This window comes from Ostrinia nubilalis, chromosome 26 (genome assembly GCF_963855985.1).
Source record: "Ostrinia nubilalis chromosome 26, ilOstNubi1.1, whole genome shotgun sequence".
NCBI lineage: Eukaryota > Metazoa > Arthropoda > Insecta > Lepidoptera > Crambidae > Ostrinia > Ostrinia nubilalis.
Window position 1 is genome coordinate 2,218,497 of NC_087113.1, and position 132,135 is coordinate 2,350,631.

General features: G+C 38.3%; 4 protein-coding genes and 1 long non-coding RNA gene across 7 annotated transcripts; 3 read left to right on the top strand and 2 right to left on the bottom strand.

Moving 5' to 3' along the window:
- Nucleotides 1-2,534: 2,534 nt before the first annotated feature.
- Nucleotides 2,535-47,860, top strand: LOC135084360 (regulator of chromosome condensation). The gene is made up of 18 exons (XM_063979138.1): nt 2,535-2,662; nt 2,953-3,048; nt 5,188-5,299; nt 10,101-10,188; nt 12,769-12,948; nt 19,353-19,484; nt 20,454-20,550; nt 21,085-21,219; nt 23,188-23,353; nt 23,888-23,992; nt 24,669-24,693; nt 25,300-25,451; nt 30,231-30,352; nt 32,438-32,586; nt 34,670-34,768; nt 39,256-39,363; nt 42,950-43,001; nt 43,265-47,860. The coding sequence occupies exons 2-18, from the start codon at nt 2,958-2,960 to the stop codon at nt 43,522-43,524; spliced, it is 2,073 nt and encodes a 690-aa protein (XP_063835208.1). The 5' UTR covers nt 2,535-2,662; nt 2,953-2,957; the 3' UTR covers nt 43,525-47,860.
- Nucleotides 47,861-54,423: 6,563 nt separating this feature from the next.
- On the bottom strand, nt 54,424-65,204 carry LOC135084459 (methylosome subunit pICln). The gene is made up of 6 exons (XM_063979237.1): nt 64,904-65,204; nt 64,297-64,437; nt 63,839-63,928; nt 61,623-61,753; nt 60,497-60,604; nt 54,424-54,588 (listed from the first exon to the last, which is right to left on the bottom strand). The coding sequence occupies exons 1-6, from the start codon at nt 65,023-65,025 to the stop codon at nt 54,557-54,559; spliced, it is 624 nt and encodes a 207-aa protein (XP_063835307.1). The 5' UTR covers nt 65,026-65,204; the 3' UTR covers nt 54,424-54,556.
- A 1,552-nt stretch (nt 65,205-66,756) lies between these two features.
- Nucleotides 66,757-74,851, top strand: LOC135084397 (zinc finger protein 728-like). Its single transcript, XM_063979171.1, has 4 exons — nt 66,757-66,974; nt 67,170-67,287; nt 74,052-74,170; nt 74,645-74,851. Exons 1-4 carry the CDS (start codon nt 66,873-66,875, stop codon nt 74,849-74,851), a joined length of 546 nt encoding a protein of 181 aa, XP_063835241.1. The 5' UTR covers nt 66,757-66,872.
- Nucleotides 74,852-83,237: 8,386 nt separating this feature from the next.
- Nucleotides 83,238-85,135, bottom strand: LOC135084681 (uncharacterized). Its single transcript, XR_010259925.1, has 3 exons — nt 84,560-85,135; nt 83,938-84,106; nt 83,238-83,652 (listed from the first exon to the last, which is right to left on the bottom strand). It is a non-coding gene; the product is annotated as an uncharacterized LOC135084681 (long non-coding RNA).
- Nucleotides 85,136-98,200: 13,065 nt separating this feature from the next.
- Nucleotides 98,201-129,706, top strand: LOC135084639 (uncharacterized). 3 transcript variants are annotated; one of them, XM_063979406.1, is made up of 7 exons: nt 108,829-108,986; nt 110,028-110,205; nt 124,172-124,328; nt 126,516-127,071; nt 127,246-127,308; nt 127,680-127,847; nt 128,416-129,706. In XM_063979406.1, exons 2-7 carry the CDS (start codon nt 110,202-110,204, stop codon nt 128,509-128,511), a joined length of 1,044 nt encoding a protein of 347 aa, XP_063835476.1. In that variant the 5' UTR covers nt 108,829-108,986; nt 110,028-110,201; the 3' UTR covers nt 128,512-129,706. The 3 variants fall into 3 exon arrangements, with proteins under 3 accessions (XP_063835478.1, XP_063835476.1, XP_063835477.1); XM_063979407.1 differs by having other exon boundaries at nt 108,829-108,931; XM_063979408.1 differs by lacking the exons at nt 108,829-108,986; nt 110,028-110,205 and adding an exon at nt 98,201-98,486.
- Nucleotides 129,707-132,135: the final 2,429 nt, after the last annotated feature.

Consider the following 132,135-nt stretch of genomic DNA (forward strand, 5'->3'; position numbering starts at 1 on the left):
TGAAAGATTTAGGGGATAATAATTTAACTTACTTGGGTATTTCTATAAGAAAGAGTTCTGAAGGAATTTTTATTGATCAGTCAAAGTATCTTAAAAGAATTTTAAAACTGTTTAATATGTCAGATTGTAAAGGCTGTAACACACCTATGGATCATAACTTTAAATTTGATGAAAACTTGGAAATTGACTTGTCTTATGAAAAACAATGTAGATCTCTCATAGGTTCTCTCATGTATGCAACTGTAGGATCAAGACCAGATTTAGCTACATCTGTCTATTATTTAAGTAGATTTCAATCAAAACCTAATGCCGAACTTTGGCGTGCTTTAAAGAGATTATTGAGATATGTTAAAAGGACAATTAACTTTGTATTACTTTATACTAAAAATGACTTAAGTGAACCACTTGTTGGATATGCAGATGCTGATTTTGCTAGAGATAATGATCGAAAGTCAACATCTGGATATTTATTTAAAGTTTATAACAATACTGTTGTATGGAAATCTAAAAAGCAAAGTAGTGTTGCACTTAGTACAACTGAAGCTGAGTATGTTAGTTTGTGTGAATCTGTAATGGAAGCTTGTTTCATGATTAAATTACTAAATGACCTAAATGTAGATGTTCCAACTGTAACTATTTTTGAAGACAACCAGAGTACAATTAAATCGTTGAAAGGTTGTGATATAAAGCGATTAAAGCATATTGATGTAAAATTTAATTTTGTTAAACAAAAGGTTGAAGAAAATTTGATAAATATTGTTTATGTTAATTCTAAAAATCAGTTAGCTGATATCTTAACTAAGCCTTTAAGTAAAAATGTATTCTATAGTTTAATTGAAGGTTTGGGACTGTATGAATATGTAAATAAATGTTTATGTTGAGGAAGAGTGTTGAGTAATGACAACACTAAACATTTATTTATGGTTTAGAGTTTAAAAAGCTAGCTCAAAGTCTATGGTCACTCTCTGTGGAAAAATGGCCGACTGAAAAGTTTTGTTTTGATGTGCTCCGTTGTAATTTATATTTTGCATGTGTAAGATTGCAATAAACAAGCAAGTTGAAATAAATAATCATGGCGCTTTATTAATTAAACCCCATAACAACAATAGGTCTCTACACGAAGTTCTTAATGAAAATATGTATAACTAGCTTTGGCCCGCGGCTTCACCCGCGTGATATTTCGTTCGTCATAGATCGTCATAAATTATAGCCTATATGTTATTCTGGGTTATAAACAATAATACTGTAAAGTTTCATCAAAATCCGTTCAGTAGTTTTTGCGTGAAAGAGTAACAAACATCCAGACATCCAAACTTTAGTAGGATAGGATCTGTGGATAGGATAATATTAGTAGGATATAATGATAAATTTCGTTTCATCTAAATTATGTCCATAGCTGGATAAAGGCATCTACCAAGGATTTCTACAATGACTCCTTCGATAAAAAAAAATATTTCGCATTCGTCACTGTTCGTCACCTTGAAGAATGGGAAGGGTACGTAAATGATTACAGCGAGAGAAGTAGCGACATCTATGTTACACTCATTTAGTTCTACTAAAGAGCAAACAAGAAGGTACGTTCTTTAGTTATAGATGTCGCTGTGTGTTTGCAGTTTATTGATGTTTAGAATAATTTTAATTGACATAAAAATTGTATTTAATGTAAACAATTATTTTTAATATACTCTCTAACTTAACCTGTTACTCATAGAACATTACTCATGAGGTGATCTTCCATTGCATTTGATTTGTTTATGTGCCCATAGACAATAATCATATCCTATGTCATTTTAATATACTATGACCTCGGCAGAGGTCGCTAGCCACGCTCTTGGGTAGTGGCTTAGAAAAATTACCCATAAAATTGGGGTACTTTTAAGCTTTGATAGCATAGTTGGCTAAACAAGATTTTTATTTGAATAAATTGACAATTAATAAATACTGAACTAAATGGATTCAGGGTTTAATTTTTATATTATTCCGTATCTCTATGCTAATGACTCTATTAATGAGATAGAGATGGTAATCGAAAAGAGAGATGTATAATGTTTAGAAATAGACTTGCCTATTTAAACAGGCTCCAATATATTTTTGAAGTAAAAAGCAATTCATAAGTAGGAAATTTGATTTTAGTGTGGTATCACCACTAGGCAATAATATCTCCGCTGTCTATGGTCATAGTGATGGCTACTATTTCAATTGAAATTTCCTGTGAGTAATTGAATTAACTGCTGTTGGAATATTTTTGTAAAATAACATTAAAAAATGTTTTTTTTTTCTTAAATCCATTATTATAAATTAACATTCATTTTGACAACACTTTTGGTTTCTTTACTTACTAGTATCAATTACCTTTATTTATTTATTTAGTGAATAGCATAATGTTTATTATGAGTAGAGTTTAAAATTAAGTCAATAAGTAATTTTAAGTTATTTTGTACTTATTTAAATGGTTTTGTCACAATAAACTATTTATTTGACAATGAATCGATTTAAATTGCAATCAATCGGCGCATCACTAAATCGCTGGCCAAGCGAAGTGAAGCGGAGCGAGTGACGGGAGATGTGCGAGATTTGTACTCAGAATCTAAATGTACGTCATCTCTGGTTCTAATACCTAAATATTGCATTTTATTTGCAAATTGCAATAACAATTATAAAAGTAAGTAGACCAGTCGTAGGGCAGTGACTCGTTTATTGCGTGCAGCGTGACCGTTGTTTGTATCTCTTGTGTAGTGCTCTATAAATGCATAATATAACCTAACTGCGCTTTGCATAAATCTATAAGGCCGTAGCCTTGTAATTGATGCAGATGCAGTCAATGTTGGAATACAACGTTAACGCGATTAAAAGTATTCAGTGAAAACGTCATCGCTGTGAAGCCATCCGTTTGTGATCGTTTGCCGCGCTCTGCGCTGTGGTGTTATTGACGCGTCCATTGCAATATTGCAGGCATAATGCCGGCGGCAAGAGGTGTTAAACGGACAAGTTCCAAATTGTCGGCCGCCACGTCGTCTACAGCTCCAAAAAACAAGAAGAAACGTGGAGGTGAGTGCCTAAAATGTTGATTTCTCAGTTGTTTTCTTTACATTTTTGTCCGACGTCAATGACCTGTCAAACCACGATGGCGGGAAAATGAGACTCGCAGTACAACCGTATTTAGCGATGTTTTTGATAAAGTTTTTCATGTTTACACAGTAATAAACTTGAAATAGTTTGTAAGATGAGTGATTTAGATAACACATGACATTGTAGCAACATTGCGTAAGCGATCAATTGCAAATTGTTTGAGGTTATTTCTGTGTTTGTAGATTTTCTAAGCTCCTACGTTCTCTGAATGGTCCAATATTGGTTTTATAGCTGTACTGTTGTGTAATCGACACTTATTACCCAATTTTATCATAATAACAGTAAATAATAATGGACAAAATGCATACAACGCTGCCTGCTATTAGCAAATTGTTCGACTCATTAATAATATAAGTTAATGTTTATTACTTTTGACTATCACAACAAGCACCAAGTTCTATTCTTCAAGTTTTTAAAGTAATTTTGTTAAAGTGCATTTGCCAATAGAATATTTCGATATTTGAAGACAGCCCATCTCCAATTTATTATGTTCATCAAAGAGGAGTTGTAATAATTCAATGTTCTATTTATCAATCATGTAAATGAAGCTGTTGCAATATAATATGGTACGAAAATATGTCTCGAACATAAGTACACAAATACAAATTCTATCGTACAATACTTTATTAAAACTATCCTATGTCCTTTCCCATGACACAAAATGTCTCTATACCAAATTGCATCAAAATCAGTTCAACGGTTTTTAAGTGTAAGAGTGTAACAGACAGACAGTTACTTTTGCATTTATAATAATAAGTAGGGATTAAGGCTTGAGTTTTTTGCAATAGGTCATAAAATGTCAGGGAGATGAGCAAATATTATGAAATAAAGTTTTTAATTTAAACAAAGATGACATAAACCAAAGATAAGATCATACCTAAATTTATAAAAGATTAACATAGTGTATTTTTTGTTGATCACGGATTTAAATCAGTTACTGAATGTTTTGTTATTTGAGTAATATTTCATCATGGTATCATCACACTACAAGTATAGACAGTCTTTAAGTAATCTATTAAATTGTCTACAATTTTTAATTATCTAAAATAATTATCTAATTACTTATAAATACTTTGTAGTTTTTAGTAATATGTTGTTTGCTAACTTATAACAAATAGTAGTCAAAACTATGTTCAGAACAATTTTTTTAAACCATAATATAAACAATTTTCTTAGGCCAGTCTAATACCCGTATCATTCCTGTTTCTTATTTTATAAGATGGTTAAAAAATATATTTTCTTGCAAAATTATAAATGACTAGCTTTCCACCCGCGGCTTCGCGCGCGTGGACTACATTATCTACATATTTTACGGAACAATTATTATTATTTTTTTTTTTTTTTCAAAATAAAATTTAGCCTATCCCTTAAACTGCGGAATATAAAAACTGTCAATCTGAGGCAACATAATATGTCTGGCTACGCAGTCGAGGGTCTATGTTACTCGTGGATAATGTAGCTTTCGAATGGTGAAAGAATTTTTAAAAACAGTCCAGTAGTTTTTGAGCCTATTCATTACAAACAAACAAACAAAGTTTTCCTCTTTATAATATTAGTGTAGACTAGCTGACCTGGTGAACTTTGCTGGTCTATGCTACCTGTGTTTATTGGAAATAATGTAGAATTTTATTGGTGAAATTTTTTTTCAAATTGAGCCTACTCAATACAAACAAACAATCAACTCTTTACTCTTTATTTATTAGTACTGAAGGTAGACAAAAATCCTAATTTTTTTTCTTAGTTAACATTTAGACTGAGTTGCACCATCTTACTTTAACTTTATGTGAAAAATATGTCAAACTCCATACAGAAATCACCGGTTATACTTATAGTTAAAGTTAGGTAGTGCAACTCTGCCTTAGTATCTTTTAAAATAACTACTCGAGTGCAGTACAGGCTCAGGGAGATGATTTTTACAACGTCAAACGTCAGCAAGACTTCACAGATCTCCTTTAGACTTATCACATCACAACACCATATGCCCATACCTCAAGCACTGCACTAGATACACTACTTGAGCGTAGAATCTAAAATTCTAAACAGACGTTAACATTTCAGCGATCCAGTTGGAGATCCCCGAGGCTCCCAAGCGGAGAGGCCGCGTGCTAGTGTGCGGGCAAGGAGACGTAGGACAGCTGGGCCTCGGCGAAGGAGTTGAAGAAACATCCAGGTATGTGATTATTTTTTTAATAACTTGAAAACGCACACCGTGCCACAGCCGTGTGGTGCACACACACCGTGCCACGGCAGAGTAGAATACATTTGTCACCAATCCCTACTCTTCCCGCGGGTGTCGTAAGAGGCGACTCAGGGACTACACATCCAACAGAGAACGGGCAGTAGCGTTCACTGAAAAACATCAATCTTATAAACTGCGATCTCCAACCCGCCTGCCAAGCGTGGCGATTATGGCAAAACCCTCCACTGTAGTGGAGGAGGCTCATAGTCCAGCAGTGGACTGTAAAGGGCTGTTGATGATGATGAACTTGAAAAACTCCAATCTGGAAACTCTCCAAAGGTTTCAGAATAAAACACGGAGGGCAATCTCAAATTCACCATGGTTCGCTAAAAATGTGGAGATACACGAGTTTTTGGAGATGCCGACAATCAGGGACGAGGTGACCCAATACTGTATCAAATATAGGAGAGGCTTAAAAATCACACAAACCAACTCGCTAGATTTCTCAGAACAAACCCACAAGACTACCATAAGACTGAAAAGATGGCAAATACTACAGTTGGGCGGTTATCACACTGCACCGCGGTCCGCGTGGCGACATTATAACGAATCCCGCGCGCAAACGCGTTGTCAGTGTGTAGTGCCGCGCGTGTTTTTTATACAAACTGAGGTACTTGTATATAATGATTAAATCTGTCGTCCCGCGTAACGCGGCGGAGCGCGGTGCAGTGTGATAATCGCCTTAGACTAAAGATGCTAGTGGCTTGGACTGAATATTAGAAGGCTGGACTAGATTGCTACGTGAATGAGTGAAGACCGAGGGAGAAAATTTACTGAAATACCCCTCCTTAAGAACACAAAAAAAGCAAGTTTTGTCTTGCTTTTCTTCTGATTATGACCCAAGTCGATTGCAGATATAAAAAGGATAAAAAAAATACTTGAAAAAGTCCTATACGTATTCACAAGAACAAATCTGTTGTCTTCTGACTGATCGATAGGATTGGAATAAAACTTGAAAAAATCCTATAATCAATCACCATAGACTGATCACAGAATAAATGTGTTAATAGTCTTCTGACTGATCGCATGATAGAAAAGAAAAAAAAAACTTTACTAAAAATATTGATCAATATTTTGTGTGGATTCCAATTGCACTTGGCGCACTGATGTTTTGTTAGACGAATGACTATTAATAGAAGGAGTATATTATGTTTTTTCTGAATGGAGCTCATATTTTTCCCAAAGGATCAGTCAGTATGTTTGTCAGATGATTAAATTGAGAACGGAAATGTTTGTTGCAAACTATGACGTCATCACAATAACATCGCATGACGTCATTCTCCCATTTTGAAAGCGTGCGGTGTCTCGGAGGTCAAAAATTTGTAAAATAAATCCTAGGCTTTGTATTGTCAAGTTGCGTTTATGACTCTTATGTAAAACAATGTCTTACTTAATTACTGAGAGCTATGTCCAATTAATGATAGGTACCTACAAGGTGCACTGGTATGACCAGTGCACCTTGTATGATTACTTGAGAACACTATTACAGTTGATATGCAACTGTAATAGTGTTCTCAAGTAATCATACCCTTGAACAACCTTGATTTGATTCCAAACCCCTATTTGCAAGAACAGAGTTTAAATTACAATTGTTTGTTGTACAATTTTGTTGCTCAAAAAGATGTATAAATAACACCTCTAATTTTTAAATGTAACATGCAATTAATATTTTGAATTTGAGGATTATTATTACTGATAATTCGCAAATTATGTCAATCATCGTCAGGTCTGTGGCGGCTCTTGTAGTCTTTTTCTCATTAGTCGAGTAACTCGCTTTTAAGCCTTGTTCACACTAGTCGAGTGGCGAGTAATTTTTTAGCTAAACGTGTCCGAACACAAAAAAGTTAGTGGAGTAAAGTACGGCCAACGAGAAGCGATACCATATGTAAACAAACCCAATGTCATGGGTGAACCCGTCTGACTTTGACATATTTTGGCGGGAGAACGAGACATTACGACAAATACACAAGATGGGAAGAGACAGAATTATATTGTCAACTCGACAGTCGTCTCGACCTTTTGTATCGCTGCTAGTTGGCCGTACTTTATCGTCACTAAATCGTTTATTCGAGCCAATCCATTTTGTTCTATTTTGACAGGTGAGTAGCACACCATCACGCGTCCTCTCACTCGTTCACCGGATACGTTTCCGAACTCTGTAGTTTAGTCGAGTTCATATAAAAAACACTGCGAACGGTTTTTGGTCAGTAGCGAGTAGTTTAGTTACTAAAGGCGAGTTACTCTACTAATTATTTTTTTACTCGACTAATGCGAACTAGGCTTCAGTAAATAAACCATTCGTCCTTTACTGATTAGTATTTTTCTCGAACTCGACTAAAACGGCCGTTTCGAACTCGAGTGAGCAGGGACGCGTTGTGGTTGATGGCACTTCTCGCCTAAAACTCATAAAAAAATCATTTTATTTTTGCATGTTGTCTAAATTACTCGCCACTCACTCGACTAAAATTCTCGACTAGCGCGAATAAATACATAAACTTAGGAAAACCCTACATACAGTGTAAGGGCGTCTCCAAACGTTGGTCCCAACGTGACGCCACTCGTACTGTACATGTGAATGTAGAATAGTATTGGCACCAAACGTTGGAACAAGCTTTTTTCTATGGCGCAGTTACACTATTCGCAAAAGAAGAAATTCGAAGACGTCTGATGTAAACGCGCACTACGCCCCCTGAGCCCCGATTACGGTAACTTTTAACGTCTACAATCCAGACGCGCTTCAAAGATTCTGCGATACGATTGGTCAAAACAGCTGACGTACGCTGTTGAACGACCAATCGTATCGCAGAATCGAGAAGCGTGTCTGGATTGGAAACGTTAAAAGTTACCGTAATCGGGGCTCTGAAGTGCGTATTTACACAATCTGATTCGATCAGCTTCGTGCATAGTGTATCTTCGCCACTGAACCACACGTTGACCGAGCGGCATTGGGACCAACATTGGATTGGATCCAACGTGTGAAATCGCTCTTATTGGACCACCCCCAATCCGAGGGTAAAACCTATGTTTGGCGCATGCGTGCCGTCACCCCTTTCGGAAACATTCGGGTCTTTTCGGCTCTCCCTCAAAATCAATAATCCTGCCACGACATATTCCTCATTCGACAGTCGAGCTGCTTAGGGGCTTGTCTTTTCCGTAATTAACTATTTTATATGGGAATTAAACCCCAAAGTTCATTTAGTTTCCACTATAACGCATAACTTAAGAGATAAATGGAGAATTTAGCCTTCAATCCCCACACTGGCGAGGATAGAAGCTTGATGTTCCCACGTGTGCAACTTATCCGCCATTTGCAAGATACCCGGTGCAAAGAATTGCCGGTAAGTATTGATTCTGGTGTTGGGATATTCCCAAGTAAGGTTGCTCTTTCAAAACTTATTGAGATCACCTATATAGGATATTAATCACGATAAACTTTTATCGAAGCATTTTATCGATTTGAAAGAAATGTATATTTCTCTCTTTTGTATATTTCTTACTTCTTTTCTTTGTGTGGTGTACAATTATTATAATGGTAGGTACCTACTGTCTATCTATAATAGACTAAATTGATTGGAGGCGTTTGGCCGAAAATATATTTTTTTAGAATTGCTAGCAAAATGGCCATCGCCATGTCAACTGCCGAAAACTTTGGCATGTTTTCGGGGAGACACGTTTGCTAACTTCAAAAGTGACGTTTTCCCGTACATTTTTTTAGCAGTGATAGCACTTTAAAAGGACATTTTTCTTACTAGCGCTAACAATGCTATTTTCGGCCAAACGCCCCCATTGATAAGATTTTAATTATGATCTCGCGCATCCTAGCCCAGCCGGAGGACATTTTTAGATCAGGAATAATTTTTCAGTCTATCAAAACCCCTCATTTGTACAGGCATCCGTCCATTAAAGGGTTCTTGCTAGATTTTAGCCAGTCAAAATGGCCGCGATGCGAATTGAAAATTGATTTTTATTTGACTGCATTCACACCTGTGGGTCTAGACAAAGTGCACATTATTATCGCAAACCAGTCGAAAAGTGGTCGAATGGCCTTTTTTTTATAGAGTTTTGACTGATTCGAATGCAATCAAATCAAAAAGTGCAACTTGTCTAGGGGGGCTAATGTTAAGTGAAATGCAGTCTAGGATGGTACATCCTTGACCTGTAGCCTATTCACTCCTTGAAGAAGCCCGGATTATAGTATTCGGGAAAGACAGCAACTGTAGATTTGCCAGTCTATTATAGGGTTCTTTCTAAATTTAGACAGTCAAAATGGCGGCGCTGTGACTTGAAAGTTGTAATTTACTAAGTCATCATCATGTCAGACATAGGACGTCCACTGCTGAACATAGGTCTCCCCCAATGCTTTCCATGTTGCCCGGTTGGTAGCGGCCTGCCTCCAGTGCCTTCTTGCTACCTTTATGATGTCGTCGGTCCACCTTGTGGGTGGACGTCACACGCTGCGTTTTCCGGTACTATATTCCCTGCCCATTGCCACTTCAGCTTGCTAATCCACCAACCGTTCATTGTGGAAATCATTGAGGGAGGCCTATGTTCAGCAGTGGATGTCCTATGGCTGAAATGATGATGATGAATCAATAAATATTCTATTATAAGGATAGTCATTATAGGGTTCTTTTTAAAGTTAAGACAGTCAAAATGGCCTCGATTTAGATTGAAGAAGTGTCTCAATAAAACTGATAAATAAATATACTAATGTTTCAATATTTTGTTGCAGATTCAAATATGTATCAGCCTTGGGCAACAAAATCGTCGACGTTCGCGCGGGAGGCATGCACACTATTGCACTCGACAGCGACGGCAAGGTAAGTTATTCACTTGTTAAACTGATAACAAAATGTAGGATACATAGAATAATAATGTACAGGCCACATCACACCAGATTATACATTTTATCGCAAAATAGCTCCTCCTACAACTCATAAAACTCATTTATTTATGCAAGTAGGCTTTTAAAAAGCACTTTTACACGTCCCAGTATTAACCCTACCACTGCTTCATGACAATAAATGGGCCAGTGCTGAGAAGAAGCAGCGCAAGAAACTACTTAAGATACTTGTTAAGATCGCTGTGTTAAAAGTACAATTGTTTTTGTAATTACATGACATTTTTTATCACTATGTTAAATTGTGTCAAACTAAATACGAATGCGTTTTTAAAGATAACACCTACGATACCTATAGGTAATTGCCTCGTTGGGCAATATTCGTCAAATTCTTTGTTAGACTATTTTGTCACTGTTTCTGCAAGTCATGGTTCAGAAAAATATAAGTTGAGCCCACTTTAACTGAAGTCAAAAATTGTTCTCTCACTTACTGCTAAGCTAAGTTTGTGATATAACAAAAATGTAATAATGTAATTAAAACTATACACTTGAGTTGTATAAACCTTTCATGATGCAACATTTCATTAATCTAAAGAATTTAAATCAAGGGACAGTCAGTACGCAAGTAATTTTTTATCGGACCACCGAGCGACTTTCTTCTTTTATGAAAATTGCGATATTAGAAGATTATTTTATTAAATGTTATTTATGAGAATGTGGCAGTTAGTCCAAAAATTCATCATGGGGAAACAGGGGGAATCCTCGCTAAATCTATTTTTAACAGTTTGTAACGCGCAACAAGTAAGAACAACCCCGTAGCAACAAGTACCAACTTAACTTCTTTCCAGCTAGCTGAAGTTTTCGGCGGTTGCCATGGCGATCGCCATTTGCTTACAATTTCTAACAAATTCTATTTTCGGCCAAACGTCCCCATTTTATCAACGTAGTTTCGTCTGTCACCGTCGCTCATGTTGGCATCTCGCTTTGCGAGAGAGGGATAGCAATCATGGCAACATTCGAAATTTTGCATAGCGACCGGAGTAACCCTTCTGAACTTCTGCGCATGTCTGGCTTAGACCGATCGATACGGCCAGACGAAAGCCGAGCGTTTCCGAACGTTCCCGATCGGTCCCCTAACTTGCCGATTGGTTTCCTTGCCGGCCGGCCTCGATGACTCGACGCTTTTGAAGGCACGACACTTCGTCTGCCGTTTTGCAAAATTATTAAGTTATTTATTGTAATAGCTAAGTTTTTCGATTAAGAAGTATTGCTTAACAGTGCCTGCGTTTCATTCAACCATCATAGCAGTAGGTACGTACCTCACACTTCTTTTGTCGTCTAAAATCGATAAGATTATATCGTGGACCGCATCCTAGGCCGGCTGGTGTCTGCCACAACCATTGGCAAAACCCGATTTCCACCAAAGCGGAGAGAAAATGCGTTTGAATAACCCATCAGGTTTTTGAACCGAAGCTGAGCCGAGAGTCGATTTGGATAACGTAATCTGAATAGCTATTCAACACATCTCTCCTTTAGTGAAAACCAGGCTTATAATCTGTATGGGGCACACTAAAAAAACCAGCGTCGTGGCCTTCGTCACCGTGGGCCACGGCATATGCTGAGGTCCCATTGCAATGAGCATCGTTTTCAACCGACTTCAAAAAAGGAGGAGGTTCTCAATTCGACCCGTATGTTTTTTTTTTTTTTTTTTTCTATGTTTGTTACGCGATTACTCCGCCAATTATGAACCGATTTGAACAAATCTTTTTTCGGCGTATAGGTAATACCTCAAGGGTGGTCCCATTTAAATTTAATAATAGAAAAAACAACCCCCAAGGGTGGAAAATTGGGGATGAACTTTTTTATACGCAATATCTCCGCCGATTATAAATCAATTTGAACGATTATTTTTTTGTTGAATAGGTATTATCAAAAGGGTGGTTTCATGCGAATTTGAAGAAAATATTTCACCCCCAAGGGTGGAAAATTGGGGATGAACTTTTTTATACGCAATATTTTTAATTTTTAGTTTTTTTTTGTGTTCACGCATTTGAAGTCGGTTTTATTTTTTTTAAAAGTTAATTATTTGTCTTTGTGTGATGTTTATTCATCATCATTTCAGCCACAGGACGTCCACTGCTGAACATAGGCCTCCCCCAATGATTTCCACATCGCCCGGTTGGTAGCGGCCTGCGTCTAGCGCTTTCCTGCTACCTTTATGATGTTCATTGCAATAAATCATCATCATTTCAACCATAGGACGTCCACTGCTGAAAATAGGCTTCCCCCAATCATTTCCATGTTGATCGATTGGTAGCGACCTGCGTCCAGCGCCTTCCTGCTACCTTTATGATGTTCATTGCAATATTTCTTCACTACATAGTATAAAACAAAGTCGCTTTCCGCTGTCTGTCCCTATGTATGCTTAGATCTTTAAAAGTACGCAACGGATTTTTTAAATAGATAGAGTGATTCATGAAGAAAGTTTACAGGTATACTTAGCACCCGTGCAAAGCCGGGGCAGGTCGCTAGTTCTTTCTAAATTCGACCTTATTTCCAGGTGTGGACATTCGGTTGCAACGACGAGGGAGCCCTAGGGCGCGCGACATCAGGCGAGCAGGATGAAGGCACGCCGCGAGCAACGTCCCTACCAGCCCGAGCTGTGGCCATCGCCGCTGGAGACTCCCATTCCGCTGCCTTGCTGGAGACTGGAGATGTCTACGCCTGGGGCGCATTTAGGGTGAGTTACCAATTCTTCTGTCTGATCTGAGACGTGGTCGCTTACTATGGGCCTCATAAGAAGGCTCAAGGTCACCCAAAGAGCGATGGAGCGTGCTATGCTCGGAGTTTCCCTGCGTGATCGAATCAGAAATGAGGAGATCCGTAGGAGAACCAGAGTGACTGACATAGCCAGCAGAATCGCTAAAATCAAGTGGCAGTGGGCGGGGCACATAGCTCGAAGAGCTGATGGCCGCTGGGGCAGGAAAGTTCTTGAGTGGCGACCACGAGCTGGAAGACGTAGCGTGGCCAGGCCTCCCACTGGTGGACCGACGATCTGGTGAAGGTCGCGGGAGGTACCTGGATGCAAGCGGCGCAGGACCGGTCTTTGTGGAAATCCTTGGGGGAGGCCTTTGTCCAGCAGTGGACGTCTTTCGGCTGAAACGAACCAATTCTTCTTCTTCTTTTCGTGTCGACAACAAACCTAAACAGTTTCAGCCCAAAACTCCGCCACAAGAGTGGCATTGTCAGCAGCATTTATCAAATCCTACCAATATGTTACCCCCCCATTTATCCCTAACTAGCGGCCGCCCGGAACTTCGTACGCGTGGATCTCGTTTTACCCCCTCAGGGGTTGAATTTTGCAAAATCCCGTCTTAGTGAGCACCTACGTTCTAAAAGGAACCCCCATGCAAAATTTGAGACTAGCACTTGTAGTTTTTGAGATTTTGTGATGTCAGTGAGTCAGTCAATCAGTGACCGACCTTTTGCTTTTGTAGATATAGATAGATTAAGTCACGCAGGGGAGGCCACACTACAGCCCTGTTGGGCACTCAATGTTTATGCCTGGGGCGTATTTAGGGTGTGTTGAGTCTTTAGACCAGGAAATAGCTTGGAAATTACGCTTCAATTACTGTGGGTACGGGTGACATGTATGCCAGGGGCACCTTTTGATTAAGTTGCAGCCGTATCTGTATTTAGACGGGGTAGGAAACGTTCTGGAAAGTACGACACGGCCTTGGATACGAATGACGTATATGGTAGAGGCACCTTCCGTGGGCTGAGTGTGAGTTAAAAATGTATGAAAATTTTAGTTTTTGAACGTTTCCCGCTAAGAGCGCTGTGCAATCCGTCATACATTTAATGTAGTTTTTTGACGCGCTCATTAGTGAGCGCGTTTGATGTAAACTCACACTAAGCCCTCTGGTTGAGTTGCCGCCGTCATCTCTAGAAGGCATGTTAGTTTTTGTTAAACAGCATCATCTACCAAAATAAGTATTCCACTATTCAGTATCGATGGCTTAGACTATAAAAATGTTAGCATGTAAGACTGGATGAAATAATGTAGCATACCTTGGACACGGAGGCCGCTGCCATCACCTCCGAAGTTTTGTAAGCTCCTGCTCTGCGGGATACAGATGACGTGGACGATTGTGGTGTTTCCACGTCATCTGTATCTCGTAGGGCCGCTGCTTCCAATCAACATGCGTCATCAGAAAAGCAAAATGGAAGAAAAGGAGCCTCGTAAGTTGTTGCTCTGCGGGATACAGGCGAAGTGGACGATTGTGGTGTTTCCACGTCATCTGTATCTCGTAGGGCCGCTGCTTCCAATCAACATGCGTCATCAGAAAAGCAAAATGGAAGAAAAGGAGCCTCGTAAGCTGTTGCTCTGCGGGATACAGGCGAAGTGGACGATTGTGGTGTTTCCACGTCATCTGTATCTCGTAAGGCCGCAGCTTCCAATCAGCAAAGGAAGGGTCTACATAGCAAGCTACATCAGAAGACATGCCGCGTAATGAAATCGAAATTCTATTTAGTCCATCAGACAGATAATAAAAAAAATTTGGACACATATTTTTAATTTTTTTTCATAATCGAATAAATACAGTATTATTTAAGTTGAAATGTCACGTGACGTCACTTTTGAGTAAATAATCTACTCAAGCGTGACGTAACGCGCCATTTCAACTCGATGTAGCACTGTTATTATTTAATTATGAAAGAAAAAAAAATTTATCTGTCTGATGGACAAATAATTGAAATTTTGTCATCTAGTCTATTGACGCCGTGGCCGTATCAAGAGAGGACCACTATTATTTTTTAAATTATGTATCGTAGCTCTCCATACACACATCCAATATACTTTTTATGTACTCTTGTTATGTTAATAAATAAACTATGCTGCACCATTGCCATCGCCGCCGGGACCTAAGCTCCTGCTCTGCGGGATACAGATGAAGTGGACGATTGTGGTGTTTCCACGTCATCTGTATCTCGTAGGGCCGCTGCTTCCAATCAACAAGCGACATCAGAAGAGCAAGATTGTGTGTGTTATAATGATTTTGCGTCTTTTGGTCTTCTCATCATTGTTTACTATGCATTATTAAATTATTTTTATCACATTGTTATATGATTTATATTATAAGGTGTATAGAATCGTTGTGAGTGTAAATTACTACAGCCTGGAAAATTCTGAAGCCTCGTAAGTTGTTGCTCTGCGGGATACAGGCGAAGTGGACGATTGTTGTGTTTCCACGTCATCTGTATCTCGTAAGGCCGCAGCTTTCAATCAACAAACGACATTAGAAGAAGCAAAGCAAGACTTAACACGCCGCGAGCTGGAAAATTGACATTTTGGATTGTTATTTTTTTATGTAATCTGTATTTAACTCCAGGATATTTTTTGGTCTTTTTATCATTGTAAGCATTGTTTGTTTGTACCTTTGCATTATTGTCGTGCCGTTGCAAGTCCCTACCTCAACAAGCCACGCCGGGATCTTGCACTCTACTGCCGCTGAAGCCTCGTAAGCTGTTGCTCTGCGGGATACAGGCGAAGTGGACGATTGTGGTGTTTCCACGTCATCTGTATCTCGTAAGGCCGCAGCTTCCAAGCGACATCAGAAAAACAAATTACATCAGAAGAATACAACAGAAATCAAGATGACGCGCATTGGACAGAAAAGAAGCCTCGTAAGTTGTTGCTCTGCGGGATACAGGCGAAGTGGACGATTGTGGTGTTTCCACGTCATCTGTATCTCGTAAGGCCGCAGCTTCCAATCAACAAAACAAGAGACTACACGGCGCGAACTGTTTTTTATGTGAGCTGTATATACTGACTGTACTTCTGTATTTTACTGTAAATATCTTCTGGTCTTGTCATCATTGTGTGCATTACTTGTGTTTGTATAATGCTTATGTTGTTAGTAAATCTATTTGGGAAGTATACCCCCAACCTGGATATGGGTGACGTATACGTTAACGTCAAGGGGCGCCGTCCAACTGAATTACCGCCATGGATGTATTGCCGCCCAAGCCTCGTAAGTTGTTGCTCTGCGGGATACAGGCGAAGTGGACGAATGTTGTGTTTCCACGTCATCTGTATCTCGTAAGGCCGCTGCTTCCAATCAACAAGCGACACCAGAAGAAAAAGATTAAAGAAAAGGAACCTCGTAAATCCTCGCGTTCTGGAAACAAAAGCCTCGTAAGTTGTTGCTCTGCGGGATACAGGCGAAGTGGACGAATGTTGTGTTTCCACGTCATCTGTATCTCGTAAGGCCGCTGCTTCCAATCAACAAGTGACATCAGAAGAACAAGATGACACGCGCTGGACATAAAAGGAGCCTCGTAAGTTGTTGCTCTGCGGGATACAGGCGAAGTGGACGATTGTTGTGTTTCCACGTCATCTGTATCTCGTAAGGCCGCAGCTTCCAATCAACAAGCGACATCAGAAGAGCAAAATGATAGAAAAGGAGACTCGTAAGTCTTCGCGCTCTGGAAACAAAAGCCTCGTAAGTTGTTGCTCTGCGGGATACAGGCGAAGTGGACGATTGTGGTGTTTCCACGTCATCTGTATCTCGTAAGGCCGCAGCTTCCAAGCGACATCAGAAAAGCAAGATACCGCATGCCGCGCGCTGAAACGAACCATTGATTCTGATTCTGTCTGAAGCTTAAGATTTTTATGTAAGCTGCATTTACCTGTATGTACAGACTGTACTTATGTATTATACTGTATGTATGTATTTTGGTCTAGTTATCATTGTGTACATTACTTGTGTTTGTATAATATGTTGTTGGTAAATCTATTTGGGAAAGTATGCTTCCAACCTGGATACGGGTGACGTTAAACGTATATGCCAGAGGCGCCACCCGAGTGAGTTGCCGCCGAAGCCTCGTAAGCTGTTGCTCTGCGGGATACAGGCGAAGTGGACGATTATGGTGTTTCCACGTCATCTGTATCTCGTAAGGCCGCTGCTTCCGATCAACAAGCGACATCAGAAGAGCAAGATAGAAAAGGAGCCTCGTAAGTCTTCGCATGCTGGACAGAAAAGGAGCCTCGTAAGTTGTTGCTCTGCGGGATACAGGCGAAGTGGACGGTTGTGGTGTTTCCACGTCATCTGTATCTCGTAAGGCCGCAGCTTCCAAGCGACACCAGAAGAGCAAGATACCGCACGCCGCGCGCTGATGGAAGAAAAGGAGCCTCGTAAGTCTTCGCGCACTGGAATCAAAAGAAGCCTCGTAAGTTGTTGCTCTGCGGGATACAGGCGAAGTGGACGAATGTGGTGTTTCCACGTCATCTGTATCTCGTAAGGCCGCAGCTTCAAAGCGACACCAGAAGAGCAAGATACCGCACGCCGCGCGCTGATGGAAGAAAAGGAGCCTCGTAAGTCTTCGCGCACTGGAATCAAAAGAAGCCTCGTAAGTTGTTGCTCTGCGGGATACAGGCGAAGTGGACGATTGTGGTGTTTCCACGTCATCTGTATCTCGTAAGGCCGCAGCTTCCAATCAGCAGAACGAGCGAACGACCTTGGGCGCCAAGCGAGTTAGTTGTCGCAGTGAAAAAAAAAAACTAGTTTATACAGGGTGTTCGGTAAATGGGTATATGAGCCGACACTAGCCCATGTTAACATGGTCATATAAATGGTATGGTGAAGTCAGAAATTTGATATCATCATTTTAATTTTTTTAATTTTCATACAAAATAAATTTTATAAAATCTGATTTGTATGAAAATTAAAATAATTAAAATTAAGATATCAATTTTCTGACTTCACTATACCATTTATATGACCATGTTAACATGGGCTAGTGTCGGCTCATATACCCATTTACCTAACACCCTGTAGAGTGAAAAGATTTGTTGTTTTTTCGGTCGTTAACTTTTTTATTCAAGCTGTATTTATCTGTACGGATATATCTTTTGATCTTGGTATCCCTATTTTTTGTGCAGTGTGTGTTAGGTTTTAAAATAATGTCGTTAAAACTGTCGTTATTTTTTATACTTTTTGAATAGGTATATTTTGATTTTAGAATAATATTCTTCGTGTTGCTATTTATCATGCTGTGTATCGGTATTTATGTTTTAAAATAATATTGTTAAAACTATGTAACTATATATCATGTTGTGTGTATGGTATAACTAGGGTTTAAATTCTTATTGTCATAACTGATTCTGTGTCTCTATTTGTCATACTGTGTGTATTTATAACTAGGTTTTAAAATATTGTTAAAACTCTGTGACGCTATTTGTCATGTGTGTATAAATAAAAATTAAGTTTTAAGCGACATTATTGAAACTTGTGTCGCTATTCATACTGTTTGTATAGGTATAATTATTATGTTTTAAAATAAAATGTTTAAACTGTGTTGCTATTTGTCATGCTGTGTGTATAGGTACTATTAGATTGTCAATCTAGCTCTAAATTGTATAACCATGTCTTCTGTAACTACAAACAATCGATTGTAAAAAGTTGGTGATGATATTTGTATGTATGTTTGTAACTTTTTCACATATACTATTGAACGGAATTTGCTGATACTTGACAGCATTATTGTTTATACCAAACCTTCCTAGTCTTTAAACTGTGACGCCCCTGGTACTGCCATTTTTTTGACGCACGTTTAGAAAGCCCCGCTTTATATCTGTACCTACTGCCAACTGAGATACACGCGGGTGAAGCGGCGCGCAAAAGCTTGTACATCTATACTAATATTATAAATGCGAAAGTAACTCTGTCTGTCTGTCTCGCTTTCACGCTTAAACTAAACCACTGAACTGATTTTGATGAAATTTGGTATAGAGATAGTTTGAGTCCCGGGAAAGGACATAGGATAGTTTTAATCCCGATTTTTGAAACAGGGACCCGCGCGATATGGTTTTTCTGTGACAGACAAAATTCCACGCGGGCGAAGCCGCGGGCGGAAAGCTAGTATCAGAGTAAATAAAAATGACAAAAATCAGCGCACCTCACTAATCAACGCTAAATTTTGTCAGTGTGTGCGTGCGCGCCGCATACGTATTGGCGCGCTCACATACAAACCGCGCTCGGGCGTTTCTATGAAGATGACCTACTCATTTGTATTTACTCTGCTAGTATTGAATAAAATATTAGTCGGTCATGTCAATAACAATGATGTCTTTTGTCGTAGGATTCCCACGGGAGCATGGGGCTGGTGGTGCGTGGGAGAGAAGGCAAGGCGTGCAAGGAGCCCGTGCAAGTTCATATCGGGGAGACGGCTGTTGGCATCGCCTCGGGCGGGGACCACCTCGTCATACTGTCGGTGAGTAGGTAGCAAGCTGAATTGGCAACGGGCAGGGCACATAGTACGCAGAACTGACGGCCGATGGGGCAGCAAGGTTCTGGAGTGGAGGCCGCGTACCGGAAAACGCAGCGTGGGACGTCCACCCACAAGGTGGACCGACGACATCATAAAGGTAGCAGGAAGGCGCTGGACGCAGGCCGCTACCAACCTAGCAACATGGAAAGCATTGGGGGAGGCCTATGTTCAGTCCTATGCAGTGGACATCCTATGGCTGAGATGATGATGTGATCTATTCCCAAAAAACTACGTGTTGAAAAAAAAACTGGGAAATATTGAGCCTCCGCCTTCAATAAAAGAGAAATCTTGAGCATTCAACACAATCTGGTAAAAAAGCCAAACGATACCTGTTTCGCAACTAATCGCAATTGCTTTACGAAGTTTTGATGATGACAATACCGGACCTACCACTGGTGCCATCTGCGAAAAGCTTTGCATATGGATCCCCATTAAATGTAATTTCGGCTGCTACGGATGCAAAATATCGAATGATATGATCAGAGGTGGAATTGTGTAAAGCAATCGTAATCATTTGACAGTTCATAACGTACGATAAAGTCAGTTAAACAAAGCTTTTGACAATTGACAGAATAATCGTACGTTATAAACTGTCAAATGATTACGATTGCTTTACACAATTCCACCTCAGATTTGAATAGACAACGCAGTTGGGGTAAAGCCTGGTCCGTGAGCACGTAGAATTTTGTCCAATGACCCCAAGCTACCCGTCCTTATCGCTCGCGCGTAATTATATTGCTGTCGCGACTGTGCGACGGGCGCCCGCAGTGAGTGTGCGAGCGCGACCGTAACATAATTACGCGCGAGCGATAAGGATGGGTAGCTTGGGGTCATTGGACAAAATTCTACGTGCTCACGGACCAGACTTTAGCTACCTAGTTGCAAATTAATTAATGAATAATTGTTTTGCAGTCATCAGGCTCTGTCTACACGATGGGCTGCGGTGAACAGGGCCAACTAGGCCGCTTGGCGCAGCGCTCCGCGTCACGAGACGCCCGCCAGGGATTCAGTAAGTTATAATATATAGATAGAACATACTTTATTACGCCACACAATACAAGAAAAGAAAGAGAAAGAAATATACAAAAGATACGACACAATTTTGGCGGTTTTATCGCATAAAGTTATGTTCCAGAGTTCTATGCGTTATGTTTACTTATTTCCTGCAACCTACTGGTCATTTATTCACTTATGTCAACGGCTTTAATTCGTTAAGAGCATAAACGAACTGCGCAATATTCCCACAAGTGGATTTGGAAAGCATTGGGGAAAGCCTATGTTAGCCTTATGTACACTGTTTTATGTGCATACAAGTTAAAAATAAATAAATATTGCCTGTTTAGCAGGTATGCTGCTAGCGCCTCTCTTATATGACCTTACTGTAAATGTACAGTCGGCAGGACAACTGGCTATAATAAATATTCTTCCTTATTTAAACGCCCAGTGTTTAACATAACAGTTTGTATAATCTACCACGTATGAGGCCTGACACAGTCTTTGCAAAATCGTCATTATCCCAACTACATAAGCCTCAAATCCCCAGGTGCGCTGTTAGTGCCAATGAAAGTGACACTCAAGGGCGGCGCCCGGCGCGTGTGGGCGGGCTACCACGCCACCTTTGCGTTAGACGCCAACGACAAAGTCTTCGCGTGGGGACTCAACAACTACGGGCAGCTGGGTAAGTTGACGGAAATGTTCGATAAGTAATTATGATAGAACAAATTAGACAGATACGAGGGCCGGCTGATAAGTCCGCGGCCTAAGGTACTTAATGAAATAAAATAAATGGTTTCTATTTTTTACATTTCTATTTTTTGTAATATAATCTCCCTCAAAAGAAATACATTCCTTAAATCTCGCATACAATGCCTTTTACCCACCCAAAAAATTTTTTTTCAACATGACGACCAACCGCAGCTTTAATTTCGTTGTCATCTGCATATCTCCGGCCCCGTAAGTCCTTTTTCAAATCGAAAAACAGGAAAATATCGCTAGGTAATAGGTCTTGGCTATATGGTGGGTGGTCAATCTCTGAGAACCCGGTGTCTTTCAGGGCTTGGCCTCGCAACTCGTGCGGCGTGAACGGGCGCGTTGTCTTGCCGAAAGATCAATCCGCGTGTCAGTTTCCCACGTCATTTCTGTACAATAGCCTCGCGAACATAAAGAAATATTCTTCAGCTATCTGCCACGATTTAATTCTTTGGTCAGCCGGAACGATTTTTTCGACTTTTGAACGTTTCCTTCACTCAGTATCGTGACAGGGCGGGGGACGTTTTCACAGGTCTCTCGTCCGTGTTGAAATAGTCGGGCCCATTTTTTAACCATGGTATATAATCCTGAAGAACCAATGACATCTCTTCAAAAATGTCTTTCGGTCTATTTTCCTTCTTTACGAGGAATAATGTCCGCGGCGCGCGGTGTCGAAATTCCGCAAATCTCCAGATTCGGCGGACATGGTGATGTCATTTGTTTGATAGAAATTGAACTATCAGTGCAAACTTAATTAGTGATTGCTTTTTATAATACTACTGAGTGTCGCAACTAGTGACATGAGTAACATGCTAATTACTCATCGCTAAGTACCTTAGGCCGCGAACTTTTCAGCCGCCCCTCGTAAAGCACACCTTACCACACGAGACAAGGAAAAAAAAAGAAATATACAAAACTAGCGGCCGCCCGCGACTTCGTACGCGTGGATATTAGATTTTTTCATACAAATGTTTTTTCCCGCTAACTCCCGTTCCCGTGGGAATTTAGCAATATCCTGTTGTAACTACTAAGCTTTAAGTTTATTAAGGTACCTGCATGCCAAATTTCAAGCGTCTAACTTAAGCGGTTTAGATATACGACACAATTTAGGCGGTCTTATCATTATCTTATCACAAAGCAATATCTTCCTTTCTTTTCTTTTCTATTTATTAGCGCCTTTTTAGTGACAGGATGTAACTCGTCAGTCGGCGCTATTGACAAATCATGGGCCGTTGCATACCAGTTGGCGCCATTACCGAGTAACATCTTACCAGTTGGCGCCATCGGCGAGTGACAAATTCTACTCTTCAGTTGGCGCCATTGGCGACTGAGTAAATAAACCATGGCATAGCACGTCTATTATAAAAGTGCAAGACTAGTTGACGCCACTGGCAAGCAAGACTATCTACCTCGCACTAAAGCGCCAACTGGCGAGCGAAAATTTATTGAATTGAGCAAAAAAAAAAACTGACCTACTTTTGTAAAAGCGCTTTTTAAAACCCTTTTATTGATCAAATCAAATCACTTTATAAATGTGAGTAAAAATGATGACAAAGAGAAAGAATTGAGAAAATAAATTACTTTTATGACTATCCATTTTTGTAATAGACAGTTTGACACCATACCCCTATAATTCGAAACCAAAACCTTTTTTAAAAAGACCCTTCATTCTGGTCTTAATAACTTGATTAATTTTAAGTTACCTGTAAATTACGATTTTCGTTCGCATTGTAATTGAAAAAAGTAGTTTGATTGAGTTGATAAAATAGTGACGTCACTTGCTTGTAGTGCCATACAAAATCTATGGAAGAGTTTCGTTTTGACAGTTTTAAAAAGTACGTCAATTGATTGGTGGTGTCAACATGTCTATTACTCCAACATCAACCTCATTCCCCAGGTATAACGGGCGAAAAGCGCAAAGTAGCGCTATACTCGCCGACGGAATGCGACGCGTTCAGCTGCGTGCAAGCGGGCTGGAGCGCGGTGGCGTGCGGACAACACCACTCGCTGGCGCTCGACGCGGCCGGGCAAGTGTACGCGCTCGGCAGGCAGGAGTACGGCAGGTGAGTGTGACGACGAAGATACGAGCTATCATTAGCTCCATTTCAGCCAACGGCCATTCCCAAGTATTCAGGTGCTTCCCGCGAAATAGTGCTAGGTATATAACGACCACGACTGACGGTAAAATGTATTTTTTAAGCCTATACAGCGCGTACTCCGTACGGGGTCTATTCCCAGCACTGCAACTCGTGTATAACCAGGATCTACAGCTTAGCTTCCAGTGAAACTCAACCAAGGAAGATTAAGAAGTCTCGGGGGTTAGCTGTCTTGAATCCGCAATGAATTTGTGAAATCAAGAAAATATAGGAAAAGTTCGTGCGTGCAGAGACGACGCTAGGCTTCCGTCATCATCATTTCAGCCAAAAGACGTCCACTTCTGGACAAAGGTTACCCCCAAGTTTTCCCACAAAGACAGATCCAGGTGTTTCTTGCGACCTAGATAGGGCTTCACCAATGCGGTATTCAGTGCGTCGCGTTATAATACACTAGAAGCTCAAAGTGGCGCTATACTCGCCGACGGAATGCGACGCGTTCAGCTGCGTGCAAGCGGGCTGGAGCGCGGTGGCGTGCGGACAACACCACTCGCTGGCGCTCGACGCGGCCGGACAAGTGCACGCGGTCGGCAGGCAGGAGTACGGCAGGTGAGTGCAGTAACTAAGCTAGTGCTATTGTCATCTTCATTTTCAGCCAAAATACCTCCACTTCTCACCAAAGGACTCGCAAGGATTGGTACAGTAACAAAGCTAGTGCTATTGTCGTCTTCATTTCAGCCAAACCACGTCTACTTCTGGCCGAAGGACTCCAAGGATTTTTAAATTTTACAAAGGGTAGTCGTAGCTCGAATCTACCTGTACAAAGACCTGAGTGTGCGATAGACGAAGCTAAGCATCATTTCAGCCATAGGACGTTCATTACTAAAGCCCGGTCTGCGATCATGTAGAATTTTGTCCAATGACCCCAAGCTACCCATCCTTATCACTCGCGCGTAATTATGTTGCTGTCGCGCTCGCACACTCACTGCGGGCGCCCGTCGCACAGTCGCGACAGCAATATAATTACGCGCGAGCGATAAGAATTGGTAGCTTGGGGTCATTGAACAAAATTCTACGTCTCACAGACTGGGCTTTATCATTAGCTCCATTTCAACACCACTCGCTGGCGCTCGACGCGGCCGGACAAGTGTACGCGGTCGGCAGGCAGGAGTACGGCAGGTGCGTACAGTAACTAAGCTAGTGCTATCGTCATCTTCATTTTCAGCCAAACAACGTCTACTTCTGGCCAAAGGACTCTTAAGAGCTATCATTAGCTCCATTTCAGCCAAAGGCCATTCCCAAGTATTCAGGTGCTTCCCGCGAAATAGTTAACGACCCCAACTGACGGAAAATTGTATTTTTTACGCCTATACACCACTCGCTGGCGCTCGACGCGGCCGGACAAGTGTACGCGGTCGGCAGGCAGGAGTACGGCAGGTGGGTGCAGTAACTAAGCTAGTGCTATTGTCAGCTTCATTTTCAGCCAAAATACCTCCTCTTCTGGCCAAAGTACTAAGGGCAGTCGTACCTCGATCCACCTGTACAAAGACCTGAGTGTGTGAAGAAGAAGCTAGGGCGATTATTAGCTCCATTTCAGCCAAAATACCTCCACTTCTAGCCAAAGGGGATTTCTACTAAGGGCAATCGTACCTGGATCTACTAGTATAAAGACCTGAACATGCGAAGACGAAGCTAGGCATCATTTTAGCCATAGGACGTTCACTTCTGAACTCTTCCAAGTATTTCTAGTATGTGCAGAGACGACGCTTTAGGCTTTCATCAACATCATTTCCAAATGATGTCCACTTCTGGACAAAGGCTACTCCCAAGTATTCCCACAGACTAGATCCAGGTGTTTCTTGCAACTTAGGGCTTTACCAAGGTAGTCTTCAGTGCGCCGCGTTATAATACACTAGAAGCGCAAAGTGGCGCTATACTCGCCGACGGAATGCGACGCGTTCAGCTGCGTGCAAGCGGGCTGGAGCGCGGTGGCGTGCGGACAACACCACTCGCTGGCGCTCGACGCGGCCGGACAAGTGTACGCGCTCGGCAGGCAGGAGTACGGCAGGTGGGTAATGACGAAGATACGAGCTATCATTAGCTTCATTTCAGCCAACGGCCATTCCCAAGTATTCAGGTGCTTCCCGCGAAATAGTTAACGACCGCGACTGACGGAAAATTGTATTTTTTTACGCCTATACACCACTCGCTGGCGCTCGACGCGGCCGGACAAGTGCACGCGGTCGGCAGGCAGGAGTACGGCAGGTGGGCACAGTAACTAAGCTAGTGCTATTGTCAGCTTCATTTTCAGCCAAAATACCTCTACTTCTGACCAAAGGACTAAGGGCAGTCGTACCTCGATCCACCAGTACAAAGACCTGAGTGTGCGAAGACGAAGCAAGAGCTACCATTAGCTTCATTTCAGCCAAAATACCTGCACTTCTGGCCAAAGGGGATTTCTACAAAGGGCAGTCGTACCTGAATCCATCAGTACAAAGACCTAAGTGTGCGAAGACGAAGCTAGAGCTATCATTAGCTCCATTTCAGCTAAAGGACGTCTCCTTCTGGCCGAAGGACTCCAAGGATTTCTACTAAGAGCAGTCGTACCTGGATCCACCAGTACAAAGACTTGAGTCTGCGAAGAATCATCATTTCAGCCAAAGGACGTCTACTTATGGACAAAGACTACCCCCAAGTATACCCAAAACAACTGGTCCTGCGCTGCCTGCATCAACACTTCCTGCGACCTAGTTAGGGCTTCACCAAGGTAGTCTTCAGTGCGCCGCGTTATAATACACTAGAAGCGCAAAGTGGCGCTATACTCGCCGACGGAATGCGACGCGTTCAGCTGCGTGCAAGCGGGCTGGAGCGCGGTGGCGTGCGGACAACACCACTCGCTGGCGCTCGACGCGGCCGGACAAGTGCACGCGGTCGGCAGGCAGGAGTACGGCAGGTGAGTGCAGTAACTAAGCTAGTGCTATTGTCGTCTTCATTTCTAGCTTCATTTCAGCCAAAATACCTCCACTTCTGACCAAAGGACTCGCAAGGATTGGTACAGTAACAAAGCTAGTGCTATGATCGTCTTCATTTTCAGCGACTCGCAAAGACTTCTACAAGTGTGCTATTGTCATTTTCATTTCAGCCAAACGACATCCACTTCTGGCAAAAGGACTCGGATTTCTACAAAGGGCAGTCGTACCTGGATCCAGCAGTGCAAAGACTTAGTGTGCAAAGATGCAGCTAGGGCTTTAAGGAATAGGGCGTCATTATAATTTCAGCCAAACGACGTCTACTTCTGGTTGAAAGACTCCAGAGATCTACAAGGGGCAGTCGATCTGGATCCAGTAGTACAAAGACCTGAGTGTGCGAAGAAGCTAGGCATCATTTCAGCCAAAGGACGTCTACTTTTGGACAAAGGCTACCCCCAAATATTCCCACAAAGACCGGTCCTGCGCTGCTTGCATCTAAACACTTCCTGCGACCTAGTTAGGGCTTCACCAAGGTAGTCTTCAGTGTGCCGCGTTATAACAGGCAAAAAGCGCAAGCGCCACTCTTGTGGAGGAGTTTTGGGCTGACGCTGTGTAGGTTTGTTGTCGACACGATAAGAAGAAGAAGCGCAAAGTGGCGCTATACTCGCCGACGGAATGCGACGCGTTCAGCTGCGTGCAAGCGGGCTGGAGCGCGGTGGCGTGCGGACAACACCACTCGCTGGCGCTCGACGCGGCGGGACAAGTGTACGCGGTCGGCAGGCAGGAGTACGGCAGGTGGGTGCAGTAACAACGCTAGTGCTATTATCGTCTTCATTTCTAGCTTCATTTCAGCCAAAATACCTCCATTTCTGGCCAAAGGACTCGCAAAGACTTCTACAAGTGTGCTATTGTCATCTTCATTTCAGCCAAACGACGTCTCCTTCTGGCCAAAAGACTCCAAGGATTTCTACTAAGGGCAGTCGTACCTCGAATCCACCTGTACAAAGACCTGACCATTTCTAGACAAACCCCTCTCCCAAGTATTTCTAGTGTGTGCTGAGACGACGCTAGGCTTCCATCATCATCTTTTCAGCCAAATGATGTCCACTTCTGGACTAAGGTACCCCCAAGTATTTCCACAAAGACCAGATCCAGGTGTTTCTTGCAACTTAGGGCTTTACCAAGGTAGTCTTCAGTGCGTCGCGTTATAATACACTAGAAGCGCAAAGTGGCGCTATACTCGCCGACGGAATGCGACGCGTTCAGCTGCGTGCAAGCGGGCTGGAGCGCGGTGGCGTGCGGACAACACCACTCGCTGGCGCTCGACGCGGCGGGACAAGTGTACGCGGTCGGCAGGCAGGAGTACGGCAGGTGGGTAATGACGAAGATAGAGCTATAGTGTGGTCTGTGAGCACGTAGAATTTTGTCCAATGACCCCAAACTACCCATCCTTATCACTCGCCCGTAATTGCTGTCGCGCTCGCACACTCACTGCGGGCGCGCGTCGCACAGTCGCGACAGCAATATAATTAGCGAGCGATAAGGATGGGTAGCTTGGGGTTATTGGACAAAATTCTACGTGCTCGCAGACCAGACTATAGACAAATCCCTCTTCCAAGTATTTCTAGTGGGTGCAGAGACGACGCTCGGCGCTCTAGGCTTTCATCAACATAATTTCAGCCAAATGATGTCCACTTCTTCACAAAGGTTACCCCTAAGTATTTCCACAAAGACCAGATCCAGGTGTTTCTCGCGACCTAGTTAGGACTTCACCAAGGTAGTCTTCAGTGCGTCGCGTTATAACAGGCAAAAAGCGCAAGCGCCACTCTTGTGGCGGAGTTTTGGGCTGACGCTGTGTAGGTTTGTTGTCGACGTGACAAGAAGAAGAAGCGCAAAGTGGCGCTATACTCGCCGACGGAATGCGACGCGTTCAGCTGCGTGCAAGCGGGCTGGAGCGCGGTGGCGTGCGGACAACACCACTCGCTGGCGCTCGACGCGGCCGGACAAGTGCACGCGGTCGGCAGGCAGGAGTACGGCAGGTGGGTGCAGTAACTAAGCTAGTGCTATTGTCAGCTTCATTTTCAGCCAAACGACGTCTACTTCTGGTTGAAAGACTTCAAGGATTTCTACTAAGGGCTGTCGTACCTGGATCTAGCAGTACAAAGACCTGAGTTCGAAGACGAAGCTAGGCTTTCATAATAATTTCAGCCAAAGGACATCTACTTCTGGACAAACCCCTCTTCCAAGTATTTCTAGTGTGTGCAGAGGCGACGCTCTAGGCTTTCTTCAACATCATTTCAGCCAAAGGGTGTCCACTTTTTCACAAAGGTTACCCCTAAGTTTTCCCACAAAGACAGATCCAGGTGTTTCTTGCGACCTAGATAGGGCTTCACCAAGGCGGTATTCAGTGCGTCGCGTTATAATAGGCAGGTGTTTCTCGTGACCTAGTTGGGCTTCACCAAGGTAGTCTTCAGTGCGCCGCGTTATAATACACTAGAAGCGCAAAGTGGCGCTATACTCGCCGACGGAATGCGACGCGTTCAGCTGCGTGCAAGCGGGCTGGAGCGCGGTGGCGTGCGGACAACACCACTCGCTGGCGCTCGACGCGGCCGGACAAGTGCACGCGGTCGGCAGGCAGGAGTACGGCAGGTGGGTGCAGTAACTAAGCTAGTGCTATTATCGTCTTCATTTCAGCCAAACGACATCTAGCCGCAGGATTCCAAGGATTTTTACATTTTACAAAGGGTAGTCGTAGCTCGAATCCACCAGGACAAAGACCTGAGTGTGTGAAGAAGCTAGGCATCATTTCAGCCATAGGACGTTCACTTCTAAAGCCCGGTCTGCGAGCATGTAGAATTTTGTCCAATGACCCCAAGCTACCCATCCTTATCGCTTGCGCGTAATTATGTTGCTCTCGCGCTCGCACACTCACTGCGGGCGCCCGTCGCACAGTCGCGACAGCAATATAATTACGCGCGAGCGATAAGAATGGGTAGCTTGGGGTCATTGAACAAAATTCTACGTGCTCACAGATTGGGCTTTATCATTAGCTTCATTTCAGCCAAAAGACGTCTACTTCTGGCCGAAGGACTCCAAGGATTTTTACTAAGAGCAGTCGTACCTAGATCCACCAGTACAAAGACCTAAGCGTGCGAAGACGAAGCTAGGCTTTCATCATCATTTCAGCTAAACGACGTCTCCTTCTGACCCAAAGACTCCAAAGATTTCTACAAAATGCAGTCGTACCTCGAATCCACCAGTGCAAAGACCTGAGTGTGCGAAGACGAAGCTACGGCTATCGTCATCATTTCAGCCAAACGACGTCTACTTCTGGACAAAAGCTACCCCAAGACTTGGGGTTAGCGAGTGACAGGTTCTTGCTTTGACCTTTAAAAGCAAATAAGAGGGTACTCACCATCAGCGTTCACCAGTTGGCGCCGCAGCCGACTGAATAGGCCAGGGCGCCAACTGGTGACTATACCATCCACTTTATTATCCAGCAACCTTTAATTCTTTAATCAAGAAAACGAGATCAAAAAATTAAAATCAAATATTTTATTCAATTTTGACAAGTATTATGGCACTTATAAACTTCAAAGATAATAATAAAAAATATACCACGTAAGGGGCACTTTACACTAGGAAAGTAGTTTTTTTTATGCATAACAAGGCAGGTATTAGACCACAATCAAAACAAATTGAAAATTTGTTCCCGCCGGCTTCGCTCGACTATTGTGTTGAGCTCACTCGTGACACAAGCATATTTAGCTTAGTACGAATTAGTGATGTGTGAAATAACAAATTACTAATAATCTTAATAAAAATATAAAAAATAAAAAACCAATAATAAGAAATTAACAAAGTTCTTCTACCCACAGGTTAGGGCTGGGCGACAGGGAAGGCGACGCGGAGGCCTTGGAGCCAATTCCAAAGCTGCAGAACAAGAAGTGCATTAGCATAGCGGCTGGCACCTGCAACTCCTTTGCCGTTGCTGACTCCGGTAAGTTTTTTTTATGCAATATAATGTATTTTCATTATATTTTATGTAAAAAATAAATACATTGTCAGCATATTGCTGTCTTAAATTTTCTATTACTTTATGGAGCAATATGCTATGATTGCTATTGTATTTGTATTCGCCAGTTGGCGCCACTATCGAGTAGGAACCTGTCACTCGCTAGTGGTTACGACAGTGGCGTCAACTGGTGAACTCGGAAGCGATAGGAGGTCCTGCATTTGCGTTCACTAAGATAGTGCCACTTGTCATTCGCCAGTGGTGTCATCAACTGTTAAGTATAAAAATGACAGCTCTCAATGAGTGTTAATGAGAGCTATCGTTTTTATACTAAATAGTGCGTGAGTGTAAATGCTATAGTCCTCACCAATGGTTGTGAGGATTAGGGGCCATCCATAAAGTACGTCACACGAATTTCATGATTTTTTGAGCCCCCCCCCCCCCCCCCCCGTCCTTGTCACAGGTGGTCACATTTCTGAGACCCCCCCCCCCTCCCCCTCCCTAGTGTGACGTCACATGTTTTGCAATTTCACATCGAAAAATTATTAAATTAAAACAGCAGTTCCGAAATTAGTTTTATTTCCATTTAAATTAAGTACTTTTTTATGAAATCAACATTATATTAAATATTTGAAACAATTAAAATGTGATGTCTTGGCACTTGTCACACTTTGTCGACCCCATCCCCCCCTTAGGTGTGACGTACTTTATGGATGACCCCTTATAGCCATGAGCAAGTGACAGTGGCGCCAACTGGTGAGCGCTAAAACGATAGCCCTTATTATTAACCGAAACCGGTATAATATTACTCCTATATCCGTAACCGTATCCATAACCGAAACTACATATCCATAACGGGCGGGTCGCGCTGCGAGCCCCGGACCGGTACGTGTGGCGGCGGCGCCGGCCGGCGGTGCTGCGCGGGAGGACTAACCTGCTCAATAAAGCGCCGTTGACGCGCGCCATTTCCACTCTCAATCTAATTTCAGATAAAATAGAAATTTTTTCTTGTACTCTGAATGAATTTACAAAGGCATCATTATTTGTTATATTTTATGTTATGTGTAGGTTTGTATGTAGGTGGTTTCTAGTTGTGTATTTGACGTTGTGTATGTTGATGTGTTGTCTTCGCTGTCGCAGTGGGATGTCCTGTGATGACAGTGTAGTGTTGTTGTCGTTGTAAATAAATAAATAAATAACATCCCTGTATTAAAAAAAAAATGAAAAATGAAAAATTTTTATTGCTACACTAAAAAATAAATTACTTACATGTGCATGGGTACACAGAAATAAAGAAAAAAAGAAAAAGTTATAAACAAAATTTGAATCTTATGATGTTACACTTTTATAGGTAAGCAAAAGGTACCAGTCTCAGCATAATGCTGAGCTACAAGCTCAGCGCTGATTTTCAGACTGGCCCTGAAAATGGTCGGTTGGGTTGGGAGGATAGTGTGTTTTTGAGGCACATGTTAATTTTCTGTGGCGGTGTAGGTGTTTGAGTGTTTTCTAAGTGTTTTGTGTTAACGTCTGTTGTTCATCCAGGCGAAGTATTCGCGTGGGGCATGGGCAGCGAAGGCCAGCTGGGCACCGGCAACTGCAACGACGCCGCCGAGCCTGCGTTGGCGCCGCTCGCCGCGCCCGCCGCGCCGCTGCGCGTCTGCGCCGGCGGCCAGCACACCGTGCTGTTATTGGTGAGTTCGTTGAGTTGGTGCAGGCGCAAACTGGGCGCCAAATCGATTATATGAGGGTTTTCCTAATTACGTTCTCCAGTTAGCGCGTCTGCGCCGGCGGGCAGCACACCGTGCTGTTATTGGTGAGTTCTTAAAGATGGTGCTGTTCGGTGGAGGCGCCAATTCAATTAGATGAGGGATTTCCGCTGCGCGCTGGCGGACAGCACACTGTACTGTTATTGGTGAGTTTTTAAATTTGGTGCAGGCGCCAAGTGGGCGCCAAATCTATTAGATCAATTACGCTCTTCAATTAGCGCATGTGCGCCGGCGGATAAAACTCCGTGCTGTTATTGGTAAGTTTTTGAAGTTGGTGCAGGCGCCAACTTCTATTCTTCCCCAGGCGAGGTATTCGCGTGGGGTATGGGCAGCGAAGGCCAGCTGGGCACCGGCAACTGCAACGACGCCGCCGAGCCTGCGCTCGCGCCGCTCACCGCGCCCGCCGCGCCGCTGCGCGTCTGCGCCGGCGGACAGCACACCGTGCTGTTATTGGTGAGTTTTTAAAGTTGGTGCAGGCGCCAATTGGGCGCCAAATCGATTATATGAGTTTTCCTAATTACGTTCTCCAGTTAGCGCCGCTGCGCGTCTGCGCCGGCGGCCAGCACACCGTGCTGTTATTGGTAAGTTTTTAGAGTTGGTGCAGGCGCTAACTGGGCGCCAATTCGATTACATTAAGTACGCTCCCCTATTAGCCCCCCTGTGCGTGTGCACACCGTGCTGTTATTGGTGAGTTTTAGTGCGCGAATTGGCGCCCAGTTGGAGCCATTTCGATTAGATTAATTACGCTCCCTTATTAGCTCCCCTGTGCGTGTGCACACCGTGCTGTTATTGGTAAGTTTTTGAAGCTGGTGCAGGTGCCAACTTCTATTCTTCCCCAGGCGAAGTATTCGCGTGGGGCATGGGCAGCGAAGGCCAGCTGGGCACCGGCAACTGCAACGACGCCGCCGAGCCCGCGCTCGCGCCGCTCACCGCGCCCGCCGCGCCGCTGCGCGTCTGCGCCGGCGGCCAGCACACCGTGCTGTTACTGGTGAGTTTTTAAAGTTGGTGCGGGCGCCAACTGGGCGCCATTCCGATTAGGTTAAGCTCTCCTGGTAGCGCCCCTGCGCGTCTGCGCCGGCGGCCAGCACACCGTGCTGTTATTGGTAAGGGGGCATCCATTAATTACGTGAGACAAAGGCTATTTTTTAATTACACAGGTACAGTTTCATCGCATACATTTCAACCAAAGAATACATTCACAATAGGGATGTTTCCTGGGTAAAAAAGCAAGAGTTTTAATTAGTCCGTCAGTTAGCTTATCAAAAACAACTACTAGACACTTATTTTTCACTTTTTACGTGACGTCAGTGAGTGCGTAAAAGTGCAGCACTTTGTGACGTCGCGCGGAACTTCAACGCACTATAACTTTGTAATTATTTGTTTGATTGACAATTAAAAATATACGTGTCCAATATTTTTTTTATATTAAAATTGACGGACTAAAAAATTTGTTTTAGGAAACTAGCCTATTCAATTAAAATACACATACACTGACACATTACACTTTGTCGAGTGAAATAAATATAGATTCGATTAGATTAATTACTCCTATTAGCGCCGCTGCGCGTCCGCGCCGGCGGGCAGCACACCGTGCTGTTATTGGTGAGTTTGTTGAGTTTTTAAAGTTAGTGATGTTCGGTGCAGGCGCCAACTCGGCGCCAATTCGATTAGATTTATTTTACGCTATCCTATTAGCGCCGCTGCGCGTCTGCGCCGGCGAACAACACACTGTACTGTTACTGGTGAGGACGCCAACTGGGCGCTAATTGGTGTTTTTGGAAGAAAATATTTTCCAATTATGCTTTGCAACAAAAGTTAAATGAAGGTTTTCTTAATTGTGTTCATCAGTTGGTGCCACTGATATGTTAACACTATTTGACAGTGGTGCCAACTGATGAGTGCAATGAGGAAACAATCACGACTTTGACTGATTTGCATCATCTTAACTTTAACCGTAATTATCATTTTAACACATGGATACTCCAACTGTTAAACTAAGATGGTGCAACCCAGGGCTGATAATTTCCAGTACTGCAGTCTATTCCCATCGTATACATGACTGTTCTCTTTACCTTTTTATTATTTCACTAATCCTATATAAATAAAAATGAATTGATGTTCGTTAGTCTGATTAAAACTCGAGAACGGCTGGGCCGATTGAGCTGATTTTGGTTTTAAAATGTTTGTCGTAGTCCAGGGTAGGTCTAAACGGTGAGCAATACGCGCGCGATATTGTTTTTCTGTGACAGACAAAATTCCACGCGGGCGAAGCCGCGGGGGGAAAGCTAGTAAAACATAAATACATTATCTGCAGTATATTCCCATCACTTGATTGTTCTCTTTAACTTTTTATTACTTACTAAAATACTTTTTTTTTTAATTAACTGTCCTCACCATAGGTTGTCTGGAAGAGAGCGCTTCATAGCGATAAGACCGCCTAGTTGTACCTTGTGTGTTACTTTTCTTTCTGTTCTTTACTTTGGTGTGCAATAAAGTGTATTTATTATTATATTATATTTTCCTTTTCTTCTCACAGGAGGAGCCACAGTCGCAAAAGGAGGAGTCACCGGCACCGGAAGAAGAGACCAGCGAGCAAAAGGCCGACGCGGTCACCGAGGAGGATGAGGAAGAAAAGGTAATGTGCTACTGTTTTTTTATACAGGGTGTTAGGTAAATGGGTATATGAGCCGACACTAGCCCACGTGAACATGGGCATATTAATGGTATGGTGAAGTCAGAAATTCGATATCATCGTTTTATTTTTTTTTATTTTCATACAAAATATTTTTTATAAAATCCGATTTGTATGAAAATTAAAATAACTAAAATGAAGATATCAAATTTTTGACTTCACCGTACTATTTATATGCCCATGTTAACATGGGTTAGTGTCGGCTCATATACCCATTTACCTAACACCCTGTATATTAAATATGTTAACTAATAAGTTAACTCTTTCTGTATTTTTAAATGTATTTTTATGAGCTACAAAAACGCTGTTCCAACTATTGTTATAGTGATACAATTTTAATGTTGTTTTTTCATGTTTTTTTATTTCAATTTCTAGTCACACAAGTACCTTTTTATCGCCTGCTCTATGGCTATCAATTCTGCGAACTTTGTACCTCGCTCATCGTCGCTTCAGCTTTACGGGCTAAAAACTCAATAAAACTCATTTATTTCTGTAAATAGGCTTAAAAAAAGCACTTTTACACGTCCCAGTATTAACCCTACCACTGCTTCAGGACAATAAATGGGCCAGTGCTGAGAAGAAGCAGCGCAAGAAACTCAGTCACTATTGTCAGCCTCTTTTTCAAAGGTTTACATGCTTTAAAATGTACAAAGTTATAAATATTTATGCGAGCTAGGCAGTAACGTATCCCAAACATTTTTATCTTTTAAATAATCATCGACTTTATAGTAGCCCTTTTTCATTAAGGTACTTTTAATATGTGCTTTGAATTTATGAATGGGTAGTTCTACAACAGTTTGTGGTAATTTATTAAAGAATTTAATACATTTTCCCATAAATGAATTACCAATCTTATGCAATCTGAAATTTGGAACGGCAAGTTTATTTTTGTTTCTTGTATTAAAGTTATGCAAATCGCTCTTTTTCGTGAATTGCTCTATATTTTTGCGGACATATAAAAGGTTTTCATAAATGAACTGTGAAGCTACTGTCAGTATGTTTATTTCCTTAAAAAAATCTTTCAAGGAAAATCGGGGTCCAAGGTTATAAATGGCCCGCACTGCTCTCTTCTGCAGAACAAACACAGTTTCAATGTCCGCGGCTGAGCCCCACAACAATATGCCGTATGACATTATACTATGAAAATAGCTAAAATATACTAGCCTTGCCGTTTCAATGTCAGTTAATTGCCTTATCTTTCTCACTGCAAAAGCAGCCGAACTGAGCCTTTTTGACAAAGTTTCAATATGAGGACCCCATTGAAGTTGAGCATCTAAAGTGATTCCCAGGAATGTTGTGGAATTTATGCTATTTAATGGTTCATTCTTCACCATTAATTGCGTGGAAACCTGCCTCACATTAGGTAAGGTAAATTTAATGCACTTAGTTTTGTTTGCATTTAACAATAAGTTGTTAACAGTGAACCAATGTAGAACCTGTGAGAGTGTGTTATTAATATCGTCAAAATTTACTTTACCTCTATCAACTTTGAAAATGAGAGATGTGTCATCAGCAAATAACACAATATCACACAGATCTTTTACAAAGTAAGGAAGGTCATTAATGTAAATAAGAAATAGCAAAGGTCCCAATATTGATCCCTGCGGCACACCCATAGTAAGAGGTGCTCCAGAAGACTCAGTTCCGTTAATACAAACTTTTTGTTTTCTGCCTGTGAGATACGAGTTCAGCAGATCAAGTGACTTATTCGAAACACCATAATGTCGCAATTTGTTTAGTAAGGTTTGGTGGTCTACACAATCAAACGCTTTTGAAAGATCACAGAAAATACCAACAGCGTCCTTTTTACTCTCCCAAGCATCAAAGACGTGTTTCAATAGTGCTACCCCAGCGTCAGTAGTACTTCTACCTTTCGTAAAACCAAATTGCTTATTGTGTAATAACTAATAATTTGTTGAAAATGAAGTGAGATAGAAGTTGGTGGAAAATAATTTTCTCGAAAATTTTGCTAAGTACTGGTAGAATAGAAATCGGTCGAAAATTAGAGGGGTCACATTTGTCACCAGCCTTGAACAATGGAATTATTTTACTTAACTTCATTAAGCTAGGAAAGCAACCTTGATCAATACATGTATTAAAAATTAATGCAAGGTGAGGAGCTATGGTGTCAATAATTGTTCCAATTATACTGACGGAGATTCCCCAAAGGTCCTCAGTTTTTTTCATATTTAATTCTCTAAAGGTTTTAATTATTGTATTACAATCTATATGCCTGAACTGGAGCAGACACTGGCACTCGGTGACATTAGATTTTAAAAGAGACTCTGCAAGAACTGGTGATGAATTCAGTTCTTTAGTTGTTTCAGACGCAATATTGGAGAAGAATGTCTCAAATGTGGTTGCAACTTCTGTATCGGAATTTATAATTTCGTTTCCGATTTTCAGTGAAAAAGTGTTATCCTTCGATTTATTTTTACATGTTTGTTTATTTATTATGTTCCACGTAGCCTTAGCTTTATTATTAGAATTTAAAATCATGTTTCGAAGATGATTTGATTTAGCAGCCAAACAAACCTTTTTAAATATTTTTGAGTAATTTTTAACATATTCTATAACACTCAGATCTTGCGTATCGGCTTTAAGACTATATAATTCATACATTTTATTTCTACTCTTGTGAATGCCAGTTGTAGCCCAGTCATCAAATTTACATTTAACAGAATTTATTCGGATCTTTTTCTGTGGGAATGTGGTTTTGAATTCCTCACTCACAACACTGAATAGATCCTCATAAATTTGATCGACATTATTGTCATCTAATATAAGTTTATCAATACCATCACAAATATTTTTCTTAAATTTGTCAATTCGGTTAGTTGTTATTGGCCTACAAACAACATCCACTGTACTAGGGACATGATGGTGTTCAAATGTGGCCAATTGTCCACTATGATCTGAACTAAGGCAATTAATTATTGATTTACTTTGAATATCACAGTTACAAAAAATGTTATCTAAGCAAGTAGCTGATGTTGGAGTGATTCTAGTAGGCTCATTGAAAAGATGTGATAAATTAAAAGATTTAAAAAGGTTTAAGAATCTTATTTTATATTGAGTATTATCTAATAAATCTATATTAAAATCTCCACATACAACTACTCTCTTATTTGATTTAAATACCTTTTTTAAGACCTCCTCCATAGTGGATTCGAATAATTGGTAATTTGCAGATGGGGGCTTGTACACACTTACAATTATATACTGCTCTAGCTCTGCACACGCAAGTTCTATAGTTCGTTCGACTGAGAGTGAGACAATGTCTTTTCTTTCCTTGTATTTAAATTGATTATTTAATAATATGAGTGACCCCCCTCTGATAGCAGACTCCCTGGTGAACGTTCCTGGCTATGTTGGTTACCACGGTGAAATATAAAAATCAATCACAAAAACTATTAACTTCCTAGTGGTGTTCAATAAAGCGTAACTGTCTATAAACATCTATCTGTATACATCTTTAAATGCCTATTCAGGCCGAAGCGATATTCGCTACCGTCTGCGGCAGAGAAAACCCAGTGGGTATGCGGTAATAATACTGTTCATACCTAAGCTCAGGTCGCTCTAGCCGCGGTACTTGATACTAAATACCTGAGCGAAACCCGCGCGGTACCTCTACCCACAACGGCAGCGAATATCGCTCAGGTTTGAATAGGCCTTTAGGCTGTCTTACTTAAACAAACAGAAATCTGACAAAAAACATTGGTTAATGTTAAAGTTACGGTTAAAGTAAGTTGGTGCAACTCAGCCTTGTTATGAAGAATGTACTAACATGACGTAATACACTCAACATCAAATAAATCGCACCTCCCGCAACAAGCACTTTCAAACGTATGCATCCCCACTTCCCACCAATATTGGCACCATTTAAAAGCCTAGTTTTAAGCTTCATTTCATTAAAAGAAAGGTTTTTACCCCAAAAATTTGTCTTTAGAAGGATTTAGACTCACTTCTTCAAAAAATAGGCTATTACGCTTGAGCCAACTTGTATGGCTATAAAACTGTTAAGTTGGGAATAATCGGTATCCATCTGTTAAAGAGGACACGTGCGATCATTATTTGGTTGTATAACCATACAATTTGGTCTAATTGATCCCAGAGGTGAGCCCAAAGTGAGGTCTCTTTTCAAGTCACATTTATGGTATATGATAATCATTTATTTAGAAATTAAATGTGTTTTTCTTTAAGGATATTTATTGGGCTTTCAAATAACACCAATATTGTTGGGGCACCATGATTGTGTCAGAAGAAAATCTTTAAAGTTCGCGTCGCGGAAGGTGCGGTTTATTTGATGTTGAGTGTAGTTTAGTTCGCATAGTTTGCGGTCTGCACATAAGTATGGAAAACTGCGTCAGCTACGCGAGTCTGCAACCCGCTCTTGGTCTGCAACCCGCATAAAGTTGTCAATCCCCCAGGAGCCCGAGGTGGAGAAGAGGAAGCCGCGCGGCGGCAAGCGGCCCAAGAAGCAGCAGCAGGAGGACGAGGTCTCCTCAACGTCCGCGCCCGCCGAGCCCGAGCCCCAGGTAACTACATTATTACTCCCGTTAGCCCCTCCTCGTACTAAGCTAAACATGCTTGTGTCACCAGGCCTGTTCATCTCCGCGAGTTTGCATCGAAAACAAAACACGCGCGACTACCCCTCCTGAGATACCAAATCAAAATCAAAATCAAATCAAAATCAAAAAATATTTATTCAGTTTAGACCACAAGTGGCACTTATGAACGTCAATAGAAAATAATAAAAAAAGAAAAGGTAGCCCTTATGGGGCACTTTACATGTCTCCTTATCTTTTGGGCCCTACCAGCGCTTCGAGACAAACATATGGCAAGTGCTGAGAAGAAACGCCGGAACAAATCGGAACAAATCGACAGGACAATCACGAGCGAGTATTGACGCACGCACGTATTCTTCACCCATTTGCATTGTAAAGACAATAAACCATATGTAAAAACGGTGGTGCAATTAATACTCTGCAGTATTTTTTAACTGCCTGAATAATATTAGAAACACAAAATATAATTCATGCTTATTCATGTATTTCCTCCGCCATTTTTCGCAGTTTGGCACCTCACGTCACACATCGTTTTACCGAAGTCAGCCCTATGTCTTCGGCGCAGTACCGATCACTGACGTTTGTCAACAAAATGGTGCTCGATTCTTGAGACAAGCTAAATTACACCATATTGTTAACGTCATTGAGCATACATTTTTTTAAATACCTTCGCGAAGAAAATCTTCTGTACGAAGTACTTATTATTATTCTGTGGTGTCACGATCAAGCCATGTATTCATTAGGCAACATTTGTTGATAAACTGTTTATGACTAAAGCCTGGTCCGTGAGCACGTACAATTTTGTCCAATTATATTGCTGTCGCGACTGTGCGACGGGCGCCCGCAGTGAGTGTGCGAGCGCGACAGCAACATAATTACGCGCGAGCGATAAAGATTGGTAGCTTGGGGTCATTGGACAAAATTCTACTTGCTCACAGACCAGACTATAGTGTGAAACAAGTTTACCATAAACATAGGTTTCTGAAACTTGACAGTCCACACTTGCTCTCCACTCGAAGTGGGGAGCACGACAACATGTATCGTGAACAATGTTTCATCACCTATGTTTATGGACTGTTTATAAACTGTTTACAGAGATGATGAAACATTACGAAACATTGTTTATGAACAGTTTATAAACAGTGTTTATCAACAAAATTAAATGTTGCCTAATGAATACATGGCTTAACGATCACTCGTGCGCTCACGCTCAACAGGCCAGTCTGACCCCTTACCGCTATCGTGGCTTCGTAATTCACAAATATTTTTTAAAAAGCTCTTTTACCCGTCAAACCCAAAGCGGTCACATGTGACCGTGTAACAACCTAACCGTTTGAAAAGGCGAAACATTCCCCAAACAAGACACTGATTACTTAGTAGGAAGCCATGGCACAAAATTGTTTATATTTTTTTGTTGATAATCATTTTTTTTATTGATGTAGTGTCTCAATTCGCAGGGCTTGAAGGGAATAATAATATGCTATATTGTCTATGGTTGAAAATGTTGAAATAACCCTCATCGCGTTGGTTTAATCATCAAAAAGTCATAATAGTATAATCATGGTCATTTATTTTCTGCATAATAGACTTTTATAAAGCGTTTTACACGTTAAAACAAGGCTGGCCCAATAAATTTTCCAGACTGGCGGCGCCGGGCCACAGCTTTTGAAAAAGCAAAAGCAATACTAAATTCATAAGGCCATTTATACCACCGGCTAACTCGCTGGCGGGCAAATTCACCACGAAGTGCGTGCCTGGGTTTGGCCAGCCTTGCGTTAAAATAACTTATTCTACCACTGCTTCGGGGCTTTAAACATGTTTTCGCGTTTTTCTTCTCTTTATTTAATTTGTTTTATTTTAAATTATAATTTCAATAACATAGGCCAAACGTGGGAGAGGCGATGCTTCGGCGGGAAAGAGACGCAAGCCCGGCAAAAAGGCACGGCGGCTATAGGTTATATACCAGCATCTACACTCTAAAGGCAATATTGTGACACCAATAACATATTTATTAAAACTAAAATAGTAAGAGTAGGCGCACACCGTTGATTTCAGGCGCGGATCCACCGTTGTCGGCACTGTGGGCATGCCCACAACCCTAATTTGCTTGTTTTATTTATGATCTATTGATAAGATCGATAGGCTGATGATAAAAACGGCTGACTGATGAGCCTTTAAAACTCGAGCGTGATTGAGCGTGAGTGAGTTCGTACTCCAATCCAACTCTCACTTTGCTAATTTTTGGTGGCTGTGCCCACAACCTTTTTTGAGGGCTGGATCCGCGCCTGGTTGATTTTTAGTTGGCCGATAGATGTGCCCGATTTTAAATTGTATGAAGAATCGGCCAAATTGAATCGGCGTAGTGTGCGCACTCCCATACATGCCCATACTGATCAACTGCCCGACTAAACTATCGGCCGACGAAAAATCAACGGTGTGCGCCTACTCTAAGATACAGGTCTTAACGCGACGTTTATTAATGAGCGTCGTATTAATAATAATAAACGTCGCGTTAAGACCCGTGTCTTACTATTTTAGTTAAAATGTAACGCGAAAGTTTAAAATCTAACATATTTATTGCTTTCATATTAAGCCCAATATCCTATAACTCAACCAACCAATACCAACTGATAAGATCCAACATGTCGCTGGTGGCGCCAACTGGTGAATTGAATGAAGGTTTTCGCGAATGAAAAATCCGCCAGATGGCAATACGTAGACGCGAGGTCCAAATGCTGCATGATTGGTTATTTTTGACATGACATTGACAGATATGTCAAAATCCACCAATCATCCACGTCCCGCCATCTAGCGGATTTTTCATTCGCGAAAACCCTCATTATAAGTATGATTATAAAAATTTAACAAAAATAAGGTGTTACAATATCGCCAAGGTCTAATTTAGATACTGACCAACGACGTTTCGTCAAGTCAGTTGATTTAATACGACCATATTGATACCATTTTGCTTGTAATGTTCTATAGTTCCATTTCGCATAGAAACAGTATATTTATGAGAAATTATTATACATAGTTAATTTGAGTTTATTGACATTTGAAATATAAAATAATTCAGTCAATTTAAGTACTCAATTTCAAAAGTTCATAAAAATTCAGTAGAATAATTTTAGTTCAAAAAAAGTAAAATGGCATCATATCATTCATTATTTTCATTCATTTGGTTTATTTTTATTAATAGAAATGCATCTTATTGAGTATGGATGGTGTCGGTTTTATTGTTTTATGTATTTTGTGACGTCCTGTACTGTTGTTTTTATTGTATAAAATGTTCATATTATATTAGTAGTATATTCGTGGTGTTGGGAGTATGTTTAGTTTTTGTTGGGTGAACAGAAATATAACTGCATCAAGTAGTTTTGGGTGTAGTTATACGAAATTACTCGGGTGGAGATTAGATCAAAGTAAATAAATAATTTGGTGTAGAAAAAAGTGTAATCCAACAAAACTTCATACGAATAATATATTGTTTAAGTTGATTTAAAGTTTGTGCATGTATTTAACTTCAAATTGTACTAAAATTGACTAAAACTTGCAGAAGGTGAACGGAGATGAGACAAAAGACACAGCCATGGATGTTGACGAAACTGGTAAGTCTTACACCATCGATTCATTGTCATCGATCCACTGATTGGACATAAGTTTTCCAAAATTAAAGCTTCTAAGCACAATCTCAAGAATTTTCACACAATACCTAAATAAACACTTCATTTACTATACGGACTGCAAATACTTAAAAATCTAGAAAACCGTGATAATTTGACCTGTCAAAATTTTATATTAGATAGACCATATTTTTTAAAGTTATCCATTGTTTTTGGGACACCCTGTATAACTAAACATCCATCCACAGACAAACCACAGGAAGAAGAAAAAGAGGACATGAACACAGAGGAATCAGAGCCAGAAAAACCTGCCCAGGACATCGAAATGAAGGAGGAATCCAAACCAGAGACCACGGACACCTCCAGCCAAGGGACCACGGACAGCGACGCCAAGTCCCAGGAGACCGAGCCAAGCGAGCCAACTGAGGCCACCAACTTGAACGGAGACTCCGCGGAGACCAAAACCGAGCCGATACCAACCAACACTCCTCTGACCACCACGGCGTGATGGTAAGTCCCAGTAACCGTCTCACCGTTACACACACCAACTCGAGTTGGGCTATTCGCTGTGTAGCGGTGACTTGTTAACTACAGCGAGAGTCGAAACGCTCCGTCCATAGAGAATTTAATTAAAAAACGGGCGTTTCCATTCTAGCACCGAGCGGTTACTCGGCTAATGACGTAATCCGGTTTTCGAACTACTTCGAATGAAGTACTTAAGCAAAATTACAAACAATCCACATCTATAATAATATGGTTATTTCGTGTATTTATGTTACAGTATTTAAGTTTATCGGTTGTAGTTGTACGGATTTATTAGTATAGTTTTGCATAGTTGTCGAGTCAGCTATGGTATAGTGCCCGACTGAGTCAATGGCTGAGGTATTTGAGGGTATTTTTGTGACGGTCAAACGTCAGCGAGACTTCATATCTTCAAAGGACAGTGCCAATCCATGTATTTTGGACCAAATGCTGCCCAGAATGAAACCATAGCGCATTTCTCTGGCCAATACTAATTTGTAAACCAGAGCGCACTGAAATATATCCTAGTTAAAAGAAAAAAAGAGTTTTGTTTTGAATTATTTACATACAAAATCATCATCACCATTATCATTTCAGCCACAGGACGTCCACTGCTGAACATAGGCCTCCCCCAATGACTTCCACATCGCACGGTTGGTAGCGGCCTGCATCCAGCGCCTTCCTGCTACCTTTACATACAAAATATCATCGATATATACGTACTACGCATAAGATTTCGCGATTTTGGCAATAAATAACACTCGCTATGTTGAACTTAACCATACTGCATACACTTTACTTTAGTGCCTCTTAGACATTCTTTATAAGCGATCAAGCGCTGTTGCAATAGTTTGGTAAGTTGACAGAAATCATTATTTCCAAAATGAAGCAAGAAGTTTTAGTTCTCTATCCTTGCCTTCTTTGAAAAATCAATTTATTGGTGTATTACAATCGATTATTGAAGTTATTGTAAGCTAGTATGGGCCTGAGAAATAAAATGCACAGTGGGTTGATTCTGGGCAGCACTTGGTCCAGACCTTGGCACCATCCTTTGTATGCTCTGTCACGTCATAAATGTCAATGGTACCCAGCGTTGCCAGTTTTTTTTTTCGCCAAGTCGGGACTTTGGTACTTTTTGAGTGAAAATAGCGGGATTCTTCCCTCAGAAGCGGGACATAGTAAAAAAACGTATATAATCAAAGGTTTTTAAATATTTATCTTTTTATTTGACTTAAAATTACGTTTACGTGACAATAGATAGCAAAAGTAGCCATAGAAAATGTATTTTAGTAAAAAAATAATATTTTAAATCAGATTTACTCTATCGTTAAATTCGTCTTTAGAATAAAAAAAGAAGAAAAAATAAAAAGTTTTATTCTTTAGATTAATATGGCGTTTCAAACAATAGTCTGGTGAAGTGAGTGTCTCTCCGAAAAGCGGGACCGAGCCTGTCCCGCGCGGGACATTTAAATTTGATTTAAAAATAGGGACGTCCCGCCAAAATCGGTCCCATGCCGCTCCTACCTCAGGCATCGACTGAGTGAAGCTATACCTATAAACATCAGGTGCTCTTGGTTGTCACTTGTCACATCCGGACGTAGCATAGAACTTGGTTTAATCAGTAATTTAATTTAATTGATCAGATACATTCTTGATGATAAATGTTGGTGTACGCCAATTGTGTATTTGAAAATGACTTCATTTTGTTACGTAAATATATTTCGTATAATAATAATTTGGTTTTATTAATAATCCTTTGGTTTTTTGTATCTATGTATGTTATTTATTTAGAACCTCTTCAAATCATTACAACTGAACCTTTCTATGCCTATTTGATTGCTTGAATATAACAAAAACATATCAAAAACTAAATTTTAAAATTCGACAAGTACATTCAGCAAAATCATTTCAACAACAAACAGTTTGAACTAAAACATATTTGGTCTATTTTCTTTATTTGGGGCTCGATGGCGTAAATAGAACGTATTTATATATTTTAGTGACATCACAAGCTGTCCAATTTCGTCACTATTCGAAAAACAATTTTGCATTTAATTACAATTTCAAATAATTCGGTATCAATTTTTGAATTAATTACCTTTTTGTTACAAATTAATTAGTGTTATTTTGCATAATTTAATATTAATTTGTGAATTTATGAAGCCAATTTTTGTTAATATAATAAATATATAATAATAGACGATATAATAAATAATGATTTTTTATAGTTCAATTTATTGTTTTACTCATCCAAAAATTATAATCAGTTTAGAAATTTCAAAATTCTTCTGTTATTATTGAATACTACGTATTGCTAACAATATTAATTAAATTATGAACCTAAAAACTAAAACCACTTATCAGCAAGTGTGTTGACAACTAAATATTATAACTTCTGCATCTTCCAATTTTTTATTTTCACTCATTTTCACTACGAAGTTTATTCATTAATATGTATTTATATATTCGCTCATCTCTAGTTGACTCACAATCCTTGCTTCAAACTCTGTAATATATTTAATAATATACATAAGTTACATTATATTTTGTGGATTTGTCATTTTGAATAAGCTCTAAAGTTTTTATTAAATATCAACATCGGTTGGCATAAAAATGTTAATGTTTCAAATTATAAATAAATAGTAATATATTCAATAGTTAAAATGACATTACATAGTTATAATAAAGATATTTAATACAAAGTCCGATTCACAATTTCAATGTTTTAACATTTTTTTGCCAATCTTTTTGGGAATGGATAATGTGTCAATAGAATTGAGACTGTGAGAGTTGTGTATTAAAATACATATTTAATCGTGTGCAATGTAAACATCACATTCGATTTATACGTAACTAGCTTTTGCCCGTGGCTTTGCCTCTGTGAATAAGAGATTGTCTCTTTCTCTAAAACCTGGATAAAAACTGTCGTTTGTTTTTCCCTGGGTCTCAAATTTTATCTAAATCGGTTCACTAATGTAAGCGTTAAAAACTAACAGACGCATTATATTCGCATTTATATCGTTTCGGATGTCACATAAGGCGTTATTGCTCAATTTGGTCACTTCACTCGTTATTTTTGATGAGCACGTTAATATTCACTAGGAGCCAAATCGATTATAACATTTCTACTCTTAGTGTTTTTAATTCACATGTTAAGTACCAAACCTGCGTTAGTAGTAAAAACTATTAGAAGTGCTTACTTTATCCGCCTGTATTTGTGACAATATTTAAAAAAAATATTTATAACAAAAATGTTATCGAACATATCTGTATGTTACTTATTTAAAGACTGTCAAAAATCAAATTAAAATGAAGGCACGATTGATTAAAATTAACTGCACTTTGCATTTGTACAGTCTCAATTCTGTGAAGAAACAAAAATGATTTGTTTCACGATTAAGAGCTGAATTTGCTTAGGACAGGTTAATATAAGAAAATAGACATTTTATTCCGATATACATAGTATAGAATTCAAATTAATATCCAGATACAAGTCTTAAATCTAGTTGGCGCCATTATCGAGCGATACCCTACTCGCTAGTGGCGCCAAATTGCCCCTACAGATAAAACACCAATTGGCGCCACTGTCGATGTTATGATAGTGACAAGACCTAACTCGCCAGTGGCGCCAACTAAAGCCCGGTCTGTGAGCACGTAGAATTTTGTCCAATGACCCCAAGCTATCCATCCTTATCGCTCGCGCGTAATTATATTACTGTTGCAACTGTGCGACGGACGGCCGCAGTGTGTGCGAGCGCGACAGTAATATAATTACGCGCGAGCAATAAAGATGGGTAGCTCGGGGTCATTAAACGAAATTCTACGTGCTCGGCGACCGGACTTTAGTGAGATAAAATACATAGTATTCTCTGTGTCTTGGAGGAAATGTTATAATAAATCAGTCATTTTTAACCGTTCAGAGTTTTCCCTGTTCTATCAAATCTGCTCTATTCACAACAGTAAGTAGATTACGCGATTTTAGATTACACACTGTAATATATCGAGACTACGCATAGTAGTCGTTAGATGTGGTTGCTAGAATAAATAATATAGGTAAGTGAAACGTTGAGTGTTGCGTGCATGTCAGCCCGGACTGGTACAAAACAAACAACATTTGGGAAATTAGTTTTCATAAGTATTCATAGCGTTATAGTTAAGCAAACATTTTGTTGACACGTTTTATTTTTATTTTATAGAAAGTTTTCTCGCATGATTCTATCGGAGTACAAAAGTACAAGTTCTTTCACACGACGCTATATTCTTGATTGTTAATAAAGATGAAGTATAATGTATTGTGTTTTCCTAATAAAATAGTAGTGTAATATTTGCGTTTTATTTCTTACTGCACAGACCCCTAGGCAAAGTAACAGATTTAACTTCGCAAGAACTGTAAAAGAGACGTAAAGAAACGATCACGAAACTAAAACTATCACGACTATAACAGTAACTTCAGTCCTTGTAAAAATATTGGCGGGTAATCGCATATTTGCTTCGCCAACTTTATTAACCTACCGTCATTCAATGGTCGTAAGCATCAGTTGCCCGGCGACGCTCAATGCGCACACCCGTGTCGCGCGCTCTGCGAGTCTACGAGTGACGTCACTCCTTAGAAAGACCGTGTTTTCTGCTATTGTTTGTGTGTGTAGCCGTGCTCCGTATCAGCATCAGCTCTTAGGATACTCAGGCAGTGCCCCACCGTGGCTAGGGTCGACTTTAAGGTAAGTGAAACTCGGATTATAGATCGTTTCATCCACGAAGACCCGCCCCACCAATTTTTGGCCGAGGGAAGCGCGGGGTGCGGGGAGTTTGATCCGAGCGGCATTATTGTAGTGTGCGTGTGCACTCATGGATGGTTTAGCGTGTACCGATAACACTCAAACATTAGCGGAAGAAAGGTGGGGCGCGTCTTCGTGGATGAAACGATCTTTACCTGTTTATTGTGATTTGCGAGGACTGTCATCATCAATTTTCCATTACATAACCTGATACAGTCCACTTTCTAATCAAAATATATCCTAAACTAGCTTCATAAACGCAATTTTCAGTGCGACATACGCACAATTACTCTATAGATGACCCAAGCTGAACTGTCCCACCAAACTCAATGACAGGGGGGCGCTACCATCGTTCAACTATATGGTTTCCAACATGGTAAAAATCGGAACCAGCGATCCGGTATTGACGGTGGCGCCCCACTGTCAATGTCATGCATAGGACAGTTCAGTATTTTGGAACTATATCAAGTGTTGCTACAAACGTTTATGCTCAGAATGCCAACTTCTCAAAATGCCAACCGCTCGCAAAATGACAACTTCTCGAAATGCCAACTTCGCGAAATGCCAACTTCTCAAAATGCCAACTTCTCGAAATGACAACTTCTCATAATGACAACTTACAATTTTATTATAATAAATGCAGGAGCAGTGAATGCTACCACAAATAATAAAAATAATTAAAAAGTCCATATATTTACAATATCTCAATATCTTTATTTGTTACTATACAATCAATCAATACACTAGGGTCGTATCGTATCGCATCAATCTCTCATCTCAAATGTCGATTGAATGACATACACCTATATAATTGTTACAATCATTGTCAAAATCAGATAAACAAAAAACAGGTACGGTCTGTAACAGCAAAACAATTATTTTACTAGATAAATTAACACATTACAAGGGCGATATAGTTTTGACAAGTATAACTTGTGCATTTTTACAACTACCCTCATAACGTAACATTATTTTCGCCATACACTAATTTATGATTTAAAGTGTACTGTGACCTTATCTGGTTTTTGTTTATCCGATTTTGACAATGATTGTAACAATTTTATATAGGTGTATGTCATTCAATCGACATTTGAGATGAGAGATTGATGCGATACGACCCTAGTGTATTGATTGATTGTATAGTAACAAATAAAGATATTGAGATATTGTAAATATATGGACTTTTTAATTATTTTTATTATTTGTAGTAGGATTCACTGCTCCTGCATTCATTATAATTGTAAGTTGTCATTATAAGAAGTTGTCATTTCGAGAAGTTGGCATTTTGAGAAGTTGGCATTTCGAGAAGTTGTCATTTTGCGAGCGGTTGGCATTTTGAGAAGTTGGCATTCTGAGCATAAACGGCTACAAAATGGTATAATTTAAACATTCTAAATAAAATGCACAAGTCACATATTGATATGGTTTATTTATTAAAGTTGCAGAATCTACACATACAAATTCTATGCTAGTTACAGGCTTTTGAGCATCCATCAAACGGATAAATGACGTCCTAAATGTTTCTTACCAGGTGAAAAATATTCTTTATTAAACAGCCATTGCAAAAAGAAGCATTTATTATGACTAGTCATCTAGTAAATTATGTACTAGCTTTGAAACTTCATAACGATGTAATTTTGTAATGTTTATATCGCAAAATTATTACAAAAATATCGTCAATATACATACATCAAAGTACAAAATATACGGACAATCTTTAACCGTTAACGCCCGCTGCTTTGATTCAGAGGTCAGTACAGTCAGCGTCCAATAGTTCGTGACACCCAAAGTATTATGTATTATTCTGTATTGGCATCAATGGTGCGTATTTGAAGCACTGGGTAGCCAAAAAGTTGGCAACACGTCTTTGAGCTGTAACTTTTTGGCCACTTTGGGTGTCATAAACTATTTGATGCTGACTGTAGAAATCTTTGAAAATTACGACGTTTTGTTTTAATATTTTGTGCTTTTCCTTCTACGAGCTATGAGCCCCACCCACTGCCACTTGTTTGGCAATTCTGCGGGCTACTACTTTGGTTCTCCTAAGGACCTCCTCATACTGATTTGATCAAAAAGTCTGAATATTTATGGATAAATTGAATACACATTAACTGTAGAATATTGACAACTGACCATTCAAAGTAGCGGGCGTTAGGTAATACAATTTCAGTATACGGCACTATCAGTCACAATTTCATTTTTATAACATTTACCCAAAAAACCAACAATTTTCTTGGAATGTTACACATTTTAAAAGCACTAAAACACATCCAATTTTTTCAAGAGTAACAAACAATGTTGTTATTTTGAATGCTCTATTATTAAGTTATGCAGAACAAAACTGTCAAATGAGCAACATAACCACAACATTTAATTTTATACAAACACTAACATCGATGACATTAAGTGGACTTAACTAGAATTATTTTAGGTATACAGCGTGTTCATATGATCCTAAGTCCTAACAAATACATAAGGTACCGATCTGTATTATAAAACAACACACAAAACACATACATTCAACCTGAAGCATTCAAGAATGTTGATCTAAAAATTGCAATGAAACAAACTATTGAGTATTGAAAAAAAAAAACATTTTAAACGGCTTTTCAAAATAGCCATTTTTAAAACTAATCAAAAATAATGATGATGAATGATGACAAGAGATTTTGACACTATTGTGGAGATTCAAAATGAAAAGTAAGCTTCTGTGCAATGAAAAAAGAAGTAAAATAAAAAGAACAATTAATATACTCGGTACTTAAATTATCCTATATTTTTAGTTAATTTTTAGTATACAGGTAAAGTTAACTATTAACAAGATTCGGAACTTGCTTGTGTACTAAACAGTAGGCATTGGTCAAGGATTAGTTAGACGAAAAAATAGTAAAGAAACAGAATGTTCAATTAAAACGAAAAAATGTGGGGTGTCCATAATGTATAATGTGGCGTTTTTTTAGAAGCTGATTAAAATCCGGTTGTACTAATATTAACTACTAGCTGACCCGGCGAACTTTGTTCCGCCTTAATGGCAATAAATAAGCAGACTTTTTTTTTAATTTCGAACGGGATTAAAAGTATCCTATGTCCTTCTCCTGGCTCTAAACTACCTCCCTGACAATTTTCAGCTAAATCGGTTCAGCCGTTCTTGAGTTATAAGTGGTGTAACTAACACGACTTTCTTTTATATATCACATTTTTTCGTTTTAATTACTTATTGTTAGTTAATCTATAATTAAATTGTGTAAAATAATCATAGGTAAATAACAATTTTGATATTTTGTGCGTATGTAGTAACTTATTAGACTGATAATAATTCTTTAAAATGTGTTTAATAGATAACAATCCACGAAAAAATTTGTAGTCAAAAATATTGTTTAAAAAGTATATTCATTGAGTACAAAGTGTGTTTATTAATAACTATAGTAGTATAATTAATTATCAGTATCAACATGCTGTTTAGATTATTCACAAACTTTATTCATTTACTAAATTGACATCATTCGAGATAGCTAACTTTAAATCAATTAGGTATACAGAAAAACGAAAAACCATGAGAATAACAAAAATATTGTATAGCCCCATAAAGTATGTTCACACAGCGTGCCTAGGTGCCTACATACCTTTATCGATATTTGCCTAATATTATAGTCCAGTCAATGAATGCTTTAACGACGGTGTAGAGAGAAATCCCTGGAACACAATTTCTGACCTCGGGACTTTATTTAGACTAGTTAGGAGGTGAACATAGTAAAAGTCCCCGCCCTTAGCCCTTGAGCCGGCGGGAAGAGGGGGGTTTAAAGGTGCCACTTTTTGGTTTTTCGCTTAATCCTCGGAAACTATGCGTCCTAGTGACATGGCTACTATGAACCAAAAAAAGCTTATTCAATGTGCTACAGGTGAGACAGTCAAGTTTTTCTATATCTTGTATAGTTTTCGCATTTCTGCTCTAGAAGGTCTGTAATATTAGAAATTTTAATTTTGTCTTACATGTTCCCATCAGGAGAAAATCGACTAAATCAACATTAAGCAAACATTATAGACATGCGGGAGCATGTTAAGCCTAGTTCCAGGGAGGGGACTGCATCGTGCGTATATTTAGACGAACTAATTGGAGCCACTTTTGACTCCTCATCACTCAAAAAGCACTGTGCATTAACACTTGAAATTAGGCTCATGTGTTGAGACTTGCAAGATAAACATCAGCTTCAAATTTCATAAATATACCTCAAGCGGTTATTTAGGTATTGACGTTCAAAAATCGACATTTAGGTCACTAAAATTTATCTATCACCTGTGAAATGTTAAAATTTACTGGTTTTTTATTTGTTCTTTTGTATTTACACAACTACCTATCTGGATGCCAAATTTGAACCTTCAAGGTCATCTGGAAGTGGTTAGAATTTGGTCTTATAGGTCAGCCATGTAGATTTTTAGACGTCAATACCTAAAGAACCGTTTGAGGTATATTTATGAAATTTTAAGCTGATGTTTATCTTGCAAGTCTCAACACATGAGCCAAGTTTGAAGTGTTAATGCACAGTACTTTTTGAGTGATGAGGAGTCAAAAGTGGCTCCAATTGGTTCGTCTAAATATACGCACGGTGCAGTCCCCTCACTGGAACTAGGCTTAACATGCTCCCGCATGTCTAGAATATTAGCTCAATGTTGATTTAGTCGATTTTCTCCTGATGGAAACATGTAAGACAAAAATAAAATTTCCAATATTACAGACCTTCTAGAGCAGATGCCGCGAAAACTATACAAGATATAGAAAAACTTGAGTATCTCACCTGTAGAAAATTGAATAAGCTTTTTTTGGTTCATAGTAGTCATGTCACTAGGACGCATAGTTTCCGAGGATTAAGCGAAAAACCGAAAATTGGTACCTTTAAACCCCCCTCTCCCCGCCGGCTCAAGGGCTAAGGGCGGGGACTTTTGCTATGTTCACCTCCTAACTAGTCTAAATAAAGTCCCGAAGTCAAAAATTGTGTTCCACGGATTTCCATCTATAATGCTTTATTGACTGGACTATAGGAAAGATTGTTTGGATACAAATGACAAAACAATATTAGAAGCTTGAAACAAAAACTTTTATAAAAACTTCATTATAATGATAAGTATGTACCGACCGAGTTTTTTGCCCAGTGTTTTTTTCTGTATCTATTAACATAGATTCTTTGGTCATATTCAAGAGGTCTAATATTATATGTAAACAATATTTAATTTAGTGAAAATAGGCGATAGAGAGGATTTGATTTAAAAATAAACAATATAAGGAAGTTAAAAGCACTGCCTCAAGCCAATGTGTAGTTTACTGTCTTTTGTCTTTTCATTCCTCTAGCCAGTAACATTAATTTAAAAATACCATCAATACTTCTGAGTACAATAAGACCCTCTCAAACTATAAACTTAGTCGGCCAATAGTTTGGTCGACTTCCAATTTTTATGAAGAATCGGCCGATCCCAAATCGGTGTAATTTGCGCACTTCCATACATGTTCATACTGATTACAGCCCGAAACTATCGGCCGACTAAAAGTCTGCCTGCAGGGTGTCTAAGTCAAAATGGCGTCAAAAAACTTGTGTACATAAATAAAGTATAGGTCTATTCCACTTTCATCACCTGGATTGGATCACCCAGGTGATGCAAAGCAGATTCCAGGCGACACTGGTGTCCCTTGATCACCTATGGATAATATCGCCTCGGTGATGGTTACTTTTATTATGCATAACAAGGCAGGCATTTGACCGCAATCGCATCTGGTGTTAAGTGAGATGCAGTCTAGGATGGTACATATTTGACCTGTAAGGGTCAGGGCTGAAAAGGCCCGGGTTATAGTGTTCAGGAAAGACAGCAGCAGGCAGTCCTAGGGACGTTAACCTGTGTCTGGTTCCTAGGTGATGGAAGGACTTCTTATCCATGGGTGATTAAATCCAGGCGATCAAAGTGGAATAGAGAAAGTATACTAGATAATATTCCGGTCGCCGAGCACGTAGAATTTCGTCTAATGACCCCAAGCGTAATTATATTGTTGTCGCGACTGTGCGACGGGCGCCCGCAGTGAGTGTGCGAGCGCGATAGCAATATAATTACGCACGAACGATACGGATGGGTAGCTTGGGGTCATTGGACGAAATTCTACATGCTCGGCGACCGGACTGTAGTTGAATTAGTACCGGATTGTGTGGTTCGGTTCCAGCAGGTCTACAGGCCGCATAGGAGGTTGCGGTTAACGTCGTATCACTCCTCCTCAATTTCGGCGTCCTCACCGTCTGGGGAAACGATAAATAATTTTGACATTACACAATGCGCCATCAAACTAAGCAAAGGTACTAATACTATGGATACCAGATATCCGAAATAATAAACATAGGTATAGTTACATATTGATTTTTTGGTTCTTCTGATTTATAGCTATTAACACAAAACCAAAAGTACTCGAGTGGGCAGGCCTCTCACTAGGTGGACCGACGATCTGGTGAAGGTCGCGGGAAGAGCTTGGATGCGGGCAGCGCAGGACCAGTCGTTATGGAAATCCTTGGGGGAGGACTTTGTCCAGCAGTGGATGACATTTGGCTGAAACGAATGAACGAACGAAAATAAAATCAGTTTTTACATCATTTTCTGCATGAGACATTTTGTTAAGCTTTACCTAATTTGGTCAATGTGCTTAAGGCCGGGTAGCAGAGAAAATGGCGAAAATGAAGTTTTCATTTTTCATTTTTGAGGTACTAAACAGTAAAATTAAAGGCTAAGATTTTTATTGGGCATACTCAGTGGCGGATTAACGTATAAGCACTACAAGCACGTGCTTGGGGCCCCTGTTCTCCAGGGGCCTCCATCCTCTGCTGGCGTGCCAGCAGAGGATGGAGGCGTTTCATTTCATACCTACATTTTATAGAGATTTAGCCTATGTTACTCGTAAGTAATGTAGCTTTCAAATGGTGAAAGAATTTTTAAAAACGGTCCAGTAGTTTTTGAGCCTATTCATTACAACCAAACAAACAAAGAAGAAGAAGAAGTGTAGATAAAGTAAAGCGCGTTTTCCCAAATATACAAGTGGCGTTTAAAGAAAGAAAGAAAGAAAAATTTATTACGATGAACATCACATACATGACAGAGAAAAAGACAGAAATGGCACATAAATATTACAAGGAAATAAAAAGTGAACTGAGCAGTGAGCAGTGCTATCCTGTCGCAACAGCGATGCCCATCGCAATGGGATTCCACTCAGCATATGCCGTGGCCCACGGTGGGGAAGGCCACGACGCTGGTTTTCAGTGGGCCCCATGCCGAGTGGAAGTCACGGACACTAACCTAAACTGCATATCAACAAGGCCGTTTAAATCCTACTAATATTATAAATGCGAAAGTTTGGATGTCATGATGTCTGGATGTTTGGATGTCTGGACGTTTGTTACTCTTTCACGCAAAAACTACTGAACGGATTTTGTTGAAACTTTACAGTATTACTGTTTATAACCCACATTAACATATAGGCTATAATTTATGACGATCTGTGACATACTAAATTTCACGCGGGTGAAACCGCGGGCAAAAGCTAGTATAAATATATAACAATAATAATAATGTGCAAACGTTTGTTGAATAAACATAATTATAATAAATTAATCCTTCAAGGCCCGCGAATCTAGACACAATAGATAATCAATTGTTATGACATTAATTAATGCCGTCTGGGACTCAAGCGGTTAAAGATGCTACATAATAAAATAATACCCGTATTAAAATAATAATAATTGTGTATACAGGATGTCCCGTAATGCAACGTCAAGCCGTAACTGGGTATTGAGGCAAGTTATGCTGGTTATCAGAAAAATATAAAAAATAATCTATGTGGCATTTTGTCAAAGTAATAGGCATTAAAAAAAACAAGAAAATCTACTCCCGGTGACGATCTTTTTACTCGTGTTGCCACAAATCTTCACTTTTTCCAAAATTTTTTTTTGTTAAGTAACCCTGAATAATGCTTCTCTAAATTGTTATCAAAATTACGAAACCAGCTGCTCCAGCTTGGATGAAAAAAATACATTATTCCCAAAAAAAATTTCAAAATAAAAATTTTGCCTAGTTTAAACTGACTGTACTGAAAAAAAATTGTACTACGCGAGTATGGCAAGTGAAGTCATAATTTGGCGCATTTAGTGAGGATTCCAAAATGGTATAACACTTGGTAAATTCTTGCTGTAATTGTCAACAATTTTTATTTTTTTTGGAAATAATCCCGTTTTTAACTTTATCTACCTTGGTTAAATATTATTATTCTAATGTGCCCAAAATTCAAGTTTCTGGCTTAAGTGAGGTGGAGAAGCCATTTTAAAAGGTATGAGCGGAACGGAGAGGGTCATCTTACCAAGCAGGGATGTTATGGATATCCGTAACCGTAACCGATACTATCGGATATCCGAAATAAAAAAATACCCATAACCGTAACCGAAACTGATTCAAAAGTTACGGATAGTTTCGGATAAAGGCGGAGTCTTAAGGGTACAATAAATTCCAAACAGAAGCATTATTCAGGGTTACATAAAAAAATAAAATTAGAAAAAGTGAACTCGCAAAGAACAAAAATCCGTCCAGATAAGCTTAATTATTTAGCATTAATGTGTATTGAGGCAGACATACTTCGTCGGATAAATTTCGACGATGTAATCTCGGAGTTTGCTCTGATTAAGGCAAGGAAAATAATATTTTAAGTTTTACATTTCACCTACTACACTTTCTATTTTGATGAACTTTCATTTTATACTTTATACCTTCCATTCCATTCCTTCCATTTAAGCAATAGAGGGCCTACACAGGCTCTGTGCTTAAGGCCTCGGATACTCTTAATCCGCCACTGGGCATACTTGAGGATATTTTCTAGGGCTATTAACGGATGGAAACACGATTTGATGAAGTTGACTCGAAAGAATAAATTCCCAAAGTTACCTCTATTCGTTTTCTATTTATGGTTTTATTTTTAAAATAAGCGATTTGGGATTCTAAATCTTTTACTAAACTAAAGTTCAGAAATAACTTGAGGGCTTTTAACAGATGAAATTTTTATATTGCGTCTTATTTAGTTACTTTGTTAAAAAATGTGGAAAAAATCGTCCATGACGGCTTGGACAATCTCAATCAGTCGCGCGGTGGCGCTTACGGAGGACGGACGCGTGTCAGTTTTTTGGCCGTGACAGTTCGCGATTTGTCAATATTTTTGACAATGATGACTTTGATGAGTCACAGTATAATAATATCAGTGTTACTGAAGAAAGCTTAAAAATTTTTGATAATTAAAAATTATCAATTTTGTCTACCTATTGAAATTTAAATCGTTCGCATCCTGTTAAACGAAGACTCTACTCATGATACATAGTACATTCCTCAAATATGAGACAAAACCAATGAGTTAAAATTACATTTTAATAGTACCTACATACAATCGACTTACACTCTTTAGAAGAGCACACTGACACAAATAAATAATAAAAAATAAAAGTCAACGGATTTAAAACTGGAGTTCATGTGACTCCTTGTAGACTTGAGTGTCTAGAGCGTCCCTTCCTCCACCATGCGTAAGAATTTTCACAAAAATACTGTCTAAGGTCTGTAGCTAAAGGTCTAAGCTGCAAGATAGAAGAATCTTCTAGCCAAAAAGATGGCAGATGCAGCAGATGTCAACGGATTTAAAACTTGGAGTTCATGTGACTCCTTCTAGACTTGAGTCTCTAGAGCGTCCCTTCCTCCACCATGCGTAAAAGTTTTCCAAAAATACTGTCTGAGGTCTGTAATAAAAGTCTAAACTGCAAGATAGAAGAATCTTTTAGCCAAAAACATGTTTTTTCCTAATAACTTTAAAACTATAATTTGAACGAATTTTGCTATTAGTGGACAAATTTTTGCTCACGATGGACTAATTATCTGCTATACTCTCGACTCTCTAAAGCACAACATTTATAAAAATTTTGCTGCGGTAATGCACTCCAGGTAACCGTGTGTGATGCTTATTGCTCATAGTGATTTTCGATACAGAGCCCCGTACATACGTTATACATAAATTATGGAAAGAAAACACCCAGACCAATACAAACAAATATGTATGCAATTTTAGTATGATATTTTTATTTATTAATAAACAAAAAGACTGAACAAAATTGATGCGTGTACTGATTAATGTAATTAACCACATGCAAAGCTTTGTGAATTGCAACAACTATAATTTATTATCCAAGCTCTAAGTAATCGCTACTACGAGTAACTGATCATAAAATGTTTTTCCAATCGCTCAAGCTCCCGAGGATCTACCGATAGGTCGGGTGACGTAATCTTGAAATTCTTTTAGCCGGCGCGGAACTTCCGGAAGGTCGGGTGACGCCACGCCTCTTTGAACCGTGTTTACTTTGGCAGTTATATTCTATATTTATTCGATTCTAAAATATATTCCCAAAAATTTTGAAAGTTGTTTTAATTTGTATCACTTGGATATGATTTGTATTAGAAAGTGCTGTGAGTGTGACGCTTGAACGGAAGGAAGTCAACCTAACCTAACCAACTGCGTATTTCTAAACTGCATATTTCTATACTGTGTAGCCGCGAGAGCTCTTTAGCGCGCTGTCTTCGGCGAAGAATTGCGCGCGCAGATTTTGACAGCGCGAAATACCTACTTTAGCAGAAATACCAAGCCTTAATGCGAGTTTAGAATAAACATCATTGCTAGTGTGTCATAAAAATCTGAAATTTTAATTTTTGAAAGTATCTTGCTAGTGTCATAAAAATCTGAAGATTTTAATTTTTGAAAGTACATAATTATCTTGCTAGTGTCATAAAAATCTGAAGATTTTAATTTTTAAAAGTATCTTGCTAGTGTCATAAAAATCGGAAGATTTTAATTTTTGAAAGTATCTTGCTAGTGTCATAAAAATCTGAAGATTTTAATTTTTGAAAGTATCTTGCTAGTGTCATAAAAATCTGAAGATTTTAATTTTTGAAAGTATCTTGCTAGTGTCATAAAAATCTGAAGATTTTAATTTTTGAAAGTATCTTGCTAGTGTCATAAAAATCTGAAGATTTTAATTTTTGAAAGTATCTTGCTAGTGTCATAAAAATCTGAAGATTTTAATTTTTGAAAGTATCCGTTAGGGTCACTAATCTGGCGTATATTTCATGTAATTTTTTAGGCAGTCGCTAGCGATGTCGTTTAATGTAATCTCGCACTAAATACACAGGAGCGGCGTAGCTTGAGTTGTCAAGCTATACCACAGAATAATAATAAGTACTAGGTACGTACAGAAGTATTATTCGCGAAGGTATTTAAAAAATGTATGCCATTAAAATATGGTGTAATTTAGCTTGTCTCAAGAGTCAAGCACCATTTTGTTGACAAACGTCAGTGATCGGCACTGCGCCGAAGCTATAGGGCTGACTTCGGTAAAATGATGTGACGTGAGGTGCCAAACTGCGGAAAATGGCGGAGGAAATACATGATTTAGCATGAATTATCACGAATAATATTAACTACTTATTTACCTCTCAGTGTCTTGAGGCAACTTAAAAAAGTACGTTCTGTGTTTTTATTATTATTTAGGCAGTTAAATACTGCACAGTATTTAGTACACCATTTTCTTTATTTTCTTCCATCATACACAAGAATACGCGTGCGTGAGTCAATGTTCGCTCGTATGTGAGGCCTTGTCGAATAGTATCCTGTAGGTGGGCCATCGTGCGTGTTTTGTTTTCGATGTAAACTCGCGGAGATGATCAGGCCTGGCTATACCAAGTTTGATCAGTGACTTCTATGGATGAAACAAGATACTATTGAGGTATCGATACTTTTACTCGATACAGTATCAGTCCGCAAGTATCGATACTTATTCATTATCGATTGAATAGTAACACTTGTATCGAATCGTTTTTGGAAGATGTTGAGTAAAAACCGTAACAAGTACATATTGGTATTATTTATTGATAAGCACAAAATCCTAACCCCCTTACTAATAAAAAGTTATACAGTTGTTGAGAATGTCACTTTAAAACACTGTTCAATGAGCGTGTAAGTTTTATTAGTAAGGGGGTAAGAATTTATGAAAAAGAGTCTTTGTTTTGTTTTTCTGAAGCGTTACAAAAACATTGTAAACTCGTATCGTCTCATCCCTAGTGACTTGTCCTTGCGGTACTTACCGACGTGGTTGGCGCCGTTGGAGTCCACTCTAAGTTGCCGCAGGCGCGCGGCCGCCTCGTCCTCCGCTAAGTCCTCTTCTTCCGCGTCCTCGAACTCCTCGTCACCAGCTGAGGAACACCAAGCGTATGTTCAATATAAAAACGTATTCCCTTCATGAATTTTTCGGCCATCTGGCCAGCGAGAAGTGTAGGCATCATTTACCCGTGTCAGTTCTGCGCGCTGCGCCCAAAACTTTGTCATTAAAGTTTGCTAATTCGTTGTCATCTATTATTTTCATTACATATTTGAGTAAGACTCATTATGAACAAGCATAAGCCGCCTCTGTGGTCTAGTGGTAAGACCACCTGCTTCAGACGCAGAGGTCCCGGGTTCGATTCCCAGGGGGGGCAGATTTTTCTGTTCGGTTTGGTTGGTGGTAGAGCTTGTTCTAAGTCCGCCTGGCTAGCTACCACCATCTTACCTAAGTCTGTCGCCATAACAACAATGTTAACAGCATTGTTGTGTTCCGGCAGTTAGAGGTAAGATAGCCAGTTCCTCCGTGGTTGAGGATTCCGGTTGAAGCTCGCTTCCACCTTCGGCCTGATCGTCACTTACCATCAGGTGAGATACAGGCCAAGAGCTTCCTCGTTGTGGATAAAAAAAAATAAGACCCATTTTCCACCAAGGCGAAGCAGAGTGAAGAAAAGTTTTGCATAACCAATCAGTATTCATTCAGTTTTAACCGCTTGAGTCCCAGACGGCATTCATTAATGTCATAACAATTGATTATAATTATCTATTGTGTCTAGATTCGCGGTCCTTGAAGGATTAATTATGTTAATTTAATTAAATCTGAATGAATACTGATTGGTTATGCAAAACTTTTCTTCACTCTGCTGCGCCTTGGTGGAAACCGAGCCTAATACGGTGTCTGCCTGTTATAATATGTTGTTTCCTTGATAAGTAAAGTTTTAAAAAAGTGGCCTCCGCAGAATAACAGCGTCCTGTTCGGGGTCTACCTCAGAGCAGGACACAATGCTGAGCGGATGCCATTTTGGTCCACAAATGTGCAAGTATTGTAAACTGTATACTGTAATAATTTAATATGTTGGGCCAAATAAAATATTTTCTTTCTTTCTTTCTCACCATCGTCAAAGTCCTCCCCGTCCATATAAGGGTCGTCATCGTCCACGTCGGCCGGGTCGGGGTGCAGCGCCTGGCCTTGGCTCATGGCCGCATACATCGGCTGCAAGTCGTGCTCGCTGCTCGGCACGAAGCTACAGGAGTATGAGAGAAGACAGGTTATACAGGGTGGAAACGTTAAGTGATCTCATTCGATTATTTCTAAACTATACCAGGCCTGTTCATCTCCGCGAGTTTACATCGAAAACAAAACACGCACGATGGCCCACCTACAGGATACTATTCGACAAGGCCTCACATACGAGCGAACATTGACTCACGCACTCGTATTCTTGTGTATGATGGAAGAAAATAAAGAAAATGGTGTACTAAATACTGTGCAGTATTTAACTGCCTAAATAATAATAAAAACACAAAATGTACTTTTTTAAGTTGCCTCAAGACACTGAGAGGTAAATGAGTAGTTAATATTATTTATGATAATTCATGCTAAATCATGTATTTCCTCCGCCATTTTCCGCAGTTTGGCACCTCACGTCACATCATTTTACCGAAGTCAGCCCTATAGCTTCGGCGCAGTGCCGATCACTGACGTTTGTCAACAAAATGGTGCTTGACTCTTGAGACAGGCTAAATTACACCATATTGTTAATGACATTGAGCATAATTTTTTTTAAATACCTTCGCGAAGTAAAACTTCTGTACGTAGTACTTATATTATTCTGTGACTATACAAGATATTCAAAAACTGGTTACTGATCCTGAAAGTGCTTCACAAGCTCTATCCAACGGTACCCATAATAGGTTACAGAATAAACTGGAGCTGTCCGAAAATTCAATGTTTCCAGCTTCCATACTAAATGTATGCCAGACACACAATATTAGAATAATAATAAACTCTTAAAATAAACTCGTAAATTGTATTCTTATTTAAAACTAGCGGCCGCCCGCGACTTTGTACGCGTGGATCTCGTTTTACCCCCGCGTGGGAATTTTGCAATATCCTGTTGTAACTAAGCTTTAAGTTTACTAAGATACCTGCATGCCAAATTTCAAGAGTCTATCTTACGCGGTTTAGATTTTTTCATACAAATGTTTTTTCCCGCTAACTCCCGTTCCCGTGGGAATTTTGCAATATCCTGTTATAACTAAGCTTTAAGTTCACTAAGGTACCTGCATGCCAAATTTCAAGCGTCTAACTTAAGCGGTTTAGATTTTTCATACAAATGTTTTTTCCCGCTAACTCCCGTTCCCGTGGGAATTTTGCAATATCCTGTTGTAACTAAGCTTTAAGTTTACTAAGGTACCTGCATGCCAAATTTCAAGCGTCTAACTTAACCGGTTTAGATTTTTCATACAAAAGGATTTTCCCGCTAATTCCCGTTCCCGTGGGAATTCCTAAGTATCCTATAACCTGCCCAGGAGTATGAAGAATAATTGTACCAAGTTTCGTTAAAATCCGTCGAGTAGTTTTTGTTTCTATAAGGAACATACAGACAGACAGACAGACAGACTGACAGACAGACAAAAATTTTACTGATTGCATTTTTGGCATCAGTATCGATCACTAATCACCCCCTGATAGTTATTTTGAAAATATATTTCATGTACAGAATTGACCTCTCTACAGATTTATTATAAGTATAGATTATTCATAGAAAACATTGGTTTTAGGCTTTACTTGCTATAATATTGTCAAGAGATGAGTGTCATGACTGTGGTAGTACTAAATGTATGGAAGAAGGAAACATTAAATTTTTGGATAGATCCAGTTTATTCTGTAACCTATTATTGATACCATTGGATAAGCTTGTGAAGCACTTTCAGGATCAGTTACCAGTTTTTCGATATCGTGTGTAGTTTAGAAATAATCGAGTGAGATCACTTATCGTTTCCACCCTGTATAGTCTGGTCGCCGAGCACGTAGAATTTTGCCCAATGACCCCAAGCTACCCATAATTATCGTTCGCGCGTAATTATATTGCTGTCGCGACTGTGCGACGGGCGACCGCAGTGAGTGTGCGAGCGCGACAGCAACATAATTACGCGCGAGCGATAAGGATGGGTAGCTTGGGGTCATTGGGCAAAATTCTACGTGCTCAGAGACCGGGTTTTAGATCGTTTCATCCACGAAGACGCGCCCCTCCATTCATTTCCTATCAATCAATAATATGTTTACATAATACAAAAGTCACCTATGAAATATTTTAAATAGTTACCGAAGTTGTGTGATTGGCTGGTCCTCAGCATCAAAGTCATCGTCATCATCGTTCGCATCACCGGTTCCTGCCTGTGCAAGTTCTGGTAACCTACAACAATTAATAATAATATCATTAATTAATTTATTGTTTGGAAAGCAGTTAAATGATAAATAATAATTAATATCAAACCATTATTACGAAAAATCAAATATACATTACCAGCTGTTAAAAGTAAATAAATATTCTAACAAAGATAAAGCTTTGTTGAGTAATTCTTGTAACACTACAATTCCTAACTTTCCATAATAAAGATTCGAAAATCTTACTTTAACTTTAATAAAGTCAGATATCTGTCAAATTCCATACAAAAAACACTGGTATATTATTGTGTTACGTTGCGTTATAAAGTTACGTTTAGAGTAAGTTCGTACAACTCAGCCTTATTAGATAGTATTAAAATTTCCATATCCACAAACCTCAGTTCGTAATTGAGCACCATGTATAGAGCAGGCGACGGATCTCTCTGTATAGCGTGGAGCGATATGCTCGGATACAGCAGGTTGATAGACGGTGCGGGGCCTCCGGTCGGCCTTACACCTCCACCCCAGACTACATTGCTGAAATGGCAATTTTTTTTAGTAGTAAAATAAAATTAAAGTTGTTGAATTAAAGGATTTTTTTAGATATAAAGTAGAAAAAGTAGAAAGAATGTTGTTAACTTATAGGAATGAAAGCCATGGCTTCTGACATGCTGGAAGCATACTGACTGGCATAAAATACATTGTATTTTAATCTCATTTACTTGCAAGATCATTAAACATTTCAAAGATTATTTAAACAAGTCTTTGTGCGGCTTTAATAAATTATACTCCAACCCATTTTTTTACTGGGCTACTGGTTACACACAAGTACTATAAATTAACTGTTGTGTGCGAAAATAAGTAACTACAACTAACTGCAGATAATATTTTTCATATCATGAACGTTATTATGGAATTTGTATCACCTTCGAATACCTTGAACATGCACGTGCTAAAAGCTTCCGGGATTTTAGAATATACTATACATAAATAGGCGACTTACTGTTCTGTAATGTACAAAGTAGCTGTGCCCAGCTCTTGATTATTCACGAGGAGTTTGGTTGATGGTGTCTGGAAGAGGATCCCATCAACCGGCGCAGTAAAATTTGACGATATCACGACCATTGTGGCAACAAATTAAAAATAATGATGGTTCCCTGGCAAGTGACAGAGAATCACAATCTAAGCACTTTAGTGGAAGTTTCCAACGCAGGCGTGCAAAATAAATAATGCAATCAAGGAAATAATTATAAATTCGAGCAAACGCACATTCTACCGAAACGAACGAAAGAATAGCAAATAGCGTTTTGTTATTTGACAAGACAACTAGTTAGTACAAACAAAAATCAACAATGCGTAAAAGTGTTGGAGATTGAAAATTTATACAAAAGGAGTATAAAAATTATATTAAATATTACCTTTCATGTATATTTTAAGGAAATTTATAGAAAACATTTATATGAGAATTTATTGAAATAACATTTTAAACTTATTCATGGACATATTTTTTAAGGTGCATTAATTAAACGCATTCATCAAATAATAAAAAAACAAATAGCCAATCATGAGATAGTCAAATTTTCTAGTAACCAATCAAATGGTACAACCATTTATGAACGAACCAATAGGAAACAGGGTGGTTTTTTTAATATGTTGCCCTATTTTTCAACTCTACGCAAATGAGTGGACTTTTGTACATTTTAGAAACGTTTTATCCCATCAAAAACAATACTTGTCAAAAAAACCAAGTCTCGCAACTCAGTTGTTCTACGGTAAAAAGTTGTGAGATCCATGTAATACCAAGTCCAGGCCAGGAAATCTTTAACGCTTTACATAAATTATTGACTTGGCCATCGCACTAAATAATTTAATTTACACGTGTTTTCATGCGATGGCCAAGTCAATATATTTATGTAAAACGTTAAAGATTTCCTGGCCTGGACTTGGTATTACATGGATCTCACAACTTTTTACCGTAGAACAACTGAGTTGCGAGACTTGGTTTTTTTGACAAGTATTGTTTTTGATGGGATCTCATTTCTTTTTGTATTTTGTAGACAGCAGTTATGTATCTAGAAAACTGGACCGAAATTGAAAAATTTTACTCGACTTAGCGGTTGCACTACCGTGCCCCCAAATATTTTAGTTTTTCCTTGATTCATACACCAAACACTACTTATATTCCAAATTTGAAGCTTCTAGGTCTGCTAGAAGTGCCTTAGAATTTTGACGATCGGTGAGTCAGTCAGTCAGTCAGTCAGTGAGTGACAAAATTAAGAAACTTTGACCCGTTATAATTCTTAAACTACTGGTTCAAAATGAATGAAATTTGAAATATACCGTGTCTTTACAATGCCTGCATAGCTGATGAAAATTCAGCCTTCTAGTTTTATCCACAACGAAGTTACAGGCGGTCGAAAATGGCCTGAATTGCTTCGAGAAAAGGATGGTACGGCCGTGCCGCTTTTCTGCTCGACTTGGTGGGGGCACTGCCGTGCCCCCAGATTGGCATAAATTAGCTATAATTATTATTAATATGCACCGCCATGACTGGGGATTGCGCGCGCAGTGAGCCAGAAATCCAGAATCGTAATACCCGATCCAAAGGTATCTTACTTACATTACACCTTTGCTTTGGTCGCTGATAAGTATAAAGTTGCGATAACGCGTAATAAATAATCGATGAATGAGAAGAAGTGGCCAGAGGAATCTATATGAAATGGTATCGTTCTATTTTTGGTATCAAATTAATATTTTTTTCTTTCTTTATCAATAAGTGGAGGGAATTTTATTTTTTATGATGCAACATTATCCACAAAAAAAGTATACTTGTCAAAGTCACTCATCGACCGACCGTCTGTTCAGTTTTTTTGCCAAAAATGTCAATAATCGTATTGTTTTGTACGGATCGTATTAGATTTTATTATTTTTATGACTAAAATTATTACAGTACAAGCATAAAGTAATTTGATATGGAACAATCAGATATTAGTAGTATTATTAAATGTATAGATCTAAGTATAGAAGTCATAGATAGTGCTGATAAATGCTATAGTGAACTGCAGCCTTGTGATGTTAGTGTTCTTTCAAGAAAATTATTAATTAATACTGAAGAAAAGTTTGATTTATCTGGTTTAATGTTTTAAAACACTTTATTTTGTATGTGGCGTTGAAATTTAATCAGAATTTGTTATTTTTTGTAAGTTTTATTTAATTTTTATTTCATCATGAAACCTGTCTAAAAATTATTATTTTTATTGATGTTTTAGCCATTTAAAGGCATAGGAGATGAACCACAGCCTCCATACTACAGAGTGGATAGCATTGTGTTTGCGGATCCTTTAGAAAATGAAACTTTAGCGCCAAATTGTGAAGATTCTTCCAAAAGTAAGTGATGAACAAAAATACATTTTAATATGTTCCTAACTATCTCTTGTATTGTACAGAGATTAAGATTGAATTAATGTTGAGCATTTACACAGTGTACGCGCCAGCATTAAAACCTCATACATTTCAAACTCATGTCACACTATTCTATCACTCATTCTGACAGTCCTTTTCCTATCCTCTCCCTCCCACCTTCAGTCTCGCTCTCGCATCGCAACGCGCCGCTTCGCCTACCTATCTAGGCGTCAATTACTAAATAAGTATCCAAAATAAACCAATTCAAATAAACCCAAATCGCGCGCTAAACTCATCTCAATAAAAATTCAAGTGTTTGTGAAAGTGAAAGAAGAACCAAGCTTGGACCGTCCTGTGGAGTCTGCTCAATCGAAGGTATCCCATCCCATTCCTATCCCAATCTCCTACAACTCCTTTCTGGTCCTACCGAGCCGCATGGTTCATTTCCTATCCTTTACACTTACAGAAAATCACAACTACACATTTTCACGCATCCGTCATTTTGACAACTCTCTAGAAAATTCTAGAAAATTCGCTCGTTTGACACATTCTTTCTGGAAAGTTCGATTCGTTTGATATTTGACACATTCTAGAAATTACTATTCGCTCAAACGTCAACTCGTTGTTTGTAAACACGTGTATTTTTTAAATTCAATCTTTTAAAATTTTGTTTCAATTCAATTTCAAATTCGCTTACATACGCTACGCATTTTATTTTCCTACTGGATTATAAATAAATACGCACAACTCAACTCATTTTTAACGCTAGCTCTCGTGCGTGTGTTTGCTCACCTACAATACAATGGAGGGAGTAAAACGCAAAATTAATTTGCTTGAAGCTAAAAAAGAAGCGCTTTTTCAGAGGGTTCAGGAACTATACGACCTCAGCCTAAAGGTCTCCGACCCTCAGATTGAACAAATTTTCATGTCTCGCATGCATTCGATTGAAAAAACAAGATCGGATTTTCTTGATACTATTGACGAACTTAATTTGTGTTATATGAAAAATGATGAGGAACTCAAACCTACATTTGCCGCACTCAACTCGTTTGACGATTTGTACTGTAACATCCTTTCGGTGCAAAGCTCCATCGCACAACTAAAGGCCAACACAGAGCGTCGCAAACAGGATTTCGTAAAAAAATTACCGCCTTTAGAACTAGTCTCTTTCGACGGAGCCCCTTCCAAGTGGCCCGTTTTCTACCAAAATTTTAAAACGCTTATTCATGAGAACACTGGTTTGTCTCCAGGTGAAAAGGCTCAATACCTTATAGGAAAACTTTCCGGAAAAGCACTTACAATTTGCTCGGGTATTCCACCGACTGGTGAGAACTATTACATAATTTGGAACAACCTATTAGAAAAATACCAAGACATAAGAGTACAAGCCTCTATGTATTTGGAACAATTAATAAACTTCAAATCGCAATCTTTAGATGAATTTTTGGAACAGTATTGCTCAGCTGAAGCTGCCTTACGACGTTTACAGATTGATGACCTTTCCGATTTCATTTTGACTCATATTGCTCTCAGTAAATTAGACAAAGACACTCTAAATTTATTTGAACAATCCATTAAGCACGTAAAAATGCCTACGTTTAATGATCTCAAGACTTTTATAAAAGTACAAAATAAAATCCATGCTTTACGCTTATGTTTTACGCAGAATAAGCCGTACGTTAATAATAAAACGAATTTCGCATCGCAGTCTAAAAACTCGAAACCGACACAGTCGTTTGTTTCTAATACAGCTTCTGGAGTAAAACCCAATCAACATTACTTCCAATCTCAACCGAATTCGCAAGGCTCATACACTCCATCCGCTGTACGCAAGAATTGTCAACTTTGTAAGACGGAACCTGAACATGCCCTGTTCAAATGCAGTTATTTTCGCTCGAAAAATGCGCCAACTCGCTACTCTTTAGTGAAAAAATGTAACTTTTGCCTCAATTGTTTGGGCTTTCATAATGTTAAATATTGCAAATCTCAAAATCGTTGCTCAGTTTGCCAACGTAAACATCACACTCTTATTCATATAGACAACTTTAACGTGAATAGACCTATGACGTCACAGCAGCTGACTTGCAGCGCGACGCTTTCGCCGACCGACGCGTCCATGTCCGCGCCCGGTCCGGTCACGCCGCCGTTGCAATCGATGCCAACCAACAATGTATCTCTTTCTGCAGTCACGCCGTCGATCGCTGATGAATCTAGTACCACGGTCTTATTACCCACCGCGTCAGTGTATACTTATGACAATAATAAGACGTGTCAAAAATTACGCGTGTTTCTAGACACAGGTTCGATGAGCAACTTTATCACAAATAAATGTTGTGCGCGACTGAACTTAAAAGTCAATCCGCTACCTACCACTATTAAGGGCATAGGTCAGTCTGAAAGTGTGTCGCTAGGATATGTATCTTTCACAATTGCCTCACGCTTTGATCCCAGGTGTAAATACACTATTAACGCACGCGTCATTGATACAATAACCGATTATTTACCTAATGTAAGGGTTGACATAACCCAGTTATCGCATTTACAAGGTCTTCCTATGGCTGATGACAGCTTCGATATCCCTGCTGAAATCGATTGTTTGTTAGGCAATGAGATATTCCCGCTTCTTTTAGGTAGTAATAAAATAACTTCACCGCAATCCTCTGTCATCGCTATCGAAACCACGCTCGGATATCTCGCTATGGGACGCGCTCAGTGCTACTCAGCTCATTCACGCAATGATAACAAAGCATTCTTTTGCAATGTAGACTCGCACTCATTAGAATCACTCACGCAACGCTTTTGGGAGCTTGAAAGTGTACCTACTAAGAGACACATCAGCCCTGACGACGAAATATGTGAAAACATTTTCCAATCAACTCATTCTCGCGACGACTCTGGGACGTATACCGTTTCTTTGCCATTTAAACTCGACCCATCAGAACTCGGCGATTCTTACTTTACTGCTAGGCGTCGCTTCTATAACTTAGAGAAAAAGTTAGACTCAACTCCGGGCTTACGCACTAACTATAATGAAAATATTCAAGACTGTATCGATCGCGGTTTTCTGTCAAAAGTTGAAAACGCATCGAATTCAGAGGAAAATACTCCAAATTATTATATACCTCATCATGCAGTATACCGACCAGATAAACTCACTTCAAAAACTCGAGTCGTTTTAGATGCAAGTTGTAAAACAACCTCTGGAAAGTCGTTAAATGATGTTCTTTACACTGGCCCAAACTTACAAAGTAATATTTTTGATCTTTTAATTAACTTACGCATTTTCTCAGTCGCTTTATCTGCTGATATTGAAAAGATGTATTTCTGTGTGAAGCTTGATCAAAATCACCACCCGTTTCAACGCATATTATTTCGATTTGATCCTGAATCACCGATTGATACTTATCAATACAATAGGGTTTCTTTTGGCGTTTCTAGCTCGCCTTACCTCGCTATGCGTGTCGTTCGCCAACTCGCTGAGGACGAGCGCGCGAATTATCCTATCGCCGCGTCTGAAGCTCAATCCTGTATGTATATGGACGATTATGTCTCATCGATGGACGGGTTAGAAAAAGCTGAACAATCTTACCATCAAATGGTTAAGATGTTCATGGCCGGGGGGTTTAAAATGGTTAAGTGGATCTCGAACAACCCTGAGCTTATAAATAAGATTCCCGATTCGCATAAAAATCCACAGCTCGTCGATTTTGACACTGACTCAGAAATTACGACAAAAATCATAGGCATGCAGTGGCTTCCTAATGATGACGTTTTTCTTTACAAAATTAACTCTACTAACTCTGACCAATGCACAAAACGCACGATTCTTTCCGCAACCGCTAGATTATTCGACCCTTTGGGTTTGCTAGGCCCTGTGACAGCGTTTCTCAAACTCTTAATTCAAGAATGCTGGCAGCGCGAACTTGAATGGGATCAGCCAGTTCCAGACTCAATAAAAAATAAATGGAATCGGTTTGATAGTGAGATTAACTATTTATCGCAATTAAAAATACCTCGTCACATAGGAATCACCGCGGGTTGTCACGTCACTATCATGGGCTTCGCGGACGCCAGCGAAGTATGCTACGGAGCTGTAGTTTATGTGCGCGTGAGCTCTGATGCAGATTCACCCGGTGAAGTCTTTCTTATCGCATCCAAATCGCGCGTCGCGCCTTTAAAGAAAATATCTCTTGCGCGGCTTGAACTGTGCGCAGCGCTGCTCTTAACAAATCTTTTGTTATCGGTTCGCGATAGTATAGAGAATCGTTATCCTGTTAACTCAATTTACGCATTTTCAGACTCGACTGTCACTCTCACGTGGATACATTCTCCCGCGTACAAATTTCACACATTTGTTGCGAATAGAATTACTGAAATTAATTCGAAACTCAACGCAAAAATTTGGCATCATGTTAATGGAAATGAAAATCCTGCAGATGTAATATCGCGACCTGTAACTCCTAAAGCATTATTAAATCAATTAAATTGGTTTCACTCTCCTCAATGGACAGCTCAGCCAATCTCGCAATGGCCTATCGAGCCATTTCAAGTTTCATCTAACAGTGTTCGACTGGAAGAGAAAACTATCGCTCTTGTTTCAGAGACAAGCTCTCAATCGAACTCTCACTTTTTCGATCGATTAATTGATCGCATTTCCACGTACCCAAAATTATTACGCGCTACTGTGTACGTGTTACGCTTCGCTAAAATACTACGTTCAAACGGAGTGGTTACATCCTCTGATTTAGAACTCGCTGAACTCTATTTAGTACGCCATATACAGGCACTATTTTTTACTCAAGATATGCACGCAATTAAAAATAATAAACGCTTTAACAAATCGCTTCTCAAACTGAACCCTTTCATTGACTCTGATAATATACTTCGTGTCGGAGGTCGACTCACTCACTCTCAACTCAACTATGGACAAAAGCATCCAATCATTCTATCGCCTAAACATCGCTTCACTCAACTTTTAGTTGATTACTTTCATGTATGTAATTTACATACTGGTCCTTCACTTCTACTCAGTCTGCTTAGACAGAAATTTTGGATACTTTCCGCACGTAACTTAGTACGTCAAAGAGTGCATCAATGCAATATCTGTTTTCGTTTAAACCCTAAATCTACAAACCCTCTCATGGGCGACTTGCCATCATTTCGCGTTTCAGAAGCTAAAGCTTTTGTTTATACATCAGTCGATTATGCAGGTCCCTTCTTTATTACTCACATTCGCCGCAGAGGTGTTAAAAGCCAGAAGGCTTATATTTGTTTATTTTGCTGTCTTACAACTAAGGCTCTACACATAGAGTTAGTTTCAGACTTAAGCTCTGATCTATTTCTCGCCGCTTTTCGTCGATTCATTTGTAGAAGAGGCCCCGTTTCCATGATATATAGCGACGGAGGTACTAACTTCATTGGCGCTAAACGCAAGCTTGACGAAATTTACGCTCTTTTAGAATCTGACTCTCACAAAAATTATTTAAGTTCACATTTGGCTGAACAACGCATTAAGTTTCTTCATAGTCCACCATATGGTCCGCACTTTAACGGCATCACAGAGATAAATGTTCGTTATGTAAAAACGCATCTTTATAAAGTTATTGGTCTTCAAGTGTTAACATACGAAGAGTTCAACACTGTACTTGTACAAATAGAAGGCTTATTGAATAGTAGACCATTGTGTGTTCTTAGCTCTGACCCATCTGATATATCCGCTCTCACTCCCAATCACTTTCTCAATATAACTCCACTGAAATTCTTACCAGTAGAGGATGTCTCTGATATTTCTGACAATCGGTTAACGCGTTATCAGTTAGTCAATAAATTAGTGCAAAGCTTTTGGCGTCGCTGGAGTCAGGAGTATTTAACTTCTCTACAACGCCGTGAAAAGTGGAATACGGTGACCAAACCGATAGATGTGGGCTCTGTTGTTGTTATAAAAGATGACAATGCACATCCTCTTTGTTGGCCATTGGGTGTGGTTGTGGAAGTATATCCCGGAAAGGACAAAATCATTCGCACCTTAAAGATTCGCACTGCAACCGGTATTTATGTTCGGCCTGTAGTTAGAGTTTGTCCTCTTCCTTTACAGTAACTCAAATAATGTTCTTAACTTTATTTTAACATTAACTTTAATTTAACACAACTTTAACGCTAATTTAACTCGTTTAGTTCTCTCTAACGCATGTTTTTTTACGTTTTTAACTTTTTTTTACAAACGCTACTCAATCTAGAGGAAGACCTCTAGGCCGGGGGAGTTGTACGCGCCAGCATTAAAACCTCATACATTTCAAACTCATGTCACACTATTCTATCACTCATTCTGACAGTCCTTTTCCTATCCTCTCCCTCCCACCTTCAGTCTCGCTCTCGCATCGCAACGCGCCGCTTCGCCTACCTATCTAGGCGTCAATTACTAAATAAGTATCCAAAATAAACCAATTCAAATAAACCCAAATCGCGCGCTAAACTCATCTCAATAAAAATTCAAGTGTTTGTGAAAGTGAAAGAAGAACCAAGCTTGGACCGTCCTGTGGAGTCTGCTCAATCGAAGGTATCCCATCCCATTCCTATCCCAATCTCCTACACACAGTATTTTACTTGTCCTAGACTAAATAATCTTCTGTTTAAAATTTAAATAATACTTCAATAGACCATACTTAAAAGAATATTATAATGATTCATTGCCTTGTATGTGTGGTTGTCCTATACTATAATATAATAAATAATCAGTTTTGTATTTTTAGATGTACCATCGGATTCAACAATAGTTTTAAATGATAATGTTATGGTCAGAAAGAGGAAAGGCAGAGGCAAAAACCTCTATGTACATTTGGAAGATGAATCCAAGTTGAATTGTCCTGTGGTAAGTAATCCTTATTGCATGTAAAAAAAAATACTAATGGCGGATTTAATGCCAGTAGGTATACTCTGCCAGTCAACCATTGGTGAGGCAGAAGATTGGGGTGATTTATGCAGTTGTTTTCTATATTATCTTAGTTTTACAGTTGTAAATGTAATAATGGGATCAACTAGTATTTATTCAGAATCATCATCATCATCATCATCATTTCAGCCACAGTCCTGTGGCTATTCAGAATAATAAACAATTATTGTACAAATTCAGATTGTAAGACGTTTTATTTACATTGGTATTACTTATTGTACAACCAGCCCATCATTATCCCCTTCTCACAAATTAAAAGGTTTCCCACTTTCTACTAATTAATTGTATTGTTTATGTAGTTTCATAAGTTTGCATTTATTGTGTACTTGAATATTAGTTATTTATTAATGATGTAGAAACAATGTCATGTTGACTCTGAACATTTGTTTTAAGGAAAACTGCACCAAATCCTTCGCCACACCCACTCTCCTAAGCGCACACATCCGTAAAGTCCACTTCTCGGAGAGGCAGCACACATGTGAGGTGTGCGGAGCGAGCTTCACTGCTTCGTACCTGTTGAAACGACACTCGCTCGTGCACGGAGCAGAGAGAGTGCAGTGCCCTGTTTGTAACAAGATTCTGAGCTTGAGGACGAAGTAAGTAAATGACATTGATATATTAAAGTCCACTTCTCGGAGAGGAGCCACACTTGTGAAGTGTGCGGAGCGAGCTTCACCGCTTCGTACCTGTTGAAACGACACTCACTCGTGCACGGAGCAGAGAAAGCACAGTGCCCTGTTTTTAAGAAGATGCTGAGCTTGAGGACTGGTTGGTTCTGGGTGACAATTCCCAGCGGCAGAGCCTGATGCCACCACACGCGTCGCAGGTTGCGGATAGCGATACGGCCCCCAGATATGGGGGTTAGCTGCGAATATTCTGAATAAGCAGTCGCGGACAATTAGGCAGTCCACTGGAGAGGTGCTGGGGAGCTTGTAGCAGAGTTTACCTCCAGGAAATAGCGCACAAAACTCGATGATAGCTGGACGATAGTAGCGAACGTGGGCCGCTACTTTAAACCTAAGCTCTCAATGCTCGGGGAGATGAGCCTCGTTAGCCATGGCAGGCAACTTATCTAGGAGAAGGAGACTCTGATCAAAAACCCAAACAACAAATTTCGTCATGGAAGCAAGGTTTAAAGAGAAACTACCCCAGGAGGGTACCAACACCACAGGTGCGGGAGAATCCCTCTCTGGGCTGGCCGCACAATCATCTTGTGAGACCAGCTCAGGCAGCCCTTCGTATTCTGGGGGGGGCCAAATTTTGCCGAAAGATGTAAATCAAAATAAATATGCAGAGTCCTGCACTACTCAACAGCAATCAACTAAAACTACAACTAAAAAATTTGTGCAGCAAGCATTCCACCCAAGCTTGCTTACCAACAGACCGAGAAGTCATTCATTTGGGAACCATAAGACAGATATCAATGTGGACGCAAAACTAAATAAAGAATCGGACAGAGACAATACTAGAGAGACACCAAATACCCCAAAAAATACCACGGAAAATGACATAATCGATTTGACAACATGGCAAAGCGATAAAGTACCAGATTGGAAACGAAAAAGGCAAGACACAAGCCCACCACAGGACTCAACTCAAAAACGGCCAAAAACTCTAACTACGTTTGCGATACCAACATCAAATAGCTTTGAAGGACTACAGAATGAATCCAATGAAGATACAAATACGGATAATTCAAATAAAAAAAGGATGACGATCCCAAAACCCGAACCAATATTTGTAACAGGAGTAAATGACATTAAAGAACTCCATAAAATGTTAAAAGAAATCACAAACACAGACAAAAATTACACCCTTACGACTCTAAGAAATGGGCACACTGTAAAAATTCTACCAGGCGATGTTGAAATGTACAAAATCATTAGAGAAACATTTAATGTCAGTCACTATACATACCAGCTCAAACATGAAAAAGCATTCAGAGTAGTCCTTCGAGGACTCCATGCTACAGAAGACAAAGACATTATAAAAACCGAATTAAGGAATCTTGGACATTCTGTCAGAAACATCACCAATGTAATACACAATAAAACAAAAGACCCACTACCCCTATACTTTGTAGAACTGGAACCAAACTCAAATAACAAAGACATCTACTCAATAAAATCTATCAGTAACACCATCGTAAGATTCGAAGTTCCCTACAAAAGAAATGAAGTGGTACAGTGTAAACGATGCCAGAGATTTGGGCACACCAAAAATCTATGCCACAGGCCTCACCGCTGTGTTAAATGTGGCGATGATCACCCAACATCCTACTGCAAGAAAGAACCAAATACACCAGCAACATGTGTAAACTGCCAGGGAAGCCACCCTGCCAGCTATAAAGGCTGCACTAAATACAAGCAGTACAAATCGGAAATATTTGATAAAAATAGACCAAAAAATAAATCTGCGAATATTCAACCGAATAAAATAGAAATAACACCTAGAGAAACTGTTAGTAATACTAACATCAATCAAAAACCAAATGTAAACAAAACTTACACAGAACACGCCAAAAGCAGCTACGCTGATAAAGTGAAGGGTAATGCCCACAAAGAAAAAGACATGGAAGTACTGATGCAAAATATGTTCATAAAATTTGAAAATACGATCGAGAAAATGATCGACAAAATGATGGACCGTATGTTCGACTTAGTGTCCAAGCTAATTAAACCATGACTGCCATAAAAATATCCATTTGGAACGCCAACGGCTTGTCTGAAAGAAGACAAGAACTAGAATCCTACCTCCAAACTAACAATATAGACATAATGCTAATAGCCGAGACCCGCTTCACAGAAAGGAACTACATTAACTTCAAGGGCTATAGCTCTTACCTAACCAACCATCCTTCTGGAAATTCCCATGGAGGTACCGCAGTAATCATAAAAAGCAACATTAAACACCACGAAAGAGAACACTTCAGTGAGGATTTCCTCCAGGCGACGTCGGTGACGGTTGAGATGAAGACGGGACCCCTTGCAGTATCAGCAATATACTGTCCACCTAGGCATAGCATCAAGCATGAAGACTTCATCAAATTCTTCGATACACTCGGCCTACGCTTTATTGCAGGTGGAGACTGGAACGCCAAACACACGGCATGGGGCTCCCGCATGATACTCCCTCGTGGGCGACAGCTTTACATGGCTTTGATGAAAGAACAGATCCAGTGGCTCTCAGGCGGGCAACCAACTTATTGGCCGGCGGATACAAACAAAGTCCCTGATCTCCTGGACTTTTTTGTAATGAGAGGCATATCCAGAAACTACGCTACCGTTGAAAGCGTGGCTGATCTATCTTCTGACCACTCACCTGTTATCATAAGTATCAGTGGTAACTTCGCACTCAACGTGAGTCCTCCGGGATTGTACAATGGATCGACAGACTGGGATCAATTCAGAGAAAACCTAGACACAAACTTAAACCTCAATGTCCCGTTAAAGTCACTCAAGGACATTGAAGAAGGCGTAGAGCAATTGAATGTCAAAATCCAACAAGCAGCCTGGAACTCAACACAATATAACACCAAAGAAATGCACCACAAAAAGCCTTACAACAACCTAATTAGAGATAAAATTAAGGAAAGAAGACGCCTAAGAAAAATCTGGCAGACAACACGATGTCCGGACGATAAGAGGAACTTCAATCATTGCTCCAGGAAGGTTACTGAGCTGATCTCGGTGGCTGAGAATGAGTCCTTGCAAACTTATCTAAAAAATCTTACCCCGGATAGCAGCACGGACTACTCGCTCTGGAAGGCAACCAAGACACTGAATCGCCCGATAAAATCGTCTCCTCCCATAAAACTACCCAATGGGGAATGGGCCCGTAGTGACCAAGAAAAGGCCAATGCGTTTGCGGAACATCTGACTAACGTCTTCAAACCGAATCCACCGACTAACTACTCCAGGAGCGAAACTGACATAGACACGTACCTCGAGTCTTGCAATCAGCTCTCCCTGCCAATTCGACATGTGTCGCCGAGAGAAATACAGCACATAATTAAAGACCTAAAGCCAAACAAAGCGCCAGGTTATGACCTCATCACTGGCAGGGTATTGAAGGAGCTGCCTAGAAGGGCAATCATGCTAATAACATATATATTCAACGCCATCTTGAGAACTGGACTCTACCCGGGCCAATGGAAGATTGCTCAAATTATCATGATTCTCAAACCCGGTAAGCCCCCAAACGCTACATCTTCCTACAGACCTATTAGTCTTCTACCGCTGCTGTCGAAGTTATTCGAAAAAATTCTATTGAAACGAATGAAGCCCCACATCAGTGATCTGATACCTGAACACCAATTTGGCTTCCGGGAAAGACACTCCACTACTGAACAGGTCCACAGAACCATAAACATCATCTCAGAAGCACTAGAAAAGAAACGATACTGCTCAGCTGCGTTCTTGGACATAAGTCAAGCCTTCGACAAGGTCTGGCATAAAGGGCTCTTGTACAAACTGAAACAGAACCTCCCATGCCCGTTCTACGAAATACTTAGGTCGTATTTGGGAGACAGATGCTTTGAAGTCAGATCTGGAGACTCTTGTTCTGCCCTATGCAACATAGCGTCCGGTATACCCCAGGGTAGTGTCTTGGGGCCTGTGCTGTACCTATTGTTTACCGCAGACCTGCCAACAACTGCAAATACATTCACAGGAACCTTTGCTGACGACACGGTAACAATGGCAACACACGACGATCCAGTCACGGCCTCACTCTATCTCCAGGAAAGCCTGACGGAAATGGAGAAATGGTACCATTCATGGCGTATTAAAGCGAACGGAGAAAAATCTGTGCATGTAACCTTCACTCTCAGAAGAAACTCCTGCCCACCGGTCAAACTTAATGGTATCCAAATACCTCAGGCTGAGGACGTTAGGTATCTGGGCTTGCACCTGGACCGCAGGCTAACCTGGAGAAAGCATATATGGACAAAGAGGAAGCACCTAGATGCCAAACTAAGAAACATGATGTGGCTTGTCGGAGGCCAGTCACAGCTGAACACCAGTAGCAAAATGATGGTCTACAAAACCATCCTTAAACCTATCCGGACCTACGGGATACAGCTGTGGGGAACAGCTGCCAACTCCAATCTCGACATAATCGAGCGCTTTCAGACAAAAGCCATACGTTTGATTTACCAAATCCCATGGTATATCAGCAACAAGCTCATCTATCAGGACTTGCCATTGCCCACAGTCAGAGAGGAAATAAAGAGCCACACACTCCGCTACAAGGATAGACTTTCAAATCATCCAAACTCTTCAGTACAACAACTCATGACCATTGAAGGCTTCCTATTCAGCAGACTGCAAAGAGCTAGTGTCAGGGGTCTCCTTAGTAGATTCCAGGACAGTTGAGAAACCATGACCACTGAGGGCAACTGAGTCACTGGACTCCACCCTACCCATGACAAAGAACAGTGCAAACGGACACAGGAGTGGATTATTGTAGTTCCCTACAGATTGCCGCTGGGACCACGGATATAAGAGAAAAAAAAAAAAAAGCTTGAGGACGACGTAAGTAAATGACATTGATATATTAAAGTCCACTTCTCGGAGAGGAGCCACACATGTGAGGTGTGTGGAGCGAGCTTCACTGCTTCGTACCTGTTGAAACGACACTCGCTCGTGCACGGAGCGGAAAAAGCGCAGTGCCCTGTTTGTAATAAGATGCTGAGCTTGAGGACGAAGTAAGTATCTTAAATGTTTTGTTTAAAGCCTTGTTCTGTACAGTAGCCTCTCAACTGTGGCTAATACTGACTCTAGGATTTTCTTGGGAAAAACCGTTATATCTATAGGAAAAATCTGTCACAGTTAACATCACAATGTTATTGTCAAATTGCTCTCTCAAAACTCAATTTAAATTCTAGCCTGTGGTTGGTGTAAATTTAAATTGTTTAGTTAGCTGCTGGAGGTTACATCAAGTTTTGAATTCATGACTAAAAGATAATTTTATAAAAAGAAAAACCTCAAATCTAGTCAGTGTGGTTTCTGGTTTTGTAGTATGTACCAAAATAAATATTGTGCTGAAATTATGAATAACTCAGATACAATCCGAACGAGCTATCTGTGCACCTTGTTTGAATACGTCCGGTGGACCAAAGCGGCGATGTGACGTCACGGCCGCTAGGTGCGCAGTTAACTTGACCGGGTTGTAACTGTTTTTCTATCTTCTATATTATAAAAGAAAGTCGTGTTAGTTACTCCACTTATAACTCAAGAACGGCTGAACCGATTTAGCTGAAAATTGTCAGGGAGGTAGTTTAGAGCCAGGAGAAGGACATAGGATACTTTTTATCCCGTTCGAAATTAAAAAAAAGTCTGCTTATTTATTGCCATTAAAAAAAAAAAAAATTATTGCCATCACAGGGACATGTGCGAATCTGTCCTTTTATATTGACGTGGCCTTGTCATTGGACCTGGACCACAAAAGATGACTATTTATTACACATATTGCTAAATGTCCATAAAGGAGACAATTTGCATTACTTAATATAAAAAAAAAAAAAAAAAAAATTATTGCCATTAAGGCGGAACAAAGTTCGCCGGGTCAGCTAGTTATTAATAAAAATGGTCATATTTTATCTGATTTTAAATGTCTGCTTGTCTCCAGACTCTCGCAACACCTGCGCAGTCACGCAAACATCCGCCAACACGAGTGCCCCACCTGTGGGAAACGTTTCCTGAGGAGGTCCACTATGAAGATACACCAGAAAACGCACACAGTGGCTACAGATCCCTGAGGTGGTGTTGGTAAGTAATTCTATGTTGTAATTTCAGCCATTGAAATTACATTCGGCGTCAAATAAATCGCACCTCCAGCGAAAATAACTAAAGATTTTCTTCTGACACAATCATTGTACCCCCCCACCAATTTTGGTGTTATTTGAATGCCCAATAAATAAACTTAAAGGACTAATGAGGCCAATTTTTGTGATTATAAAACAAAATGATGATCTCACGTGTCCTCTTTATCAGATGAATAGCGATTAATCCCAATTTAACAGTTTTATAACTATAAAAGTTGGCTCAGGCTCAAGCGTAACTTCCTATTTTTTGAAGAAATGACTCTGGATTCTTCTACAGACACATTTTTGAGGTAAAAACCTTTCCTTTAATGAAATTAAATTTAGAACTAGGCTTTTAAATGGTGTCAATATTACTGGGAAGTGGGGATGCATACGTGAAGTGCTTGTCGCGAGAGGTGCGATTTATTTGACGCCGAATGTAAGTATTTCGCATTCTAGAATGTGTCCACTGTCTACTGCAGGAGCAAGACCCTCTCTAATTTATCAGGGGCAAATGGTTAAAGGTTCTATGGGCCCATGTATACGCCACTATTTTCGATAACATTTAAAATTATCCTGCAAAAAATCCTTGAGAAGAAGACCTTATCCTACATACCTGGGTCCGTTTTTGACAATGACGTAACATTTTGAATATCGAACGACTATTGAAACCTAAAGTCGCGAACACACCGAGTGAATTCGCTCAGCCTGCTCTTGAGTGAGCAGGATGTCGAGCGTGCCGTGCCTCACGAGCTCTATAGGGCAGCGGTTCCCGAAAGGTGGTCCGCGGAACCCTGGGGTTCCGTGGAAAGGCCGCAAGGGTTCCGTAAAAAATATTATCCCACGTTTCGTGACCGACGTTCTTCGCGCGCACCGACTTGTTTACGCACAAGGGAGGGGCAGGGCGTGCGGGCGGAGTAGTACGGGGGTTCCGCTAGGAAAAGTATAATCAATTAGGGTTCCTTGGCAAAAAAAAATTGGGAAACCCTGCTATAGGGAATAGGCGTCTAGTGCCCACCCCAGGATGTTGGGCTAATGATTTGAAGATAACTTCACACAAAAAAGAAACCACTCTATTTCGATTTCGGCTATGGCAAGTCAAACGCTCTCTCTGAAACTCATGCGCCAATGCAAGCTCATGCGCCCGGTGTGTACGCGGCTTAACGCGTACCTTATCACAGCTCCTACCTATCACGTAACTCTGTTATCATTGTTATCGAAGAGAATATCTCTCGGTTAAGGTTATGTACGGTTAACATTAGTACGAACTAATATAGTCAAAAACAACAAAAAACTTATTTTTTTCGAATTATTTAAAAAAAAAAGTTTTTATAGTTATTCAAAACAATCTTTAACGTAACACTATCATAGAAGAAAGAAACGTGATTTCCTTGGTCGCGATTTGGGGGGTTTTTCCCAATTTTTTGTATGTCCTCCCTACCCTCCCGACAAATTAGGTACAAATCTACCGAATATCAACTTCTTTAAGTATCTTCGTTGCTGTCTGTACAAGTGACGTCACATTGCCTGTTTAGTTAAAATAATCACGTTTTTGTTTATTTTCAATGATTTATCTTTTAATATTTGAAATATTTCTATTTATCTTATGATTAATTTGATTATCGTAATTTGTAAGTTACCTAGGTATACAAAAAAGGTAGGGATACTATCAGTGTAGACCAAATCCTCCATTTGCCTCTGGTAAAATAATTGTAGATGGTTGTTCTTCCGCGAAGACTAAACTATACTTACGCCCGTATTCACAAACATTACTATGAGGTCTCACCTCAGATCATAGAAAGAGAATAGATATGAAGTCGCGCGTACAGTTTGTCTATAAAGTCGTGACATAAAATGAGGGCGCTTTTTTTCTTCATGTAGCAACCCTATACAATTTGACCAAATGAGTTTGATACTAGGGCAATTTAGTTAAGGGTAGATTTTTCTATCCTTAGATATCTTTTGACTGATCAATAAACTTGTCATTTTGACATATTTTCCATACTGAAACTGTCAATGTGCCAATCTTATTCTTCAGTTAAAAGTTATCCGACGATTGAAAAATCAGCCCTTAACCAATTTAGACGACGATATTTTGTTTTTGTTTTTATACAGTAGGTACCTATGCTTATGAGAGGTTTTACCAAGCATTTTTGTTGAATCAGCATAATAAAAAATGCATTATACATAGTTAATAAGGACATTTATTAATCACTTTCATCATCGGATTCCAAATTTTCGATGTTAAGAAAAGTTTCGTTGCCACTTTCATAAGCAGCGCTGTCATCATTCACATCATCATCTTCGCTGCTGTTATTATCGCCTAAGCAAATAACCAATTGTCTTGGTACAGGTCCATAAATATAATGGAAGGCTCATGAAGATTTGGTATTAGTTTTTCTTTAATCCACTTCGTGAAGTTATGCGCATTCATTTCTGAATGGTAGTCTTCCAAATTATTTCTGCCAGTGAATATGAGGAGGCAGTTTGGCACAAACCCCTTTTCGCTTCCAGCATGGACTATGATGTAACGCTTTCCTTTGAAAATGTCTTTTGTGATGCCTTTGATGTTTAGAGATTGCGAACATTTTGTGACCTGGTGGAAAAATAAATAGATTCTTGTTAGTGAAAATTTTATAAAATTATACATCTATACTCATATTATTAAGAAGAAAGATTTCATTTTTGGTTTGTTTGGATGGGGGTTTAAGGGTGTATAAGAGGGAGGGGGAGGGTGCAATTAAAATTATTTAATTATTACAATCTAAAAAAAACTGCTTAACATAGTCTATAATATTATATAGGTTACCTTGTATGAAGAATGAATATAGCTCACATCAAACAAAAAACATGCAAAAGATGAAAAATGTTATTAACCTACCTCTTTTTGTACCGTGTAAAAAATTATATTTTTTGGCGCAGAGCACAAATATTAAAATTATCCATTTCTTTCTTTGGTCGGCCTTGCCTGTGTTTCCCAGGAGTTCTAAATTTTCCATTATTCTGAAAACCTTCATTGACTATGCGCTTAACTGTACTCTCTGATTTTCCTGAAAAAAAAAATTCAAAGTTTAAAGGGATGGAAATAATAACTACAATACCTAACTAATATTATTTATTGTTAAAGATTTACCAACAAGATATCATTTCACATGCATTTAATAATAAGAGCTAAAACATAATCATAAAAAAATATTTCAACAAATTATTATTTTTGTAGACGGACAACTTGATGTGAAAGTGATGTCATACAGTTATCAATGGCCAAAGCGAACGGGTAATATAGATATGAAGCAATTAATTCAAATTCAAAATTCGTAGAAAACTTGACTGAATTAATATATCAAAAGAAATGGTCGTACTACAATATTACGTACTTACAATGAAAATTTAACCTAAAAATGTCCTATGTAAACAATGCCTGTTTTGGTCACCAAATCGCAAAATGCAGTAAATTTGTTACTTTAGGTAGATTATAAACAAGCAGTAACACGATTACGTACCCGTCAAAGATGCTGTTCGCCCATAAAAAACATCAAAATCCCACAAAATTTGACCAGCTTGGTACTCCGCGGAACATTGCTGGAAAACTTTAAAAATCACTTTCCGCGTGGCACTCCAATTTACTTTACTCATTGTTTATACTTTTCTTCGTAGCTGAGTAATAATTTACAGGAGATTAGTCAAACAATAAAAACCACAAAATGAAAATCGTTCCACAACTTGTTCTCGATGACAGCTGATGTACATATGTTTGGTGATCTTTGGTGTTGCCAGACACATGAATAATGTTAGTTCCTCAAACATTCATGTCACGACTTTATAGACAGACTGTAACTACAACGAGAACCAGTGTCCCCACATTTCCCCCACCACAGCTCCCACACACACATTCAACTGTGTAAAAACAAAGCGACTGAGAGTCTACGACAACATGTGCAACCGGCTTAAAAGTGCTGTGATTGGCCAGAAGGCGTGCCTTATGGCCAATCAATGGCCGCGTGACGTGACGCACACTTTGAAAACTAGTGAGAGAACAAAGATAAAATGAAGTCGACAAGATATCGATACTTTAAATCGCTAGGGGTGGTGTGGCGTGTAAATAGCCACACCAGGCGGGATCTTAATCGGAAGTCCAAATTACGTTTCCCAAATGATTTTGCCTGCAGAGGAGAAATAGTTGGTCCCACTCGTCAGCTCGACCACTGCTGGGCACCGGGACACTCCGGGATGAAGATGGATCGGCTTCACTTCCCCTGCAGGGGGTTCGGGTCACGAGCAATTTGGGCTTTGACTGCGTAGGTGGTTTGATGCGAATGCGTTGTGCGTTATGATGCGATTTGCGGGAGATAAAAGTGCGGTTTTTTCACTCGCGAGACTGCGAAGATGTGCGATGCGTTTAAGTTCTTACGGTGAAGTGTGTCAAAGCTTGACGTTCAGAAACGCCAAGAACGACCACAGAGATGTGGAAACCAAACAGTTTTCTACCTGCAGACAAAACTATTTGGGAATTAAAAATAAACTAAAGTTAAGCGTACATCTGCGTAACCATACTCCCCGCCTTGGAAGTTCGCAGAAACTTTCAAAAAACTTACTAATGTGAACTTAATACGTTGCAATCCTTGCAATGCAATGGTGTAAATTCAAAGAGAAAAAAAATAAATCAAAAGAACTCAGACCTCGAGTCTAATAACTTAACAATAAACAATTAAATGCGTTAAAATAAAATATATTATTGCGTAGGTACTGGGTACAACTTCACGACAGGACGTTTAAGGTTACCATATTTGGTCCTAACCATCGCTACGCGAGTGACACCATCTGTACCAGGGTACACCTCGGTGATGAATGCTAATTAAATGCGCTAGCCTTATGTTCAGGTAAATCAATACAATCAGTAGGAGAAAAAGATGCGAGAGGCCACTCCGATGGTAGCGATTGCATCCATGTGGGTCCTTTCCACCATAAATCGTTATTAACGAGGTGAGAAGGCAATAAGCCTCTAGAGAGACAGTCACTCGGATTCTCTTCTCCTCTGACATGATGAAAATTATCTGGAGATATATTCTCCTGTATTTGCGCGACTCTATTGCTCACGAACACCGACCATCGATGCGGTGACGAGCGTATCCACGACAATGCGATCGTAGAATCAGAAAATGCGTATATATTTGCGATAGGAATCCGTTTGCGGTAAGTATCAGCCACAAGTTTTACTAACTTGGACATTAAAGCGCTGCGCACAACTCAAGACGCGCGAGCGTTTGAATTTTTGTAGGCGAGACCTTTGATTTGGCACATAATAATCTGACCGTTATATTTGTCTGATCTATCGTCTGCAAGTAAACAACACAACCGTAACCGTTCATACTTGCGTCGCAGAAAGCAACGATATTCACAACAGAACTATCAGAAACCCCAATATGACGTGGAATTTTCACAGTGGAAACCAAGGGTAGCTCTTGTATTAATGCAGAAAAACGTTGTACTATTGTTTCGGACGGTGTATCGTCCCAGCCTGCGTTACTAAGCCAAAGCTCTTTAATAAGTAACTTGGCGTATAATATAACCGGAGCTATCAAACCGAGCACATCGAACAGGCGGGCCACAACCGAAAGAATATTCCGTTTTGTGCATTTCTCAATACTCTGAGATGCCTTAAAATGGAAGGAATCATTTACAGGGTCCCATGAAAGACCAAGGATCTTAGAGGAGACATTGTTTCCTTCTGAAAAGTTTATAGGACTCCGGTGTGACTCAGGGAGATTCTCCAATAACGTACGAGAGTTACTACACCATTTGACCAAGTCAAATGCACCGGACTTGAATAGCGAGATCAATTCTTGCGCCAAACAAGCGGCAGTCTTCTCATCAGGAACAGAATGAACGAGATCGTCCATATAAAACTTAGTCTCAGCAATACTAGCTGCGACAGGATATTCTGCGCTCAAGTCAGACGCTAGCTGTCGCACAGTGCGCATAGCTAGGAACGGACTTGATTTGAGTCCAAATGGGACGCGGTTGAATTGAAATGTGCGGATAGGCTCATTGCCATGAAAGCGATACAATATCTTTGAATATTTGCGATGGTCATCAATAACACCAATCTGCAAATACATTTGTTTAATATCAGCCGTAATGGCTATCGGAAAAAGTCTAAAATCAAGTAATAAAAGAAACAGATCGGCCTGTAAATTAGGACCGACGTGAAGAACGTCATTCAAGGACACACCAGTGTGTGTCTTTGCGCTCGCATCTAATACTATGCGCGGCATGGGTTTGTCAGGTCGCACGACGGCGTGGTGTGGAATGTAGTATCCCTCATCAGCGTCATCTGAAGTAACCTCAGACAGGTAATCGTTATCAATATAATCTTGGATCACCTTATTATATTGCTCTTGCAACGAAGGATCCTGTTTAAACTTCCTTTCCAGGGCCATAAATCGTCGCTGGGCGGGAGTGCGAGAATTGCCTAAGTTACTAGGATCTTTGGAGAAAGGTAAAGATACGCAATATCTACTGGTGTCATCTCGCGAGACAGACGATGCGAATAAATTCTCGCAGATTGTGTCTTCCTGGCTCAAATAACCTTTGACCGGTAACTCCTCTATTTGCCAAAACTTATGTACCATTTCATCTAGCGCCAATGCTGAGAATGAAGTTGCCATATTATTAACACCTTGACTACCTCCCATGAGCACGTAACCAAAAGCAGTAGATAAAGCTGGTGGAGCTTGTGAGCCAGAATCCACTCGATTTCCCAGACAAATATACGGAAATAGTTGCGCTCCTAGGACTAGGTCTATATTACCAGGCACATTCCAGGTAAGATCCGCTAACGGCAAACCATTCAAATACTCCATATTACAATTCTCAATAAAGTGCGAAGGCAGTTGATCAGTTATAGAATCTACCACTAATGCCTGTATTCGGTATTTATTGTTTAAATCAATACGCGACTGAATCACCATGTCCACGTATCCACGTATTGGCCTCGATGATGAACCAACCCCCTTTACGTATGAATTCGTAAGTGGAATAACAACTAAATTCAGAGATTTGCAACAATCGATTGTAATCAAATTATTCTGAGAGCCATTATCTATCAAACATCGAATAATGCGTTTATAATTGTTAGCATTAGGCTGCATGGCATATACTTGCGCGGTTGACAGTAAGATTGTAGAAGTAGGCTTTAATTTAACACTAAAGGACAGCGAAGAACCGCCTTGCGGTGGCTTCTCATTCGAAGCTGCGCTCCCCGCAGTATGGGTAAGCTGCACGGGTTCGCGACTCACTGCGCGTAATTCCGGGTTCGAGTCCATTGCGGCGGAATGAACCGGTGCGGAGGTGCTCATGTGCACAGCATGCGTATGCGTATTTTTGCGAACATCATTATTCCTAATCTCGAAATGCAAAAGTGTATTATGCTTCTTACCGCACTGCTTGCAAACTGACGTGGATTTGCAATTAGTTAACGTATGCAATGCGCTAAGACAGTTAACACAACTATTTTTGGATTTAATAAAATTAAACTTCGCTTGCGGAGAACTTAAACCTTTGAATTGGTTGCAGTTGTAAATTCTATGGTTGCCATCGTTACAATATAAACAAGAGCTGTTATTATTATTTACGTTTGACATAAAAGATTTATATGAAGTCTCAGCCGGTTTGTTCGAGCTACGTGCGTTCGACTGCGAATACGAACTATTGAAGTTATTAGAAAGTGTCAAAATCTTAGTTTGATCTTGCATGAACTTTATAAAATCATCTGAGGTAGGCAACTCCTTATTTCTTACTGAAAATTCAAAGGCGTGAGCTGTTTGCCCATCAACCTTGCGTAGGGCACAATGGAGCAATATGAAATCAGTCAAATCCTCTATATCTAACTGTTTTAAAGCTGCGACCGAAGAGGCATATCGTTGTATGAAATTATCCAAACTTCCCGCAGATGATGTACAAGTTTTGGAATCTAAGATGTTGCTTAGGTAATGGATGCCTAATTGACGCTTGTCCTGATATTTCTTTTCCAGACTGTCCCAAAGTACGCGATAGGTATCACCAGTCGGAATTATGCCTGCTGTAATTTTCAGGGCATTATGCGTAAGTTTCCCTACCAGATACTGCACACGCTGCGAGTCAGTCAGCTGGGGATTATGATGTATATTGGCCTTGAAGGATTCATAGAAAACCGGCCATTTTTCCATGCTACCATCAAATGATGGAATGTCAATCGGTGGTAATTTGATATGATGCGTTTCAACCGGCCTCGATGACGTGGCTGAAGAGGCACTCATCTTGTTCCTCATTCGTTTGATGCGAGTGTATAAATTCTCAAAGGCTATCATTGGGCTATAGCCAGGCACAGCCGATGCGTTTTCTAACAAACTAAATTCGTTAATACTGTCCATAATAGCCTCAAATTTGGAATGTAATGCGTCAATAGATTCCGACTCGATCATGAAGTGTTCGTTTGACCGAGTATCTACAAATGATGTCACTTTTAAAGAAAGCTCGTAAATGCTATTAACCTTTTGAAATATAGCGTCTTTTTTTGCGTGAAGAATCTTCAATTTACGTTGAAAATCCTCCATTTTGCGTATTTATGAATTATAAAAGTGCGTAACAAAAAATAAAAATATTAAAATTATTTATGAATATGCGAAATTGCGAATATGCGAAATTGCGAACGTTCGGTCCAAAATTGTACCCAGAATAACCTCAGGTTCCTTAACCGTACCTATTGAAATTATAATGCGTAACAATAATGCAATAATCCCGAAAAAGATTTCGATAAAATAAAATTTTATACGAATCGTAATTTGAAAATTTTCCAAAAATGGCGGATGTCAAAATTTGGAATTTTCTAGAAGTTTACCAAAATTACGTAAATTCTATGAAAAAATTATGCGAAAATTACTGATGCTATCCGGCTCGAAGGACCACAAAACTATGGTGTGGCGTGTAAATAGCCACACCAGGCGGGATCTTAATCGGAAGTCCAAATTACGTTTCCCAAATGATTTTGCCTGCAGAGGAGAAATAGTTGGTCCCACTAACCTCTGAGCCAATCTCGGGTCCCCTTCCGTCAGCTCGACCACTGCTGGGCACCGGGACACTCCGGGATGAAGATGGATCGGCTTCACTTCCCCTGCAGGGGGTTCGGGTCACGAGCAATTTGGGCTTTGACTGCGTAGGTGGTTTGATGCGAATGCGTTGTGCGTAGGGTTTCTGCTCGAGCCTTCTCGAACTCGAGAAAACTCGAGAAATTTGGCTTCATTCGAGACGAGAAAAAAATGACCGGAGCTCGAGAATTCTCGAGTTTCGATTTTGAAGCTTAAATACTCTTGAAAGCTTGAGTTTTCTTAGACAAAAGTAAGTTTTTAATTATTTAATAGGTTAACGTTGCTTTTAGACTGGCCTAGTCTTCCTTTTTTAACTGATTTGATTTGCAATTAATGATCTCAATCGAAACTAAGTAATAATGTTTACCTACGAGTATGCTATACCTATTTATTATGTATGTTTAACTCTGACTGATTTAAATACCGAAAAATTTATTAACTGTCTGTTAGGTTAGGTACTTGTGCCTCGTCGTAAAGTTTATTCAAGTCTTTATCCTAAAGAAATTAAAAAAATATTAAAAATTGTTTTTTGTTTATAAAAAAAACTATTCATCGTAATTTTGCTATTTGGACTTATGTCCTTTGGAAAACAAGTGATTCAATTGTAGCTCCAGATTTTTTATTGTTATTTATCCTTAAAGTACACGCGACTTTATGACTTTTGTTCCTTTAGTTAATAACGAAGTTAGGTATGATTATTATTTAATATTAATTATGTAAAAAGATTTCATTTTTTGTTTGTTTCCTTACCAAAATAAGTGGTACTAAATTCTAATATTGATTGTTGTGCATTAAAGTAGGTATATTAGATTAAAAAACCTGTGTTTTTATTAAATTTCAACCGATTTCAACAGTTTTAATTATAAGACTCGAGACCCGAGAAAACTCGAGACTTTCGCCTCGAGAATTCCCGAAACTCGAGAAAAAAAATAGGTCGAGAAATCAGAAACCCTAGTTGTGCGTTATGATGCGATTTGCGGGAGATAAAAGTGCGGTTTTTTCACTCGCGAGACTGCGAAGATGTGCGATGCGTTTAAGTTCTTACGGTGAAGTGTGTCAAAGCTTGACGTTCAGAAACGCCAAGAACGACCACAGAGATGTGGAAACCAAACAGTTTTCTACCTGCAGACAAAACTATTTGGGAATTAAAAATAAACTAAAGTTAAGCGTACATCTGCGTAACCAAGGGGCAAGGCTCGAAACTGGTTTCACAAAATGAATCTTATGTATGAAAACCTTTTTATTATTATACGTTATTATTAACTACTATCACGCATTTACTTTTTAACCGCTTGAGTCCCAGACGGCATTAATTAATGTCATAACAATTGATTATCTATTGTGTCTAGATTCGCGGGCCTTGAAGGATTAATTATGGCGATCTGCGTACCGCATATGTTTATCAAAAATAATGCCTATATTAGGCTTTCAACTAGCTCATAAAGTAATTACATAGATGACAGTTACTAATTACTTCTACTGTTATTTTTTTTTTTTGTAAAATCTTATAATCGCAAGTAACACATAATTTTTTTATTTAAAATTACAACATAGAAAATTATAATTTACTTCCATTTATCGATAATAGGAAACCGCATTAGAACACGAGCACGGCACTATGTTACGACCGGCACATGCGGCCGTACTGTGTATTTTCACACGACAGTGGATATCGGAAGAAATTAAATACATCGCGCAGTAGTTGAGCATGACATAAAGTGGTTGCTAACTAAATCGTCAATGAACAAGTGTGTTAGAATTTTTATCACCACTGATTTCGATATCGCAGTAACTGTTACGGCACTGAATTCGTTCGTAAAAATGTTAAGTTTTTTTTATTTATAACCAAAATACTAATGGATTTGCAATACTTACATGTAGTAAATGACTCCATTGTTCCTGTAGTTCTTCGTTTCACTTGTTTTATTGCACGTAACGACGCATTATCCAAAAAATTCGGAGAACATTTCCTTAGTACGACTGAATCGCGACTAACCTAGCTACTCGGCCGATGTTCGTTTCTGGGCATATCGCGGAGACACGCGCCACGCCCCCGTTTCACATCTATTCCCTTCTATGATCTGAGGGTCTCACAGTGCGCGTGGACGCCCAGGATGACACACAAACCAATCGCAGAGCTCTATTCAACGCTGTGCGTTCGATTTGCTGCTTCACTTAAGCAAGCATCGTTTGTGAAAATGGGCGTTAGGCCTGATCATCAGTTTCCATCAGGTATCATACCTGGCAGGCCAAGTGCTTCATCGAAAATAAAAAATATTAAAATATATTCTCAAACTCGTATTAATATAGCACGTAACATCAAAGAGTCTCTCACTATCTATACTACTATCTGTCCTATATCGTATCGTAATGGAATTTTTCGTAGCGTTGCGCTTCTTCTGTATAAGATAAACTGGAATGTTTCGTAGCGTTGCGTTCTTCTGTGGATAAACTGGAATGTTTCGTAGCGTTGCGCTTAGGGTTTCTGCTCGAGCTTTCTCGAACTCGAGAAAACTCGAGAAATTTGGCTTCATTCGAGACGAGAAAAAAATTACCGGAGCTCGAGAATTCTCGAGTTTCGATTTTGAAGCTTTAATATTCTTGAAAGCCTATTTTCTTAGACAAAAGTAAGTTTTTAATTATTTAATAGGTTAACGTTGCGTTTAGACTGGCCTAGTCTTTCCTTTTTTTAACTAATTTGATTTGAAAGTAATGATCTTAACCGAAACTAATAATGTTCACCTACGAGTATGCTATATTTCATTATGTTTGTATAACTGACTGATTTAAAGACTGATTTTTTTTGTTAACTATCTGTTTGTTTAGGTACTCGTAAATACGTTTATTCAAGTCGTTATCTTTAAGTTTAAAAATTTATTTAAAAGTTTTTTTTGTTTGTAAATGTAGGTTTATTTTCGTAATTTTTCAATTAATTTGGACTTGTGTTCTTTGGAAAACAAGTGATTCAATTGGAGCTCCAGATATTTATGGTTATTAATCCTTAAAGTACACGCGACTTTAATGACTTTTGTTCCTTTAGTTAATTACTAAGTTATAATTATCCTACTAATATTATAAATGCGAAAGTTTGTGTGGATGTCTGGATGTTTGTTACTCTTTCACGCAAAAACTACTGAACGGATTTTGTTGAAACTTTACAGTATTATTGATTATAACCCAGACACATTATAACATTAATAAAAACCCGTGTTTTTATTAAATTTCAACCGATTTCAACAGTTTTAATTAAAAGACTCGAGACCCGAGAAAACTCGAGACTTTGGCCTCGAGAATTCCCGAAACTCGAGAAAAAAAATAAGTCGAGAAATCAGAAACCCTAGTTGCGCTCTTCTGTGGATAAACTGGAATGTTTCGTAGCGTTGCGCTTCTGTATGAGACAACTGGAATGTTTCGTAGCGTTGCGCTCTTCTGTATAAGACAAACTGGAATTATTCGTAGCGTTGCGCTTTTCTGTATACGATAAACTGGAATGTTTCGAAGCGTTGCGCTTCTGTATAAGATAAACTGAAATGTTTCGTAGCGTTGCGCTCTTCTGTATAAGATAAACTGGAATGTTTCGTAGCGTTGCGCATCTGTGCGAGATAAACTGGAATGTTTCGTAGCGTTGCGCTCTTCTTTATAAGATAGACTGGAATGTTTCGTAGCGTTGCGCTCTTCTGCATAAGATAAACTGGAATTTTTCGTAGCGTTGCGCATCTGTGCGAGATAAACTGGAATGTTTCGTAGCGTTGCGCTCTTCTTTATAAGATAGACTGGAATGTTTCGTAGCGTTGCGCACTTTAAAGGAAGGAAGGTTCTATGTATAATCCATTGCATAGCACCTGTCCGAAGCCGGGGCGGGTCGCTAGTATAAGATAAACTGGAATTATTCGTAGCTTTGCGCTCTTCTGTATAAGATAAACTGGAATGTTTCGTAGCGTTACGCTCTTCTATATAAATATAAATAAATAAACTTTAAGTAATGTTATTAAGGTTTTACATGCTAAAATGTAAGTTGTCGTCGCGGGTTCGAATCCAGTGAACTTGATATAACTTTTGTCTGTCTACTGGTGTAATACTCGTAGGCGTAATTTTTATTCCTGTGACGAATTTTTCTGGATTGTTTATGAAAATTGACCGGATTTTTGTCAAAGATTTTCAAAATACGTTTCCTGAGACGATAATCCTAAGCGCATCCCTTTGTATCCAAAAACAAGGGGTGTTTGATGCATAAAATGCGACACCTATCGCAGTTGAAATAAAGGCGAGTTTGCAAGGTAGCAGGGAAGCACTGGACGCAGCGCAGGCCGCTACCAATCGATCAACATGGAAAACATTGGGGGAGGCCTATGTTCAGCAGTGGACGTCCTGTGGATGAAATGATGATGATGATGATTCCAACAAAATTTCGCATAATATCTATGTCTGTGTCGCATTAAAAGCGAATTTTCGGAAATATATGGTCATGCTTTTTTCTTTGTTCTAAAAAATAAAAGAATGTTTTTTTAAGTAAAATTTAAGTTAATTGTAATTTGTAATTAAGAGTACTTTCTCTTCAGGTGGTATTAAAAAATTCCACCTTGTATACAAAACTGTATTCACTGACAAATCTTACACGAAAAAAATCTAATCATATTGTGTGGAAAGAATGTCACATCGTATTTCGAGTGTGATTCGTTTACGCAGCCGTGTAAAATTCCATACACGGCGTAGATTGAATTTTTAATGTTCATTTCAAGCTCTTGTTGATTTGTAACTAGCCCTGTAAAAAGGAGACGGGCGGGGTAAAAAAAAATAAGTTTTACCTACTCATCTTTTTTGGTACAGTTTGATTCATTTTTTTTGCACAAATTCACATGCCGGCTGCGCTGGTGAGATAAGCTGCACCTCTCTTTAACTTAAGACCACAATTATTGTACCACATTATCTCTGTGAATAAATAATCTTTGAATCTTTGAGATGATCTCCCTTGCCTTTTGAGAGAGTAAAAAAAATAAAAATATACATGTTTTTTATCTACTAATTTTTAAATTTATGATTTCTAAAACATGTGAGCGCGTTTTTAAAAATCCTCCCGCCTTTAAAATCTTCGGAAACTTGATTAGTATAAATAAATGATTAAAGTATAGTACCAAATAAACCCCAAAAATGATTCTGTAATTGAACTGAGATTCAACTGAGACCCCTGGATCGTAAGAGTCCATCTCTATCCGCTGGACTACAAATATTCTGTATTCCGTTTAAATTAAAAATAAGCTAATATTTATTAGCTTATTTTTAATTTCCGCATTTAAGAGTAACAAAAAGTGTGTCAATGACAGACAGACAAAAAGATTCGACGGAAAACTAGACTAACCCTGAAATGTATAACACTTGCCTCTGCCTGCGGCTCCTCTCGCGTGGTCTAGGTTCCTTGAAGTTGTTTATATGCCTAGGATAAAAATCTTATTCAATTTTGGGCAAAATTTCGCATTTATCAACGTCAAAGAGCAAATCATAAATATTTAGCCTGGGCGCAGACCTCAGATTTTTTATTTGCCGATAGTTTAAGTCAGGCAGTTAATCAGAATGGGCATGTAGGTACGGAAGTGCGCACACAACACCGATTTGATTTTCATACAAATTAAAATCGGGCCCAACTATCGGCTGACTAAAAAAGTCTAAGCCTAGGCTTAAGGTAGTCCATAATAATTTAAGGCTGGCCAATAATGTAAAACAATATTTTCCACCAAATAGTCCGGAATACTCGTGGTAGTTTACGCTGTAGAATCTAAATCCAATATCCGTTATCAGATTTCTCTTGTAGTATTCTAGGTTTTTCTCTTATTATAACGGATTCGGATCCGAAGTTGTACTTATAATTATAAAAATGAATCGCAAAATGTGTTGGTAAGCGCATAACTCAACAACGCCTGGACAAATTTTACCAATTCTTCAAAAAAAAAATGTTCGTTTGAAGTCCAAGGATGGTTTTTACGCGAGAAAAATTCGAATAATTTCCGGGAAAACCCCGGGTGAAGTTGCAGGCGAAAACCCACCCCAAAAAGCTAGGGTTTAGTAAGTACTAAATGAAGCTCATAAGCACTTACTTAGCTAGATCTGTCTTGGGCCTTTATCTTCCTCTTTTAAACTTCCTATTTTTTATTTATTTAAATTAACCGACAGATAGTGGTGACTTAGTTTGTTGCGGCGCTTCTTCTCAGCACTTGCCAAATGTTGGTCTCGAAGCGCTGGTAGGGCAAAAAGATAATGAGATATGTAGAGGCTCCTTAAGAGCAAAATATTCGACGATTTGTAAGAACTATTTAATAGTCTATAGTATAGATAGACCCCCTGGGGTCGCGAGAGGTCGTAAAAACTACTTCAGTAAAGAAAAATTCTTATAAAGACAGATTAATCCGAAATCTAATTATGCAAATGCCACGATAGCCGAATGGTGAAGGGGTCGGACTGGCCGACTCGTGATCCGGGGAACGCGGGTTCGGTCCCCGCCGCCGCTCGACTATTGTGGTGAGCTCACTCGTGACACAAGCATATTTAGCTTAGTACGAGGGGCTAACGGGAGTATTAGTAATTTGTGTAATAACAAATTACTAATAATCTTTTAAAAAAAAAAAAAAATTATTTATTTATTTACATACACACACATTTACTATTGTTACAGGCTAACTCAATATAATAGTAGTGCCAATCTTTTACCATAATTCAAATAATAATAATTATTGTTGTATGGATTGAAGTATTTGGTCCCTACAAACATCTTTGCAACAATATAAAAAGCATGAAAAAAAGCGAACGGTCGGGGGGTCGCCAAAATTTTTTTCATACTAGGGGGGTCGTGTCATAAAAAAGGTTGAAAAACACTGGTCTATACAAATAAAGAAATTTTGACTTTGAAACGTCAATTGTAATTAACTATTGTTCTAACTTTTTCCAACTACTAAAATAAAAGTGCAACGTCTGGAATCTAGACTCTAGATAATTTGCTAAATGCAGAGCTTGAGACCGCCTTTCAAGTCTCAACTCAATTCGCTTTAATGCAGATCTATTTCGTGTTTTGGATAACAGCGATTTAATGCTGTTTCCGATGGTTTTTTGTTTTTCAGTGAACTTACAACTTGAATATTTTTCTCTTTTTTGTCTTTTATCAAGTAAAGATTAAAGTAGAGTTAGCATGCGGCTTCGCCCGCGTGAATTTCTGTCACAGAATTGCTGTGTGCTTAATTTGTGGGTCACATACTTTGTATTCTTCATTTTATTAATTTTCAAAGCAACCAACCAAAATTTTATTTTCACAAAATATGTAATAAAAATTTTAGAAGTCGTGCTTTGGAATTGTTCATTGCTAAATGATTTCAACTATCCAACTTTTGGTACACCCTAATTATCGTCTCTGTCCTCAAAAATATAATCTTACTTGTACACGCGCGCGTGTGAAAGGGAAACAGAATGATACTGCATTGTTAACGTAATTTCGGAATGTAAGTGATAGAACCACGATAATGCCGCCATTCTAAATTATTATTTTAGTAATCAAATTACTTACACTACAATTTAATGATGTTTGAACCTACGCGCTAATGAAACCAGTTTACGGAGAATGGACGCGTCTGTAACCAGCCATGATTCAATACAGGACAATATTAACCGAGTTACTATGTTGAACTCGGAAATATTATAACCAGAATTCCTAACTATCATCAGTATCAAATTAACAACCAATTGTTGCAAATAACGCAGGTGCTTGCCGCAACTTCTCAGTAATTATTACGTAATCAGAACAATATTTTTACGCGTCCAAATTCGGACGTCAGACTTAATTTTAGTTTAGAAACTCCAGCTGTGTTTGCGATAATAGTAAAACTAAAATAGGTTTAAAAACGCAAGCATCTGTATCCTACATCGCATGCATCTTATTTATTTATTAGTAAGGAAGGCGATATCACAGCGACCTCAGTCGCACCCAGCGAGCCCCGTCCCGCGCGCGCCATGTTGTAGCGATGCGATGTCCGCACCGCAAGCAAAGCCCGCCAGTTTCACGCGGACGTTCGAACGCGCGTATCGTTTCCCGCGCATTCAAATTCGAGTTTCAAATTGTTGTTTTTTAAAATGGTCCGCACGAAAGACGGCGATGGGATCAAGAGCAATCTGATAGTTTCCGAAGTGCAAAAGAGGCCGTGCTTGTTCGATACGAATGACCCGTTCTATGGTGATAAGACGGAGAAGTTGCGGTGCTGGGAGGAGGTGTGCGAGTGTGTGGTGCCAGGATGGCACGGGCTAAGCCTGACGGAGAAGTTCGCCGCCGGTACGTAGTTGATACTTGATTATAGTTGCGTTTGCGACCGCCGCCATCCGCCGATCCGCTGCGGTGCGGGTTGCGTGCTCTTTGTTTCGCTTTCGAAACGCAGTTCGAAATAACGCCTGCGTCTAGGCACGTGTCGTATGCCGTATTGTTTTCGCCGCCCGCCATTTTGTTGCGGAAAAACTTTTTTGGGAAACTTTTGAGTTTTCCAGCGCAATCGTTAGGTAACGGAAAATTTTCTGGGATTCTAATTACGAACCCTCTTACAACACTACAAAGAAACGATGTTATGTTATTCGGAAAAACAAAACTGAATATTATAAATAGGTAATATTGTTATTTTATTATCTAACATATTGACTTGTGACTGGAACTGTATGCAGTCATTACCATAAAATGTGTGCTGCGTATTCTAAAAATAATATTTCCCCTGTTATTTGAAAGGCCTGGGCAAACATGATAAGTGTATAGAACATGGAGGTGCTATTCTTTATTTATCTATTTTTTATTATGGGGCGTTGACGTTCGAACAAGTCGGCTGATTACACGCTGCGTAATATTACTTATTACAATTGTAATCAATTGCATGATTACTTGATTACAAGTTAGTTATATTATGCTGCGTTTTGTTATTAATTACGTAACTTGAGAACGGTTACATAATTAGTAAATTAAATTATTTTGTTTGTATTTGAACTTGAACGTTTGATTATGTTTCAGTTCAGTAATTTTTGAAATTTGCGTGTAATTTTGTAATGTATTTTAATCTAATAATAATAATATTTCACATAATTAATTATTTGTAGTTTAATATGAACAATATAAAAATCCAAAAATACTATTAAAAAATTGAAACGGCTCCAAACATTTTTTTTTCTCTTGATTACGAAAAAATCTTGACGCGTTTTGAAGTTGCGCGTAGTTTAGGAACAGTTAACCGCACGTCAACTAAACACTGTGGCATCTTATGCTAGTTGTAATAGAAGCTATTCCAACAAAAATGTAGTCTGATGACCTGTCGACTGTAGGTAGGTACCTACCTACCTAGGTTTTGTCTAGGAGTTACGCCCGTACATACACAAACGATGCTTGCTTAAGTGAAGCAGCAAATTGAACGCACAGTGTTGAGCGCTGTGATTTCTGCGTCCACGCGCACTGTGAGACCTCATAGTAATGTTTGTGAATACGGGAGTGATTTTCGTCTGTGTGCGTTATTTGAATTTAGAACTTAATAAATTCTAGTAATTTATAACCTTTGGTTAATATCTATTATCCTATTTGATGAATATTGTACTTAATTATAATATAATAATTATACATTTATGAAATATGACGTGACATGACGTAGGTTTTTCGTGCGTTAACCATTAACGGTTAACATTGTAAAATAAATTTTAAAAGATTGGACTTAGCAACTGAGTAGTAAACGAACTTATACAAATTACACTGCATAATTTATTAATTTATAAATAATCCCGTCAATCAATTATTTTTCAATTCATTGTACCTAAGCTCTAAAATTCTAAACGATAATCACTTAAACCACATAGTGTTAAAAAACATAAACTACAAACATTTTTTTTCCTTTTTTATCTATTGATTTGAAAGTAGGTACTGAAATCATTAACAAAGCATTATTGGGTTAATAACACTTAATTTTTTTAAATAATAATATGATTTAGTAAATGACGTGACGTGTTCAATTAGCTAACAACAAGCCACTTATTTTATTGTTACTCATGTGACAAATACATTTTTAAATTGCCACGTATTATTTTTTGCTTTTTTTGCGTGACAAATAATATAACAAAATAATGTAATTAATAAATTTTAATTATCGCCACCGCTCACGACAAGTCAAGACGACAGCAAGCGACGACATTTTGGTTAAAAACGGTAATGGGTGGGGAATCACGTGATTGTATGAGCCGCATGCTGCGCCACTCCGTCATACAACCTGTATGGACAAAGCGTTGAATGCATTTACAGAATAAATTCAATGCAGCATTATTAGGTCTAATTTTAGTTTTTGAATATAATAGGAGAGGAAGGAGAGACTTCTTAGTTTTTCAGAGACAATAATGTAGAGTTTAGAGAAAATTCGGCTAATTTATATTAATAATATATGTATATTTAATATACTATATATATATAGATATATATATATATATATATATATATATATATATATATATATATATATATATATATATATATATATATACACACACATACATTATAGTATATTATATGTATATTTTTAATGAGAACTTAATTATTTAATACCAAGTGTATTGATAAGTGATTAATACCCTCTTTTACAACTAGAGATTTGCGTTCAGATATCGCGCGAGTTCGATCGTAGATAGAAGTGTAAATAATTAAATACTTCAAAATTAAATTTCCAAAAAAGTTGACGTCGCACTTCATAAATTAATTATACTATTTAATTAAATATTAATATAATATTATTGTTTGCGTTTCAATTTCATATTCATATCTTACTTCTCTTTACAAATGCCTCATGGAAAGTGATGATCAGGCCTAACGCCCGTATTCAAAAACGATGCTTGCTTAAATGAAGCAGCAAATCGGACGCACAGCGTTGAATAGAGCTCTGTGATTGGTTCATGTGTCACCCTGTGCGTCCACTCGCACTGTGGGACCTTATAGTAATGTTTGTAAATTTAAGTTGCAAGCGAGCTTCACCCGGAATCCTCAACCTCAGAGGAACTGTCTATCTTACCTCCACTCTCTAAACACCAACAATGCTGTTAATGTAGTTGTTATGGCGATAAACTTAACTAAGATGGTGGTAGCTAGCTATCCGGTCTTAGAACCAGCTCTATCACCAAACTGTGCAAAAAAATTTTCCTCCCACTGGAAATCGAACCAGTGACCTCTGAGGCTCTGAGTCTCGAGTCAGGTTTACCACTAGACCAGAGAGGCAGTTGAATTTCCCCACGTATACAAATAGCCGTCATTCCTTCATTCCAACGTCTATCTAACCAATGTTTTTGACCAAGATTTGCCACTTATAAACGTCATTAAGCTAGTTAGAATGACTAGTATATCAAATCAATGGCTGCGATTGGCCGAAATCATGGCAACCGCCGAAACTTTAGCATGTTTTCGCCGAGGACACGTTTTCCCATTTTTTTTTACAGTGACAGCACTTACCGCTAAAAAGGCGCCATTTTTCTTACTAGTGCTAGCTAGCGCTATTTTCTGGTAAACGCGCCCAATGTAAATTAGAAGAATCAAAACAATGGTTTAGCACGTTAATTTCATAAAACAATTGTAGCAGGCTTCAGGGCTTGCACATAAAGCTTGACACTGTGTTATCTTATGCAGTTGTAATACGGGCGATTTTGCAATAAAAATGTATTTGTATGGTCTGATTTGCTGTTCGTACGTTACACGTCGATGACTGACTTATGACTGAGTTATCCTTGAGCGAACGGATGTTGTTTATTAAAAAATAATTTATTGGTCTTAAATATATTGAACTATTAATAATGCTCACTGAGTGTACTAAAAATCGTCTTAACTCCATTTTTATAGTATTTCTGTTAAAAAACCGAAATATATACGCGGAACAATATATTTTATAATTTTTTAATAAGCGGTTAAACACACCTTCTATTCATTCATTCATTGTTAAAATTTTAATTTCAATTTTTTCTTTTATTAAATATAGAATTATTAACTTCCAATATCGTAAAAAATTTAGCAAAATTATGAATATTTAAAAAATAAATAAATACATTATGCAAATAAATGCATGATCGTTCATTGGTCTCATTCATTTTTCAGTGGCACGTGTTCATAAACGATATTGAAAGAATAAATAAAAAAGAAGTGTCATTAATAAGTTATTTATTTCTTATTTTTTGTCTGCTAGCTAAACTTCATTTAATAAATACCCAAGTATTTATTGTTTATTTAATAGCATCTTCCAGAAATACCTGAGCATTGTATTTGTAAGAAACTCTACTAGTGTTATCACTTCCTAGTATGTATTACATACATACAGTGTATTATTGCACGCTATAGAATAGAATAATGTGCGTAGGTAACGACGAAGGTCGATTCATTTTGACGATGTAAAATATAAGGTTTATAAAATGTTAAATTAATATTTAAAGACATGTGAACAACGTATCTGACGACTACACATTTTTAATGTTAAATTCCGTTGTATTTTTACTTAATTGGTAGAGTCATTGCGGTTAATGCGGATGCTCGCGACTTTTTTTACATGGAGTTTGAAATTTTCAGTTACACTGAGTATCTTTAGCAATTCTATTCGTAATCCATAAGCCTAGTATTTTGATATTATGTAAGTAACTGTAAACTTTCATAAAAAAACATGTAGTAGATCCAAACATTTTGGATAGTTGAACGGAAGTTTTACATTTTACGCAAAAACTACTCTATGATTTTTTATGAAAGTTTACAGTTACTTACATAATATCAATATACATATTAGGCTATTACGAATAGAATTGCTAAAGATACTCAGGGTAACTAAAAATTTCAAACTCCATGTAAAAAAGTCGATATAACTAAGTACATAACTACATATTTTAATGGGATATTATGATATTTAATTTATGGACGTATAAATTCCAAATTTAATACGAATTTTCCTATTTTATATCACCTTTGTGGTAACCGACTCTACATAATTATTACCATACCTATTATTATATTATTAATGTAATAATATCATTTCTATTGCTCCTTATGTACAAATACTGAATACGAACGGCAAAAAATAAATAAGAATTTAACAATTTTATATCACGTTTACCGACTCTACATATTACTGTGATATTACTGGCTTACTGCGAATACAAAAGGAACACGTATCCGCGATAATTAAACACTCACAAGTTTGTAACGCAATCTTAGCGTAGATTTCTTGATATCTGATGACTACCTACCGAGGCTCTGGCTGGCAACAACCTAAAGTGCACTTTCCAAAACCGATTCTTACCGGCTGACGCACTGCGTTTTACCCGCCTTTCACATGCACCTAAAGCAAACCACACAGACCCAAAAATTGCTATTTCATCAAATTAATATACATTTTCATATCATATCACAATAATCTACGAGAAAAAAACTCGACCATCTACTTCGAAGACGCATAAAACTCACGGCAACTAAATACAACAATGCATTGGCCAGCAAATAATACATCACCTGCTTAGCTTCAAAACTAACTTTATACACCGTGGCAACTTTGCAATGTACAGCGAATCTCAATGGAAAGTCAGTTATGTGGACTAGAGGAAACCTGTAGTGGTACTAGCGGCTTCGTGACTCAATCCCAGAAGGGGCCGGTCCGGACATTTATTCATAGAGTACTTTACAACATCACTCGGTCTCTATACAATCCATTGCCTCCTCGATGCGTTCACAACCAAATCATGTACCAATAAAACAGGAATTGCAACGGCATATTATACGCGTGAATGTATCGTTCGATGTCCGAAAAAATATTATAAATTCAAACAGGTTGCCTTTAATTTTCGTATCCTATATTTAGGCCTTTATTATCAGCGAGTTTCTCGTATCTGCCGCATAAGGTGCCTTGATAAATTATTATCGTACGCTAAATAAATCGAACACTGACATAGGGCGACGCGTTCACAAAATGGCCGCATAGCACCATTATCCGTCATTGAGAATAATACGCGCTCACAAAGTGCGTGTAAAGTATTTATAAAGTAACCGCTCGAAGAAAAAATTCAAAACGTGTTTCGGGGCAGAGTTAATTTTGACAATTAGAATCGCTTTTGTTCTATTACAAACTATAATTTGAATTTGGAACCGGACGCGCTCTGCGTATTTTTAAATAGTTCATTTGTTTCTTTTTAATAACACCATAGACATTATTTGCGACCAGCATTGACTGAAATTCAGTTTTTTCACAAATCGGCACACAACCTCATTCGTAGCGTTATGTAACAAGCTTAGTTTTATGTTTTTATCCGCAAACCTTGATGCAACTGCTGGTGAATGTTGAGAATCGATTCTACTTTATCTAGTGACTAATTGCGGGCTTTTGTTTTAAAATAATTATGTCTTTACAGTGAAATTTAATAAGTAGAGTCCCTATACTTTTTTTGGTATACATTAATAAATCGTTTTTATTTGAAATCATGTCAGGGTGTTTATTTAACTATTTGATATTATTGTAATAGTATAATTTATAAAGTATGTAATTATGATTAACATTAATATTAAATGTATCAATATAAAAAAACTCATTCAAAATTTTATTGAAATAAATAATACTAAAGTAACAGTAATACAAACCTGAAAAGAAAAACATAATAAAGCTATACGTGTCTTGTTATTATTTTGGACAGACATTTCGAAACAAATATTTGGCAAGTGTAGAATAGAAATGCCGGAACCAACTCTGCCAGTTTGTCTGCCACTTCAAAATTAAAACATAGTTATTAGAGGATATAGGATATAAATGAAGTGCCAACCATTCTTAGTCACATGCTGTACAATAAAGTATATTATAAATTGTCCCTAAAACAAGGTGAAACTTAAAAAATAATCCTGTCTCTTACTCGTTTATACAAGTCTGACTATATTTAGCATGTGACCGCCATTTTCCATTAGTGAGGGGCTGCGAACATTTTCTAGATATGCTTCTAGAGGAATATTTGCTTTTAAAATGTCTTATTATATTAGTACTAGCTTTTCCCGCGGCTTCGCCAGCCTGAATTTCAGCCTCTCTCTTAAGACCTGAGAATAATCTCAAAATATTTTTTTAAGAGTGTTAGAATTTGATTTCTGTTTACTATACCTGTATTTCCCTGGATCTCTACCATCTCATCTAAATCGTTCAAGCCCGATTTGACCAAACTTTTGTCCGAGAATAACTGGCTCATTGACAGTTTCAGTGTGGGAAATGTGTCAAAACTGACGATTTATTCTGAGATTAATATTTACTCTTGTTTGGTCGAATCCACCCTCAGTGATAAGCGTAAAAGAGTAACAAAAATCCATCCATCTATCCTCACAAACTTACATGTATAATATCAGTAGGATATCATAAGGATAGGATTTAGTAAATAGAGATACATAATAAAGAGTGATACCTAATACAGACTGGTAGCGCAGCAACGTGACTACTCCGTTCCAGATACCGTGAGCCCTAGCTAAACGCTAGGTTCTTATGAAGTTGTAACAAGATCTATATTGCTACAAATGGTCTGGCGTGCTGTGATGACCCGGTTGGCTGCAAATTGCTAACAACGTCACAATAATTATTATATTTATTTATTATAATATAAAAATATACTAAATAATAAATATATTATATTTTTATGAAACCAATTTATGCTCAAAAATAATATTTTTTAAATAAGACTTGTTATTGTTTTGTTATTGTCTCTAACATGTATGTATTACTATCGCGCAAAATTATTATAACACGCTTTCAAAGAATACCGTGATTATTACCTAATGTGATTTTAATTATCATTTTTGACATTTATTAGACAGCCTTTTGCAATGTTCATTTGTTAATGGACTATTACAATGACCATTTAATAATTCGGTTCCAAATCAGCAATTCCATTTTCGAAATAAAGATAACCATAGACAATATTGATGGCAGTTTTTTTGTTTTCCTGTTGCAATTGTTTTTAAATTCCGAATGGCGTGTTTATCCGCACGCTGAGTCATGCGGCCAGTACGTGGAGAGCGGCGTGTAAACTAGTTTTTAATAAAAACCTTTTTTGAATTCCTTCTTCTAACTGTTTATTCGAACGCATATCCTGCACTAATTAAAAGTAATGCATTTATCTGTTCCATGTTCAAATATTTTTGAACCATAGAGAATGAACTTTATTAATTACAAAACTTTTCCTGTTGTGTTTGGGTTTACTTACAAAGATTAATCATCCGGCCATGCGTAATCTCTTAATACACAATATTTATATTGATCTTTTAAAATCTATTTACCATAGGATTCGTGCGCAGATATTTAGATTAAACTTTCCGAGCAATATCTCTCAGCGTGACGTCTTTAGTATTCAAGATGGCAGAACAAATCAAGCGAGGTAACTTTAATGAGATTTTATTTAAATACGACGAGTATTGTGACTATTTAACGGCTGAAAAAAAAAACGAAAGTCGGAAGCAATTTTCTATCTCTACTTTTCAATGTGTCAAAAACTAACTGCCACAATTACTAGTATATTTCATCAGCCGATAGCATTCGGAAAGCGAAAATGTAACCAGTAATGGCGGCTTCGACGGACGCTAATGTAATAAAGGCCGACGTGCGCCGAGTCGGGTAGACGGAGCAGATAGCCGCGCTGTGTGTAGCGAGATTGACGCTTGCAATGATATAAAAAATATAAATCCAATCCATGGCAAAACTAAGGACCTATTTAGTAGTATGTATATGTAAACCCGCCCCAGCTTCGCATGGGTGCTAGCTACGTCATATTAATCTGTCTTTTGGAATCACTCTATCTATTAAAAAAACCGTATGAAAATCCGTTGCGTAGTTTTAAAGATCCAAGCATACATAATATGGACAGACAGCGGAAAGCGACTTTGTTTTATACTATGAAATAATAATGATAAGCTACCATATCAAAATGAAAATACCCATTCGTTGTTTTTTTTAATGGTATTACTTATAAAAGCCAGGTAGATAGGGTCACAAACACAGATAGCTATTATGCGTGTATATTATAATGGTAAGTCATAGCTACCATGAGTTCATGACAAAACTCTAAAAACTCATTTATTTCTGTAAGTAGGCTTTAAAAAAGCACTTTTACACGTCCCAGTATTAACCCTACCACTGCTTCAGGACAATAAATGGGCCAGTGCTGAGAAGAAGCATCGCAAGAAACTCAGACACTATTGTCAGCCTCTTTTTCAAAGGTTTACAGGTTTTCAATACATAGTTATAAATATTTATGCGAGCTAGGCAGTTACGCATCCCAAACATTTTTATCTATCAAACAACGACCTATTCGGTTATAAATTCATGACAACATCTAAGAAACGAACTATTCTGTGTATTATATTTAAACAATGTTACTTCATTGTAACTCTACATATTATTGAAAATCGGGTACACAAAATTTTAGATATTATGACAAAACGAAAATATTTTTTGACGTGGATTTCTTAAAATAGGTTTACATTAAATAGCTAGTTAGTAGGTACATAATAATATGAGTTGATAAAGCCACAGATAGTTACTATGTAAAGTGCCGAGCTAGATGCGAGATTGACGCGTGCATGTCCATAACAAAAAGATACGGCCTCCTGCACGGCGTGTTATTTTTCATTTAAAATGAATTGTTAGTTGTTACTTCACTGTATCTTTACATAATATAATATTATTTGTACTCACTTATGAACAGATTTACTAGTTGATGGTGGCTGATAAAACTAAGTAATATACGATTGAGGAAAATTAAATAAGTAAATGTGCATTTTCTTTTACTATACATAATATTATAATAAATTATAAAAATCCTGTCAGACCATCAATGTTACGTATACTGTAATTCATATACGATATCGTTAAATAGTTGATTAGATTAATAATCATGTATTTTCATTATGAATTACTGTGATTGTACTCTGTAAATTATCTTGACTACATTATTTGTAAAGGCACAACATAGTTGGCAACTGTACTCAAAGTTGAACCCTGCACAAATGAGATATAGTTCAAATTAATTAGGAAAAAACATCGTAAGTCCTACAATGTTAAGTTATTCGTATTTAGCTTACTCTCTTAGCTAATATTATAGCTATTATAATCCATTGGTTAATAAGGAAGACTGCAAACATTGACCACATTATGCATGACAAGAATATTGAAATGTATGTGAAGTAAACACTGCCTAATTTTAGGCACAGGCACATTATTAAATTTAAAATTATACTTAATTCAAAAGCTAGTGCTAATAAGTATACTGACAGACATACAAAAAAATGTATGTGAAAAGACAGACGACAGCCACGCAAGCTAAAGAAACACTGTATTAATTTTTGTAGTTCAATAAATACACTTACAACAACTAAAAAAGTGTTATTATGTAACAAAAAATAAAGTGTGATGTGCTAACTACTACTTATTGCCACTAAAAAGTTACAGATAGGAAACACAATTCCATGTGAAAGTAAAATTAAATATAATAATGTAGCGAAAAAACTGTACTGAAAAATGTCCTTTAAAAATTAGCCTAATCTAATACCAAAAATGATATTCCATGATTAATGTGCCCAATCTAATGCCAGAAAGTACATTCAGATTCAGACGCATCACAGCTTAGTACAATATAATTTATCTATAGCACAGCCGACAGGGGTTAAACTCCGCCAGTCGGACCGCGCCCGTCCCCCCACCTTATCGTCTCGTTGAGTGATCGCAGTCATAGGTAGAGACGCGTCGCGCACCAAAATTCTTAGCACCTGTCGTCTCATGCCATCCTGGTACCTGTTGAGTGATAGAATTCGGGTTATTATGATTATTGTGGCTATAAATAATTAGTAAAAGATTTTTTGACTAAATAAAAATATCGAGAAAAAAATATAAGTCATCGTTGTTAAATAAATAATTTGTTACTGTAATTTAGAATAATAATACCAAAATTATTAATTAAATTTTATAAAATTATAATTTTAAATTACATTTAAAAAAATATACTTAAAAACATTTTTATATAATTTCTTATTTTGCTTCAAAAATTGTCTATAACTCTATGTTTCGACCTTTGTTATTTTTTGACAGAACGTAATAAATTATAGCCGATAACAAAACAGCTATAACTGGTAAACAAGTAATAATAAAATCAAATACAAATATTTTTTCTCTGCTGCTTTGTTCATATCATATTCCAGCTGAATAATCTTAGGCTGGCAAAATAAGACATAAAAAATAATCTACATAATTTTAGTGTTAAAAATACTCGTGCTATAACAAATTGAGTCAAACGGAAAACAAATTCTAGAATAGTTCACAAATGCGTAACTATGTAATGTAATTGTTAATCACGAATACTCGTCACCTCAAAACCGGTTTTAGAAGTTGGGCGTTGAGAATAAAGACAACAATTACTAACGATTAAATTGATCATTCATACACAATTTAAACAAGCGCTGAAAATCTGCCTATAGGAGGTACGAAACCTCTCATGGGCAATGCCAGTACTTGACTATCGCCGTCGCGCGCTCGCTCTTCGTATGAAAAGAGAATCTTTCTTTAGTGTTCGTTTCACAACGCTGGGGAGCGGAAAACCGAACGCATTCCATATTTAAACATTTAAAATAAATTTAATTTAATTTGCGCGCGACATTCTCTTTTTGAAAAACGTTTCTGCTAGTTCATCACGCGGCCATATTGTTTCCGCCTTTGTATTTTGAACGGCAAAAGTTCCTCGCTGCATTTTCACTATTAATTTTAGTGCGCGCATAGACGGTGGCGCCGCGTCATTCTGTGAAAATAAATATAAATCGTGTCTTTGATTTTTAAAGGGAAACTACAAACTAGTCAGTGCTATTACAAAATTTATGTTGGACAGATATCTTTTGTTTGACGACACAAAATAAGCGAAAATAAGTTTGACTTTGTGATAACGACACGGATTCGAGTGATTCAAGGCGGAGTTTTGTTTGTGCTGATGAATAATTAGAAATCTGGAGACAACAATGGGTGTGTATAATAATAAAATTATTGTAATAATAATAATTTAGCTATCGTTAAAGTTACTTCAATAGGAAAGGTAGATTGGTTAGCTAGCTCCAAGTTATTTGTGATATTTGAAGGACAGTCATGTAGTCGAGCCGGTTATTTATAAAACTACAAATACAGTCATTTATTATTAAATTGTAACCGTTTAAAGTACTTCGTGGAAATGGTTTTGTGTTATTGTCTAAGATATTTATTATAAAACTATTTTTTCGTGTATTTCTTTATCGTTACAAAATACTTTCTATCAATTTTTCCAAAACTAATTTACCCAGAATTCACGGTAATTAAAAAATAATTACAAGCAGCTATGCAGTCGTCGTTGTATAACGAATACCTACCTATTCCTATTGTCTCTTAATGTAGGTACTGTTGCTATATTAGTTTAACATTTTCTGGAAATTATTCAATGTTACTGTATTTTTGTGTCAATATTATTTGGTATATTCTTACTTCATAATTATTAGGTATAAATATTCTATTAAAATTTATGTAGGCATTTAAATAATTATACTTACATTTCCTAAAAAATATTTATGCTGCATTGTTATATTTTACCGTCCATAATATGCTTTATTATTACCCCATAATTATAAATATTATTGTAAAAATATTAATTTTATAAATAAAAATATTTTTTATATTATACTATTATCTACATATTATTTTACATATTTAGATAAAATATTTATGAAATCAGAATAATTGTTTCTCAATTTATTAATTTTGAGATAATATTTTAAATAAATAACGAAATATCCCACAAAATTAAACTATTAAAAAAATATCTAAAAAAGACGTTTGCCGTCGAGTTAAGTATAGTTTTGGCGAGTTGGTCACACCGCGTCACGAGGTATCGACCTCTATGGAGGTCGGCCATCTTGCCGCACAAATATACCATTCGCGTTAAATAACAATTTGAATAATATTTTCCTCGTGTTTCAGGAATTTCTAAAACCCATCAATAATTTGTTAATTTGTTTGTCCAGATAACAGAGGAGATTATTTTATAAATACACAAGTCGACGAATAATCATTATCATCGTGAATACTTATTTATAATTAGCGGTTAACAAATGGAATATCAAACCACAAATATATATTTTTTAAATTGTCTTAATTTTACAATTTGTTTGTAAGTATTGGGGAATTTTCACATTATTATAGTTAGGTACTGTTTATTTCTTTATAATATAATTAAAATAATACACAATTTAGTACAAGCCCGTACAAGGCACAAACTAATATCATAAAGACAAAAGAGCGGACTTTTATAATTGTTTTAAATGTTTTTATGTATTTAATAGGTAGAGTTTGATCTCTGTGACCAGTGCTTTAATTTCATAAAATATTTCTCTATTGAAGAAGTAGGATCTTTCCAGTTTGATATAATAGGCTAATGTCCGTATTCACAAACGATGCAGCCAATCGAACGCACAGCGTTGAATAGAGTTCTGTGATTGGTTCGTATGTCACCCTGTGCGTCCTCACGCACTGTGAGCCCTCATAGTAATGTTTGTGAATACGGACGTAAGTGCTATAATAATATGTTAATCGAGCGGCATGAGCTACTGGGATATAATAGTTTTAATATCTAACTACACGGACTAGAATATTAAAACGATGAATAAAATTCATCAAATTCAAATCCCTTGTCATTGTTTATCTATACTTCTATACTAATAATTATAAATGCGAAAGTAACTCTGTCTGTCTGTCTCGCTTTCACGCCTAAACCACTGAACCGATTTTGATGAAATTTGACATAGAGATAGTTTGAGTCCCGGGAAAGGACATAGGATAGTTTTTATCCCGGTTTTTGAAACAGGGACGCGCGCGAAGCGGCGGGCGGAAAGCTAGTTTAAGCTAGTTAATTATAAATTGTTCTTATAATACATTCAATTATTGCATAATTATTATTATTAAACTACTGTATTATATTGATAAAAAAATAAAGAAAAATGATTTTTAATACTTGCCTACCGTGAAGAAAATGTATAAAAGATTTAAAATTAAAATACGATTAGTAAATAGGCAATAATAAAATCTCATTATACGGTCCTGTTTATAAATCGATTGTCATCGCAATGGATGTTTCGCAATCTGTGGAGCAGACGGCAGACTTTGCGACTCTTCGCGCCTTTCCAACGCTTACACAACTGCTTATTATTTTGTAATTGTTGTAGATAATTGTATGAGCATTCAATTTATTTATATCAGACTAAGTCTGAGACCTCTTGGAAGGTATAAAAGATGGTTTAAGAATTGTTTTTATTCCATATCTTTTTAAAAGATGATTTTCTGACCTTTTGGTGGGACGAATTATTTTTTATTTTATTTATTAAATTACTTAAAAAATGTTTTTATTACACAGAGAATATCAAACAATTTTGTACCAAATAAATTTTTTTTCTTTCTTTCTTTCTTTAAAAAAAAATCCAGTAACTTTTATAATTTTATTATAAAAGAAAATCACTATCAGTATAGGTAAGCAAAATGCATGCCGTCACCAACTCAAAATCAACATAATGATTTTCCTTTTAAAATAGAACATGAAACAATAAATAACCTGATTTAATACCTATGTATAAAAACTGTTTTATGATAAACCCGGCTAATGGAAACTAGTTCGTTGAATCTACTTTATGATTCGACGTAAATAAAAATTCCATATTAAAAACGTATACCATCCTATAATATTGAAAAGTTGTGGATTAACCATCTTTAGTGTGTGAGGAAAAACCTGCAATAACTCGCACCTATTTCATTAACCGACTTCAACAAAAGGACGAGGTACTCAATTCAGTTGGTATAATTTTGTTTAAGAAAAAATGTGCTCAGAATGCCTATTGTGAGTTTCCATCAAACGCGCTCACTAGTGAAGTAGTGAGCGCGTCAAAAAGTCTAATTAAATGTATGACGGATTGTACAGCGCCCCTAGCGGGAAACGTTCAAATACTAAAATTTTCAGTAAAATTCTCAGCCCACAGTATCATTTGCACTATACATTTTGGTGGTTAAAATCTCATCTATTACAAGTAAGATGTTAGTTATGTAATTAGTTATATTCCTAGATATTTTGTAATTTAATCTTCGAACTTGGATGGATTTTCCTAATTTCGAAATAACCGCGTTTTTGAGTGTCAAGGACAGGATTTAAAAATAAATTAAAAAACAAAAGAAAGACGTCAGACTTTCGAACAAACGCAATACGGCTTTTCATTGTTGCTCTCTTCTATTTAATTTCGAAGTTTACTATTGTTAAAGTCTATAAATCTATCTATCTATCTACAGATATTATCAATCAATATACCTACATACAATAATATTACATACATAAGTAAGTAAAACCCTTGTAAGATGTTCAGTCGGGTTACCGGGTCAAGGTGAGGTGTGTACCGCGGAACTTTGGATGGTTCAACATGGAAAAAACATATTTGATCAGCTTGGAAAATTTCATGCGTTTTTAGAATAAATTTGAAAAGTAGTATTTTTCATTATCTTTCACCGCCTTCTTTTTTATCTCAAAATCCTTAATATGTTATTTGCAAGATAGCGAACTACGGAGGAAATAAAAAAAAATAGTTTATTAATTTCTTACACTTCTACAACAGACATACAGAAAACAGAGCCTTATGTCTCTGGCTGATGGTTACGTTGATTTTTTAACCTTTTTTTTTTCACCTATCTGTGTAGTGGTACCTACTACTGGTACCTCACCTTTGCGTGTGTACGTCATATCATGTGAGTCACTCAAAACGGTCATTTGATATTTGGAACCTATTAAGAGCCATTTTACATTTTCGTGCGAATTTCTAAGATTTTGGAAGCATGAATTACTATCTTAAGCAACACCCAGAGATTATTTAATAACTGCGAAAGATAGGTCAATCCTTGTTGTTGACCATTAATGAAACGGATTTACTAAAACTCTTTTGCTTAATTCACAGTGCCCCATCTCCCACAACCATTTTACGAAAAAATTGCCGCAGACTCATTTTCAAAGTCCTGTATCTATTATTTATGCTCATATAATAAGCTTAAAAATATATAGTAATCATCGGACATATATTCTTGTAGTCCATTAATGAAATAGATTCTTGAATTTCATTACCATTATTGAGTAAAATCTAAAAATAATTTGGCAAATTTGAAGATTAACGTCACATTTTGATCGTGGTTTTTGGTTTAAAAACACAGCATAAACTGCAATAAAAGTATCCCAAAATAAAGAATATTCATTGTAGAATTAATTTCTACAGTTATTGTTTAAATATTAGTAACCACTTTGTCAAAATATTGATGTGAATATCAGTATAAATTACAATGCGCAAGCCGACATCGATTAGTATGGCGCGAGCGCCCGTCAAGGCAGGACCTGTGTCATTTTTCCCGCCGTGACGTTTACGTGCGTTCGTGTCGTAAAGCGGTGATTTGTACGGCGACCAAATACATTTGATACTATGCCGAGAGGCTGTTTCGAGTCGGCCGGCCGAGCAGAAATTGAAATGATGAATTTTAATTTCTTTGACGGATCTGGGTGTAACTATGTATAATATGTAGGTACCATGTATTTAATTTAATACATAAATTATAAAAAAGTATATCCATTATGATAGCACCCTTAACACAAGCATATTGATTGCCTACTTTTGGACTAGATGGCGCTGTGAAATTGTCCAAAGATTTGTTTATTAATTTATTTATCCGCTTTGAGTTTTGTTTCGTGAAGAAGAAAAAGAAGCGTTTTGTTTTGTTGTTAAATCTATACTAATAAAAGAGGAAAGATTTAATTGTTAGTTTGTTTGTTTGGAGGCAATAGGCTCCGAAAAAAATTTCTTTCACGATTTAGAATCCTAATTTTTTTCTATGTAGGCTATAAAAATAATATTTTCAAAAACTTTAGTCCAAAATCTTTGATAAAATTCGACGTTTAATAAATAAATTAGATAACATGTTAATACTTTTTTTTTCAGTACGATTTTAGTACTTGTTTTTCAGAAATTCTACGATTTAACTAAACTTCTAAAGTGTTTATATTTTATGCATAATTTATTAACTTCTAAAATATACATAATATCCTATTGATAGATGACGTGCTTCGTATTTTATTAAAATTATTACCTGACTAGGTTAAAAAGGTGTGGAATGTTATTTTGGAGATAGCTTGGTTCCATAGAAATATAGAGAGATGCTAAGTAACGCGCTGAGTTCGAAACTCAGTGTCGTATTAGAAATTCACACACACAAAGAAATCAAATTATGTGCTCATTATCCATTGCGGTATCAGTATTCAACGTTCGAATAATCTTTAGTACTATGCAAGCAATATAAACTGTTTACATAATGACGTCGCTACTGTCATCATTGCTTTCACAAGCAATATGTTCCAATTTGTCCCTTGTCACATTTCCCTTTAGTTTCTGTGATCTGTGCTTGTTTCTAAGTTGATATCAATGAAATATTCCTTAGTACTTTTGATTTAAATTTTTTATTTTATTTTGACACGTGTTTGAAAAATCAAGGTCAGATTACAATAAAATAACAAGTGAAAACGTAACATTGCATTGCAACTCGCAATTTCGCAATATTGATGAGGAGATTCCATTGGAAAGTCTGTATTCATTCCTAGGATTCCCCTAACACCATCAAATTCAAGAGAATTCAAGAGAGTGCAGTTTCCCATCTCATGCTTAGGGACCACGGTTTAAAATAGTGTGGTTGCATAGAGCCTGCAACGGGCAACCGCGTGCGCAGCTGCTCATACTAATTTTCGATACAAAAGCAAGTGTTGGCGCCCTCACGAGTTTTAGCGGAGTTCCATATGGTAGCGGGAGTAGACTTAATGGAAATCTATGCTTCTCCGACGACCAGTTGTATGTGGAATACTCCAGAGTATGCGCACACAATAGCCTGGTGATTTTAGCACCCGAAGGAAAAACAAAAAACATTGTTTACAAAGAAATCTGCGGCAGGTGTAGTGTTTTAATTTTGTTTTAGAAAGATCTCATAATTTTGTAAGTATTCAAATATTTAAACATAATGATGTGTAGATTTTATATCAAAAAATATTATTATAATCATTTAACAAAATTAATTTTCTTAGAATATTTTAATTCTATTAGAACCATTTTCCACTTCATCGCAGAAGAAGTCGCGGGCAAAAAGCTAGTATGAAATATGTAGTATTGCCCGCGGCTTCACCCGCTTGAAATTTAGTTTGTCACAGATCGTCATAAATTATAGCCTATACATTGTTATTCTGGTCGACGCCAGGGATGGATGAGCGTCGCTGTCGCTGGCGACAGGGTCTTCTGGTTCAGGGTTCATGGCGTAGGTCTCAGGCAAAATGAAATCCACTCGTAGAAATTAATAAACTCAGTGTATTAACGAAAATAATTACACACAGCACTAGAGTCGTATCGGAACTGAGTGAACCAAAGGTCTTGCGATAGGAACGTCCGACCCGAGTGATAGTTGAACACAGACTGCCTAGTACTGCTGTACTGTACTGTAAAGTTTCATCAAAATCTGTTCAGTAGTTTTTGCGTGAAAGTGTAACAAACATCCAGACATCCACACAAACTTTCGTATTTATAATATTAGTAAGACTAGTAAAAAGTAAGATAGTAAGATGAATTATTTTAGTTATTTGTTTACTTATAATAATATTTATTTATTTATTTCTTAGCTCTGTCTGATAATGGATCTGGAGGAGATGCAATGGCCACCTCCGTAACAAAACAATAGAACCATATGGAGTTTGGGCTTGTGTGATTCGCCTTGACGAATATTTCGTATCCAGGGTCCGATGATGGAGCTGTAAGGGGGCAGATTTTTTTTTCACTATGTGACTGTCTTTATTTTGTACCTACTTAATATATTTTACATATTATACCTATTCGTGTTTCATTATTCGTATCCAGGGTCCGATGATGGAGCTGTAAGGGGGCAGATTTATTTTTCACTATGTGACTGTCTTTATTTTGTACTTAATATATATTTTACATATTATACCTATTCGTGTTTCATTATGAATCGAAATATAAAAGACTTAATAAACTTTAAATTAATTAATCAAGTTTGAATACCTCATTCTACCTTAAAATTAATAACTTAAATCAAGTCTTAATACGGTCACGGCTCAAGATTTTTTTGTCCATTTCAGCGTTCTTTTTACTCTTTTGACGTTGCGTTGACAGCTTTTACCTAAATTCGCGCGGAATATTTTTGTGAAATGGCTCTTAAGATAAACGCTATAGTATTATTACTAGGTTTTTTTATTGCGAGCTTGTTTCTAGCCAATTTCACTTACCAAAACTTAGACTATATTAAGCCCTTTGCTTTAGATTTTACTAGCTGACTCAGCGAACTTCGTACCGCCCATGTTCATCAGAAGTAATGTAGAATTTAAATGGTGAAAGAATTTTCGGTCCAGAGATTTCAGAGCCTATTTAATACTCGTACAAACAATCAAATCTTTCCTTGTATTAATATTAGTGTACAAAAATTTGGCAGAAGACATTATTAATTTATTTATGCATTCAAATATTATTGTGATCTAACTTCAAACCTGCAACTTGTTTAGTTTGAAACCTTGGTGGGTCGATAACATCTGGCATGGTTCGTCATACAGCCTTCAGATTGTATCTATGGTCAAATATCGCCGGTCAATTGACTTAAGCACCATCTATGGGCTGTTAAGACGCTTCTCCCATGGTAATGTATGGCGAAAAGAAGCCAATGGACGTCTTGGTCATCAACTCTGTTGATTGTCAATTTTGTTTACATCTAACTGAAAACTATTGAGTAATCAGGGTTAATAACACCGAAAAATTATTTTCAAAGAAGTTGTGTCTCAAACTTTTGTTATTGAATAATGTTGTCATCTATCGCATCTAAAGGAGTTAAAAACAACATGATTCACTCAAAACCTCAATAACAGAACAATCAACATCTTAAGCAATATTTTTAAGTGGGTCTTAATCGAAAATATTTTGAAGTGCAGCATAATTATGTATTGTCACAGAATCGATAAGTATTTTCAGAACGACTTTTTCAAGTCATTTTATAAGTTTAGATCGAGAGGCGACTCTTAACGCCAGAAAATTTTAATAACTACATAATAATATGTAGATAATTACCAAATAATAATTATTGTTTGCAATAAATAAAAATTTAACCTAAAACCTTCATGCTCACATGCTCACCTACGCCCACAATATACTAAAACATATATTTTAGAAATAAACTAATAATAAATAATCCCTCAAAAGAAGCTCATCCCACATCTGATTATGTTGAAGTATGAATTTATAATGTTCATTATGCAATGGGCCCTCAGAACAGCCGGGCCCACGCTGCCTTTATGCCCTTCTATTATCTATTGCCAAAAGTTTCATTAAGATGATCTATGAGTATGTATCATCATCATCATTTCAGCCACAGGACGTCCACTGCTGAACATAGGCCTCCCCCAATGATTCCCGGATTATCCGGTTGGTAGACGTCTTCCTGCAACCTTTATGAGGTCTGTCTATGGCGCAGTGTAACAAGTCCAAGATTATTAACCTATTCATTTGTTAATGATAGACTTCGCCCATTGTGTGTGTGGAAAATGATGATCAGGCCGAAGATGGATGCGAGCTTCACCCGGAATCCTCAACCACAGACAAACTGGCTATCTTACCTCCTTCACTGGTTGGGTTTTTATTGGCGGTCAAGCTGTAGATCCTGGCTACACAGGAGTTGCAGTGGTGGGAAATAGTGGAAATAGTCCCGTATTATAACCTCCTTCCAAAACAACCTTCAATTTCTTGCCATTGTTTTTCTTTGACCTTATTATTCTCGTAGTATCATTCGACGTATTAGATACGCCATAATAATGACTTATGACAGTATATCGCCCACATTCGCGTTGCGCACGCGTCGCTTTAATGGCGGACGATGAGGCCCCATTTCAAAACATCAAAACAAAATTATAATCTTTTCTGTTTTTAATTGCTAGCTGACTACTTGGATTCTAAATTCCAGTAATTTTCTTGTTTTGGATAATCAAAATTAAATATATTATTAAGAAGATATATTTTATTTAAACGTCGCTACTGGCGACACACTGAAGTGGAGATTTTTTGTCGGCGGCGAATACTAATTTTGGGTTGCTGCGCCATGTTCAAATTCAAATTATTAAGTTATTTAATCATCAAAAATATCTCGAAAAGTAAACAATCAATACCAGTCCATTGCTGAAATTCAAGACTTCCCAAAGAGCTCCAAAGCGTATGATTTTCGGCTTTTCGTGACTTAACTTTTAAAGGTTGCATGCAGGCAGCTGTTAGATGCGGGTCGCTTCCAACCGGCCAACCTGGAAACCTTTAGGGATTATGTTCAGTAGTGAACGTCTATGGCTGAAATAATTATGATTATGACTTCTACAGTCAGAAGAATTCTTTCTTGAGGTCCATCAAGCTGTTTGTTTAGTCATCATCATCAACAGGTAACAGCCCGAGTCTTCTGCTGGACTATGAGCCTCCTACACTTTAGTGGAAGGTTTTACCATAATCTCCACGCTTGGCAGGCTGTTAACGCCCGTATTCACAAACAATGCTTGCTTAAGTGAAGCAGCAAATCGAACGCATGCGAATAGAGCTCTATTGGTTCGTGTGTCATCATGTGCGTCGACGCGCTCTGTGAGATCTCGTAGTAATGTTTGTGAATTTCTCACTTTTATGTAAAATAACAGTAAGATATTGTAACGAACAATATGAGTCGTTAAAAGATAAGGCTATTATCAAATCGTTGCGATAAGCCGATATGCACATGCCCTGATAGCGATAGCGAGGGTGTTGGTGCCTGGTACCATGGTACCATTGTCACCACCCTCGTAGGATAATGGCACGTCCAGCTTGACAATACAGCATATGTGGTTGTAAATAGGGGTTGTATTGCAACTAAAATGTGAAGATCAATTTGCTGCTGGTGATAGTATATCATACAAAAATGCTAATACTGATAACAGCTAATATTTGTTTTACATTATAACCCTGTATTTTTAGAGCAGTAGAGTTTAGGCAGTTTGCATTTTTAATTAATTGGCTGTTTTCATTCATCATCATAATCATTTCAGCCACAGGACGTCCACTGCTGAACATAGGCCTCCCCCAATGGTTTAAACACCGCCCGGTTGGTAGCGGCCTGCATCCAGCGCCTTCCTGCTATTTTCATTACATCAAACTCAAAATCCGTTAAGAAAATTCGTTACATTTGGCAGGTCATCCATTCCGTCTAAGATGACATTTAAATCCAAGAGTTTATTTTGCATAACTATATTTTTGCAGCTAATTAAAATTTACATAAGTGCTAAAAGATCTATCTACATATTATGTTGTGTGTATACTGGAGACGTATTTTGGAAGCATTTGTATACTTTTCACACGAATCTGCAATCGTAAATTCTTGTTCAATTTCGTGCGTGATGCGCATTCAAACTCAACGTAATATTTAAAAAAAGTAAGGTTTCTTCTGCCACTTCTTCTCCACACCAGCCGATATGTATGTTCTTTTCACCAAGTAATGATGTGCAAGCCATATTGGGTGGGACGTGTATAAGTGCTTTGAAAAGAACCTATACCTTCAATCTATATCAAAAATATACATTGTACATTTTTACATAGAAAACACCAAGACCCAATGATGTATCATGTATCATCCGGGCATGATCGGTTGAACCACTGATCATGACTCGTGAATCACTCTATATAATAACAGTTTGAAACGAGATTCATTGCCGAGATACGACGCGTGATATGAGTTTCATTTTTTGGTATACAATTAGTTCTAGAATGGTATAGTAGGTTGTGTGTGCATAGTCAGATGTTGCTTGTTGTATGTCTGTATTTAAGTATTAGTGATTCTTCACTCTAGGTTTGCCTTTGACTGGTCTAAATCCTAAATTGAATCAAGCCCAGTCTTGAATCTGTGCTTGAGTTTACATAAACACCTATCTTTTTTGCGGTTTGGATAGGCGTCAGTAGTTTCTGAATACGGACTTATGTGTACTGGAAGAGACGCAATGTAAGCAGGATACAAGATACAAATCGACTAAAATCGCACCTATCTTGATGTGCCATCCTCCATAATACACTTAAAGACGCCACTTGAGTCTCCCAACCTGTAGTGTTTTAATGTGTCTAGTTTTTCGGCAGATTTTCTGACCGCATTTAAAAATTTAAAGCCAACTAACTGCATCAGGTTCTGGTACACTCGCGCGAAAGACACTAGCGCGAAACACATTTGCGCGAAGACACAAGCGCGAAAAGCGCATGCCATGACTTTTCACGCTTGTGTCGTCGCGCAAATGTCTTTCGCTCAAGTGTCCCGATACCATTTATCACAGACAAAGTTGTTGTCAGCTGTTGCAGCATGTGGCGTGACGTCACTCGCGAGCCCGCGACAGTGTGACGTCACGGCCTTCAACTTGATCGTCCGCTCGCGACCTCGCCCGCGCGTACGCGGAACGTGTTGTTGCGATCAGTATTTAAATATAGTACATACTATTATAATTATGTATTATGAATGCGAAAGTACGAGTAACTATGTTGGTCAGCCAAAAATCTTTAAGAATTCAACGTGGTACCTATTAAAAAAAGTTAAACGCGCGATGAACGATGGTTTAGAATTACATTTCGACCATCTTACTTTAACTTAACAAAAGTCAAAAATCTGTCAAACTCCATACAAAAAACATCGGTTACTTTTAAACTTACTGTTAAAGTTAACTGGTGCAACTCAGCCTAAATGTCAATCAATTTAAACTAGGGATCAACGTGAATTTAACTTTTTGTAATAAAGAGGAACAAGAAAAAGTGGAAATTAATATCAAATAGGTAACTTACTTATTTCTTCTGACACATTACCTAATAGTTTACTCCGTGCGTGACTCTTCATCTTCAAGATAACTTTGAGGCTGTAAAAAATAAGCTTCTTACTTATACAACGTAAATAAATAGGCGTCATGTTTATTTCAACTGCTAATGAAAACAAAATTCCTGTTAAGTGTTACCATAGAGGTCACTTAAAAATTAGGGATTACTAGCTTTTGCCCGCGGCTTCACCCGCCTAAACTGTGAATAACTACTGCCTAAGTGCCTACCATGAAATGAAACTAAAGCGCGCCCCTACAATGCAACCGGCGAATTTCGCGGACTCTGCATAATAAATAAAACGCAATGCAGATGTTGAAAAATATGTATAAACATTATTTTTCATTAATATTCACTTATGCCAATATTGTTGTTGAACATTCACGCCTTAACTTCTGAATTAATTTTAATGAATTTTGTTGTAGAGAGCTTGAGATTGGACTTGTCTAAAAGGTAACTAAAGTAGAAGGTTAAATTATCAAAATATAAAAAATATTATTAAGGTCCTCGTCGAACCCTGGACTATTGCTGTGAACCCACTAGTTTTACACCCAATTATTTTAATAATGCTTACATTATTTGAACGGGTTAACAACAATATTAATAAGTTTATGAATAACCCTCCTGGATGGCGCATTCGGGTAAAAATAGGAACCTTTTTCTTTTTTATATACTTTAAGCTTGTTCCTTTATTAATGTTTTTTTTTCTTAGACTTTGCCAATAGAAGTTTATTTATACAATGTGTCCGGACACACTGTATAATGATCATTTTTTTCTTTCTTCCTCTTTCATCGAAATAACTTACAAAACGCAAAGCTTTTCTATACCTCTTCAATATTACACAATTTTTCCGTCACTCAGTCACGTAAGTGGTTAGGGCGTGTGTCAATCGCAGAACTCATTTTAACTGACACTAAATGGCGGTTAAAACGGAAAACCGGCGTTTTGTGTATATTTATTAGACCACTTTCTTGGTGTCATTGGGAAATTAGATAATTAATACCTAATAATTGTTGCTTTTGTGCCTTTGTCAAATGGTTTTATTTTACATATTATACACTAGCTGACCCGGCGAACTTCGTACCTCCTATGTATATCAAAATAATGTAGGATGATGATAATCGTTATACGCACCTAAGACATCATTATCTTAATTTGGAAAAATATTCAAGCCATTTAGTAAAATTCGACGATGAAAATTGTAATTGGGGAAACCATAAAAATGTCTTCAAAATCCAAACGGTTTGCGCCATCGTGCGTGACACGTGAATTAATTCAAAATCTCAAGTGTTAAGTAAAGAGTTGTTGTAACGTTACGTAACAGTTTATTGGTTCACCTTTACACCTCAGTCTCGCACAAGTTACAAGCTAGCAGAGATAATGTAAGTTAAAACGCGACGTTCAGTTCAGGGCCCCGATTACGCTAAAAATTTTCATCTTCAACGTGCCCGGACGTCAGCTGTTTTGACAAATCCGTATCGCAGAATCGAAGAAATCGAAGAAGCGCGTCTGTATTGGAGACGTTAAAAATTAGCGTAATCGGGGCACAGTTCTTTTTAACTATAACTTTAATAAAAACCGAATTGAAAACCTCCTCTTTTTGGAACTAGGTTAAAAACAGTGACAGATGGAGCCGTGAAGTTCAATATACAATTTATTTATAACTTAAGAAACTAGATTTTAGATTCCTGTTAAAACGACGAGAAAAGTCGTCGTTATAACCATTTTTCTATAGGAAATCTGGGTTTGCCCGCGCTTTATCCACGTTAATTTCCATCGTTCACATTAAGATAACCTACACTCATGCAGGAATAATGTAATTATGCTTTCTACTGGTTAAATAATTATCAAAATCGACTAAGTACCTAGTTCCCAGAAGTAACTTCGTAGCTTTACAAACTTTACCTTACTTTCCCTGTATTTTTTACTAATCAAATGTAGAACTAATCCCTCATCATTCTTATGGCTTCTGATTCATCATAATAATTCTTTTCTCTTTTGCCCTTAGGCAAGGAGGTGCAAAAGCGATGGCGCTCGATCCGCGACTCGTACACGAAGGCGTTCCGGCAGGGCAAGTGCGTGCTGCCCGAGCAGTGCCCGCCCGGCAGCCGCCGCTACCAGTACCACCGCCAGATGGCCTTCCTACTGCGAGCGCTGCAGAACAAGTCAGTACACTATGGCCAGATAGCTTCTAGAGAGAGCCAATGAGCCTGGTCTTCTAAAGCGAGCTACTGAGCGTGATCCTAACCTGGCCTTTGCCAGGAGCTACCAGTACCCCTGCTAGATGTCCTTCCTGATGATACAATAGTTCGGTCTGCTAGAGCAAGCTACTGAGCTTGATTCTAGCCTGGTCTTTGCTAAGAGCTCTGCAGAACGAGTCAGTGTAGCATGACCAGATAGATAGCTTCTAGCTAGACTCTACAGCGAGCCAATGGACTTGATCCCAGCCTGCCCGTTGCCAAGAGCTACCAGTACCACCGCCAGATGGCTTTCCTGCCTGCCTGATGGTCTTCTAAAGCGAGCCATTGTGCCTGGTCTTCTAAAGCGAACTACTGAGTTTGATCCTAGCCTGGTGTTTGCCAGGAGCTACCAGTACCACCGCCAGATGGTCTTCCTGCTGCGAGCGCTGCAGAACAAGTCAGTATACCATCTGTGCCCTTGTCCAGGTGTCTCTTCTAGAACGAGCCAATGAGCCTGGTCTTCTAGGACGGACCAGTGAGCTTGATTCCAGTCTGCTTAGACTCTAGAGCGAGCCAATGAGCCTGCTCTGTGCCAGGAGCTACCAGTACCACCGCCAGATGGCCTTCCTGCTGCGAGCGCTGCAGAACAAGTCAGTATACCATGCCCACTTGTCCAGGGACCAGGATACAATGGTTCGGTCTGCTAGAGCGAGCTACTGAGCTTGATCCCAGCCTGCTCTTTACCGAGAGCTACCAGAAGGACAAGGATGTCCAGGAAGCGGACATCCTTCTTCGAGTTCTGCGAGCTCTGCAGTCAAGTCGGTATCCAGTCCAGGTCCCTTCTAGAGCAAGCCAATTTTGATCCAAGCCTCCTCGTTACCAAGAGCTACCAGTAACATCCCTGCAGAACAATTCAGTATACCATATCCAGCAGGGATACTTCCAGAAACGCTATCCAACTTAATGAAAAAGGGCTACTATAAAGTCGATGATTATTTAAAAGATAAAAATGTTTGGGATGCGTAATTGCCTAGCTCGCATAAATATTTATAACTATGTATTTTGAAAACCTGTAAACCTTTGAAAAAGAGGCTGACAATAGTGTCTGAGTTTCTTGCGCTGCTTCTTCTCAGCACTGGCCCATTTATTGTCCTGAAGCAGTGGTAGGGTTAATACTGGGACGTGTAAAAGTGCTTTTTTAAAGCCTACTTACAGAAATAAATGAGTTTTAACTATCCAAAATTTCGATTGCTTCCTTTCCTCTCACGCAATGAGAAATTCCAACATGAGTGGCAGTGATATCCGAAACTACATGAAAGATGTTAGGGAAAGCACTGCCCAACAGCTTCTAGGCTGCTGAGTCTAAACCCAGCCTGCTATTTACCTACAGCTACTAGTACCACCAGCAGATGTCCTTTTTACTGCGCTATAGCCTACTCTGTTCGCAATTCCGAATGCAAGAACCAATATGCTATAACTTTTTTAAAAAATAAAACCGACTTCAAATGCGTGAACACAAAAAAAAACAAAAAATTAAAAATATTGCGTATAAAAAAGTTCATCCCCAATTTTCCACCCTTGGGGGTGAAATATTTTCTTCAAATTCGCATGAAACCACCCTTTTGATAATACCTATTCAACAAAAAAATAATCGTTCAAATTGATTTATAATCGGCGGAGATATTGCGTATAAAAAAGTTCATCCCCAATTTTCCACCCTTGGGGGTTGTTTTTTCTATTATTAAATTTAAATGGGACCACCCTTGAGGTATTACCTATACGCAGAAAAAAGATTTGTTCAAATCGGTTCATAATTGGCGGAGTTATCGCGTAACAAACATAGAAAAAAAAAAAAAAAAAAAACATACGGGTCGAATTGAGAACCTCCTCCTTTTTTTTGAAGTCGGTTGAAAAGAAGCAACAATTACCAGAACGTTGCGTACACTTAATGTAGTAGCTAGAACCGTTGACATATTCAGCTGTTCTTTGACTGAATTCACCAAGGTTACATTATTTATTCTATGTTATAGCGATAGCGGAAATTTTAATTGTTAGATAATAAATACTAATTAATCTACTCTATCGCATTGGGGTAACCTGTAATGTTAGAGATATTATTGTTAATTAAATAAATAAATAACATCCCACTTATTACCGTTGTAACTTTTCCAGGAAACCTAAGTACGAATGCCATTCCGATACATACTCCAACTCGCCGCAGCACCCGCCTCCCGAAGACATACCAAAACTTAACGCAGAGCTAGAAAAACCTCTAGACCTCAAAACAAAACCTGACAAACCAGAAGCAGAAAAACCAGAAACCGTAGACAAGTGCAACCAAGCAGTTATGGCGGAAAAGCCGATTGAGATCAAAAACCCATCGCTCGAAATCAAAATCGACGCCAACTCGATTCTCCCAGACGATCATTTCGATGACGATAAACTGTTCATGAATTCTCTGCTTCCACTTTTCAAGAAGATGGACGATGATACAAGGCTGCTGTGTAGAATTGAGGTTCTGAAGATTATCAGGTATGCATTGCAAGGCCATAAATGCTTCGAAGCGTTGAGGATGGCGGAAGATAGTTTCTTCAAGAACAAGATCAGTGGGATTCTGATGAAGGAGGAGATCCCAGACACTCCAGTCAGCACACCAAAAGCGACGGAGTCTAAGTTGTCTATGACTACCAGATCAGCTGATGGCAGCAGACCTGTGAGGAAACGGAAGGTAACTTAACTTTCTAGTTTTTGCTTAACATTCCAATTACGACTTTTAAAACCTTTTGATATTCACCACAGATTCAAGTGACAGATCAAAATACTGAAATACAACCAAACTGCACTTTCGTGATCTCTTAAAGCATTAATGTCGTAATTAATTTAGGTTTATTATTGTCAACAGACCAGATCACCGTCCCCAACTCAAGTGCCGGTAAAGCGGAGAGGACCAGGCCGCCCTAGGAAGGTAAACATTAATATTTTTCATTACTTTAGTAGACATAAGGCTTATCATCATGATCATTTCAGAACATAGGCCTCCCCCAATGACTTCCACATCGCACAGTTGGTAGCGGCCTGCATCTAGCGCCTTCCTGCTACCTTTATCAGGTCGTCGGTCCACCTTGTGGGTGGACGTCCCACGCTGCGTTTTCCGGTACGCGGCCTCCACTCCAGAACCTTGCTGCGCCATCGGCCGTCAGTTCTGCGTACTATGTGCCCTGTCCATTGCCACTTCAGTCCGACCCCTTCACCGTTCGGCTATCGTAGTTTCAAATATGGACTTTTTTATATTTGAAAAAATTGCAAGTTTTAAAAACCCTCCCTAATTCTTTCCAGGTCCGCCCTCCGCCATCGGACTCTGAAGAGGAACACCATACAACGAAGAAACGGTGCCCCAAGATGAAGGTGGTTCCCGTGGAGGTACCACACGTTATGAGCGAGATGGATGAATCGCTCAGTACCGCTACTAGCGTCGCGCAGCTTTCCACGCCGCTGTTTATGAAGGTATAGACCCCTGTAGAAGTCCTTGGTTATAGAGAGAAGATCCCAAAAATGACCCCTGAGGAACGCTTGGTATAGTCTGGTCTGCGAGCACGTAGAATTTTGTCCAATGACCCCAAGCTACCCATGTAATTATGTTGCTGTCGCGCTCGCACACTCACTGCGGGCGCCCGTCGCACCCAGTAGTAGTAGGACCCAAAACTGACCCTTGAGGAACTCCGCTCTAATAGAGAAGAGGTCCTCAAACTCACCCCTGAGGAACTCCTTGGTACTGTAATGGAGGTCCTAAAACTCACCCCTAAACAGCTCTTCGCTAATAAAGCTTTATTGAAATGTGGGTGATATCCCAAAACTGTCCCCTGAGGAGCCCCTTGGTAATATTTTCATCATTGTCAAATGCCTTTTAGAAAGTCCATGAAGATTCATTTCTATCTTAAATTTATTTGTCTTGTAAGTTATATTTGTTTACAATCTAATAGCTCTCTCTTCATTTAGAAGAAAAAATATTATTTGTATTTATGTTTTTCATTGAACTATGATTTTATGATTTCATTTTTCATTTTCTTTACAGATGTACAACTTGGAACGCTCAAAATCATCTCTAGAAAAGTCACAGAGTATGCACGTGTCGATCAAGACGGAACCAGTAGACGACACGCCCACTTAAGGAGGTGTATGTCGTCCTGTAGTGTATTTGTGAATAAGTTTTCAGTATGTGTCATGAGAGATTTGTAGGCGAGAAATTCGGTAATTTTTAATCGTATGTCCTTGGTAATACTGCAATTTGAGCTACATCACTTAAAACGATAAATTAGTTTAAATTAGTAATTACTTAGCTTATATTAATAATCTTAACTAAGTCTGTCGCCATAGCAACAATGTTAACAGCATTATTTTGTTCCGGCAGTTAGAGGTAAGATAGCCAGTTCCTCCGTGGTTGAGGATTCCGGGTGAAGCTCGCCACCACCTTCGGCCTGATCATCACTTACCATCAGGTGAGATACAGGCCAAGAGCTTCCTCGTTGTGGATAAAAAAAAAATCTTAATGAGTTTTAGCATCCAAAAAATGGATAGTAACTGAAATGACACTCTTGCCGTGGATGTCGTAAAAAACTACCAAAGGATTAATATGCGAACATCAGGCCTCCCTAACCCGTCTGTCCAGCGTGGGGAATTTAGGCCAAATCCTTCATTTGCCTCTGGTAAATAAGCATCGTGCATTGAAGACAAAATTATCTGATGATAATGAAGATCCACAAAATAGTGATAAAAATTGCGTCACTCGCATTCAGTCATTTTTGCGTGGAAGTTATTGCAGTATTACCTCTATGGCTCAATATAAATAGTGTGATTATTTGGACCATTGCTACCATAGCATTTTCATTTGGTGAAGAAAAAACTTCACTATCAGAAAGTTCCTTATAAAATTATTAGAAGTTATTGTATTACTTTTGAATTTGATTTCTGATTGTGATAGATAGAAATAAATTGATTTATCTTTCTCTCCTCTCAATCTCATGACACTAGCAAAACTTATAGTCATATCTTGCTGATTGTTGATGAAAGAGAAAATGTGATATTTTATAATGTTAGAGCTTGGCCATTTAGGTTCATAAATATTATCCTAAGATATTTTTAAGTGTATATTGTATTTATGTAGTTATTAACCACACCTCAACGAATTAGTGTACCACAGTGTAGAGTAATTGAAACGACAAAACATCATAAAACTTTGAAGTTTGTAGCATTTTAACGACATCCTTGTACTTTTTCAAGGTGTTTATACACAAATAATTCATAGGTATGTATTAGTGGCAACGCTTTTTTAGTAAAATTACACAAATTAAGGTGATTTGTACGCTTATTTAATACTTTTAACAAAGTAATGATTTAATTACATAAAAACACTGAATACTTAGTAATCCATCATTTGTTTACAAATTACCACTAACTGACGTACGCGACAGTGACACTACTAAAGAAAATGATTTTGAATTAATTAATGATTAAAAATCGGCTCAGTATTAATAACTTGATTCATAATGAAAACCATTGTTTTGTCCGAAATATTGAGGTATAAGTAAGTATTTAAATGTTTAAGTTACGCTTTCCTATATGTATGTATAATTAACTCGATCAAATAAAATGTAGGTTACTAAGGTTGCAATTGCGGCCATTTGTAAATGTGAAATTACAAGGGATATAATAATATTATACAATTATCACTAGCTAAGTGTATACGTTCTTGTCTTGAGACATAATTTTGTATACTATAGCACTGTGAAGTAAAGTTAATGTATATTATACGCGATTTTATAAATGTAACACAATGCGGGGCACAGTTGACATCAAAAAGTTATTTGTTAAAAAAAAAACCATCTACATTTTTAGCCTATGTGATTGTTATCGAACGAAAACGTATATTTTTAACACTTTGACAGTATTTTTGATGTTGACTGTGCTATTCTTATTATTGTGCTCGCAATCAATAACAACGTGTGCAATAAAAATTTAAAATGCATGCGGTAAAGGCCCATATTATGAAAGGACACTCAAGTATGATTATCAAGAATAAATTCAAAACAAGTGCCTAATTAAGTTTCTTCCGGCACTACTCAACGCTAGCTGATAATTTATGTTGTCTTCAAGTGGTAAGGTAGCTGTTTTAAGTGATAAATTTTAATGTGCCGTGAAAATGTCTAAGTAACTAATGACATAAAATTTGAAAACCGGTAACTTGAGTTTAAATTTATTTTCGGTTTCGTTTCAGAATATGGGCCGTGTCTGCCACGAATTAATGAAACAAAATTATTGTTTATTCTTCGACTGGTAGACATTATTAAGATGTGACTAAAGCTAAAGATCGTGTCGTTATAATACATTCCAAATGTAAGGTTATTGTTAAGACAATAAAAATGATTTTATGTATGTGACAATGGAAATAAAACAAGTATTTTATATTATTTCTTTCATTATGTATTAACAACTTGATTAACATTGCCAAAATAAAATAAGGTTATTTAGCAGTGGCGGGGCAACAACTAAATTTGATGTGGGCAAGACAGATTTCGCGAGGCCCTGTTCTATGGCGACCTGAAGACGGATTTTATAAAATAATAAAAACAAACAAAACAATTAACACTGCCAAGTTTTTATTCATAAAAATACAAATTAGATTAATAAGTATTAAATGAAAAATTTTGGCGAACGATTACTAATAGGGAAATGAAGCAATCGATTTAAAATTTTGACAGTAGGTTTGTCTCGTGGTGGAATCGTGGCCATTAGTTTGTGTAGACCGATAGGCCATTCGCAAATTGTTTAAGCAATTGAAAAAAGCATTGTTTTTGTTAGGTATAACTAAAAAACTATTGTCTGAAATGAAAAATGTATTGAAACTTTTTTGTGAAAAATTGGAATGTCTACAAAATTGATTATTAACGTTTTTTTCGCATTTATGATAGTTTACGAGTTACTGACGAATTACGAGAAAATCAAACATTTTCAATGTACATGTACCGGAGAGCGCATCGTAGGACGTCCACCTACAAAATGGACCGACGACCTCATAAAGATAAGCAGGAAGGTGCTGTATGCAGGCCGCTACCAAGCGGTTATTATGAAAATCATTAGGGTACAGGCCTATGTTCAACAGTGGACGTCCTACGGCTGAAATGATGATGATGATGATGATAAAATGTTGCTTTATTTAAATTCCTACGCTAAAAATTATCCATTTGTATTTAATGCGACTATGCAGTCCTAGTTTAACTATTACGAGAAAAACTCATTTTTGCAGTTTTCATACTAGTTGCTATTCAAGTAGCCATAAGAGAAAAATAATACAGAATACATAGGCTTGTGATACCTTTTTAGAATCTCAATTAACCAAGGAAGTTTTTACGGTAATGGGCACGATGGTCTTCCTACATTTTTTTTACACGATGGCTGATTAAAACTGCAAGACAATGAATTAATTTTTCCTTCTCTTCTGCAATTTCTTAAAATGTTCATACTTTCAAACTAGTTTGTTGAACTTTGATCTTTTCTTTTGATAGCCCAACTATCCCTTGTGATAAGGAAAAAAACTAGATTGAAAAGTATCCTCCTTTGTAGAAATGGCATGAGGAAAAGTAATCGCAGGTGTCAATTTTCTAAAAATGCACAAAAACTTAAAAATCTTGAAAACGGTGATATTTTTACTGGGGTCAAAAATGGACGTTAGGGAGATCATGGCGAGGCCTATCGATGGTTACAGGGTTATCCATTGTTTTTGGGACACCCTGTATGT

Excerpts from the sequence above, each read along its gene's own strand:
- LOC135084360 (XM_063979138.1), top strand. The coding sequence starts at position 2,958 with ATGCCGGCGGCAAGAGGTGTTAAACGGACAAGTTCCAAATTGTCGGCC. Across the intron at positions 10,189-12,768 it reads CACTCGACAGCGACGGCAAG|GTGTGGACATTCGGTTGCAA; the intron begins GTAAGTTATTCA and ends CCTTATTTCCAG. Across the intron at positions 20,551-21,084 it reads AGACGCCCGCCAGGGATTCA|GTGCGCTGTTAGTGCCAATG; the intron begins GTAAGTTATAAT and ends TCAAATCCCCAG.
- LOC135084459 (XM_063979237.1), bottom strand. The coding sequence starts at position 65,025 with ATGGTCGTGATATCGTCAAATTTTACTGCGCCGGTTGATGGGATCCTC. Across the intron at positions 63,929-64,296 it reads GTGCTCAATTACGAACTGAG|GTTACCAGAACTTGCACAGG; the intron begins GTTTGTGGATAT and ends TAATTGTTGTAG. Across the intron at positions 54,589-60,496 it reads CAACGGCGCCAACCACGTCG|ACGGTGAGGACGCCGAAATT; the intron begins GTAAGTACCGCA and ends TCGTTTCCCCAG.
- LOC135084397 (XM_063979171.1), top strand. The coding sequence starts at position 66,873 with ATGGAACAATCAGATATTAGTAGTATTATTAAATGTATAGATCTAAGT. Across the intron at positions 66,975-67,169 it reads GTGAACTGCAGCCTTGTGAT|CCATTTAAAGGCATAGGAGA; the intron begins GTTAGTGTTCTT and ends TTGATGTTTTAG. Across the intron at positions 74,171-74,644 it reads CCAAGTTGAATTGTCCTGTG|GAAAACTGCACCAAATCCTT; the intron begins GTAAGTAATCCT and ends ATTTGTTTTAAG.
- LOC135084639 (XM_063979408.1), top strand. The coding sequence starts at position 98,291 with ATGGTCCGCACGAAAGACGGCGATGGGATCAAGAGCAATCTGATAGTT. Across the intron at positions 98,487-124,171 it reads GACGGAGAAGTTCGCCGCCG|GCAAGGAGGTGCAAAAGCGA; the intron begins GTACGTAGTTGA and ends TTTTGCCCTTAG. Across the intron at positions 127,072-127,245 it reads GACCTGTGAGGAAACGGAAG|ACCAGATCACCGTCCCCAAC; the intron begins GTAACTTAACTT and ends TATTGTCAACAG.